Source organism: Corvus cornix, chromosome 1, assembly GCF_000738735.6.
Source record: "Corvus cornix cornix isolate S_Up_H32 chromosome 1, ASM73873v5, whole genome shotgun sequence".
NCBI classification, from domain to species: Eukaryota; Metazoa; Chordata; class Aves; order Passeriformes; family Corvidae; genus Corvus; species Corvus cornix.
This window is the reverse complement of record NC_046332.1, coordinates 44,473,241-44,617,419: the sequence shown is the minus strand read 5'-3', so window position 1 is coordinate 44,617,419 and position 144,179 is coordinate 44,473,241. Positions and strand designations below refer to the sequence as shown.

The 144,179-nt window shown below is 40.2% G+C and overlaps 2 protein-coding genes across 15 annotated transcripts; one reads left to right on the top strand and one right to left on the bottom strand.

Moving 5' to 3' along the window:
* Positions 1-9,480: 9,480 nt before the first annotated feature.
* Positions 9,481-23,100, top strand: GJA3 (gap junction protein alpha 3). 6 transcript variants are annotated; one of them, XM_039564900.1, is made up of 4 exons: positions 9,481-9,687; positions 11,127-11,204; positions 11,437-11,521; positions 16,472-23,100. In XM_039564900.1, exon 4 carries the CDS (start codon positions 16,489-16,491, stop codon positions 18,022-18,024), a length of 1,536 nt encoding a protein of 511 aa, XP_039420834.1. In that variant the 5' UTR covers positions 9,481-9,687; positions 11,127-11,204; positions 11,437-11,521; positions 16,472-16,488; the 3' UTR covers positions 18,025-23,100. The 6 variants fall into 6 exon arrangements, with proteins under 6 accessions (XP_039420834.1, XP_039420844.1, XP_039420814.1 ...); XM_039564910.1 differs by having other exon boundaries at positions 11,420-11,510; XM_039564880.1 differs by having other exon boundaries at positions 11,420-11,521.
* Positions 23,101-56,124: 33,024 nt separating this feature from the next.
* On the bottom strand, positions 56,125-143,354 carry ZMYM2 (zinc finger MYM-type containing 2). 9 transcript variants are annotated; one of them, XM_039564857.1, is made up of 24 exons: positions 143,198-143,351; positions 126,967-127,027; positions 124,103-124,223; positions 122,477-122,978; positions 122,116-122,209; positions 117,243-117,528; positions 114,187-114,352; positions 113,152-113,364; positions 94,469-94,585; positions 93,738-93,888; positions 83,734-83,906; positions 77,563-77,728; positions 76,685-76,719; positions 74,775-74,904; positions 74,491-74,609; positions 73,468-73,639; positions 71,841-71,948; positions 69,790-69,884; positions 68,657-68,825; positions 67,593-67,744; positions 63,484-63,598; positions 62,046-62,297; positions 61,564-61,684; positions 56,125-58,965 (listed from the first exon to the last, which is right to left on the bottom strand). In XM_039564857.1, the coding sequence occupies exons 4-24, from the start codon at positions 122,966-122,968 to the stop codon at positions 58,773-58,775; spliced, it is 3,519 nt and encodes a 1,172-aa protein (XP_039420791.1). In that variant the 5' UTR covers positions 122,969-122,978; positions 124,103-124,223; positions 126,967-127,027; positions 143,198-143,351; the 3' UTR covers positions 56,125-58,772. The 9 variants fall into 9 exon arrangements, with proteins under 9 accessions (XP_039420791.1, XP_039420761.1, XP_039420786.1 ...); XM_039564827.1 differs by having other exon boundaries at positions 122,116-122,978; positions 143,198-143,354; XM_039564852.1 differs by having other exon boundaries at positions 74,491-74,606; positions 122,116-122,978; positions 143,198-143,354.
* Positions 143,355-144,179: the final 825 nt, after the last annotated feature.

The following is a 144,179-nucleotide window of genomic DNA, read 5'->3' as shown; positions in this document are numbered from 1 at the left end:
GGTAGACAGATGCTTGCATAAGTCTTTGTGGTAGAGGAGTGATACAGCATCAGTATGATATACAGTTTAGGGAAGTATGTTTTCAGTGAACTGAGAGAACTTGCAGAGTTGAGCCACGAATTACTGCATGTTGTAGATGAATGTTTTGAACAGCAGCATATATTCTGTGTGCTGCTAAGAACCAGCATTTCGCTCTTAGCCTGGCACAGTCCCCAGGAAAAGGAATACTGCAGTGTGTGGTGCAGACACACTGGTCTGAAGCAGCTGGCATTTTTCGATGGACAAGCTGTGCTGGGCAGGTTTACTTGCTTATGCTGTTGTCACAGCTATTATGGCAATTTAGACATGTCAGCTAGGAAGGACAGTAGCAGGCTTAAAACTGTGTAAGTCGAGATAATGGAATCTGGTTTAAAAGTGTTCTGCAGATAATCTTCCACGGAGGTTCAATCTTTATGACAACACATAAAAACTCCCACACCACTCAGCGATCCACACATTAGCAGGAGGAATGATGCACTTCTGTTGTGATGATTGGAAAACTTGTTATCTGTTTGGTATCCAACTATCAACATTTCCTTTGTCACAATACTTGATTTGAAAGTATTATGGCAGTCCTGGTACACAGAATCAACCCAGACTCGCATTGTTCCTGAGTTTTCCCAATTGAAAGATAAAGGTGACAACTGTGTCATGTTCACAGGGATCAGAACAGTTTAATCAAGCATTGTTTGTTAAGATCATTGCAACAGGTGCCAGAAAAAATATAATTATTGTGTGGTAAAGATTTCAAACCTATTGTATGTTGCATCATTAGTGTAATGTCTGCTTACAGTTAGTCATGTCCCTGCCCGAGGTATTGCATCCTTTCCAAGGACTGAGTGTTTAATATACAGTTTAAACAGCTTCCACAATCTGCCCAGCACAGATAAACAAAACCAGTCTATTCCCTTGCCCGCATACATGCACACAGACACAGAGCAAGCAGCAAACTGACTACATCAGTCCCTCATTATTATCTGATAGAAGACTGAATGAGACATTGCAACATGGATTTGTCAGGCATAATTTCTGCCTATGCCATGATAGAAGCTTTTGTGTATTGCAGTAAAATAGTTATTAAGGACTCATTGTCAGAGCATCAGGATCCACCAAATGGGATAAACGATATGCAGCTGGGAGGAGCTGCAGGTACATGGGAAGATAAGCTTAGGATTCAATAAGATCTTTATCACCAAGAGAAATGGTTTAACAATAGCAGTTTCAGAAGGTAGGAAGGTCTAAGTGCTTCTATTGTGAAACATTAAGCATTTGCAAACTGTCATATGGAGACCTGTTCTGAAGCAAAGAACAGTTTTGTAAAGAAGAGCTGGAGTTTGTGGAAGATCATCGGTGGAACATGAGACAATAACATGATTGACTGAAAAAACATCATAGTGGTACCCATTAAAGGTTTGTCAAAACCAGGATGTTTGAAATTAAGTTTTCAGTCTTGTTAGCACCCAAAAGTCTATTTGCCAGTGCAGGGTTTGTCCAGCACGATCTCTGTCAATGTGATCCCTTTGTGCTTTTAGCAATTGTAATAAGACATTTGTGTGCTGCAGTATATTCCACCTAACTAAGTATATGAGGTGGCATTGTGAGTAAATAAAATTCCAATTTATATACGTGAAATTGGTGATGGAATTTTTTTTTTTCTCCTCAGCACAGTTAGTAAAAAGCTCCTTATGCCTTGGTTGTGTGTATCACAAAACAGGCATCCATCCCAGCAGGAGGAAGATGGAAACCCAGAACGCTGTTCAGTTTTGCTGCCCATTTCACTATATGTGCAAACATTGGTGACGTTCACTGAAGCCTGGTCTGCAGCCATGAGATTATTTCCCACCAATGGCATGCCATTTCTTGCTACTGATTTCTTCAATTCCAAAGACCTCGTGCAGCAGTTTGAATTTTGTAGAGAAATTTCTAATTTCTATTTCAAAGCAAGATGCCTATTGCTGTTCCTTTCTGTGGAAGGCAGTAATTATTTGAGACCTTTACAAATTCATCATACATGACACCCAGGTATATTCCTGGTAAAACGTACCATATTTGCTCTTATCCTGAACACAATGAAAAACAACATCCTTGTTTAGAAGCCTTGGTTGTGGTTTGGCACAACCAATTGCCCACTGGCAATACTAGTTTAGGGCATTAATACTGATGTCATTCCTTCCTGCTCATTCTTATCCTGTCTGTGTCTCTCTCCCACTCAACACGGTGCCTGCACTCCAGGACCTGCACTGTGCCAGCTCAGTTGTTTGCACAGCTGTGCTCAGCACTGGACTGGCCCACTGTTTTAGCTGATGAAGAAACAGATGTTTTGCTTTGCTGGATTGTTTTTCAGATGGATTAATTCCTTGACCTGCCTTACAGGGAGGCCATATGAACTTCCACACTGACAAGACTGTGGGGCAGTAGGCCATGGTGTTGGGCAAGAAAAGCAGCAGGGAGTGAGCGGAAGGGGTGGAGGGAATAGCAGCATGAAGTTATTTGCTGCTACACATGCTGCAGTTTCAAACCACAGCCTCTGGCTGTGTTTTCCTGAGTGACTGCTACTAGAAAGGCAAAAATCTTAAATGCCTGTTCTGCCTTTGCTGCTGTACCCTTCTGTGCTCTCTATTCACCTCTCCTGGCCCAGCTGCTCAGCTACTGGCCATCTTCTTCCTTGCTCCAACACAATCTTTCCTCAACTTCTGTATGAGTAGATTTAGCTCACTAACTCAGCAGTGAACTGTCGGGGTCTCCTCCCCTGCCATGGAGCCCTGGGAGAGGGGCCCTGGGCAGGAGGCACGGGGTTTCCCTGCCCCTGGTCAGCCTCATTCCCCGTTGGTTGGTTTGTGTTTCCCTGTGTGGCCAAGGACCCTCGGGTCCCGTGACTGTGGAGCTCCTGAGTACAGCCCCGGCCATGCGGCTGGAGAAATAAACATCTCTGAAACATCTACCACGAATCTGTCCATGTATACTTCTTCTCCACGGGACTCCTGGTTTGATATATGCATGTTACAGTAATCCCCGCTGCAACAACTGGTGTAGAATGTGGGCCGACACCGATCCCTGAGAAAATTTGTGAGTAAAATAACCACTCTAGACCTCTCTCTTCTCATCTTGGTTTGGATATTCTCTCTGGACTATGGAAGAATCGTGGGAAATGGGGCTCTCTGAGCCACAGAAAAAAAATGTATCTAGAAGTAAAAGGAATCCTTGAAGACCAAAACAAAAAAGTAATGCAACCGGGAGATCTAGAACATTTTTTCATCTGGCTTTTCAAAAGGTTCTCCTATATTTCTCGAGACTTACTTTTTGATATCGAACCTCCTGTATCCTGTGAGGGGTGTTTCTGGGACGAGATATGGGATAAGTAAGGGATCAAAGAGAAGCTTTCTGTGCATACCTTATAATCAGGGAAGCTCTTGAGGAGCATTTGTATGGTCCCATTACCCCTAAAGCAGAGGATCCTACTTCTCCCGTGGCCGAGGCCGCGCGGCCGCCATCCCAGGAGCACATGACTGCAGCCGTGCCGGCAGAGGTGCCTGCGCTGGATGCGCCCGGCCCCCTCGGGAGCGCGCGCCTTATCGCGGACCCCATCCCTGTCTCGGGGTCCCCGGCCACGCAACCATGAGTGAGGGAGCGATGCCGCAGGCGCCGCGGGTGCCGTGGGCCACGAGCAGCCAGGAACCGGGCATCGGCGTGGCAGGCCACTCTGAGCTACTGGCTCGGAGAGCCCTGCGGAGGGAGAAGCGGCGGTTTCCACAGCGACACGAGAAGCCGCGCAGCGCAGCGCCGAGCCGAAACGGGGCCGCTCTCAAAGCAGCGTGGAGTTTGCGGAGCGGAACCGCTCACAGGGCACGGAGCCAGCGGCGATGGCAGCGTGGGGCCGCGCAGAGCCCAGACACGCGTCGGAGCAGCGCCGCTCGGAGAGCGCGGAGCAGCCGCAGCGCGGGGGCCCGGCCGAGACGTCGGAGTCAGCGAGGCGGCGGCCACGCAGGACCAGCACCCACGACAAACACGCAAGCATGTGATAGGAGGAGTCATAGCCACGAAAGTCACAGGAATTGTGAAATGGTACAATGTAAAAAACAACTATGGATTTATAACACGAGATGATACAGGGGAAGATCTATTCATCCATAGAACTGCCATTAAAAGGAATAACCCTAAAAATTACCTGCAAAGTGTAGGAGATGGGGAAGTTGTACAATTTGATATAGTACAAGGAAAGAAGGGCTTACAAGCAGCAAATGTTACTGGGCCTGGAGGTATTCCAGTCAAAGGCAGCCATTATGCACAAAATTATAAACAATATCCATCCCAGCAACTTCCCTACCCACAGCCTACTTTCCCCTTTTACCCTATACCCAATATGAATCCCTTCCTAAGTTTACCCTATCCCCAGTTTATTCCTAATCCGTTTTTCACCCCATGGCTTCCCTATACAATTCCATTTCCCTACAATTCCTCTCCGATGCCGAGGGGAGGATGAAAAGGGGGAGGGAAGAAATTAAACCCTCTCCTGCCTCAGTTTCCCCACAAAGCATGCTCAGAGTTCTGTCTCCCTTCTGTCAGCCCTAAGATGTTCCACAGAATCTGATTGGACATTTAAAGACTCAGGAGGGTGGCTTGTTTTGTCTTGAAACTGTTCTTGCTATGTTTATCCAGTTGTTTTCATTCTCCTTTTATTAAAATAAAACGGGTGAGATGTTGGGGTCTCCCCCCCTGCCATGGAGCCCTGGGAGAGGGCCCCTGGGGGGGAGGCACGGGGTTTCCCTGCCCCTGGTCAGCCTCATTCCCCATTGCTTGGTTTGTGTTCCCCTGCGTGGGCAAGGACCCTCGGGTCCCGTGATTGAGCAGTTCCTCAGCAGAGCCCCGGCCATGTGGCTGGAGAAATAAACATCTCTGAAACATCTACCACGAATCTGTCCATATATACTTCTTCTCCACGGGACTCCTGGTTTGATATATGCATGTTACAGTAATCCCCGCTGTAACAGTGAACTATTTGAACTCTGCATTTTAAATTTGTTTTCTTCAGCTCAGATTTCTGCCAGACTTGTGGCAGCAATCAATGTGTTTCAAACACCAATATTTTTATTTCATATTTCTGTCTGCAGTGTCAGAAAAAAAATAGCATAACACCATGACAGAAGGATAGCAGGCATAATTCCTCTTAGGATTCTGCATGTCCTGTGTCTCTCTTTTTGAGTCTTCCTCCTAACAGATGCCTGGCTTGTGCAGTTATAGGTCTTCCTTTGCTACACCTTACATGGAGCTTTTGTTTTCATGAAGATGACTGGAAAGCATCTCACTGTTACGTATCCCAGAACAATCAGACTTTTCCTTTGTTCTTGTATTAGAAGACTTCCCACATTTCCAAAGAAAAGAACCAGAAAGGACCAGAGGAAGTTGGTTCTGGTGGGTGAAACACCAGCCTAGAGTCCCAGTGCTATTCTCAGAACCATATAATCTAGGACGAAATATTTAGTCTTCCTGTGCCTTCATTCCTAAAAACTAGAACTCTCAGTGTTGTCCTAAAAATTAGGAATAATAATACTTCCCGACACCAGTTCTTACGCTGCGTTCTCTGATGTGCTTGGCAGTAATGTCGAACAGAACAGAACACTAATCACTAACTGGTACAATAATAAAATAGGAGATCAAACTACAACTTCAGTCTTTTTATCGCCATGATATTTATTATTTAATTAATTCTAAAGTCCTTTGATTCATCCATGTAGAAAACAACCAGTGATTTTAATCTCACTTCAAGCTGTGCCTCTGGAGCTAGCAGTACCCTTTCCCAGCATTTAAATATCTTTAGTGCCATCTTCTGTAGGGCAGCAGCATGTCAAGTGCAATTCTCTTTATTGACATACCATACAGTGCCACAATGAGCTGAACTGACGGCATTTGTAGCTCTTTCTTTAGGCTGACTGCGTGGACAGAACTGCTGTCAGCACTGCTGAGCCATGTGTCACTTTGGCATGGCTTGTTTATGACTGATGACATGTACCACAGTTTAGGGGTCTTTCCACTAGACTGTGCTTGGATGCACAGTTATGTAAGAGTGATCCTCTTTTGTCTTTCAAAATAGATGTTTAAATTAGAACTAGCAAGGGGTAAAACGCTGTTTTGGATCAATATTGATCTGAAAAAATCCATTTTTCTTATTGGGCAGCATCTCAGGTTCAGACTAAGATCAATCAAGAAATATCTCCTTAACTTACGAGATCTTTTTATCATTTCACAAAGCTTGGTGTCTATTTTTTTTTCCTTTCCATGTACCTTGTCATGAAAACCCGATTCATCTAATCTTAAAAATACCTGCCTGACTGCTCTGTCTCCCCACTTCTTGAATTCACTTTGTTTCTGTGCCAGCCAAATAATGTACTGCTAAATATCTGTCTACATGTGGAACAGGGGTTGTCACCTGTGTGGAGGTTTGGATGGAAGACAAAAGATGGTACTAAAGAAGATAATTAATCCCTCTCTGGAGACATTCAAAACCCAGTTGGACACGTTCCTGTGTAACCTGCTGTAGGTGACCCTGCTTTGGCAGGGATGTTGGACTGGATGATCTCCAGAGGTCCCTTCCAACCCTAGCCATTCTGTGATTCTGTGTTAATTAAAAGGCTGAAAATTTTGTAAGTGTGCATTTTAATGTAAAAATTTAAATGTCACCTTGTGTGCTGCTGTCTAGTGTTAATGAGGGAGGGAAAACATAATGAGGACTAGCAGTGCTGTGCAGCTTTAAAGATAAGTGAGGAAACTAACAGGATGGCTCTTCCATTGAAATCCTTCTGTCAGAAAGTCCACATGAAGAGACACCATTAACTAAATCTGAGCCTATCTTCTTTCTGAATAAAATCCTCAGAGAGACAAGTCCTGCTTTTTCTCTTTCCCCATTGTTTGGCTACGGAACCTCCTGTTAGTGTATGATTAACAAGTAGCCCTCCATATGTCCTCAACATGTTTTCATGCTTGGGCTTTCACCAGTACATAATTGGTTCTTTACTTTTAAAGCTGCTTTCTTCAAGTTTTCCTCATGGATTTTGCATCCTTGCCTGTCCCATTTTCTACAAATGATCCAGAGGGTTTTGCTGACAGACCAAACCTCTTCTTGTATGAACCCAGAAGGGAATTCTTGGAAAGGAAATTGTTAGCTGATGGGTGTAGTCCTGTGGCAGGCAGGGACTGCATCAGCTTCTCCTTGTTTGAAATGTAAAGGATTCTACCATAAAAACCTTCTGTAGCACTACTAAAAGGATGCTCTAGAATTGCCTGCCCCCTGAGTAAGAATATTTTTCTTAAAAAAACAGGTGTCAAGGCCGGTCTGTACAGATAGTGGGAAATACCACTTGAAACTTAGAGAGAGTGAAAAAGCCATCAGAGAAACACCAGTGCTTCATGCTATCAAAACTTTTGTACAGATGGTTGAAAATGAGAGATCTCTGTCTAGTTCTCCCTAAAATCAAACCTCCTGCACTTCAACTGACATTATGAGCTGAGAAACTTCACTGCACAAGGGAAGCTCTAATTTTAGGAGTTACTGGGGCTGCTGGGATTCCATCCTGTACCCTAACATGGCCTCTCATGCCCCACTGGCTTCAGGATCAACCCTTTGATACTACTACACTTACAATCATGGCAGCACTGTGTTTCAGATATATCACCCATCTCTGAACAGTCATTTGTCCTTGTGCCACCTCAAGTGCTTAGGGTCAACAGTGATCTTCCTCTCTAGTGCTTTCAGCTGAAATATTTATAGGGACCAATCAAGCATTGCAAGAATACAAGAACATGGGCATGGTCGGATTCAGTTTCTCAACAGTCCTCTGCTACACACAGCCCCTCAAAGAGTCTCAAAATTGTATGGATTTTTTTTTTTTTTACTAAATAAAGCCTTAAGAATGACTGGTGTGGTTCTGGTTCCAGCTCTTTGTAGAGTGGCTATCAAGAGAAACTCATATGTTACTGCTGAATAGTTGTTGAGTCATCATACCACTTTAAGTCATTCTTCCATGGAATCATAGGATGGCTTGGGTTAGAAGGAACCTGAAAGATAGTTCCAACTCCCCCTGCCAAGGGCCGGGGCACCTTCTACTAGACCAGATTGCTCAAAGCCTTATCAAACCTGGCCTTGAACACTTCTGGAGATGTGTCATCTGCAACTTTTCTGGGAAGCCTGTTCCCAGGACTCACCACCCTCACACTAAAGAGTTTCTTCCTAATACCTAATCTAAATCTACCCTCTTTCAGTTCAGAGCGATTCCCCCTTGACCAGTCACTACCTGCTCTTGTAACAAGTTCCTCTCTGGCTTTCTTGTAGGTCCCTTTAGGAACTGGAAAGCTGCTGTATGGTCTCCTTATAGCCCCCTTTTCTCCAGGCTGAACAGCCCCAACTCTTCAGCCTGTCTTCATAGGAGAGGTGCTCCAGCCCCCTGATCATCTTCATGGCCCTCCTCTGGACTCACTCCAACAGGTCCACATCCTTCTTATGTTGGGGCCCCCTGAGTTGGACGCAGCACTCCAGCTGGGGTCTCATGAGAGCAGAATAGTAGGGGAGAATCACCTCCCTGGACCTGCTTTGATCAGAACCACGTCCCACTCTGCTTTAGATGCTGCCCAGGCTGTGTGGCTGTTCTTCTTTCTCTGGGGCAACACTACAGAACACACAAAAACCTAACCAAAACATACATGATAGTAATATTTTTGAGTACTGATGCTGAAAATGTCAAGAGCTGCTTTTAGATAATAACTTTCGGAACAGTGACAACTGATCTGTGGTTTGGGGGTTTTGGGGTTTTTTTCCCAACAGTTCTGCGCACAATAGCCTGACAGCTAATCCTGACTGAGGAGGGTGTGAGGGAAAGAAAAAAGGGGATGGCAACCCTTTGGGGCTCTTCATGCAGGAAGCACAGGCAGCCACCTGCGAGACTTATCTGCTCTCAGAGAGAAAACTCTCCTTGTGGTGAAGACCTTGTTCGGTTGTTTTGCTCAGGTGTCTCTGACACCTCACGGAGGGCCGTGCATTCGGCGGCAGGGGCGAGGCGCCCTCTGAGCGCGGGGCCGCAGCCGCAGCCCGGCCACAGCGCGCCCCGCGGGCGGCGGCACCGAGCGGGCGGCGGCTCCCGCGGCGCTGCCTCCGCCGCAGCCCGGCGGGGCGGGGAGGGGTTTCTCACGCTTCTATCCTCAGCGGGGAAGAAACTCTTTTATTTCCCAGGAAATCCCGCGGAGGTGGGATGGGTCATCTGCACAGTGACAAACATTTCAAAATCCACGCAGAGACTCCGCTTGGAACCTCGCGGGGTGTGGAGAGGGGCTGCCGGCCCGTCCCGCGTGAAGCCGCGGCGAGAGGCGGGGAGGGGAGGGGAGGGGAGGGGAGAGAGGGAGGGCCGGGTGCCCGGTGCCTTGCGGGGCGGCCGCCAGAGGTGCGGGCGGGGGAGCGCGGGCAGCCACAGGCAGGGCGCAGGGCAGGGCGCTGGGCACGGGCTCCCGGCGCCGCCCGCCCCGCCCCGCCGCTTCTGCCACAGCCCCAGCAAAGTTTGGGGGCGCCTCTTCCTCCCGCTTAAACGACCTGTGCGCCATCGCCGCCCGGACTCTTCCGAACGAGTCGCTCCTTTGCTGCTTAAAAAAGCCTTCCTCCCGCCAAGCGTAAGTAGAGCGAGCCTGGGCTGCGCCGCTCGGCTCCAGGCAGGGACGCGCCGCCCGGCGCAGGGGACGCGGCCGCGGGCACGCTCCGAGCCGGCGCTGGGGGCGGGAGCCTGCCCGGGGCCGCTGCCCGCTTGCCGTGTCCCCCGGCCGTGGGATGGGCGCCGGGGAAGGGCAGGGCGGGGCCGAGCCTGGTCATCCTGCTGAGGAGGAGTCGAGGCAGGAGCCCTACTGCTCTGAATACCTTTCTGAGGGACCCTGGCACTCTGTTCCTGCCCCACCGGGGGCACCTGTCTGCAGGCAGCGGCGCTCGCAGATGGGACGGTAACTGAGCCTGGTGTGGCAGGGAGAAGTGTCCAAACGTCACCAAATACTTCAGAAGATGCAGTGGAGGACAAAGCAACAAGTATTTATATCCAGGATTGTTGTTTAGGGGCATGTAATATCTTCTTAGAAGTTGCCACTAACATGTGAACATTGATGTGCATTTCAAGCCAGTTTTGTACTCGGAGTAAAGTTAAGTCTTAAATATAAAGCAGAGCCAGAATTTCTTTCAGCGTTGTAAGTGGTGCCACACAGAATGATGGAGTTCACGAGCATAACCCAAGATGGTTCCGGGGTTCCTTGAGGTGAGCTCTAAGTTATCTGGCCCATACAAGCACTTTCTACTGATAGTAGAAAAGGCCGGGTAGCCTCCCTGCATTGAGCAGACTTTTACCTCACTCTGTCCACGTCTTTGGTCTGAGAGTTATCAAAATGTGCCAGTTACTCACTTGTTCACTTAGGACTCACAAGTGATGCAAAGGATTGAGATGAATAAATATTCTTCGGAAGGTATGAAGCTTGATTAAGTAAAAACTTGCCAATGTTATAACCAAAAAACTTGTTTCATTTGTGTCTTTTTTTTCCTGTAGGCAAAAAGTACTTGGGTTCATTGCTGATGCACTGAAGAAATCATATAAGCCTAGCATGTTATTAGGAATCCTTAGTGTGTTTGGTCTTTAAGACACTGACATAGATATGAAGAATAAATTGAACTGAGTAGCTAGAGATACTAGAGGTATTTAAATTTACCCTTAAGGTAAATTTAAAGGGAAATGAAAGAATCCTACTAGAACATTTTAGAATTAAACTAGAAAAAATTTAAATGGTTTTCATAGTACAAAAGTGTACTTTAAGAAGTTTGAACAGGGTCTCCCTTGCAGTTACTGTAACTTGCCTGAAGTCCTCTCAGATGGATACTCAAATGTTGGAGTCCCTGGTTCTCTGCAGTGAAAAAGGGTCTTGAGTGTTTGAATGCCAGAAAGGCTCTTCTTTCCTTTTTACATCTGGGGCGGGGGGCGGGACACTCCTCACTGTGCAGTTTTTAGATCTGTGTGGCTGATGATATGTGGGCACCTGACAGCTCTGTCTCATTCATGCTTCACTCACTCGGGATGTAGGACTGTTGCCCTCATGCTCCACGGCTGTTCCGCAGTCCCCCGGTAGCTCCACACCCTTCACGCCTTTTGGCTTTACTGGTAAGTCACTGTCTTTTCATTCCCATGTAGAGCTCTAAGTGGCATTTGAGTATTCTGGGGGACAAACGGGGTTGCTTTTTGTTCCTGTTTTTCTCCTGTGGCTAACAAATCAGGGCAGGGGTTTGTTCCAGCAGGGAAGAGAGGAGTTTCACAGGTGGGGTGTAGCTCTCCTCCTGGGCTCAGCCCTGCACTCCTCGCGCTTTTCCTTTACTCAGGCCAAACTTTCACTCAGAGGTCAAGTGGAGTCAAGAAGAAGTCAAAAGAAGTTTTGCCTGGGATTTAAGGAGGAGGCTCCATAGCAGTAAAGTAAGTTCAAGGTAATAACAAGATCAGTCAAGGAATTAATTTTTAACAAGTGTTTAAAATATAACAAGAGTGGTGATAGATGTGTCTGAAAGTATGACACTGGGAGCATGAAGAAAAGTATTTTTAAAATCCTCGTTTAAACAAGTTTATAAAATGAACTGTGAAACCTCTATTGTGTTTTATGAAACACTCACCGTTGTGTTTCATATATTTGGACATGTCCAAATACCATTAAGTTTCACTGGAAATTATAGTAGCTTATTCTGTGCCAGCATATATGCCAGTTTGTCTGGAATTACATGGTCACGCTACAGACTTTTCTGCAGGATGACTGCTTTTGTCTGATTTAAATTAGAGTTAAGAACCTGGTACTAGAGGAGATGCCCGATTGTTTGGTGTAAAAACAAATAAAATATTGCAAGTTGTTTTAACAGCTTTTTTTTGCCATACTGCTTTATAAAATGTAGATAATTTAGAAGAAAAAAAAATCTAAATCCCAAGTTTTTAGACTGTCCAGAGAAATCAAAGGAAATGTGGGCTGAATTTAAGAAATTATATTCAGACAAGGATATCTGTTAGGTTTCTAAATATTTGTTTTGGGACATTTTTAGGAGGTACCAGTATAATGAAATTGTAAATATGTCAAGTGTCATAATCTCGTAATGTATTTAACACAGCTGTGTACTTATTTGTGTGCATATGTGTATATAAATACATAAACATATACATGTTTGAGTAAAATTATAAATAATAAAATGTCGAATTTTGCACACCTAATACATAGTGATGAACTTCTTCAAGTGATGTCATCTGAAATAAAAATAACTGGCAAATTTGTGTTACATTATAATTATTCCTCTCCTGCAGAGGGATTGATGTGACATTGCAGCTTCTAAAGTTTATTCTCGCTTGCCTGTTCTCTTTGTCACGTGCAAAGTGTGTTTGTGCATGTACTAAACTAGTGATTAATAACACAATATTGATTCTTAAATGCCATGCCAATTTTTATGAATGTCCGTTTTTCAGTGTTGGTCTCAGAGGAATGACTTTCTAATACAAGAAACACAATACAATTCAATACACCAAATAATATTCAATACACCAAATAATACAAGACTCAAGTTCTTATTAAATGATACAAAGTTAATGAAGTCCTTGCTTTTCCTACCGTTGAATTAGATTGTTTTCTGAGACAGATTCTCTGTCATTCCCTTGTGGGTATTCATGGACATAATGAAATGCAGATAAAGATGTTTCATTTCTTAATCTGCATTTTTTTCCAAGCACAAAAAGAAAAAATGTCTCCTTTCACAATCCATATTGAAGATTAGGTCTTAATAGTTGCCTGTCTCTGTATTTCGGCAGCACTGAAAGTAATACTATATAGTTGAAGTTTATGTAAAACTACAAAAGCAAGCTTGGGATTATTCTCAATTAAAATATTGAGTTGTGGCTGTTTAAATTTAGATATAGGTATTGTTGAACTCAATAGTGAAAAATCAAATATTCTGAGAGCTTTGTGAACCTTTTGTTTTCATTTGATGTAATTTAAACATTATTGTATCAAGGCACCCCTTTACAATTATTGGTCTGATTTTTGGATGAGTTACATTTGCCTTAAGAATTGTTCACTGAAGAATGTATTGACATTGAAGAAAGACACAGGACCTGGATTTCTGGGAACTCTCCAGCCAGTGGAGATGTGTAACTTTGCATTGCCCTTGGAAATTATGTCCTTCCAGTATTTATGTACTATGGACAAGACACGTTTCTGGTGAAGGCAACAGTTGCTGCAATTCATACCAAGATGTACACTGAGGTTTTTCACCTCTGTGAAGTTAAGATGCTGTGAAGTATCTGCTCACAGCTTAAACACCTTCTCTTTGTGTGCAGGATGATTTTGCACACTCTGATATACAGAAATAAATCTTCTAACTAATGTAAGCATTAGAATAACTTTTTTATGTGTATCCTTTGAGAAGTGCATTGTGTCATGTCTCTGGTGTCCTGAATTATCTCAGCCTGGGCATTGCTGACCTGTAGTAAAAAGAAAAAAATTCTTGAGTAGTATTAGTGAATGGAGAATGATTCAGAATAAGTTAGATGGATATATTATTTGTCATCTTTAAGTTTTACAGATTGTTATTGTTCTTCTGCTAATCACTAGATAAATCCTCAGAAAAGCACAAAATATCCTGTTTTTATTGTAGCCATCATTGCCTATTGATCTCTGTAAGGGATGCACAACAGTGTGCCTGTAGGGGACAAAAATTGGTACCTTACAAGTGCAGGGCTTATCGTTTTTCAGGAGGGCAGACCAACTTCATTCTTTTTATGCAACAGAAGGTAATATCAGTTTTTATAAAAAACCAGTATGTGGCCTTTGTGGCATTGGATACAAGGGTAAGAAAATGGGACATGAGTGCTGAATTCAAGAAGATTTAATGGTCTATCTTTTTGCTGGTTAATAAACTTTCTATTACAAGTATTAGTAACAAAAGAACAAACCATAACTTTGACTGCTGAGCTGCCTATTTTGTTTGATCTGAATGGAAAATAAAGTGAGGCAGAGAGTATTGAACTGAGAGGCACAGAATAATGTCAAGAATAGCAGAGAAAGGAAATACTGAACTTAGGTTTGTGCTAAACTTCTTTAATCCATCAAATATCACATTGTTCATTTTGCTTTTCCTCCATTTTCCCACTCATAATAAGAACATGCCCAAACAACAGTTTAGTTCTGTTCAAACCTGGAACTAAACTGGGTATATCTTCAAATGGTTTTGAGTAAAAAACCCCACAAAATTAACTCATTATTCCCTTAAAAATTTTTATTTGTCAAGATTAAAATTACTTAACCATCCAAAATATTTTAAACATTATAAAATCAAGATTGATGATTAAATTTTAAAATAATATAAACATATTAAGACTACAAAAATACCATAAAAATTTATTCAGCTTTGGGCTACTGTTTTAAGAGGAGAAAAAATACATTCTTCAAAAAGAATCTGAATATATGTTAAAAATGTTTCAGGACTGTGAACATACATACACAAAATCAATATCTCATTTTTAGTATCATTGTTTGCAGTTTATCATGTTATGTTGGAAAAAGAATTCACTTACATTAAAGGGAATGTGGTTTTGAAGAATATCAAATACGTATTTTTAGGGGGAGGTTTTGTTCAATTAACTTTGTGGGATAAAAAAGTGAATTAGTATTCCAGGATTTGCAAAACTGCAAAATACTAACAGATGTGTTATTGCTTTTTGTGTGAAAGCATACTAGTCTGCAGTTCGAGGTATTTCATTGCCTCACAGTAAAATCAAGTTATAAATAAGTGCCTTAAATAAGTTTAATTTCTTTAATTGCCTTAATTAAAAGCCTGAAAGAAGCTCAGAACAGACTTTGGAAATACTTCTTTTGGAAAAACAGTGACATAATTGCTGGAAATTACACTCATATAATGATGAGAATAGTATACTTTTTTAGGTGTAAATTCTTAGCTGTGGTGATGAACACCTTTTCTTTTTCTTGGGAATTGTAAGACACCCAGGTGTTTGGATAAGAAGTATAGGTATAGTAAGAAGTAATTAAGTTATATTTATAAAATATTCTAAGATTTTTAAACAAGAAGATAACTGCCTTTCTCATAGTGGTTTTTTTGTATGCAAATTGTTAGAGCTGAATTACAATACAAGTATTTCTGAAGGTATTGAAGTTACTGAAAGCAAAGTTTTTTATTTTGTTTTCGGTTGAAGGTTGACATATAAAACATAGGAGTTTATCAGGAGAATGAAATGTACTTCTTACATATATTCCAGTATTCTTACATATAATCCAGTTAGGAACAGGCCCAGGATAACAGAAGTGATACCAGCAGATTTCTTCTGTTTCTCAATTGGAGGAAACTTGTGAGGAATCTGATATTAAAAAAAGTCTTGCATTTTAAGCCTTTCCAAATCAGCAATTGTGTCTCTGCCTAGAATTGGACTTGGGAGGCCCATCATACATGAATTGGTGGAAGCTGCTGAGAATATATGCCAGTTGTTTGTCACAGAAGTAAGGTCATAGGATGTACTTTTATTTTTTTCCAGGAAAATCTCTGTATATAGTTGCCGAAGTGACCTTGAGTTTGTTGTTTTGGTTTTTGTTTTGTTTTAATGATGTTGCAGTAGGTATGATTCAGTAACACCAGCTGCCAGGACAGTAGGGGAAATGGCATAGAAACCTTTTCACCGTTTGTCTCAGAATTTCTCATTCTTCCCAATATTTCAAGTTATTAAAATGTCTGGATTTTATTAGAAAGAAACAAATTTGAACATGATTAGGCTTTGAGAACATGCTTGTTGAGTCGTACAGATTCCAAAATTAAACTCTAAATTCCATAGGTTTTGAGTAATTATTTTTCTGTGTTTGTACAGTTCAAAAATAGCAGAGGCCTGAGACATTACTAACGTTCTGAATGCTGGAATAAATAAGTTCTGGTAACAATAAAATTATTAGAGTTAGGCAAACTTCACATCACACTCTGGATACCAGTGCAGTTGCGTTAATAGTAAGATTATTCTGTTTATTTGATCTGATTTCTACCTGTTCTTTTCTAAATATGAGCAGGAGCAGTTAGAGCCATCTCAGACAGAGGAAGTAATGTTTTTTAAAATATTTAAATCTTGTAGAAATTCTAACTTATGAATCCTTCTTGCCAGTTGTGTATAGGCACTTAAGCCTGTATGGGCTCTGCGAGAGCACTAAACATCTCCCTTCTGTGCTCACCAAAGCCTGTGATTGCATGGTCCTGGGGTTATCTAGTTCTTAATGTATGTGTGCAATATTCTGCAAAAGCAAGTGCCCTTAAGAAATATCATTTGTTGAGGATCAATCTGTTCTGCCCCAGTGTTGTGTAATTATAAGATGATTTAACGTTGCTCTAATTGCTCTGATGTTCTTATTGTAGGTTAGAAATCTGAAACAATGGGTGACTGGAGCTTTCTGGGGAGACTGTTAGAGAATGCGCAGGAGCACTCCACGGTTATTGGCAAAGTTTGGCTGACGGTACTGTTTATCTTCAGGATCCTGGTGCTGGGGGCTGCTGCTGAGGAGGTCTGGGGAGACGAGCAGTCGGACTTTACATGCAACACTCAGCAACCTGGTTGCGAAAATGTTTGCTATGACAAAGCCTTCCCCATTTCTCACATCCGCTTCTGGGTGCTGCAGATCATTTTTGTCTCCACTCCAACCCTCATCTACCTGGGCCATGTCCTGCACATTGTACGCATGGAGGAGAAGAGGAAAGAGAAAGAGGAGCTGAAAAAGAAGGGAAGTGGCAAAGATGGCAACTACCCAGTAGCAGCAGCATCTGGCAGTGGTGGTGGAGGAGGCAGCAATAACGTCAAAGATCCTGTTGTCAAAAGGGGGAAAGAGAAGCTCCCAATCCGTGATGAACGTGGTAGAATCCGTATGGGGGGTGCCTTGCTCCGTACCTATGTCTTCAATATCATATTCAAGACACTGTTTGAGGTGGGCTTCATTGTGGGCCAGTACTTCCTATATGGCTTCGAGCTAAAGCCAGTCTACCAGTGCAGCCGCTCACCTTGTCCACACACTGTGGACTGCTTCATCTCAAGGCCCACGGAGAAGACCATCTTCATCATCTTCATGTTGGTGGTGGCCTCAGTCTCCCTGCTGCTGAACATGCTTGAGATATATCACTTGGGGTGGAAGAAGCTTAAGCAGGGCATGACAAGCCAGTACATCCTTGAGATGCCTGTTGCAACAATGACACCAGTTATGGTAACGGGGGAATCCAAACCTGTTTCCCTGCCACCACCAGCACCACCTGTGGTGGTCACAACTGCCACGCCGGCCCCTGTTCTGCCTGACACCCGTGCTGTCACACCACTACTGACCCCAGTGACCATGGCATCATACTATGCTACAGCTGCTCCAAGACCACGGCCCCCCTCCAACATGACATCCATGGCAAGCTACCCTCCTGCTCCACAAATTCCTGAGGAGAGGCACCGTGCTGTGACTCCCACACCCATCTCGACTCCCGTCACCATCCCAACCCCCATGCCCACGCCCACACCAGCCGTCATCAACTACTTCAACAGCAGCAGCCGTGCCCTGACGTCCGAGCAGAACTGGGTCAACGTGGCAGCTGAGCAGCAGGGGAAGGTTTCCTCCAGCTCAGCAGGTTCCTCTACCCCCAGTAGTGTCCGGCATCCCCTTCCCGAGCAGGAAGAGCCACTGGAGCAGCTACTCCCACCCCCAGCTGTGCTGCCCATTGCTGCAGCCAACAGCGGCAGCAGCACCAGCCTGAGCGGGGCGAGCGGCAGTAGGTGGGATGTGGAGGGCGAGGTGGAGCTGTCGGGGGCACGGCCCGTCTCGGCTGCCTGCACCACGGTGGAGATGCACGAGCCACCACTGCTTGTAGACACGCGGCGCTTGAGCAGGGCCAGTAAGTCGAGCAGCTGCAGAGCCCGGTCAGATGACCTGGCTGTGTAGGGCGGTCGCCCCTGCTCGGGGGAGCAGGTGGTGGAAGGCAGAGTGGGCAGGGGAGCTGCCCGGGGAGGCCAGGCCTGGCGTGGGTGAGAAGGCCTGGGCTTCAAACTTAGACGCTTGCTGTTTTTGCACTCTGTGAGTTGTAGTGGGGAAAATTATCAACATTTTCTAATAGGTCAGGGGTGACCGAAGCGCAGCCTGTGGGCCAGGAGACCAGTCCCACTTTCCTTCACGTTCATGGCAGATCCCTCAAGGGCAGCCATAGGGGAGGCCTGCACAGATAGCAGGTGGTGATGGTAGCTGGCAGTGTGCCCTGAGGCTGCCTTTCATCCGAGAAAAATGTTAATATCCCTAGTGCCCATGCACCTTGCTGTCATCTCCCTCTTGCCCTTGCCTTCACTTCCACTCGTCCACAGAAGCTCTACATGAGCAGATGCAATGACTTACTTTCTTCCTCTTGAATCTTACGTAGCCCTATGGCAAACATCAGGGTGGTATATTGCCTATTGGCATCTGTTGTCTCTACGGACCAACTTGCCATATTAAAGGTAACTCAGTTTCTTCCATATAATATGACTTAGTGAAGCCTTTGTGCTCACGGCAAGTCACCAATGTGCTCCTCGGCCAGGCAAAGTTTAGGGAACCCCTGGAGTAGATTTTTGAGGTTCTTCTTTCCATAATTTTTTTTTTTTTTACTCTTGACCTGTTAGGAAGTGTTCGGTTTGACCTTCTATCCAGTGTTTGCCAGCCATGATCACACCATGTTTATAAGCCTGCAAATATGTTTGAGCATGTTTGATTATAATTTTAGCTGACTTCTAAAATTGCTTACAGGAGGACAGGAATTTAAACCACACCTTGGAAATTATTACACAGAACAATTTCTCTTCAGAAAGCAAGGATTATGATGTCAATACACTGTGGCCCCATATATTGCCCGTGGACAATTAGGATGAAGTACAGCTCTGCATTTTAGACTATTAGATATCAGCTTAAGTTTGTTGGAAAAATGCTTTTTAGAAGTAAACTTGAGTGCTTATTTTCAAGTATTTGAACATTTTAAGAATAATCTGTAGGTTTAAAGTTACTTGACTGTGTATTTAATAATTTTAGTTTGATCTTTGATCTTACAAGAAAATGTAAGAGGAAAGAAACTTACTAATGGTGAAATTCCCAAAGCAACATTATTTCCTGTTGTGTACTCTTTAACATCAATCTGTAGCGTCCTCAGGTCAGTGAAAACAGATAATATTGTATTGCAGAAAAGGTGGCTAAAATACCTGGTCAACGTGGTGGCTGAAGGGTCTTTTCCAATCCCACTGAAGTCACTTGCAGGATTTCCATTCAATTTAACAAGAAGCAAGATTTGGGAATGGATCTTGCAGGCCTTACTCAAGCAAAACTAACATTCACATGAAGTTTAGGCAGCCAGATGAAATTTAGATTTTGGGCCTTAGAAAAGACATTGAAATCCTCCTTTTGAAAAATGTGTGTTTCCCTTAAAAATGGGTGAAGGAAAATACTGGTTTGTTTTTTTTTTTTTTGAAGGTGCAGCTTTTCTTACAACAGGCTCTGTCCTTTATTTCCTCCTTAACAAGATGTTAGTCAGAATTCTGCATGCCTGATAAGGCTCAGGAGAGTTTTGGTACAAAAGGAATACAGAATTAGGCCCAGCTTCTGTTCTAAGCAGAATCCAAAAGAACTGAAGCTTGGAGTCAGTCCTGTTGCTGCTATAGATCAAAGGTACTGTAACTGGAAAAGAGCAGTCAAACACACTGGGATATCCCTTTGTGTCTTTGAAGTGTTTGGCCTGGCAGTGCAGTCCTTACTCAGGCAAAGCAGGATCACGCTGTAGCAAGTAGTTAACATTGCCAGTTATTTCTGCTGTTATATGTTTTCCTGAGCATGCTTATTTTATTCAACAGCCAAAATATATTCCCACCACTCAAGATTAAACATTTTTACTGCTTTCTGAGTAGTCACAAAGAGCTTCTCATGATCAGAAGCACTGTTCTGCAGCCTTTGGGCATGTTGTCTCATGATTTCCTTGTCCTGCTTGTGTTGAACCAGGTGAGGAGAAGTCCTTCCGCTGCCATGGATCTTAAGGGCAGGCACTGCATTAAAAATCAATGTGTAGTGGTACAATAAAGATATTTATTAGTAGGTATTCAGCTTCAGGCATGCTCTCATGGATTTTCTGTGTTACAAGCCATAAAAACCCTTTCTGCAAGAAAGCTAAAAGCCAAGTTTTGCTCTCTGTTGTATCCATGCAGCTGTGCTGAACATAGACTAAACTTGATGAAGTTGCCTAGGTGTAAACAAAGGCAAAGATTAAGATTCAAAATTTTTAGATTTACTAGCATCTATAATAGCAGTTCTTAAAGTTTTGATAAATGCCAGTTAACTATATTGCTGAAATAATGCAATATATGCATCTCTGTATTTTAGTACATCAGAGTTTATAGGCTACATTTTCCTTCCTTCTATGCTTCTGAAGAATGACGTCAAAGTCTTTCTGGAGTGTGTTTATATAAACCAGGCCTCCTGGAATGTGTGCTTTTTTATATCAGTTCCTGAGAGCAAAACTGATGTTGTTTGATGGGGCTCTGCATCTTGCAGCCCTTACTTTAGTACTACCCTCACGGAGTGTGTCCTGCAGGATTGCATCCATACTGTATATAAAAAACAGTAACAGAGATAGATTTAACTTAGGATCAACTGAGACCTAGTCTGACCTTTTCAAGTTAATGTGTGCGGTTAGACCTACAGAGAGTTCAGATGCTTTAGTGGAACATATGGTATTTTCAGCTAGAGTAACTTCTGGAAAGCTCTAAAAGATGATTTTTCCTGTTAGGTGAAGCTCGGGGGGAGAAATGTAACTCTATTGCAACCCCTAAGAGAAGTCTGAGAGAGCAGCCTCTGCATCCAGGCAGTCCTGGCCTGAGAAAGCAAAGCTACAACTCACAGGTTGCGCTTTTAAGATCAGCTTAAGTTCCATCACGTAACTATGCAGCGTCAAGCCTCTTCATTACCTGCAGTTTCATTTGGAGTCCAGTAACTGTCTCTTCATTTAAGCCCAGGTAACTGTTTTGGCAGAATTCCTCAGTGCTTACAACTGCTTGTAGTTGCCGGATCACATCTGGATTCAGATTTGTTGAAAGAAAAATCTAATTGGTGTGGCCAGTTTTGAGGACTTTACTCGTGAATTATCACTGAATTCAACATCCTGTGAGTCGAGTGCTGAATTCTATGCAGAATTCAGCAGTTCTAGAAAATATGTGCAAACACCCACTGATTTGCAGAATAGAGTCTGTTGGCAAAAATTATCCTCTAATTTCCGAGTTGTTGACTCTTTCACATCAATTAATTACAAAGTTTCATGGGAGTTGGTAGCAAGTGATACCCTGGTTTAGTATATGGCTGTTCAGGCCACAATTCTGAAAGACCTCAGGTGCACAGCTAAGATGAAACCTGTAGGTAAGTTATCACAAAAGCAGAAGTCAGAACAGAATCATGCCTGATACTAAGCAGACTGAGTAAAACCCCCCCACATTTTTGCTCTTTGAGTAATTGTCGGAAAACTTGTTCTCTCTTACCTGAAGTTAAAAAATATGCTGAAAAAATAAAACTGAAAAAAGAAAACTGAAAAAAGATACTCTTTGAACAAGTTACCAGGTGTATGATGTACTACTCTTTTTGCAGTATATTTGTCATTCAACAAGGCATTTAGAGCTAATTAAATGTTTGACATTTTGCAGCTCTTAATATTATTTTCTGGTATGAGTACATAAGTGTAGGGTCAGTAAAATAATAAAAGCAAGCTTTAAAAATCAGATCACTATTTAGGTCCTTTTTTGGTTAGTCATGGGACTGCCTCCTCAACTGCTACAAACTGTTGTATTCCACTGAGTTCATTTGGTGACATCAGTCTGCAGGAGCAGAGTGTTGAGCCCCCGGGTGTTTTTGTTTCCTACAGACACTAACACCATGGATTTGAACAGGCTGGGTTTTTTTTAATTCCAGATGTTTTACTTTGATTTTTATTGTGAAAAGTGTGCCTTGTAATTTTGATTTTCGGAAGTTTACATTCAGCTTTTGATTTCAGATTGCACATTTGGATGAAATAAACTGCTTTCTAAGTTTACATTTGTATAAGAAGTAAAAGAATGACTCTGCCAATGTGTTAAACTTAAAAGAGAAATGTCTTACTATAACACAGGAACTCTTCAGACATAAGGCAGTACCATTAAATTTAACCTGGTCACTGATCCATAGTATCAACTTTCTCTGTTGGATATATAGGGAGCACACCATGGAAAAAAATATTTTTCATCATGAACTCAATTATTACCAAATAAAATAAGGTTCATTATTGTTCATATGCCTTCATGTGTGTTTAGAGCACAGTAACTAGCTGTGACATGTGTCCCCTATGAGCAAAACTTGCAGCCTGGTTTAAAATTCCGAACAAAGTATTTGTGGATAAACACTGCACTGTTACACTGTAGAAAATTTTACAAAAAATAAATGTTTTTCTTTCTAGGCAAAAATATGGTCTAAGCCTGGAAATACAATTTCATGCAAGTTATTTTAACTTTTGCAAATAAGACCATTAATGGCAATGGGACTATTTGCATAAACTAAAACCACTGATGTGATAAAGAAATTGTAGATTTGCATTTTAAGTTTGCTGTAAGATGCCAATCTAATTCTGGAATTTTTAGTTCTTGAAGAGTTATGCAAGATGCGTGAGCATATTTTAAGGTGGAGAATACATTGCTATTTGCATTGCCACTATTTCTCACAGTTAAAGGGTTCTAAAGCATGAGAAAGCTTACTCAGAACTTTCTTGTTGCTTTCTGGATGTTTGTCTTTTACATGACAGAATCTGACAACAAACATAACAAGTTTTCCGCGCAGTCAGGAACTTGTAGTAGCAATAAAACCAGCAAACAGTTAACAGTACTGTCTTCAGAGAAGTGCCTTGTATATTAAATTCTGCAAGAAGCAAGTTGATGTAAACGTTAATTTACCTCATATGTTTACAAAATTGTGACTAAATAAACTTTTTGTACCACAGCATTGTCTCTTCTAGATTAAATTTTCATGGTTGTGTAGATGGTCTTTTAAAATACTAATGTGATGGAACAGTTAGCTCCCTCCTGTTATTCACTTACACTGCTGCTTTCCTTCATCATATGAAGCACTCACTGAATTGCACCTCATGGAAAACTGGATGTTAAAACCTGTTTCTGTGCAGAACTCCCAGTAGCTTCAAAGGAAGTTCACAGCCCAGAGGATACATGGGAACAAGACCCAGTTAAGCATGTGCAAGGGTGAAATGCTAACTACCTGGACATCAGTGGGAGGTCTGCTTCTGCCTTCTGCCAAATACAGGTTTCACTTTTGGCTCCTGCTTTGACACAGGAGTCACTGTTCATCTTGTCGAGCATGGCATTGGCAGCGACTCCCACCTTTCCCCCCAGTGCTGACTCACTAGCTTTCATTTATCCATCAAGCTGCCGTGCCATGAGATTGTTACCTATGAATGCATGAAGGATTTTAGCGTAGGGAAAATGTGTCCTTACAACGTGGGTTGTCCACTACATTTGAAATTTGCTGATTTGGCCCTTATAGGAACATTCACAGTTTAGCATGCAGAAGTGTAACTCAATTCTGTACTGCAAATGTACAATGTAGTAAACGCAAGTTAGTCTGAACATTGTATAGTCCCATGAGGAGGCCAGGGCCAAATTTCTGTGAAGTTTTACTTGTGGAAAGCAGCAACGTGGGCAAGACTAAGTGTGTCTTCCAGAAGTGCTAAGTATGAAGGCTTTGTAGAACTTTATTTTATCTGCAGCACTTATATGGACCTGGCAGGTCATAGTTTCTGCTCTGTAGTACTGAGTGCTGCTCTCTCCGGAGAGTACAGTCAAGCATATTTTTTTGGTGCCTCCTTGTGCTCAGGCAGAGCTGTCTCTGCTTTACATGATGTATCCATATGGTAAACCAGACTGTTCACTATCTCTGGTGACTGGGCAGAAGTAAAGCAAGCTGACAGGTGTATAATATGGGTAGTACTAATGTGCTTAGCAGTAGTAATAAGCTAAGGAAGTGCATAAAGTGGCCTGGTAATACCAGCTGATAACTCACTTGCCTCTGACCAAGAACATTTTGCTACAAATATATCTGGCATGCTTGCTATTTAGATGCATATTCCACAATTTTGTCGCTTTGAAGAACAGAGTACTCCCAAGGGAGCTGAGACCGTCAGCTGATGCAGACACAGCTCAGTCATGGACTCTCCCTCACTTGGGATGCAGCCACACTGCTGTCACCTTGCTTACGCTGTCTCTAAAGAATTTCTGTCGGGAGTATGAGATACAAATGTTGCTACTCTTGATGTCTGAAGGCCTTTGTGATGGTGTGGGTGCCTTTTGCTGCCACATGAGCGAGGTGGCTTCGTGAGTTTCTGGAGAAAGAGTGAAAGGTGTGTCCTCTTCATCCACAGCTGTGTTAGGGCACCCTGAAGATTCTGGTAGTAATGAGAAGAGGTGTACTGGGGGGAATGCTCTAACTGGCTCCAGTAAATGTCTGAACAGTTGTGCTGAAAGCCAAATGAGGGGCATTCCACACATCCCGGTACTGCTGCTGCTGTTCCCAGGGATTTGGCACAGAAACAATCAGCTGGGCTTTAGCAAGAATTATCGGTAAGAATGGGCTTTAACTAACCTCATCAGTGTTTCCCCACACTGTAGCTGGAATAGGAATGAAGTCAGTGATGGCAATACATGTTGCCTCTCAAGGAAACAGATGTCAGATAGCGAGATCTTAATAGGTCTGACATTTTGATCACTTTTAGCAACTGGATGTGCATCAAGTCTAATTGTCTTTGTGTCTGTTTTCAGCAGACAATAGAGTAAGCAGATGCTTATCCAAACCCACAAAACTGAAGAGAGCCTTCTCATAAAGATGATCTAGGAAGACTGTTTTCCTTAGAGTGTTGTAGTCCAGGAAAACAGGGTGTTTGAGGAAATACACATTTTAGCACATGCAGGTATGTGATATTATGCCAGAATTACAGGTGTCATTAATTACTGTTAATGCATTAGTAGGACAGTTGGATTGCACCAGCTGTTCTTCACTGTATAAGTATTTTTTCATTTTTAAAGAGAGATTAGCGGTACATAGCAACAAAATACTGTCCTTCATGGGTAGTTACTTTTTTTTCTTTTCCGTGAAGTATGTGATCTGTGTATCTTTGAGTCACTAGCGGTAGTACAGTGTCTGTCAGAACTATTTTTAGTGCCTAGAGGAGGGTATCCAATGTGTGGGCTTTTGCCATACCTTGTTTTTAAGGGCGACTGTCAGCACTTATGATGGTGGCTACAGATGTGGTTGAGGTGCCTGGTGCCATTGACAGTGGCAATGAGCAGACTGACACCAAGGTCACAAAAAGCTGCCCAGGCTCACTGTGTTTGCATCACTAATGTAGCCAACTCTAACCTGTGTGTGGTGGGCACCTTTTTTCAGCCAGGTCTCTGTAATTTTAGAGGTTGCCTCCTGAGGGAAAAAAATCAAGTACCTGTAGTTCTTCACCCTCCTTATTTATTTGTCCTGTGAAAGTATGATAAAATATATTAAAATGTCCAGACCTTTGCATTTCTAAGCAGAATGAGACATGGCTCTTTAAAGAGTTCCTGTGCTTTCTAGGGAATATTTTTGAAAATAGAAAGGGCTTCACAAGTTCAAACTCTCAAAAAGACAATACATTTTTTGTCGGGATACGTTTTTTTTGTGTTTGCACAGGATCCAACAAAGTCAGTGAATTGATGGAGTAAAGTGAAATAAACCTACTTTCCATGTGAGAATATAGATTATATGTCTATACTCAATTTAATGAAAACTAAAAAGGAAGAGCAAACAGTTATCAGCTATCATATATCTCACTCCACTGTTTGAGAAGATTAAACTTTCTAAAGGTTTTGGCTTTAAGGAATGTTGTGGTCTTCTGAGCAGAGACTAAAGGATAATTATGGTTGAACTATCCTGCCCTACAGAGGAACCTACTGTTTGCTTTGCCTGTCTTATGTAGAGGGGTTTGCTATGTAAATTCTGCACAAAATGCAGAAGTAAGCAGCTAAGGAGGTTTCGCCTAAGCAAACTCATCGTGTTTGTATTATGGATACTCTGAGGGGAAAGAACTGTCTTCATTATGAGAGAAAAACCTGCAGCAAAGCCAGAAACACACATGGCTGATTCTCTGGATTTTCTACATCCTGTAGTATTTTAGATTCTGTGCTCGATTAAAGTGGTGAAGCCCAATGCTTCAGGAGCAAAATTCTTGGCCAGGAGTCTACAAAATAATGCCTGCATTAGTGACTGCTGTGTTTTGGGATTTTGCAGCATGGAGAAGTATGCAGCCTCTTGCTGTGGCCTACATGAGAATTTTGTGTTTAACTTTTGGGATGTATTTTTAAAATCTCTGCTCTTTATTGTTTACAGGAGTGGACCTGTTTTTCAGCATTTCTGTGGCTGTAGGTGGAGCTGCAAGTGCCTGCCTTTGAGTTGCTTCCATGCCCGTCTCCTTGCAGCAGGCAGCATCAGTCTTTCAGAGCAGCCTGACAGCACAGGTTGCTCCTGACTCACCCAAGCTGTGGGCCTTAATTCAGGTTCAGAACTTAACCTTAAGACTAGGAAGAAATTCTTGTCTTCCTGTGTAAGATAAGAAATGCCTCAGTAATTCTTGCCTTGTCCATCTTTCTGTGTTGTTTCCCTGTTGTGGAAGCCCAGATATCTGGGGGTCTCAGTCAGCACTGTCCCTGCTTCTGTTGGCCTGGTCTGTGACATAAAAGCTCATCATTACAAAAAACCTGTTGGTACTAAGGTCAGATGACATTTAGAATTTTTATTTCCCAAGATTAAGATTTCAAATCTGAATACAATATATGTTAACATATTCTTGAAACCAAGCCTGAAAAGTTTCCTTTGAGGCATTTTAAATGATCAAAACAGTGAGATGATTGTTTTGGTAGCAAAATTTCATTTTGAGAATCAGTTCTTTTTTTCTATTTTAGATTATTTTAAAATTATCTTGCAGCATGGGAAGGGTGTCTGTGCCTCAAGCAGCATCAGGCCAAACAAAGCGGAGGTGGTGATTTCTGACTTCTTCCCTCTAGGCACCTAAATTTCATTTACAGTTGTGTTTTAGACGTGTAGTTGTTATTTTGAATCCTATTCCTTCATCCTTGAGTTCAAAGTTTTCCTACCAAGGATGCTGAAGGCCCATCTCTGTAGATGATCCAGATGGGAAAATAATTCCATTGCTGCTCTGTAAGTTGGAGAGAGTATGGACTGCTTGCTGTCCATGCGTAATGGAAAAGCTTCGATGTATTTGCTTAGATGTTGAAATATCTTACAGCTAAAGCCATGACCTAACTTTCTAACAAAGTTTTGTATATCAGGAATTCCTTTTCCCTACAGCTGCTGTAGCAAGTCGTGCATGACACTGAAATGTGCATTACAAGTGTTTTGGTGTATAGGAGAAATGCAGTGATCTGCATGTAATTTGGGCAGCTGTCTTTATTTTCAGCTGAAAGAATTCTCTCAGTTGCAACAACGTAAATCCAGTATAACTCCACCACACCGGGGTAACACAGATAAGACTTTCTTTGTGTTTAAATGACTGCAGTGAACAAGATCAATTGCAAAAAGAATAGTTCTTTTTTATAGAAAGATCTGCAAGTTTAGTACATAATGGGCCAAATTAATCTCTGTTGTAAGTACACTCATTTCAGTGGTGTTGCAGCAGAAATGAATTTAGCCTGAAGCAACTTTACAATAACTCATATATAAGCATGCCCAACTAAATGTATTACACTTTAAACAAACTCAGCATTGTCTGGAGCACAGTTGGTCTGCTGAACCTCTGAAGTTAGGAACTAACCATTGTGTGCTGAGTTTGTTTAGACAGTACCATTTTTGTTCAATTGGCTACATCCGCGGTATTTTAGTGACAGCAGGAATGTTCCCTCTGGCTACAAAGTGACATTATAGCTGTCAGACACAATTTTTATTCTGGGATGTTTATGCCTTAACTCTTTTGTGCACTTAGAAATAATATTATAACAAAACAGAGAGAAAGATATAGTTTCACCAATTCTGAAACGTTTAATTCTTTGAGTTATTCCTTTAATTCAAAAGGCATTGAAATGCTCTTATGGAAGAGACCTCATAAGTAATACAAGTAGTCAAAGAGTGTGAAGAGTAAACCCAATCAGATCCAGAAAGTATTAATTCAGCTTTCAGTAAGTTAACGTAACATTAATTTTTCTCTGGTTTCAGGCCTGATTTCTGTGTAGTTTTCAGTTATAAATGTTTTGGTACCAGACATTGCTACATTTGCTGAATCCCTCAGCCAACAGTGAACAACAGTGGTTTTGGAGATCATTGTTCAGACTCCACCAGAGGAACACATGGGCTGAATGTTTTAGGCAATCACTATCTGTCAGAGTTGCATGAATGCCTTTTGCTTCTTCATGTTTTTGCCACGTTTTACACCATCATCTGCCCTGACCAAGAAGAGTTTGGCTTTTTTGTGTTTGTGACTCCCTTACAGCCAGCCTTACATCCTCCCTTAGCCTTCCCTTCACAAAACTAAATAAGCCCACCTCCCACAACCTCTCTTTGGGACTCCAGGCCCCTGACCATCTTGACTGACCATTGCTGCACCTTCTCCAGTTTCTCCACATTCCCCTTGAACTGAGGGCCATGAAACTGGACACAGTACTCCAGGTGTGGCCTCGCTGGTGATCAAATAAAATCAAGCAGTTTGCCCTTATTTTCCTCCTTGAGATGATAATTCCCAGGGCAGCTGCAGCCTGACAGTGAGCACTCAGAGAAGTATGCACTGAGCTCTCTGCTGGAACAGGAGTAGATTTCTCATTCATTCACAGGTAGGTTTGAAGTAGCCCTTTAAAAGTCTTCAGCAGCAAGAAGAGGTCAAAAACAAGTGAGCCCAGAAAAGCGTAAACTGAAAGCATTGCATAGTATATACTAGAAGAACTAGGCAACAAATACTCCTGTGTAAAACCGAGTTTTTACAGGTGTTTTTTGTCATGGCTAGGGCCACATTTGGACCTATTTGGGCTGTTCCTAACAATAATCTTTGCACTTAGAAGAATATAATCTTCTATGCTGTGCATTGTCCATTTTCCTGCGCTGTCTATCAAATGTCCTGCATCTCCTCTTGGGTTCATTGACTGTGTGGTGGTCAGATACCCAGCTGTCACCTTATCAGATACAGAGATTGAGGTATGACCGAAGAGCTGATTATGACAGTGAGGTCAAGTCCAGAGCTGGTAATGCTGCTTTTAGCTTGATGGGTTTGGGACAGAGGATATGACTGCAGAAGTTCCAGTAGGCCAAGGGTGATTTCCATTTTTACTTAGTTGTCCACTCTAAGAATAGTAAGGGCATGCTTATCACTCTGGATATTTATAGGGTTCCCTACAGCAGCATGGTTTATAAATAACTAGGGATCTCATGGCAACTATCAATGGCAAAGAGAAAGGAAGTTAGTCTTTCTCAGAGTTTAAAAAGTTGCTGCTTGTGATGCTTTTTGTATGATTAGAGCTGCAACCACGGTGTCTGTGGTCCAGCAGATCTGTTCAAGCAACTTGCTCACACCCGCCTTTTTTTTAATACTGTTAACTTTTCAGTACCCTGAGACAATCTTACTCAAGGGGTTAGTCTCATCTTTGCAATGCCAGACAATATTTTCTTGCAATTTGCAACTCTGCTTGCAACTTTGCAGAGTTGCAAATTGCAAGGTTAATGGCCTCACTGCACTGACATGTTTGGACTGAGCTGCATTCCAGCCTCTGGCACGCTGGCAGCCTGGCAGATTTTTCTCCTGCATGGCTACTGTGACAACCTGGAATTTAGGCAGGGATTAAAGTACTGATTGTTGCTATGACCCAGAGATTCTTGGGAGTTCTCAACAACATTGTCCCACACATTTAGAGTTTGGCTGGGCAATGACCAGGGTGTACTAAAGAGGGTTGGTACTTCAGAAATATTCTGTTCAATGGAAAGGTCCCTACTGGCAGGGACAGAGACAATATGCCATGAAGCTTGGGGGACTACTTTTAGTGACTGTAGTTGCTAGTTATGTAGAAATACATTGAATACAACCAGGAGATCTCTTGGTGTCCAAGATCCTGGGAAGATACTGCTGGCTGTGGTGTCAGAGTTAGTTTGTTGTTCACTTAATGAAATGTCAGAGCCCTCTGGAGACTGGGTTTGTGGACTCTTTAGCCTTGGTACTGGTTCCGGGTGCTGGCAGTGGCAGTCTAGGCACTGAGGCCATTGGGCAAACACAATGTCCTTGATCTGTAAAGAGAGCAAAAGATCCCAGGGTGATAAGTGCTAAGGTTTTGCATTGCTAAACCTTTTTCCCTTACTGTCTTACTCCTTGGCATCCTGGAATGAGATGTAAAATCCTGTCCCCCTTTCAACCAGCCACTGAGGGCAGTGTGGCTGAGGGACTTCTTACCACTCATGCTGAGGGCACTGTCTCTGTCTCTGTGATGGGTCTCAGGTAAACGCCAGCAGAAGTAAGGAGGCTGTAATGTAGAGAGTGAACAAGCTGCTGGTGGTGATCAGAACACGTGTTCTGAACAGCATGGACAAAGGCTGATGTGCTGCGTCTGGTGCTGTGCTGGTTTCTATGGATACCATGAGACTGGAGGTGCCCTGCAAGCCAGATGCTTGAGGCTGGTATATTGTCTGCAGTGACCTTCTGCTCAATATCAGGCCTTTGTGAAAAGCCTGAGGTGAAGTGACAAAAGGTGATGTTTGAACCACCATGCTAAGTATTAGGAAGTAAAACCCTACTAAGGAAGAGGGGGAGGATGTAGAAGATTGATTGGAACCAACTTCCAGAAGGACTGGAGTCCAGCTTTTTTGGTACAAAGTACCTCACCCCCAGTTAGGGAATCTGTAGGCACTCCCTGAAGCACTGACAGTGGGAGCTATGTTGATATAGCCATAGAATCTACATAATCACTGACGAATTCATTATGAAATGTAATGTTCAGAAAAAGGGAACTTATTTCTCAGTGTTGGCCCCTAACTCATCAATTTTAAGTTTAACCAGACCACATGCTATAAAAGTGATCTTCATTTTTATATCTACAAAGGAATATTTTGATAGCAGTATAACTTTCTGCAGTGCAGAAGGGCTTTTACTGGTTTGATTTTCCTTAAATTGTATCATGTGTTAAGAGATTTAAAAAGTCTCATTTAAGAGAAGCAACCAGTACTGGGGCTGGACTAAGATTCCAGGTGAGGTTGCTGAGAAGCCAACAGAGGAACATTCAAGGATGTTCCCAGCCTGCTCAGTCTCTCCAGAGGCACAGGTCACTGCCTCCTGACTTCACAAGAACAGCTGAAAACGTCACACTGACAGACTTCTTTAGAAACCTCATCTAGACTATTCTTTTTGACTCCTGCTGTAACTCTGCTTATTTCTCCTCCCTTTCTTGTCCATGCATGCTCTGCATTCTCATCCCTTTACAGTTCTTCCCTTGCCTGCTGCTCTTCTACCTTCACCTGAACAGCTCAGAGCTAATCCGACATCCCCATCCTTCTCTATTTATGCTGGTAAACACCATAGCCATTCCCATTTCTGTCCTTTCTGCCTGACACTCATCCTCACTATTTTGTGATGTGTCTGTCTCTTCTCCACCTTCTCCTGCTGTCTCTACAACACCAAATTCATCTAAAAATGTCACTGTCGGCTCCAACATTCCCCTGTGCTGCTCTTTGTAACTCATTCTTCCAGATAAACATCTCGCCTTTCCAGGAGTCTTTTGGCTCACTTCTCAAAATATCCTTCCATCAGATTTCTTTTTTCTCATGAAGGATCTTACCAGTCCCTGCAGAATATAGCCCAACTTCCCCCATTATCCAGCTTATATTTCTTCTCAACAGCCATCAAAAATGCAGTTTGTCTTCTGCTCTCTCCTTATAGTAACTGCATTTGCACATATGGTCTCCTGACCTCTTGTGCCCATTTTATTATTCTTCTTCATCTCAACCCATTATCTTACTCTGTTTGCCTATCCTCCAGCTCCTTCCCTATACACAACAAGCTTTAGCACATTCCAGCCTGTAAAAAAAAGAAAACCTTTGGGTCTATACTTTGATGTCTGTCACCCACTTTCCTGTACTTTGAAGTTCAGTCACTGCAGTTCAGAATTTATTCCTGTAACTGTATTTTTTTCTGTCTCACTCTTGCCTCCCTCTACTCTGTTTTCCTTCCCTACTGCTAACACATCACACATATCAAGCTGCCTTTAATGCCCTCCTCCTGGCCAAAGCCCAAAGTTGCTCCTTCCCACTTACACTCTTCAGCCCCTCAGGAGCCATTCTCTTCTTGAAATTTTGTGCTTCTTTCTTTCTGAAGTTCTTTTTTCTCCTTAACCTCTGCTTACTTTGCTAGTAAGTCTTCCAGATTTCCTTTCAAGGAGTCATCTCTTTGTATGAATTTCATGAGTCCCTTTTCTTAGTGTCCCACTCTTCTCTTTACAGACCATGGATTTTGGGGAAACTTCTTACGAACTTAACTATCGTCTCCTTGAGACTATCACAGATCCTCAGAGGACTTTCCAAGCTAAAACTTCAGCCTGCTAGATACATAATTTTGAAGATGCTCATCAGTTCCAGCTCACACAGCTTATGACCTTCACTTGCAAGCATTTTAAATTACTATACCATCCATTTGGTTGCTTACGGGCATTATCTGGGTTTGCATTTTCTATGGAGGTGTCTCTACACATTTTTACAGCTGGGCCCTGCCTACACTGTGGGTAATACAAGGCCTGATAAGGGTCTTTCTGTATAATATTTCTTTGCTAAGTCTCGCTCACCAGGGTGGGTTGGCACCATCAGCCCTGTAACAAAAGTTAAACAATCTCTTCTGCTGACTGAGTTGCCAAATTTAGACCCTGTGAAGGCCCAACAAGAAGTTTTCAGGATAATGATGATTTCCATGTTCTGGTGAAAGTCAGTGTTGATTTCTTCTTCTAAATGATCTCCAGCTTCTTGAAATTCCTGCTTTGAATCTGCTCATCAACTTGAAAATATGAGTTACTTAGAAAACGGAGAGATCAGTTACGCATAGAAGCAGGTGCTACTCAGCCTTTTTCTAGAACTAGCCTTCATGTAAATGTGCTTATGTATTGATTTAGTTTAATGCTACTGTGTACCTTCCTTCAGCATAATTTTAAGCAGAATTTCATAATCAATTTCTTGAGACACACTTAAAATACAGTTTGAAAGATAACTGTCTAAAAAGGTGTAAAATTGAAAGGTGCAAACTTGAAAGGCGCTTGGGTTGCACTCTATAAGGTCAGTCATGAAAAATGAAGCAGGGCTATGCATATTAACTATCTCGCAGATAAACACACATGATGAAAAGATCCAGATGTAGAAACCTGTTTGGTTCTGGGACAGATTCCAAGGACAAACAGAGCACTTTGCCTGTAAAAATAAAATATTTTTTCCTGATAGATTGGCTACTATCATCCAGACATGGCAGACTGAAAGCATACTTAACCTTCTTCATGGCTCAGAAATTTTTTTTCCTTGAATGAAAGCTTTCATTAAACACTGAGTCCTTGAATTGACTGTTGTTCTGGTTCTGGTCTTAAGGTTATTTTATTTCATTTTCTGAGCCATCTCTGCATTCTGCTGCAGTCAATAGCGTTGACACATCTCCATACACTGGAATCTGCTCACTTCAGGATGCTTATCTGCCTGCAGCAGGAGCCCTGTTGCACCAAGTCCCTGTGCCACAGTGTCTCTGGCCAGAGTTTCTTCTAATTGTTTGCTGGGTCTTTCTGCATTTTCCCCCCTCAATGATCATGGAACAGATCAGTGGGTATCTTACTGCCTCCCTGGACCAAAAGGGGCAGGCTTGCAGAATACATCCAAGCTTGACTTATAAACATTTTGTACTAGAAGAATAACAAATTACTATCTGTGATATGCACAGGGAACTTGCTTATATTTAACTGTTTTCAGCTACTGGCAAAGAATGAAAACTTTTGCCTGCAGGGAGTTCTAGCTGCTCTCCTCACCAGGATTTTATTCCTCTTTGATGTTGCAGACAGAGCCCTCCATCCAGCACTTGGCTAGTGGGATGGTCTTTTGGCCACCAGTGGTCAATTGAATTTTTCAAGCTCTGCTTCCCAGGCTAAGATGCCTAATTTTTACATGTAAGAAATGAAATTCTGTCTATTAGTGTCAAAGTGCGATTTATTACCTGTCCTTATGCATGCACCAAATATGGATAACACCAAAGAGAAGAGCTAAAGGGTTAAATATAAAATAGTAGTCACCAAGCAACTATTTTCCCTTCTGTATGGAGCACTGTGTTATCACTGTGCTGCTCAGAGATAGGCGTGAATGACACAGTGAAGTGGGCCCAGGAAGCATAATCCGCTTCCTGTCCCTTTCTCCTGCAAGCTCAGCTGCTCTGTTTAAAGAAAGACTGCAAAGTACAGGGCACCAAGCCAGAAAAGCACATTCTGAGTATCACAAATCCAGCTGATTGTTGACTTGACTGAGCATTTTCCTGTATGTCTGAGTTCATATCCTATGGCAAGGAATTGCAAACTGTTGGTGTACGTCAGCCCAGTGTTTCTGAAGGCCACTACTCTGGCTGGAGCAACCTTTTCTAAAAATGACCCCCTGCCAAGACTAGATTCACACTGCAGGCAAGCTTTGGCACTTACTGCCCTTCTTATGAAGTAAGTGCAGTACTTTACTTTTATATTACTTTTCTCCAAAACAATTCCCTAGCATTTTAGTGCTTTGTGCTCAGTGTTAATCCAACAGCAATGAAGCCTCACTTCTCTTAGCAATGTCTTCATGTTAACCTTGAGGAAGTCCTGTCACTGCCCAGTATGTCCCTTACCCCATCTGCAAAAGGGACCCATGACATTAATCTGCCTTAAGAAGTGCTTTCACATCTGCACATGAGAAACTTTACGTTGTACAGAGATACTTTAACTCATGGGAAAGGATGCTGAACTTTTAAAAATGGACTATGGTAATTAGTGTAAGCTTTCTCTTCCATGCAAAGTACAATAATATTTGAAATTAAGCAAATGTGATTTAGCAAATTGAATATGATGGGCAAAATACAAGTCTGGCAGAAAACAGCCTAAGAAAAAAAAAAATTATTTCTAATCAGAACACTGCTGATTCTGTATGTCACTTCATCCCTTACTACAACTCTAAAAATCCCTGCTATGCGTCTATTGCTTCACTAACTAGCTACAGACACCTTGAAGTGTGCCATATTGTTCCATGACATTTAACATAGTCATCTTTCATATGAATTATGTGTCAACAAATCCCTAAGATACAAGCCAGGGTAATTTTAGAGAAAAGCTCCAAACTGAGGAAGAATTTGAAGACCTTCCATGAGCAATAGATGTTCAGTGTAACAAAGAAAGCACCGAAACACGACTGAGGGGGACGGTTCCACATGGCAAAATGAGCTGAGAGACAAATTTGTGCTTCTCCAGGCTCCTTTTGTCCACCCTGAGGAGGAAACTTAGTGTGTTACTGGTTATCTGTGTTAACTGTTGTTTCATGCACCAGAAAACAGCAAGAAACTTTCCACATTTTGGAAGACTGCGTTTTGTGGGATCTCTCAAGAAGGGAGGTCTTATTTTTGAAGAATCCCTATGTCTGGTATAAAATCCAAGCGCAATGGCTTCATGAAACTGGGACAACTAACACAGACAAAAGGAGCTTATGGTCATGTCTCAGGAGGTTACTGCTGAAAATGTATTTCACGATCAAGACAACTATTTTTATAATGTTTAATTGATTCTGCATTCTTAGACTGTCTTTTAGATCCTATTAATGCTGCCCCAGAATCTTTGAGAGGAAAATATCTACCTACAGTTGGTTTTCAAAAGCAATTGCAGATGGTCATCTGTTTTTGGAGGATCTCAGAAAGTGGAGAAAAGTGCTTTGGAGTAGGCTTGGACATGAGCTAGACCTTGGACAGGATGGCACTGGGGGACTGGCAACCTCTGGGCTGTGGAGGTGACTCTTTCCAGCCTGCAGCAATAGAAATGGTGCCCAGCTGTTCGTCTCCCCAGTCCTATGCAGATGTTGACAACTTGTTGACAGTGCTAGTGATGAGGTCAAGCACTGAAAGTGCAACAACACTCAGTCCTTCACTCTTTCTCCTCTGTTATGCCAGCACTTGAGATCCCAGCTGGAAGTACTCTGGACTGGTGTGGATGAAAGAGGATGCTTCTGGTCTGTTGAAGAAGACTTCAGCTTCACCAGATTGGTGTTCCCAGTAGACAGCAACTTTCAGCTTTGACAGAACACTTGAGGGAAAATGGTTAACATAAAGAGAAAGCTGAAATGTTTTAGTATCTTTATGGGAAGTTATTTTGGCATTGGATTCAGATGGTAAAATATAATGTTTCCTTTGATGCTGTGCCACATAGAGGGGGATTGGAGATAATTTCTCCCAGAACAAACTAGCAGTAGATGCTGCACAGATCTGACTGGTGTGCTGCAGCTACAGGCTGATGTTAAACTAGAACACCAAGAGAGACTGAGGGATGCAAGGATGAATAATGCAAAGACCAAGAGATGCAAAGACATTGAAAAGATGCAGTGATGACAGATGTAAAGATAGAACAGATGACAAGTTGGATGCCAGCACATGAGGTTTGGAAGTTATGTTGTGGCTACTGCCCAGAAAAGAAGCTGTTTCTTTCAGCTTTACTTTTACAGAAAATAAAGAGTTATTTGAATGAGATAAAAAGTAGAATGTTGTAGCATTTTATCATTTTGATACCTAAATCTTATTTAACACTGTTGTGTTAACTACATTGGCCTCATGCAGGTTGCAAATAAATGTCTAAAACTGCTAGAGACAAAGCAAACAACATCATTAGGGCAATTAGCACAGGCTGTCCTGGCACTTGGCACTTATTTACTTGAACATGAACACTACCATCTTTTTGTTCATAGTCTGTACACAGGATATCTGCTGCCAGGAAGATACTTTAAGATGGAACAAGTTATTGCTGTTTTAGACAAAATAAGTGATGAACAAAAGAAAACCACAATCCACAATTGTTTTCTGAGAAAATAAACCTGGTCCCCTTTTTCTAAACTGTTGGTATATTTCAATTTCTCAGTTGGGTTTTTTGCTGTTTTTTTTTAAATACACTCTATAATGACAAGTCCCAAACAACCCCCTAAATTCATTTTTGCTTGAAGAAGCACATGAGGCCACACACAGCTGTTGTAGGGTTTCTGTGCCTCCGTCCTGCCCCAGCCTGAGTGGAGGCGTGTTAGAATAATTTCAACAACCCCCATTCAGAAAAAGATGACCCTGTGGTCAGAAAAGAGAGTCAGAATATTGTAAACAGGCAACTAAGTCTCCTGCCCTGCCATGATCAACATATTTTTCAATTTAGTAATCTCTGAAGATTTTGCAGAGGATCCATTCTCTCAGAGATTTTACTATCAATACCGCAGGCTTTGCTTTGCCAAGAAGAAAAAAACCCAAGAGAAAATGTTCATTTGCTAGTATTTGAGCTTGAATTAAATTTGCTGGAATTTTTATTTGTATAAGCCCCACAATACTTTAGAACAAACAGACCCAGATAATTTCAGGAAGAATCCATTTAGTGTGAAATGACTCAACATGGCAAAAATGCCCATGATGCAAAGTCTGATTCTCCTTTCACAAGTTGTCTGCATAGGAACCGTGTGTTTGAAAATCCAGGTATCTGCAAGGTCTTTATAAAATTATACCACTTCCCCCTCTCCCGGATTCTCCCTTATAGGAAGTTTCAAAATGGGATATAATCATGAAGAAGGCATATGTGCTGAACACTGTCCCAGTAGCACATTGAACAAGTGGGTTAGCGGACACTGGTGAATTATCTTTAAGATGGAAAATAGCTTTCCAGTTTATGGGTTTGATCTGGAAGTCTTAAAGGCTTCTTCACATTTCTACAAGACTGGGATCAAACTGAAAAATTATATGCCAAAGTAATAAAACTGCTTTTAAAATATAGCCAAAAGATGTGTTTCCACACTCTTGATTTTTCCTTCTATGCTTTATATGTATTCACATTGCCAAGAAAATAAAAAATTATTCTGAATTTCAGAAGAACTACCTGCTGGAGACCTGAACAAACTTTCCTCTGCTGGGGAAAGTAATTATTCTGCCCAATTCTGGTCCTACCTGGCTTTTCCATGTACACAAACCAGAAATCTGTGTTGTTCATCTTTTCACACCTCAGATACAGTCATGAGTCTACCTGATATTTAAGGTTGTGTATGTCTGTGGTCCCGTATGGCCTGCTAGGCTCCTACTTTTCTCAGAAAATGTCAAGGAACAACAATAGCCCCTTTCCTGGTGTCTTGGCTTGAAAGACAGGTGTCTGCTAAGGAAGGCAGGAGCCTCCCTTGGAATGGCAGATGCGACCCCCCATCCTTCTGAGTTATTATAATTTTGAAATCAAGGGGATTTTAGGCAAAGATGTGGGAAATAGGAATGACAGTTCTTTACTATTATATCTGTATGTGTATAACAAGTCAAACAAACGACAATAACTATGGCAGTAACAGCAAACAATCACAAACCCAGCCCCAGCCTTCTCGGCTGTCGGGCCCTTTCCCCTCGGGTGCAGTTCCGCTCGCAGCCGGCAGGGGCGCTGGCGGCTCCCGGTGAGCAGGGCAGGTGCGATGGTTCCCCCGCGGCTGCAGGGGGCGCTCCGGAGCGAGCTCGGGAAACCCGCGGCACCGGTGCCCTGGGATCCCGGGAAGGATGGAACAAAGGAGCTTCACAAACCCCTGGGCAGCTGATCCCGGTGTCCGGCCCGACCCTCGGGAGCAGCAGGCTGGAACGGCAGGGACGAGCACAAATCCTGGGTGGCAGACAAGATGTATCCAAACTGCGGGGCTGTGGTGGGAACCCCCCGGAGGTCTGGGCAGGCAGGGCGAGCACGGCTACAACGTCGCGAAGGCTCAAAGCAGCAGCAGGGCAGGGTGGCCACGGCCCAGCTCCCAGCGGGGCAGGGAAGGCGGGTTTGGGATCCCGGGGCTTCTCCAGCAGAAGGAAAAAAAAAGTAGCTGAAGAAAGCAGCCTCCCTCTCCGTCCAAACGCCGGGGACCCACTGTCTGCACACCCAGGTGAAACAAAAGAGTAGCCAGATGCACCCCAGCCCCAATGGCTAGCTCTTTTGTTTTTCTGAAGAACTCAGAAATTTGTCCCCCTAGCAACACGTATGGGGAAAATGCCTTTAACAGAAAAAAACTAGGAGAACTCCTAAAACCCCAACACCTGGAAATTCCATGTGCTTTACTCTTCCTTCCCCAGAGAGATGATCATGCCTGCTATGACTTCTGAAGGGCTCACTCAGAAGTCCAAGAACAGTTGTCAGTAAAGCCCAGAGCAGTTCATCAAATGCAGAGGATGACTGGACTGGGGAATTGCAAGTAGCTTTCTAACGGCCCAGCTACAATAGACAAACATGTTTCAGGGCACAAACACATGAAAGTCTAGTCCTCAGGTCACATGTCTTACTCCCACACCCCATATTCCCATGTGAAGGGAGGAACACAATCCCGTTCAATGCTGGTTGCTGAAGTGGCACACAGCTGGTCCATCCCATTCAAGCAGGCTCATCCAATAGCCAATGGGGAGACAGATAGTGATTTACTCCTCAGTCCTCTGATGCCCCAGCGCACGACAAGCTCTTTATTTTTCCCGTCTTTTCCTCTGGCAAGTGCTTTCCTAACCTAGGGCAGAGGTATCAGAGGTTCCCCAGGGTTGGTGAGCCATGGGGAGGAAACCCACCCAACTCCCACACAAGGATATAGGACCTCAGTATCCTTTAGGAGAAATAGGAGCAATCCTTTCCTAAGGTCATATTTGTTGAATAAATAATTCGCTTTTCTGGCTCATTTTTTTGCTTGTTGCCATACAGCAATCACAGTTTTAGGGCTTTGCCTTAGTTATGAGGCTCTACAGGCATCCTTCCTGCCATTTAAACTGTTCATACTGCATTCGTTAATCACTGTTTCACTAAGGTCAGAGGTTTAAAAGACACTGATATCACGTAATGTCCCCACCCAACATCAGCAGAATAGAGCTGCCAAGAGCAAGCCAGCTGGATGTGAAGGCCATGGTCACTGTAAGGACGTTATGTGAAGCTGCCTACAGAGCAGTAAAATGCTTTTCTCTGAGAAACCTGTGCTGAGGCAAAAAGGTGCCAACTGCTGAATGATGAAGACAGGCCTTTCTAGTTTCCTGTGTAGTATCTGGGTTTGTAAGCTTCTGCTCACATGGAAAACATGATTCTTGCTCTTGAGGAGGTAACAAGGATAAATCACCAGGTGTCCTCTGACATTTCCCTTCCTCCAGTTTCAGAGAGCAGCACCTTGCCTTGGACATTAGTTCTCCTGGGAGCTTTGAAGGCAGAAAATGTTGCGTGCTGACTACGCAATGAAGAACAAACTGTTGTTCCACTCTAAATGAACTCTGAGTTGTTCAGGGAATTTTTTTTGTCCTTGACTGATCTTCCCTTTAGCTCCTTTAGGCTTTTCCAATTCTGTGTTTTCAAACACAAAAAAATTTCCATGTTGACCATTTAGATGGGGCACTGTATTGCAATGTTCTAGCAGTATTGTCTTTAGGTCAGCAGTAAATCATGCAACTCCAGGATGTGGGAAACTGTGGACGTGATTTCTGGTAACACACAGTAGTATTCCTTTCTTGTTGACCTTAATTTCCCTTTCCTTCTAGCAGAGTTGTGTGAAAATGTTTCTGATCCGAAGCCACATTCTGAACTTGCTTTGCTGTCATCACTATAAAGGAGGCAGAAATCAAGCAGAGAAAGTACTGTGGGCACAGCAATCAGCAGCCACATTCTTCATTCCACCCATGCTTTTTGCAGGCTTATCCCTCAAGCGCAGAATGTTGCACCATGCTCTTGCCAGGTATTCATGAAATAATGGTAGAAAGGGGTCCCCATGTATGAAAAAGGGAAGTGATACATAGCTGACATGTGAATCGTATTGCCTCGCTGCAGAGCTACAGATTTTCTGATGTGCAGCCAGGTCTGTGTCTATCTTCCCTAGTAACTCCTGTTTCACCATAGACATCCTGTCTGCACTTCCCTGTCTCCAGGGAACACAGTAGTTCTCTTGGATTTCAGAGTTTTTTATGCTAATTTGATGTAATGATTTCCTCTGTGAATTCTGGTGCACATGAATGTTATTAGTTGCAAACTTTGTAAATATATTCTTAAAAGTATTTGATTGTAGTCAGCATAAAAGACATCAAGAACTTAGGGGAAATTTTCCATATACAATCAACATAAGAATGATTTTATGATTGTTGAACTAGAGAAAGGCTGAGACACAGGTCTAGGCTCCAGCTTTGCTGCTGGCTCCCTGTCCAACCTGAGCTGAGTTACTCACTGTCTTTCTCTACAGAATTATTGCTTTTTTCTTTCCTTCACACTCTCCTGTTTTGTCCTGATTTCTCAGATTAGAAAAGCCTCAACTTTATAATTCTCTTAATGTGCATTTGTAAAGCTTGAATGTGAGAGGACAGTGAGGTGCAGCTGTGTTATTCATGATTACTTTGTCATTCTTATGCTTCACTTGACAAGAAAGACAGTGCTACAGAACACCCAGTTATATACTGGTTTGATTTGGTTTACTTATAGCTCTTCAACAGGCTTAGAATAGCAGGAGTCAGCAGAAGCATGTAAGCAAGAAAAAAGAATCCTTTTTCTGAGGATGTCAGCCTACCTTGTCTGCTACAACAAAAAGATCATACCTTCAAGAGGAAGTAATGTTTGACCACTTGACAAACTTTTATGATGAGATGAGTGGCTTGTTAGGAGGCACGTTGGAGCAGTGGATGTTGCCTACCTAGACTTTAGTAGGGTTTCCAACACTGCCTGGATCTGCAGACAGTGAGGTGGATTGAAAACTGCCTGAAGGGCTGGACCCAGAGGGTGGTGACCAGAGGGACCTAGTTGGAGGCCAATAACTAGTGGTGTGACTAGGGGTGTAAACCAGAGAACAACAGCATTGTTCTCTGGGTTACACCAGCGTATCTTCTTAACATATTCATTAATGATCTGGATGGTGGAGCAGAGTGTACTCTCAGCTTTGCAGATTACACCAAACTGGGAGAAGTGGCTGATAAACCACTTGGTTTTCTGCCATCCAGGGGAAACTTAACAGGCTGGAGAAACAGGCCAGCAAGAACCTATGAAGTTCAACAAGGAGACGTGCCAAGTACTGCACCTGGGGAAGGACAACCCCAGGTTACCAACATATGTCTGGGACCAGACAGCTGGAAAGCAGTTTGGGAGAAAAAGACCTGGGTATGCTGGTAGACACCAGGTTGAACATGAGCCAGCAGTGGGCCCTCTCAGCAAGGAAACCTGATGTTATCCTGGGCTGCATTAGGCAGAGCACTGTCAGCAGGTCACAGGAGGGCATCCTTTCCCACCACTCAGTCCTGATGAGGCCACACCCGGAGTGCTGACTCCCAAAAGTGCCGGGCACCCCCAAACAAGAGAGACATGGAGTTACTGGAGAGAGTCCAACAAGGGGCCACAAAGATGATAAGGGGATGGGAGCATCTCTTCTAGAAGGAAAAGCTGAGAGAGCTGGGACTGCTCAGCCTGGAGAAGGCTCTGAGAGATTTTATCAATATATATAAATACCTTAAGGGAAGGTACAAAGCAGATGGAGCCAGAGTTTTCCCAGGGACTGAAGAGGCAACAGGCACAAATTGAAACACAGGAAATTTTCTCTGAACATTGGGAAACACTTTTTTTTTACTATGAGGGTGATCGAGCACTGACACAGGTTACTGAGGGGTTATGAGGTTTTTATCATGTGGAGATTTTCAACAGTCATCTGGGCGTGGTTTTGGGCAACCAGCTCTAGGTGGCCCTCCTGGAGGAGGAGGTTGAACCAAGTGGTCTGTGGAGGTCACTTCAAACCTTTCTGTGACTCTGTGAAAGGCTGTGGAACAGAACAATCTCTGACAATGCTTATATCATCTATCAGCAAAGATTCTGTAACAACAAAGCCAGACAATAGTAGGCAGAACTTTCTTTCAAAAACTAAAAAGGTGGTCACACACTAAGAAAGGGTTAGTGCAGGAATGGTGACATGCTCTTATTCATGAAACTGAAGCTCTGGAAATGGAAGAAACTCTTTGTCACTGCAGTGTTGTTCCCCATAGGACACTCCACCATGGTACACCTCTTCCAAATTTAAATCTCCCGGTTCATATACTTATAAACCATTTCCTACAAATCTATTTTACAGCACAAGTCACAAAGATTTTTTTGCCAGTTTTTGTCTTAATCAATGCACTTTAAACCTGTGAAACCAATAATATCCTGGTGCTGAGGTTCCAGTGATACACACGGTCATGGAAGCCCAGTCTCAGGGACACCAGTAGCTTTATAGCAACATTCAGTTAAAATCTGATTATTAGGGAGCAGGGTGATGAGATGAGCAGTGTAGATTCCTGCTCCAAAAGGCTAAGGAATCAGGGCTGTGCAGTGCAGAGGGGAGGCATGACAGTCTGGTTTGGGGTGACAGAAGGCAGAGGAAATTATAGCAATGCTTTTGTGCTTCCAATCAGGAGTTCCAAACAGTTTAAAAGGCTATCCAGAGAGACTCTGCCCCCAGTTTTATTATCAAATAATTTTACCTGGCTGCTGGATATTTGAGTTAAATGAGTGCTTCCCACTGATACTCCCACTTAGCCCCTGCCAGGAGCTATTGACCTTTCCTAGTCCTATGAATTAAACTACTTAAGAAATGAACTGAATTAGTTATAATATAAGTAGGATATATTCAGCAAATCAGCTCTATGGTCTAGAGCAAAAGATCTGGGGTGGCTGGGCAAGCTGGCCTCCACTTTGGTAACAGTGTTGTAACCATGATTTCTGAACGATGATAAGGCCCTGGAATGTCTCACCATGTTCTCTTCAGGTACAATTCTTTTTGACTGTCTTGAACACTAGAAATATTTTTTCATATATTTACCTAGAAGATTGGACAGACAGTTGAAGATGTATCAAAATTGACAGTATTTTCAGACTTTTCCTCTGGCATTTTGGCATGAAACAAAATCTATCACTTAAGAAAATTATATTTAAATAACCATTAGAAATCATTTTAGAACAGAATTGCAGTTAAATTTTTTGTATTACACTTTTAAAAACACAAATTAATTTTTAAAAACTTTTTTAGCATAATAGCCAAGTTTAGTTTTCACTTGAGCTCAGAGATGCAGGTGGATACTGACTACATATCCCCTTTTCAGGGGATAAATCCTCATGTCCTGAAAAGACACTTGTTCTAACCAAAACCATCTGGAAATACTTGCACTTATTTTAACTTCAGTTTTTCCTAGTTATCTAAAAAGATCACACTGTACTTGCTTAAACAAAACATTGAAAAATGCAGTTGTCATCCATTCTATTCCTCCTGTAGCTGAACACTTTGTTGTTTTATAATAAATGGTGACATTAGTTCATATCATGTGATTAAAAAGGATTCATCACACATTAGAGCCCATAATCGCAGCCTATAGTCTCATTTTAACATTTATCACTGGCATATCCTACTTGACCCTGCTTACTGCAGCACTTCTATTATGCTGTCTAAAAGGACAAGAGGACTGAACAGAAACGAAAATGCAGGGGTGAACATTGCTTTCACACTCACAGCTATGTGTTCAGTACTGTTATAGCTCTCAATGAATAGAAGAAATCTGGAGTCTGGCCAACGCTGCTTGATTGAAATCTCCATCTTCCAAAAAAAAATGTCCTGATGTGTTTAAAATAAAGTGACCAGCTAAACCAGTGAGCAAGAACTTTCTTTCACAGAACTATAGGACACCACTGAAGACAACCTGATTTAATATAGTATCATCTCCATACTTTATGCACTATCACTGTTTAGTAGTGTTTATTTTCTTTCTTGGCACACTGGTAGAGTATGATGAGGATAAATATCAAAAGGTTGAAGGCTTACTGATTAGATCTTTTTGTCTAGGTTTGTAATAGGTAATGCAGCATTGATGTACTGCTGCATGTACTGCTTAGGAAAGAAATCAAGATATAATAATGCAAAAATGCACCTTAGGGGGTCAATTTTGTTACAGATGGTATGCTGATAACAACATGAAAATAGTTTTCATGCCTTATATTGAGTGATATGAACAAGTAAACCAGATCTTTCTTGGTTTAGCTCTTTCTTTTTGCTATCTTTCAAGAGATCTGCATATCAAACCAATGTGAAAATAAAAGGTAGCGAGGTGCTGTCTGAAGTTGAGTAAAACAGTTTAGCTAGAGCTGAACCACTGGCAGGTTTGTGCCGGGGGCTCCTGAGGCCAGCGGAGGGACAGGGAGGCTGCTGCTGGCGCTGGAGGGCAGGCAGGGAAGGAGGGTTTCACCTCCAGCCCACAGGACTGGTACCACAGCCTGTTTGCCTTGTGTTGTGCCAAGAGCTTCCAGATAGAAATACAGTGAGAAAGCCCAAGCTCAAAAGAGATCCCAGCCTGAAGTTTAGCCTGGACATTTCTGCTCCTCTGCTACTTACACTTAGTTATCCTTATTTGTCATGTCCACATTGCTTTACTATGGGCTCTGCCACCCACCTCTCCATGCAATGGGGCTGGCTTGGGGCACTGTGGACATTGTTTTCCCGGTGCCTCAGGGCTGGGGATTTTGTCTTGATTTTTTTTATTTAGCATATTTAGAATAGTCTCATAGTAGCAGGTCTGAATGAAAGCTGATGGCCAAGTACATGGTGTGGCACAGTGGTGAGGCTGCAGACATCCCCCTGCCCTCATACCCTGCTTCTGGGCCCAAACACATCCATCTGCACCTTTCCAAGCTACACCTCTGGTTCAGCCAATTTAACTCATCTTCTGAACCAAATCTTCTCCAGCTTTGCTGAAATCCAGGTGGTTCCCCTTCCTGAGGGAAAAAAACCCCAATCAATCTGAATCACAGATTCAGTTTCTTCTTTTTGAAGCCCTACTCCACAGCGTGTTCCTCCTCTCTCAGTTGCTTGTGTTTTCTTCTGTGACGCAGAGACAGTCTGTCCTAGTGGCCTCTTTTTCACTTGGCAAAAACAAGGTAGGCTCAGGCTTTCCCCAGATCTCTCACAGCCCTCAAAAAATGTGTACAAACTCCCTTGTGTGAAAAAACCACATGAGACATCCCACAGTCCAAAGTATTTTACATCTCGCATGGGGGACATTGCTCAGGTTTTCAAATTTAAACAAGATCTTCTCTGCTCATTTTGCAGAGACTGGTTATCCTGCCACAGACTTTTTTTTATATTGTTGAACATACTTTTCATTATATCTTCTAAAGTACATTTTTCAGGACTGCCTTATAGTGGATCTCTTTTATTCTTCCTGTGTGGCTGATAATATACTGCCTTTGCATAGTTTTCACAGTCCTGTTGAACCTCAGCTCTCCTCCTACCTGGATCCAGCCCCTTTGGCCAGTCAAATGCTGTCCCATTTGGCTCACACCTGGGAGCATGCATAGGGTAACACATGAATAGGGACAGGTGTGGGAATCAGTGTGACCATTCCTGCAGCTGTCAGAGGTTCCCTTCCCATGGGAAAGGAACCTGCCCACCAAACCCAGATCCTTTTGCTGGCTACCACAGAGATCTGCTGTTTCTTCCAGAATCCAGCCCCCACTGGTGCTATTTTACCACTGAATCAGCACTTACTCAGCAAAAGTAGTAGTTAAATAGTTAAATGATCATTCCAGCACTCACATAGAGGTAGTTATTGTACTATCCGACCTCCTCATATGCTGTAGCAGCCAGGCCACTAAGGGGAATTCTGTTACTTTGGTTTTCCGGTTTTGATTTTGTTTGCCCGCAGCCATACAGAAAAGCCACAGTGCAGCCAGCGCAGGAAACTCAAGCTCATATGGGCTATTACAACAACATGATGTGGTATGGCTATCATCACAGAAATAATCCTCTAACAAGCCTCCATGATAGTGGTACCGAACAAGTAATATTTCATTAAAAAGGAGTCTATACAGCAGTGGGGGAAGATGTTGGGAAACTCTTTTAACTTTAGCACAATAGTGTTTGATCCCTATATCCATGGTTAATGCTTATTTTTGTACCATATAGTGCTTAGTACAAATGACAGAGATTAATGTGGCTTTGTGTTAACTCCCTACATCTGTGACTAGTAAGTCTTGTGCCAGTTAGAGCTTCCTTATTTACTTATATCAGTGATTAATATGTACTAGCAGATTACTTGGTTTTGAAAACAAAGATAGTGTGCCAAAGAAAAGAAAAGTGCATCATGACCTGACCACATATTTGAGATACTCTCAAGGAGAAAAGATTTGTTAGAAGATCTGGAACCATGAAAGGAAAATTTAGGGAATGGCATGTTCCCAAACAACCGCCAAAGACCCTCAAAAGACCCCTACTCATATCCAAGTTAAGTCCACAGATATAATTAGCATATATGGATGTATTCAGGAAATGTAATGAATATGTATGTAATAGAAATGTAGAGAATATGTGTTGGTTTCATGAATATAACCTGGTCTGTTAGGCTGCTGGGTGTGCACGTTAGGTGGAGTGATCTCCACGCACCCAGTGGTTTCCAAGTAGACTTGGTCTTCCAACACCTCTCCTTCCATGCTGAGGGAGTCAGTGATGAAATCACTGCTGCTTGGTTCAGTCCTCCTCCACTCCAGGCACCTACACACCCTGTGGCTGGGGGTGGTTGCAGGCCTCCTGCAGTGCTCTGCTGCCTCACTTCACTTCTCTCTTTTCTGTCAAATTAGAAAGAAAAGCATGCAGCGTAAAATTCCCGTCACTCTCCAACTGCTTTTTAATCACATATTTTTGTTTGAATATATCTGGTTAACATTGGCTTTGTCTTGCCCTGCTTTATTATAGCACATCCATGTGCCTGGAAACCAGCAGCACTGAAAATAAAATTCAGGAAAGTAAGAGAGTTGAAATTAGATAATTATTTCCCCCCTCAATCTTAAATGAAATTGATTTTTTTCTTGAAATCTTTTGCTTGTTAACTGTACCATGTAATTATTGTATCTCATTTCACTTTAATATGAAACTCTCTGGGACCTGCATTGTCCATGTTCCTGAGTTTTCACAGAGTTAACAAAAATGTGGTTACACCAAGCTTTCATTGTATGTGGTGTCAGTGATGTGCTGTGGGCTTTGTTAGGCACTGGCTGTGCACGTGCCCATGTGACCATCTCAGACATCTCACACAATGGCATAAAAAGGCTCTCGTCTTGTCAGCAACACCAAATTTGTCAAAAAAAGAAAGAAAAAGACTTCAAACAATTGTCTTCTGTTGGAAGAGCATATATTTTACTAAAAGCTCTGATTTATCATTTGTCTTTTAATGCTTTTTTGCCTCAGTGAGAAACATGCAATGGCTGCACTGTGGTCTGCCTTCCCTCATGCATCACCAGCTAATTCAGCTGGCACTGCCAGTGAGATTCTTTTAGAGCACTTGGAACACTGCACAACTGAAAATTATGATGAAAATTACTACGAATTATGGAGTAGCACTATATAAGCTACCTGCCTGCTGACATACATTGTTTCTTCTGTGAAGGTGACAGATGAACTTCTAACCCAAGACGTATGGAAGTAAAACCTGGCAGAGTTTTATATATCTACAGCAGTATACAGTAAACAGGGTTAATTTTATTCCCTTTTACAGGGAAAACACCTGATTTAATTCTTACTGTAACTGAGAAACAGAATCACCATCATATTCCTGCAGATCTATGTACAAAGATTATGGAAGCTGTTATCAGTGCTCTCCTTTCCTACAGCCACCACTGGGTCAGGACATCTTAGCAGCACGTGATACAGCTTAAAAAGGCTAAAAGACATGTAGCATTTTTGTATTTAAGAAATACTGTTTGGCATTGGGGGAAAATGTAATTATTACACAAAATGCTTAGCTTGAAAATACTATTTTTTGTTGAAAGAAAAATGTTAATTTGTCTCAGGTATGTTACACGTGCTCAGAATTCACCAACAACTGTGATCCCAGTGGGATAAACTGCTTAGAATCATAGAATCATGGAATTGTTTGGTTGTTCAGAGCCCCACCTAACCGATGAATCTTTTCAGCAATGAGCTATCTACCACCTCTCTGGGTAACCTGCTTGTGTTCCACCACCGTTATTGTAAAAAATGTCTTCATATCCAGTCTGAATCGACTCTCTCTTAAATTAAAAACGTTACCTTTGTCCTATCACTACAGGACCTGCTAAAAAAATTTGTTCCCATCTTTCCAATAAGCCCCCTCAAGCTCTCCTTAAGAGCCTGAACAACCTCAGCTCTCTAAGTCTTTCCTCACAGGACAAGTGGTCCAGCCCTGAGCATCTTCGTAGCTCTCTGGACTTGCTTCAACAGGTCCATGCCTTTCCTGTGCTGAGGACCCCAGACCTGGATGCAAACCCAGTTGCTTGTGGGCTGAAAATGATTCATGAAAAGATTGGCTTTCTGTGCCTGATCTCCTTGCTGTACCTAAATAAGGTTTTTCTCAGAAGTTGAAATATTGTCTTGATGAAAACATTTGGTTTTCTTGAGTTGGACCCAATTACTAGGTACCTTGCTGGGCATCCTGGGTTAAGTCCTTCCTTTGACCCTGGCAATTTTTCACCTTTCTTAACCAGATGGAGAAACCACAGGACCTTTTACAGACTTGCTATAGTCACGGTCTCACTCCCGTGTTGGTTACCTTCCTGAAGCAGGAAGTTTGGATCTAATGATTCCTCTAGCAACAGTTTAGCAGCGATTATCATGAACTAGAAACAATGGGCTATAAATGCTCATTTCAAAACCTTTTCAAAGAAAAAGCAATCCCAGCCCTTAAAGGCTTCCTAGAACTCTCCCTCGTACCTGTATTTTCTGTAAGATAGAGTTTGGGAAGCTGAATGCTGATTCCTGCTGGGAAGTTGAGAATCACACAAAAACAGGTTGTAGCAGAGCTTCCAGAGCTGCATTGAAATGAGCCAGCTTATGTCAAATACCCTATCCCTACCAGGCACTCCTAGGGTCTGGCAGGAACACCAGTTAGGGGAGCTGGCAGGGTTCTGCCAGAGGCATGACGATCAGGAGTTCTCAGGCATGGCTGGTGCAGCTGCCACTGCTTCACTCTTTGCAACTGAGACATTTTCCAGCAGGATATCGGAATTACTCTATTAGTGAGAAGGAACAGGAGCAGCCAAACACCAGAGCAAACAAAGTGGGCTGGCAAGGTGTTTCCCAGGACAGGCACATCTGGAGGCAGCAGCAGCAGCACAGCACCTCAGCCCTCAGCCTCCTCCACCAGACCAAAAGCAGCCCCCATTGGTGCATCTCTAGTACATGGTGGCAGTGAGGATGACAATGGCACTAAGAAATCTTTTTCCTCCTGGTAATTTTCATCTCAGAAGATGACAGCAGCAAGACACAACTCCCCTTTAACTCGGGAACCTCCTTCACTATACTGGTAACAATTATACCTTTGGGAAGGCAGAGCACAGGACAACTCATAGATGATCTTGTTTCCCTGAGGCTCTTTTTGCTCACCTGCAGAAATCTGTCCCAAGATGCTGCTGAAGGAGTAGAAGAAGGTAGAATACTTGCTTAAAACAAACAAGCAAGGGAGAAGTGTCACTTTCTTGCATTTAAAAAAAGAAACTATACATTATTTCTGTGATGGCTCTCCCGATGCAAAAATACATCCACCCTTACACAGAAGACTTAGCAGTGTTCCTCCTCTCAGAGATCCCATCCCAATGGATTACTGCACAGTAACAAAACACTGTGGAGGGGACATCGCTCTTCTTGTTGATTTTTATTTCTTTTGCTCAACAGTTTGTTCTAACATCCCTTGCTATTTACTTCCTCTCTATTGAACTCAAACAGTCCAAATCATTCAGCCTTTCTTCCAGAAAATCCCTTTCACGCCTTTGCTGTGCTCAGGTCCTTAGTAAGTTCAGTAGCTGCAGCACTAAATCTGGCCCCTTGTTAAACTGACTGCAGAGCCACCAAGGAATTTCAGAACCACAGAATATTCTGAGTTGGAAGGGACCCACAAGGATCATCGAGTCCAGCTCTTAAGTGAATGGCCCATACAGCGATCAAACACATGACCTCAGCATTATTAGCACCCTTCTCTAACAAACTGAGCTAATCCCTGGTATTTCACAGGATTCTCTCCTATTCTGGTACTGAAATGTAACCCACCAGTGGCCTGTGGTTCTGGAGATTTAGTTGATGTGAGGAGTTACTGAACCTCCTCCTCTCCTCATTTGTGGGATTCTCTAGTTGAAGCTGGAGAAGAAACCACCTCGTATCTTGACAAGACACCAATGATACAGATCAGAAAGCCCTCCCTTGAGGGTGAACACTCTTTTAAAATATGCCAAAATACACGTTGGACACCACCTGTGGGGATGAAGTGGGATTTTATTATAAGAAATACTTCCTGCCTGAAGGACCTCAGAGATGTCTGCTTCCATAGGAGCTGTCCAAGATACAGGAACATATATATGAACAAGTCTGTCCATTGCTAAAGGAGCCTGGGCTTCTATCCTCCAACCAACCTGAACTGAATGGACACACTGGTAGGGAATTCAAAGGCCTTTTCAGTTCCCTCAGCTCACATTAGGGCCAAAGACTGCTCTTCCTCCTGTTCTCTTACAAACTTGTCTTTTCTTATTTATTATGTTTTACAACTTTCACCTTTAATCCCTGTTGGTCACTGATACAGAATTCATCAGGGGGGAAAAAAGGAACAAAAAAAAGCTTTATTTCTTAAGTTAATAGAAATCAGATTATAAATCTTCCTGTATTTATTCTTTCGATTACCACAATAGAGTTGTTACATACTAGTGTGGATGTCACATCTGGAGCTGGAGAAAAGACAAATAGAAAATATTTTAAGATATAATGAGGAGAAGAGATTTTTGGAATTAGTTTTTTTCCACAGGTACTGAGGTTGATGATTTTGCAATGATGGTGGGCCCCTTCCTTTCCCTTAGTGACACAGCTTTATCCTGAGCTGAAAAGCTCTCTCTTCACTTCCAAGTAGGGTATTTAAAAAATAAAGATTAATTAAAGACTAGAAATGCAAATACTACACATATTGCCTTGTATAATGCATGCTGAAAGCAGAAATAACCTTCATGACTGGAAGTAATCTTCGTGACTTACTCAGCTAACACACTAAGAAATAAAACAATTTTCCATATTTTAAACTGGTAAAGCACCTTCAGTGTTTTGGCACAAATGAAATGTCAGCAGTTTAAATTACACAGATGACAGGGATGTTCCCATTCCTTTGCCTGACAGGACACAGAGGTTTCAAATTTCATGAACCAGAATTTAGTAGAAAACCAGAATAGAGTAGGTACTTGCAAGTACCTAGGCACATTATACATGACACAACCCACTCATGCTTTGAACACTTCCCTCTTCTGTGACTGTGAATCAGGAACAATTATTTCGGTAAACAAATAATCAAATACATAAATAAAGGAGGAAGATGCTAATAAACCTAACTCTCCCTGTACTGGGCAGGCGACCCATCCTTGAGGAGCTCTTCTGAGAGAAACCAAAGCAGCCTGCTCTCCTGCTTGGGAAGACCTAGCCACCAAAACCTTTTTTTTTTTAATATACAAACTGAAACCCAGGAACGGTCATAACTCAAAGAAGGAGCTGGTTTAATGTTACGTTTTGTTCTTTCCAGACCTCTCAAGTCCAAACTACCATCTCTCCTGCTTGGCATCCATGGGCTTTGCCTTCCAAAGCCTTCACCTCCTGCACAGTTGTAGGCACCCAGTGACAGAGGGACACGCATTTTCAGTATCTGCACTTCCATCAAGCTCACACCCATTTGGACTGAGGCAGGTAATATAGAGGAAAGATTTAAACCGGGACAACAATTCTAGGAAGCTTTCAGCTCTCACGTCAGGAAGGAAAGCAGCAACTTTGTTGCTGCCTTGATACTGTCCCCTGCCCCAAGGCAGGGTGGCAGCCAGGAATGGCCCTCACCAAGCACCACACACCACCTCTGGGAAACGCCACATTTCAGAGAAATCAAAACTCAGATCATGTTCACGTCTCATTCATACTCACATTCCTGGAATTTGAAAAAGGAGTTGAGTAAGAAATAAAAGTTGAGCTTGATCTTCTATTTTCTTTTTCTATTTGTTTTTTGTGAACATCTGCAGGAATTGCTCTGCTCAGAAGTGTTTCCAGGACTGGCACTGACACTGGTTTGCCTGGGTAAAACCATGCTTCATGAGGGGAGCTGCAGAGTCTGGGCACTCATGTCATAGCTTTTCCTAGCTATGACAAACAAGAGGGCTACTCCATGGCTCCTTGACAGCAGTCACATCTCATACCCTCCTGCCAGCAAAAGAGGAAATGGCTGATGGTGTCCTTGAAGGATTTTTCCAAGAACTCTGGTATCTTCAGAGACTTTCTTCTTTCATTTCACACACCAAAAAAACCCAAACCAAAACAAAACCAACCACAAATAAAGGGGGGGGGAAAAAAGCACACTGGAGATGGAAAAACATTTCATGAAACAATCAGTACAAATGCTGCAATACCTCACTAGTACCTGGGACACAATACAGAGAGTTAACTGCATCCTTCCTGACTCGAATTATGCACTTGCCAATGTGCCATGCATGACTGCTGTATAGTAGCTTTTTGCCATAAGGATAACCAGTTCTTGGGTGAGGAAACAATTTTCTAGATATATGTATTTGGAAATACCAACACACCAATTTCCTGAAAATAAAACTAGCCAGACTAAACCATTTTAAATACATACCTCTTTTCCACATCCACCATGCATACAGCAATGCTGGGTGAAAAGCTTTGAGCCAGGCTATGTGGGAAGTTGTAACAGGTGTCAGAAGCTCAGAAGGCCTCATCAGAAAGTACATATTAAACCTGCAGCTTTTAAACTCCGGTAGTTGATCAAAGTGGACACAGTCAACCTTTTCTGTCCTGTTTCCCTGTGCATTTGCTCACTTCTCTTGCCACTAGCCTGTCTAGTGACCATCACATACCTCTCCCCCTGCATCCCAATGCACTTACTACAACTAGCGTCCCACTCAAATCCTTTTTGGTATTTTGCCTGAGAGAACTGAGCGGAGAACGTGGCTGGAGAGTGCTGACAGTAGTCACACATTTTCCATCATAAACCAACAGCAGGGAACTCTGAAGTGACTGGGAGCTCCCTGAGAGCAAAGCAAAGAGCACAAGAGACCCCCCCAGCATGGTGCAGGCCCTATCCCTGCGAGCAGCAGAGCGGGAGCACTGCCCACCAGTGCCCACAGATGGCTGGGGCGCTCCCAAGGCCGGGCTGCTTGCCAGGGGCTGCCAGCTCCAGCCGGAGCAGCGCGACGAGCAGGCACCGATCCCCGCATCACTCTGTGCCTCCGGGAGAGGCCCGCGGGTCAGAGACGCTCCTCAGCGTCACAGACACAAACACCAGCCTGAGCTTCAATGCGAGTGCCCCATCACATGCTGGTCCCAAGTGCTTGGTCTGTGCGCTGAGGCTTTTGCGTTTCAACACTTCAAATTCAAAGCTGCCAGAGGAAAGATTTATTTCTCACTTGGGAAATGGGAAATTGCCACATATAACTGAGCCCCTGGGGACAGCAGGCCACACTCACAACCCTCACGAGACACACAAACCCTATGGTTTAGTTCTAACCCTAAACAAAGGGTAGCTCAAACTTCCAGTGCTTCCAAAACTTCATTAACCTTTGGTGTTATAATCCAGAGACTTGTTTCACCTATGACGACCAAACACCCTTTTACATCTCAGTAACTTAAGCTCCCATTCCACTTACTCTGCAACATACCCAGTCCTGCACATAACGTGCATTATATAATGCACAACGTGAGTGCAACAAACTGAACAGTGGATACTTTAAAAAATGGAAATTAAAATATCTAACTGCTGTTCCTAACAGTAACAGACAAAAATGGGAAAGTGTAACAGAAAAAACCCCCCCTATATAATAAAAAAGGTCAGCAAAAATGGGTATGGGATGAGTTCCTACCACCACTCATGCCTTTTTCTCTTCCATCTCACACACCACCTCCTTGTGGGACTGCAAGGTTTATGGACCACCTCTTCTGTTTTCCCCACCTATTTATACAGCCTCTCATGGGACAGTCATAGATACTAAGAAAACAAATTTTGCTGCACTGTAGCATCCCAGTGTGAGTACTTTAAAGGTAATTAATATTGCACACAGTGAAATTATTTCACAACCACAACCTCTTGTTCAATAAAAATCAACTGTCATAATTTATGCTTAGTTCCCTAATTAAAAAAAGCTGCATTATTCTCATTGACTGAACACAGTCAGAGATAAAAAAGATGACTAACAAAGTAAATTTGTTTTCTGCACTGCATGAATTTTTCACTGTTTCTCACACTATATTTTCTATGTAATTTTCTTAGTGCTGCTGTCTAACTTTCTCAGTGTCTTAAGGCTACTACTTCAGCTGGGAATTGTTCAAAACTTGATCCGACAGTAAGGAGATGCAGAGCACATGTTGGCACGACTGGAGAAGTTAGGAAAACCCCGCCAGGACTGGAGTGCAGGGCTGTGTGTGGAGAGAGTGGTGCAGTCCCCACATTACATTTCTCAGAGCTCTGACAGAGCTCACAGGGATGGCCACAACAGCAAAGGTGCCACTTCACACCCTCTTAAGGAGGAAAGTGAGGGCAGGTTTCTTACACACATCACCACCTGAAAGCTGTGTGCCTGTGTAGAACAGGGCATCATATTTTGTCCTGCACAGCAGTGCACATGTAATGCCTTGACACCAACCTTGTTCTAGCCCAGCTGCCGACAGTTCTGACGAAGAAAAAAAAAAAGGATTTGCCCTGAACTCCTAATTATTATAAAATTGCATGTCTTTATTTTTTCAGAACTAAGGTATTTTATTGCATTTTGCATCATCATTCAAATTTAGGAATAAAATGCATACATCAAACCATGATGCAGACTTGACTGCAATATCTCTGCAGTTTACAATGTTCAATCTGAACACATGAATGACTTGAAAAACATTATTGCTGATGATGGAATAGCTCCATCTTCTGGAATAAAAGTTATTTTCTTGACAACCATCTTTGTATTTCCAACATGGATCTATATATAAAAATGCCTATTTCAAACCCCAACTTGGATATTTTTACTGATGGCAGACGAATCTTGGGTAGAAAATGGAAGGATTTATGACAATAATGTGGTTTCTGATAAAATTTAGGAAGCATTAATTATTTCCTCCTGATGCTGAAAATGCCTATATATTGTTCCACACGCCATACTAAAGTCTGACCTTACTATTTAAGAAATAGCTTTAATCTGATTTTGAGAACAAGAATTTAAAACTCTTGCTTAAGACAAAACACCCAACACATATACTTAACTTTCAGCTTCACATTAAAGGTTTGCAGTTTCACAAAAGTGTGTTTGTGATTAAACACTCTTGTAATCAGGGAGCAATTGATGCCTCTGCTGAAGTACCCAAAGTCTGAACTATAGAGAGGGGGGTGCAAGTGATCTTTACTGCTATTTATAAAAACACTTAAAGTTATGTTTAAATGAAATATTTCAAATTTCATTTTACACAGGTAATTAGTAATGATTCACACATGTAAATTTAACTTATGGTCAAGTCAGGTGTTAAAAAAGCTGGAGAGACCAGAACAAAACAATTACTACAATTCCTGATTTCATCCCTTTTATGTATCATGGGCATATTCTATGGCTGCTGTTTAAAAAAACACAAGTGTTAATGAACTAAGTTCTTACGTATTCACTCATAAAGGGAAAAGTGCATTGTAGCTGATGGTGATCTACTCACTGGTGCGGTGTTGTATTTCTTGATTTCACAGGAAAGGAAATACCACCAGAAAGAAATGAAAAATTAAACATGTACATTTCCATCTCCATTTGAAATAGTGGTATATCTAAAATTAATACATACTCACAGACACACCAGAATTGCAGAAATTTAAATAAACTTGTTTAACAAAACAAAGCAACTGAAGCTTTATTTATCTATATAGGAAGATGCATCCTTGTGTGCATTCTTTTAAGCTATGGAAAATGAAAAAGCCATGCAGCCCTTGCAAGAAATAAATCCTCAGGTGGTAATATATATACAAAGTTTCTCCTTTAGTAGATGATTCTTCTCAGCAGATAATTAATGCCATTTAGGAGAGACTTAAGCTTATGAGTACTTTATAGTAGAATATTCTACTACATTTTTTCAGTACAATAGCAAAACCATTGCTTGAACCACCATATTGTTTGCATCAGTTAAATAAGAGCAAATAACAAAACTTGAGCATTTAAACACGTATCTTGAAATCAGACTACTTAGTAAAGTAAGCACAAGGAAAGGATATAGAGCAAATGAAAGGATTTTTCTTCAAGAAAAATTATCTTTCGACTTGTTGCAACTTCGCATCTCATATGGCTTTTGAATGGAGGCATTAGTTAAAAGAATTTTCCCACCCATAGTCAAGTATTGACTGTATTTAAATACAGCAATGCAAGGACAAACAGAAGTTAAAAATTTACTATACCATATTACTTCATGTAATATGGCATACAACCCCTTTCTATAAGGCTACAAAGGACAAATTTACATTAATATGAGGTACTGGCATTTATGATTGGAAAAGTAAAGATGAAAAAAGATTATACAGCATTGTCATCAGACATCTCTTTTTTTTCCTTTTTCTTTTTTTTCCTTTTTTTTTTCTTTTTTTGAGGGGCTTTTGGTTTTAGGGTTTTTTTTTTACAAAATACATGTCTTGATGACCACATGCTCTAAGCTTATATTCATTTATTTTTACATATATATTTTATTTGTGGGGGCAATTGAGAGAGAGTCACAAATAACGAAAGGACACTAAGGTTTTAATAAGGGCAACAAAAAAATGTTTTCACCAGAAAAGATTCACATTACAGTACACCAATATGGACAGCATTCTCCTTTGTCTATTTTTGGTACATAAGATGGAATCTCTCTACATAACCTTATAAGGCTTCAGTAACTAAAAAGTAAAAAAACCTATTAGTTTACAAGTCATTTAAAAATTCTGAAAGACACAGCAAGTTCTAAACTTTAGTAGTGCTACCCAAACACAACCATCCGGCTTAAGAAGCCATTAAAAGAGCCTCCTCCAAGGGAGCTTCCAACAGCAGAGTTGTGCAACATGGATGTATCTTACTACAAGGGGAAAAAGAATTACACATGGCACATTCTCATTCCTACTTTGCAATGTAAAAAGTTACAAACATACCTAACCAAATAAATAATTAAAAAAGAATCTGAAATGTGTTTGTTATGTATCCTAAAACCACTACGCAGAATAATGGAGACTTTCACTCACAAACTATTTACATGGTAATACCCGGGTGAAGGTACACACTGCTACAAAACTCATAAAACAAAGGGTAAACTTGAAATGTTTTCCGTAGTAAAGGTCTAGCAGCATGACTATATCTAATGCTGTTTGTTTTCTTGACGGTTTTTGGAAGATTGTTTTAATCTATGTCTTCATCCAGTTCATAATTGTCTTTATCATAAATATCTTTTACTAAAAGAACCCGTACGAGCATATTTTCCAAAGTGTTGCGGTCCAGTGAAGTGGCAGTGTACCAGATGGGGCTCTCCGCGGACACGGAGCACTCTGGCTGCAGATAGAACATGTCTGTCCTTTGATTCAGATTCTGTGGGCTACAAGGAAGAAAACACGGGGTTAGAAACACAGCCTCACAGGACAAAACAGTATGTTAGCAGTTCCAGTATCTTGCACAAACAAAACTTTAACTGTACCTCGGCAAGTTACAAAAAAACCCCAAAACCAACCAACCCCAAAAGAATAACGTGGAGAAATGTGCTATTGTTGATAGAAGAAGCCGCGCCAGGTCTGGCGCAAGCCCAGCCAGTCCCACATCCTCAGAGTCCCAGATACCTGGGACTCAGCAACCACACAAGAGACAACACATTCTTCAATAACCTGCAGATCCAGGACTTGCTAAACCAGAAAGTACCTTCCATGATTTGCAAAGAGGCCCAACACTGACATCAGTAATTGCTCACACAACCACTGGCTGACACAGCTACCTCTGAATGTAGAGCCTGGCGTTCCCTTGAAAAGTCAAGGATGGTAGCTCTGAGATGCACAGAAATGTAAGCATCTAAAATCCCTCCTCCTACTATTTAAAAGGTTGGTTGTTATAAATCTTAATCCCTTAATTCCTTACCCGCTCTACTATGGAGTGTCATCCAGCTCAGAAACATTCTCTAAGACACTAGAGAAGACTTCTTTAAGGAAATCATAGCATTAGGAATGGAATGGAAATTCCATCCATTAGGCAAGTATCAGAAAAGAATTTTCAATTCTGGATGTGCAAGTGCTCACTCAAGCTCCATCCTTCACAAATACTGCAGACTTCAGGAGTCAACTCTATGTCATGTTTCTTCAGTAAAAAGAAGGATTTTTACCAGCTCACCTTCCCAAATTGGCTGATAAGATTTCAGGTGCTGCTCTTCACCTGCTGGGGTGATTGCTGGCTTGTTCTGCTCTCACATAAATCAGATTAAGAGTCGGATAAGAAGTAAAATATGGTTGTTTAAGATATTCTAATAATTTAAATATTTTAAACTCCTCCCTACTTTCTTGAAACAACATTATCTTTATAGCAACAAGCAATCATAGAATCACAGAATCAATTAGGTTGGGAAAGATCTCCGGGATCATCGACTCCAACCTGTGGCCCAACACTGCCATGTCAACCAGACCATGGCACTGAGTGCCACATCCAGTCTTCCCTTAAACACCTCCAGGGATGATGACTCCACCACCCCTTCTGTGCAGAAGTTCCTCCCAATGTCCAACCTAAAGCCCCCCTTGTGCAGTTTGAGACTATAATGAGACAATAGTACAACATTTCATATCTATGAATGAAAGCATCCTGAAATTTCAGCTGCAGCTGTCCACTGGTTGCCAAGTATATTTCAAACAGCTGGCATTACCTAAAATTTTACAATACTTTTTACAGAGCTAAAAATTCCATTAAAATTATTTCAATAAAATTAGAAGCAGAACCAAGAGAAGCAGTCTGCTGCTTTAGTTAACAATGGTGACCAATGTCTGCAAGACAGCATGGCTTGAAACCACATCATAAATCATGTTCCAAATGGGTTTAAGAGCACTCTTTTTCCTAAAGCTGAAATGTTCCTACTAAAGAAAAAAAAAAATTATGTGGTCTCTCCCCCAGTAACCGTGTAGCTCAGTCCAAAAATTCAACTTTTTAATGACAAATCCTCTCCAAATCATGAAAGAATTGAGTGAAAGCAAAATCCCCCTGCAACAATCAGAATTAACTAAGTTTATGAAAAACAGGTGGTGGTTGCATTAACAGAGCACAAGCTACTCTTCATTTGTTTCTCTCTGTAACATCATATGCTAGTACTTCTGCTGATGCTGTGTGAGCTCATTCTTCACCTTTAAGACTACAGTGCTGTTTCCTAACACACATTGAGTCTCCTAGTTAATTTATTGTGTTGTATATACAAGGTGATTTTATTTCTTTGGTATCACTTTTCCACATTTCCCTTAGAGTTACATAAAATCTACACTAAAATCAGTCACTTGAATGGCTGTTACAATTAAGGAAAAATACTTTCCAAGAAATCTCATTTTCAAGCTTCCAAAACACTTAGCTACTAATTTTTTTTTTTTAAGAGTTGCCTAAGCTTTTTGTTTTAATGTACTAATTTCTGCTTCCTTCCTGCACAATTAACTGGGAGATTGGAAGGAAACAAGCTATTTCTAAATACTTGGGTTACTGCCAGTAGTAGTTTTCCTACTACAATATTTTAAACATGCTTCCACACTAGGTACCTCAAAGCATCTACATTTCAGATGCCTGATAACTTAGAATGAAGCAAATCCATTGTCTTAATCCAATTCTTACTGAAGAGATGGGGATCTCACAAACAAAACCCTCAGTAGCAAAACCTAGCAGATCCCTTGCTGGCAATTCTCTGCAGAAATACTTGGTATTCCCAGGTAAGAAAATTGAATTGTATTGTCATTTCCAGATGGAGCCCTTGACAATTAACACTGAAGTACTTCACTGTTCCCATACTTTCTGCACATCTTGTCCAGACACAGAACTGGAGACATCAATACTTTCATTTCAGTATTTTTCAGAACATCTTGATCTCTTCCCTTTGCTTGAGCACATTTCATGTTGCACCAAAATAGTTCCTTTCTGTACCTGGTTTACTTTAAACCCTGTCTGTATTACCCTGTATCATACTTACCTTTTAGACAGATAGCACTCAAACATTTTCACAGGGCATCTAGCTGGATCAGATGTGTTTTCAATTTGTTCAAATACTGGCACATCATCTTCGTGTTTCCTTTTTCCAGTAGCAATTTTATCTTTAAGAAGAAAATCAATAAAATCTAAGCTATAACTTGAAGTTATTTCACATTTCTCAGTAAAATTCCCCATAAGTAGCCCACCAAGTACCACAAGGCGGTCACCACAACTGTGCAAATCTGCAAACTGGAAATGCCACCCACAGCCACAGCAAAGTCACACATGGAGACCAGTGGGCGCAAATTAACGCCGAGACCCTGCAGTCCCCATGGACCACATGCTCCAATCAGAGATCTGGGAGCTGAGAGCAGCTAAACTTTATGCAAAGGAAGAGCCCTGGCTCCTGGCCCGGTGCCCAGATGTCCCTCATCAGTGCCACGTGGATGCTCCTACAATACTAATTTTGAACGGCCATAGTACCTTCATTATCAGCTCTGCACAGGGAAGACACTTGATATCGAAGACAAGCTTTGCTTTCCATTGTTAGAGGATTTTTCTTCCACTGTCTAAAAACAGTGCCAAAAGAAAGTCTTAAGTGCTGTTCCACTGTTTTCAGGCCAAAATATTTAGTGTTAAAGTAGAACAGAGTATTCAAAAGAGCAACAGGTGAATGCGATCCTAGCTGTTTAATCCTCCAGAGGTAATCTTCTTCAACTCGAGAGAATATTGATCCTTGAAAAAAAAGAATATTAGAGAAAATACAGTGGATTAGCCCATGAACTGTAAGGTGCAAAAAAATCAATTTTTTTTTAGTGTGAAATGTAACAAAATTCTCATGACAGAAGCCTCTGATAAACTTATTTAATTATATGTCCACACTCCCCAAACCCACCTGTTAAAGACACAGACACTCACTGAGACAGTGGGAATATCAGTACAGGCAATTTCACAGAAAACACATTTCTGTTTAGTTACAACAGCATTGCTGACATGCAGGTCTCCTGTGCTATTTCATAGAAATGAATATTCAAGGGAGTAACCTTAATTCTGTCATAAATAGCATATTTTTGAGTTCATTTTATTCTGCTCAGGTTAAGGCCTCCAAACATAGTATTTTCTTCTTTCTTTTTACTAATGGATCTCTCACTTGGAAAGCACTCCTGGACCATAGCAGGATACAGGAAGGGCCCAACACAGAGGCTCTCTGGGCTGTACTGAGAGAAGCTAATATTGAGAAAAGAAAGCGAAGGATCTGGGAAGGACAAGCCCTCACTCAAGAGAGGATTGTGAGAAAGATAAAAGAACAGTTGATTCTGCAGTTCAGCACCAACACTGGTCTGCTGGGAAAAATTTGCTTTCTCCATGAACTGATGATCCTTCTAAGCAGAAGACTCCCAGCAAAGAGTCCTCCTAATCCAGCTGAGAAATGCTAAAATACATCACTTGTTAGTCCAGTGCCTGCCTGCCTGCCTGCCTGCTTCCATCTGGGAAAAAAGATGGGCAAAAAAGTATGTTCAGCTCAGGTAAAAAGTACAGGTCAAAGAGCTTATTTTAAACTTTCTCTCCTAAAAATGGATAATCAATTTTAACAGTCAGTGGCAAAAACAACTCTCGTAGCATGGATTACCCAGAAACAAGACAATGAAAAAGAGGTACAGTTTTAAATTATATCTTAGAAGACATCTCTGTAATTCTTCATCAACTACTATTGCCATGCATAACATATAGATATATATATATGCCTTAAGAATACTATTTAAGTATATAATAATAATATATAATATATATTATAATATAGATATTATATATATATTATAATATATACACATATATATTTTATATATATATATAAAATATATAATAATATATAATAACTATTTAAGACATGAAAAACATACATGACCAAAAAGAAAATTACCATCTGGAAGGATGCTTGGTTGCCAACTTCGAAGGATTTTATTTAATTCCTGTTCAAATGTCTGGTAGATTGGATCAATAAATATGTTGTCTTTTCGATTACTTCTATATAAATACTACAGAAAAGAGAGAGACACAGTATTTACAATTCCAGATTAGAACAACTCATGTGCTACAGGGTTCTTTTTTTTATAACTGTGCAAGCATTGTACTGCAAAACAGTATCTAAAAGTAAAGCTACGCTACTTTCCAATATCTAACAGGTAATAGTTACTTCCAATATAATTGTATGCTGTAAATTTCTAACTGGATATGAATCACAGTTTTATTACAACTAACATTCTTCTCTAAGATTTCCTGTGTGCAACATTGTACCAGTGAATGGGGAGTCATTAAAAAAACCCCAAACCACAAACAATTTATCTTTTCCTCCGCCTAGGCCTTCAAAAAAAACCAAAACCAAAACCAAAACCAACCCACATTTAGCAAGGATCTACCACTTAAAATGTGAACTCCAGACAGTGACAAAAGCATCTTCAACACAAAAGTGGGAGGCAAAAAAAACCCCCATATATTTGTGGTAGTAATATATAGCAGTGCAAGAAAGATGATAGGATGGTGCAAGGTGCCAGCCTATCCTGCAATCTAATTATCTTACCCCTCTTGACCTTACAGACAGAAATTCTTTTGAACCTTTACCAAGAATTAATGGCTGAGGACTACTGTTTGGCATTATTCTCTCTGGAGACATTTCTAAGAAAGGGAGGATTGGCTTCTTAAATTTTCCACTTCAGCATTATCTTTGCAGGAACATGCCTGTTGTTAGTGAATACAATAAAATGACAGACAAAAAACGCATTTGCTTCTTGAAATGGCATCTAGTTCTGTACCCATACTTGAAATCACATTAGACACAACACTCATTTATAACAGGTGATCAAGGTTCAGTGTATCTTGGCTTCCTTATCTTTACACTTAATTATATAATAAGGAAAAATGGATGAGTACACTTCCCACAGGTTTTCAACTACATTTTCATCCAGATAACTATTTTATATGATACATTTAACTAATTCCTCAAAGCACAATATTCCCCCAAATGTGCTTGTTTCTACATACACTGGTTTTGACTTTATAAAGCAATTCTAAGCCAGATAATACAGCTTACTAAAAGCTTCATGGTGTTTGCCCCTCTGTTCTCTGGCACATTTTTTCTCCATGTATTTTTCTTTTTCTCCAGTTTGCATTAAACAATCACACTGAATGCTGGCAGTGAAAATGAAGTAAGACTGAAAACCAGTTCAAAACCAATTCACATGCAGGCCTGTGAGAACTCATCTACAAATATGTCTTCCCAGTTCACAGTAAGTGTTGACTAAACCCTGGCATCCCCAGTAGAAGTCTGAAGCCCCTTGGACCACCACCACAGAGTCTACAGAAGGACAATGTTGTGTAGCAGGGCAGATTCCAACCTATCCCCCAAACCTGCAAACCTTCATTCCCAAACCACAACGCTGTGCTCTGCTGCTCTACAAACCCTACAGGGGCAGGATCAGCGTAAGCCATTCCCACCTGAGATGAGCTCTATCGTAACAGCAGCGCACGGGAAGGAACTGGACATGTCTCTGAATCCCACAGCAGAGAAGAACAGGCTGAATTGCTGCCCACAGTGATTTTGTCTGACCTTCAGACAAACATCTGCTAAACTCTATCAGCCCAAATTTTGCCCAAACAACTCCATTACCAGACATACAAAAAACAAGGAAAAAAAAAACCAAACCCCAAATCCCAGTAATCCCAATTAGGGACAAAGAATGAAGGCCATGATGCAACAAAGGAGCACAGCAGGCTAACACCTTCCTCTAGATGAACCCTCTCCACCAGATGCCTGCCTGACCATGCAGCAGCCTTTACTTCTAAGTGTGATATTTTTCAGGATCACTCCTTCAGAATTATCAAAACCATTATTGAACCACTTCTGTCTGAAAGCAGAACAATTTCAGCTGCAAATGAACCTGATCTGAGAAACTGCACCATCTGACTCAGGGACCAGTTTCCTGGAACAGATTTTACAGTGCCTCATTTAGGAAAAAATTATTTTACAAAATTTAAAAAAACCCAAGAAAACAGCCAGCTTAGGACTTTGAAGACTCCTGGGCTCAAACCACGTTATATCCATGAGGAAAAGTTCCAAACTGAGTGCATACTTAGCCACAGTGAGTGCAGTAATGCTGGTGGAAGGGGAAAGTACTTTTTTACTAGCCTATGGCTTCTACATTCTCTTCTTTTGAAGACAAACTTACTCTAAGTTAGCAAAATATTAATGATCTTTGGCCCAACTATATCCTTAAACGGCACCATTTAATCTCCTCTGAGCCCTTTCCAAGTTCAACAAAGCCAATACCTTTTATGCAGTACTAGACAATTTATTCTCTTTCAGGGTACCCACATCGGGGTTGTCAGATGGAAAGGACAAAGCAAATTCTAGAAGGCAATGGAGTTTTTTTGTTCATTGTGACAACTACATTGCATTTAGTGTACCACTAGCTTGCTTAAGCATGTTTCTTCAGAGGGGTAGTAACACACCCCCAAATATTCACCATGAGCACACAGATGATGGCTGCAGCCCTTCACAGCTCATGTTTCTGTCCCTCACTTGCTGTCTGCCTTTGTGAAATGCAAACTCATCAGAACAGGGCACATCTTCCTACCAGTCTCACCAGCAGTGGCACAATTTGGCCAACAAATCAGGGCTGTTAACATCGCCTGAGTTAAATACTAGACACTAAGTATAAGCAGTAAAATCACAGTAAAATGACCACATGTTGCTCCACTAATGTTCCAGCATTGTGTATGTGTATTAGGGCTCATGATAATTGTGTTTACCACACAAATTATGGTTCTGAAGAGCTGAAAAAAAGACGTTTTATACATAACTAGCTTTCATGACTGACAAAATAGACAACGTCAAAGGTACAAAGAGAAAGACAAAAAAAATGTTATCTGAGTTTCATTTTATAAACACATACTTCACTCTGTGTATTGTTTATCTGCTTAACACGAGTGTTTTCAATTCAACAGAAAGGTACAGAGAGACAGTGTATCATGCAAGTGCAGAAGCAGAAAGCTAGCTGAATTTGAAACGCCTTGTAGCAATATTGACTAAAAAGCCATTGACTAAAATCAAGGTTTGCTTCTCAAATTTCAACCATAAGGCAAAGGTAGCAACTAACTCTAATTTTGCACACTTGCAACACAGGAAAATTCCTATTTTACTATTTATTTTTAAAATATTTCAATTAAAAAATTTGTTACTTGATTCAAGTCCTCCACCTCAAGTATGGAACAGTTTAAGTAGGATTGCAAACCCTGTGAGCAGCTTGCTTTCCACATCATACACATCTTTTATTGCCTTTTAACGTGAATGAATTTTTCTGTGCTCTCAGCTCTGAACACTGCTTATTTTATCTATGTTTTGCCTTACGTAGAAAAAATTAAGACAGCCCTCCCTGTTTAAAAGATAAGCTGTGAAACAGATTCTCTTATTATCTAGTGATAGGTTACTGCCTTCACATACATCTAACCTGACTCCTTCCTACCTTGTTCTGTGTGAGACAGTCAACATAGCAGAGTTTCCTGCACTCTATCCTGCCTGTCCACAGTCTGCAATACTCAGTAAATTAGACCCTCCCCAAAAGACACTTAATTTAGGTTGTTTCCTCTATATGCTAAGTAACTGAATTAGTAAAATGCTTAGAGAGCATGCCTTGTTTCATTCTGTTCTTACATTGGACATCTTTAGCAAACAAAATGAAGCACAGCATTTGAAAAGACTATGTAATTTTTGACTAGGTTAATTACTTGCTTTAACCCAGCAAGAAGCTTAAAATAATTACAATGTACCAATTTGTGTTTGAGTTTCCAGGATGGGTCTGCAAACTCATTTCCTACACAGACAGCTTTCTACAATGTGATTACACAGCAGCCTGATCACAGCCATATATTAAGAGTAGCTCCTAGCCAGCAAATCCATGTTATCTCTACTCTTCTACTGAAATGGGTTACAGTCAAATCAGCAGCTCCATTCCCATCTCTACAGCCTCTACTAACCTCCTGAATTCCAAGACACAGATAATAGATGCTGTCAGGTGCATAGTTCTCTCCATTAGGCCTTCGAATTTCATTGACAAAATGTGTCAACCCATAGTTTAACTCAGCTGAAGTATGTGATAATAGATCTTCCTTTAATTTCACAGACTTTACTGTAAAATAGAGAAGAAATGCTACATTATACAACAGAATTGTCACACAGTGAAGGTGGGATGGGGTATTTTTTGACTGGAAAACTGGCTTGATGTCCTCTCCATTAACCAATGCATGAGACTAAAATGTACTAAGCAGTTAAAATGTTAGGTCTGTATTAAAACAATCAAGGCTCCCACAGTAAATTCTTGTTAACCAAATGCAGTTAATACCTGCTAACAAATGTACTGTCATGCACAGCTCAGTATGACACAGAAGCAGCCCAAGATGCTGAAGTGAAGCCAGTGGTGCAGAGGGGCACCTTCAGGGGAAACAGCAGTTTCCAAAGATCCAAGAGCATAACACAAGGGTGCTGAGATGCTTGTGGCAGCTGAAGAACAGCAGGAGTAGCAGCAATTCCCCTTTTCCCTCACAGTACAAATGTATACAGAGAGGAGAGCTGCAGACAGAGCAGCACGGCTCCAGGGCATCGAAGGCCACCTTGTGCCAGAGCTCCACAGCCAGGTAATGCCAGTCTCAGATGAAGATCTCCTTACAGGATAAAGAGTAGGAGGATGTCCCTCCCTTGCCATTTAGAAGCCCAGAAATGGTGTGAACTCTGAGGTTAAGTTAGAATATGAGGAAAAACAGGATGCAAACAAAAAAACCAGAATGATCACAGAAAATCAGAATAGCCAAGAAGGTGCTGTCCTAGCTTTCATGAGAAGTGTGAGACCCAGCATTTTGAACCAAATAGGGAAAACTAGAAAAAAAAGACTTTGTCAACTCTGTGGTAAAATAGTATCAGTCATGGTGGGAACATTAGGGACATGAGAAAAATTCTATCAAAAATTCCAGCTGAGAATCACACACGTATGGCAATTTTCCCTTGCACGCAGGAATCTGGATGTGAGACTTTTGGAAATACTTACTTGATTTCAGTTCCTCTAATTCCGGAAGCTCTTCATCTAAATACCGAGACTTTACCCAGTGCTTCCATGCATTTACCCCGTAGGCGTATTTGAAGGGAAAGCTGCACTCGGAGTTTTCAGAGCTGTCATCGTGCGACTGGTACTCCGACACGGCCTTCCTCTTCACGCCCTGCCGTCGGAACACAGAGGTTAACGCTGCCAGCAGCCCCACCAGCAGGGACACAGAACCTAGCACAGCCAGCTGCAGGCCAAAAGGCACACTGAACCTCAGGGCATTCACACAATTTCATCGTGTTAATGTGCAGGGAACAAAAGATGCTACAAGTCTGTGTCACAGGCTCCACTCGTAGGCTCAAAAGAACCCACCAGTGGGAGGGCCAGCACTGGTCCCAGATTAAAGCAGGCCCAGCAGTGGATATGTGGAAAATGTCCAGTGGATAATAGTGAAAGCTTAGACTCCAGATTTGATACTAGAAGGACACATTTATTATTAGAAAGCTTTACTAGAAGCTGACTGGTTTTTTTAAAGCTGCAGTATCTGCTCAGTTATTGGAACAAAACCACTTCAGCTTTGTGCCAGGCATAGGAAACTATTTCTTGGTAGTGTCCTTCTAAATAAAAGACTGTGGCTAATTGCTATGCAATGTCTAAACTAAGACTGACTAAAAATAAAATCTGGGAAAAATACAAGCAAATAAATTTTTTAAACTCTTTTATAAATGAAATGCTATGGCTCCCATTATAAACCATGGTAATGTTTTTCCATCTTACTATCAAATTAAACCAAGACATCTTTGTTCAAAGTAGAAGGTAGAAAAGCATTGCTAAGAGTACAGTAGGTATATACGCAGTGCCACATTCCATCAACAATTCTGTCACTGTGAAGCAAAAATAGGATCATAATTTACAAATCACACTCCTATCAAATCCAACAGTTATCTGCAACAGACAAACCACTGAAATAATTTTATTATTTGAAATGTATCGTTTTATGTCATAAAGATAGGATATCAGGTATGAGTAGACAGTAACACGCTGTAAATCAGTAGGAGAACTAAAAAAAATCCACAAATATTTTTCCTACATAAATTTTGTGTTATTCTTGATATTTTTTAATAGCATGAAAAAATTACCTTCTTTTTGGACCGAGGCCTTGGCTGTTCCTCATATTCTTCACCAAAAACAGGAGGTAACAAAAACTCATTTTCTGTATCAAGCTCCTCAGTTGCTGAAAATACATTAACAGAAACTTATTTCTAAATGTCTTTTAAATAACACTGCTTTGATAAAAACAAATTAACTATATCGGTGTGCCTTAACATAAGGCATCCACAAAGGCACACATATAAACACAACTAAAGACTGGATTTTGGTACGAGGAAACAAACCTATTCTTATATTCAAAGTAAGACAAAGCTGCCAAACTGTAAGACAAAGCTGTCAAATAGTTTATTTCTAAGTAAGTGTTAGAGGACACAACACTCAACATTTCAACTATTATCTTAAGTAGCTACGGCAGCATCTCTTACTGTAGACTCTTACATAATGTTTTCTGCCCAGGCTGTCTTTGGTATCAAGAATTTTAAGGTACAGTGAGAACGAGCAGCTATGACTGGACAAAATACACGTTAACTTAGTACATGCAGTTCTGTTCATGTATTTAGATTATTTCTACTCATGTTTTGTTATTTCATGTAGCACATTACCCTTGGTTTAAAACATTAAGAATCAGAAGGCAAGCTCCTTCAAAGAAACTGGTTTTAGTCTATATTTATACAAGTGGTAGAGGTCTAGCTCATGATGGATATTACAGTTAAGTTTGGTAAGCAGATGTATGGCAGTACGTCCAAATATTCTTTTTTTAACATTTCAGGGGTAGGATTGAGGACTCTATTTCAGGCAATACTGAGGAATGAGACAACACGTGAATGGATTTAATGTTTCAAGTCCCACTTTTGTTTACTTTATTGAAGATGGTTCAACCCTCGTTTAGCCATCAAACAATGTTTTCACTCAAAATTGAATGTTCTTCTGATAATCTGATTTCACCACCTTATTTCTCAGGACAGCTTTCCAACTGGTGCAGATGAAATAGCACTTACACACAGAGATTTCAGAACTCTGCCCCAGACTCAAAAGCAGCACTTCTCCTGATACCACAAAGAATCTTATCTCAGAAGCACTTCAGTGTAATCAATGCTTCTTTCTAACAGACTGCTGCTACTTACTACTCCAACTTGCTTATTTCTTTTCTTCTATGGTTTTTCTTCCTCATGTACCCAGCCTCACTTATAAAGTGGGTTAAAAACCTAGTATGCATCTGACTAGTAAACTTCCCAAGACTAAGGTCAGACTAACCTGCAGGCTTTCTCTTTAAATTAGGCATAAAGCAAACTGAGAAACCCACTCTGGGCATCTACTGCAGCTATCTACAACACAGCACAAAAGGAGCCTGTCAGCTCCTACAGAACCTACCCAGGCAAGGTAAGAGAGTCGTGTGTCCAAGAGAAGCTATGTCAAGAGGGGCAGTAACTACAGGCAGAAGCTTTCTTGGATCTTGGATTGACTAGGGTATGGTGTAAGGAAACAGACACTGCTCCCTGCATTCTGTAGAGTGGTAGAAATTGTACTATATAGCATCAAGAGTTTCTTTCAAGAAAGGTCTCAAAGTTGTGATTTTTTTCCTAATTCAAATTATGCTACTGTTTCAAATGCAGATAGGGACATTAACAAGATATTAAAAGGTAAAACACAAGTGGTGTGCAGCATGCCAACTTGCAATTTTCTAACAAACCTGAGTGGGAAATTGACCCTTTAGTAATTTGTTCTCTAAACCATGAAAATACCTGGTGATTGAAGAATGCATTCATTCTTCATATGCTATCCAAGTCCTTGAGCCTTCAAAATAACTTTCCTAAATCCATGTTCAACCCAAATGATGCAGTCAAGTTCTTTGTGAAAGGTTAACTTCTCCTTTTCTTTGCAGTGTTTCAAATACTGTATTTAGAAAGATGGAAGAACTAATTCAGAAGTCCCCCATCTTACAAAGGCATGGCAAAGTTTTACCTAACAGTCAGTCAAGTGGATCCTGCAATCAAGTAAAGCTCCTCTGAAAGAATGATTAAACAAGGTTCAATGGCTATCCACAGAGTCATAGTATTTACTAACATCACAGAAGAATTACCTCTTGGAAAGTCTATTTCAATATCAAGGTCTGGCTCATATGGAACATCAGGCAAGCTTGTCCGTGACTCTGTTTCTGAGTTTAGTAGATTTGACTCAACTATCCCACCTGTTTAAAAATAAAAAGGAAAAAAACTCATTATTATAACCAACACATGGGTTAGCCAAATGGTGCAGACTTATAACTTTATAAGCTGAGTTGTTATAAAACTGATTGTTCTGCTCACTACATTTTCTTGTTCTTGGGATCTCAGATTTACTTCTCCCATCTGATTTCCTTCAAACATAAAAGATACTTACTAGCCCATCGTTACTCTCCATTAAGGTGAGTCAGCAAAGCACATATATAGAAAATCAAATACTGGTGAAGCTGGATCATATCAACCAATCCCAAAACTCAAAAAAGCTTGACAAACCTGACTATCTATTTTCCTACCTGATCCTGTCACAACAGAACAGACTTTCAAGTCTGCTTTTGTAGGATCTGTTTCTCAAATAAGGCATGCAGGCAGGGAGAAACAAAGCTTGACCTCTCTCCAACTTCTGGCAAACACTGATTTCTCCACATTCAGTCTTCTGCAAGCGAGCAAGCTCTGATCCCATACATCTGCTCCTTTAGCTAGCTGTACTTCACAAAAGAGAGCAAGGAACTGAAAATGACAACCTTGCAGTGCTAGCAGAAATGTGCAGTTTTAGTAGGAGAATGGCAATAGATTGGAATACAGTAAGCCTCCTGGGACTGCAGCTCCACTGGCCTCCTGTATACCAGGCACAAAGTGTAAATTCATGTAATTTGTCAACAACCTTGCAGAAATCTGTTGAAAGAGCTTGGAAAATACCTTCCAAATTACACCTGAGTGAAGGCAAATTTTCCTGGAAAGATACAGAAGAGACTTGAAGATTTGGGCAGGCGGAGCCAGGGAAGAAGAGCAAAGAGACATGGGCACTGAGAAACTATAACTACAAAGTATGTGGGACTTTTTGATCTTCAGATATAAATTATTATGAGAATAATGTGTTGGCTGTGCTCACTAGTGCTTACTCTAAATCATAGGCTTTTCAGTTTGCCACACTTTGCCAGAGAGCAGGTGCACAAGAAGCTGAGCGGGAGCATGTCCAGAAGAGTTGAGCTGAAGTGTCCAAAGGGGTATCCCACACCACACAATGCCATGCTCAGTTTATATATAAACTGGGGGAAGCTGGCTGGGAACCAGCAATTGCTGTTCAGGAACAGGCTGGGCAAGGGTCAGTGGGTGGTGAGCACCTATATGGTGCATCACTTAGTTTTCTTGTGCTTTATTCCTCTCCCTCCCCTCTTTTACTTGTATTTACTAGTATTAGTAGTATTATATTTTATTTTGTTTCAATTATTAAACTGGTCTTGACTCACAAGGTTTACTTTTTTTCCCAAGTCTCTTCTCCACCAGGTGTGAGGGGATTAAGCAAGTGGCTGTGAGGTACTTAATTGCCATCTGAGGTTATAAAGCACAATGCAACTTAATATAAGACCTCAATGACAGCACTGTTGTACTAGAACTTTCCCTAGAATTAAAAAACAAACCAAATCCTCCTTTTCACACATGTCCCCCAGCACTCCAAATAGTCAAAAAACTCATCAGGAAACTCACTGGCCACATCGGAAGTGTCAGCTTTTCCAGCATGTTCAGGTACCACCCCTGACAAGTTCAGTAGTTCAGCTTCCAGAGGATCTGAGGGCACTTTTCCCCTCAGCTCTTCTATTGCTGCAAGGATTTTCTCAGTGCTATCCAGAGTAGTGGGCAAAAAAACTGGAACTGGCACCTGTGCAGACAGGGAGGCAGAGATAATTAGAAAAGAAAAAATGCCACAACAAACCAACCAACAAACAAACAAAAAAAGATCTATGCTCCACGTCTGAAAGACAGAGTTGATACAGATTAGAAACAAATCACTCCAGTGTGAGCTAACAAAAAATGCTGACAGGTTAAAAACTCAATATGAAGGAGCTAAGAACAGAAGGGAAAGCAGGAAAGGACATAGGGGGAAAAAAAAGACAAAATATAGCTGGTCAAAGAAAGAATGGTGTAAGGAAACTTCCAACCTGTCTGATTATAACCTCAGACTAACAGTTTGGACAAACCAGCATCTTGTTTTAGTAGCTTGTTTGTGAAACATGGAATTTTAGGAAATCAGGGGGTTTTTTCACCATTTGGACAAACTTAAGTACGTAAGTGATAACAAATTAAACTTAAGGGTTATTTTCTTTTGCTGCCACAAGGTTCAGGTTTTGGGATTTTTTCCTTTGCCTTTTTCCTACTGTTTATCCCACTCTGCCATCCTTCCCCAACACAAACTTTTCAGCTCCTTATTACCAGAACAAATCTTGCTGTTAAAGGCTTATTTAGCATTTTCAGCAAACACAGAAGTATCACTCAGAACTGTTCCTAGAAAGTTCAGCAGCACAAGATTTTCACACTGGAAGCAGGCAGACAGGTCCTAAAGAACAATCAGGGAATTAAGTGACACTGTCAGATTCTAATGCTTTTTCAGTAATTAGCGCTGCAGCATCCTGTAATCCTTTAGAGGGACCAGAAGGAGAACAGCCAGCAACACAAGGTGGTCCCACACATGCATGTGAAGGGATGCCAATTTTAAAATGAAGTCTCACTTACAGGAACTGGGACTGTGGTAGGAACAGGAACATTTTGACTATACATGTTCATAGGCACCGGAATGTAGACTGGTACAGGAATAGGCACTGGGACATACTCTTTTTTCCACTCATCTTCTACTAAAAGAAAAAGGAAAAAGGCAATACTGCCAGGTATTTAAATATGTTTTACACCTGTCATTTAGTGAAAAAGAAAATCAGAATATTTGAAATATGTTAAAAGACAGTAACAGTTAAGAAAAAGCTGCAATGAAGAAATTAGTTCTAGCACAGTTCAGGAGTTACCTGTCTGACAAGATTTTGTCTGCATATGAGGTTTACAGTATGTGGCTTTCGTCATTGTCAAAGGCTTGCAAAGAACTGCCTTGTTCTTCATTTCTCTGTTAGGTGTTGGAGAAGGTGGTGGAGCTGAGCCCTGCAGACAAGCAAATAAGAGAAGGTGATGCTGCACCACACTGATTCCAACACAAAGTTCTTGACTTAATGTATCAGCTGATACTTTCCATAAATGAGATACTGAAGAGGAAGCTTACAGAAGCACAACACAACAGCACCAACTACTATTCTGTAATTGCAAGCTATTCCACATTCCTAGTATTGAGCTGCCACTGCCAGGATCATAACAGGAATTGTACTTTACTCAGGGCTAGCACTTCTGGCTCTTTTCCTTTTTTTTTCTCTCTCTCTTTTTTTTTTTTTAATTGAAGGTACTCTAAATGTACATTCTTGTTTAAGTGAAAGTGCCACTTAAGCAATTTTGTAATACACAAAGTAATTTCAGCTGTAAAAAGAGTTCGTTATGAGCAGCATTAACAAACTTTAGGCTCAAGACCTAACCTTCTTGAATTATGCCATAGTTGAAAGATCACTTTTTTTTTTACATATTTCTGAATAAAAATTCTCTAAACACTTAATTAGTACCTAAAGTATGAACTTCGAGCTCCCCCTGCTGTCTCTACAACAGTGACAACGAATACCTGGGAACACCCCATAATGTTCAAACTGAGTCCTTACAGTCAAGAAGTAAAAAACCCTCTTGCTCCAGACATGGTTTTTGTACCCTAGTAACTGTTTTAGAACCGTTTTTAAGAAACAAACTCTTGGTTTTATTTGGTCATATGTAGGAAGACTAGCCCCGTATGTCCTTTGAGATACAGAAAGAAAGCCCAGTCCCAAGAACACCAATATGCTCTACCAGGTGTACACTCTCTAAAATATATTAAAGAATACCTTATCACACATAGCTTTGACACAATCTTTAAAAATTTATGGATTGAATTAACATCATGAAACACAAAATACTAAAAGTTTTTAACATGACAGCTTAGCTTGTCTGATGTTTCTAGTTACCTACCAAATTTTATTTTCTGTGTTTTTCATAAATACATTTATATTGTCACCAAAAAATTTCCACTTAAATCTAAGATTTATATTTAATGCCTATTTGCATTTAAAAGGCAAGTCTCTGAGACCTTCCATGCAACAAACAAATCAAATCAAAACTAAGTTTGAATCAAAATACACTAAGCTAACTGGAAACAATATTAATAGTGGTATTTTTGACATGCTGAGAAAAACTGAAATTCAGAATGAAGGCTCCACTGATGATCCTCACCCTTCCAGACAGCAATCCTGCAAAAGGTTATGCTTCCCTACTCTACAGCAAAGTCAATCACACCTTGAGCACCTAGAGAATTCTACTCTTGGGAAGGATAAAATTTAAGACCTCAAGACTTATTTTCAGCTTTTTAAAGCTGAGCTACCACCTTAATATTCCAACTGGACAGTGAAATTCTCTTCCCTTTCTATACTCAATAAATACACCTAATCAGACTAAACATGTAGTAGGTTGAAACGTGAATAAGACACATGGTTTGCTGATTAACTTTTAAGCAACATTTATATGCACAGCAGATGTAGAACACATGGCTGATGATTTAGTTTCCCAGAAGACACTGAAAAGTAAGTATGAATATTTGAAATTTTTATTTCAACTACATGTGAAAAAGACTAAACAGCTTCATAAATTTAGCTTAGGATCATTCAAAGACAGTAATTTTTGGTTTTTAATGGCATCCCTCTAATTCAATGGGATGTCACATTCTAAGTACATCTAATTATGTTTGGTATATATATAGAGAAAGAGAGAGAGAGATAGAGCTAGATATGTGAGTGTGTTAAATATATGTACTTACTGTTATTTTTGTCCGGGGGGTTTGACAGCCCTGATCTAAAAGTACAAGGAAACACTTTTAGAATTTTTTTTCCCTTTTTCAAAATCAAAGCAAATTTCAGTAAGCAACTCAAGATAACACCTGTCACCAATGTAAGATTAAATCAAGAGAACTCATTAGTATCATACTGCAGGTGAGAAGCGCACACAAAACTTTTCCTTCATGGACATCTTCCTACTCCGGTATTGAGCCTTACACAAAGGCAAATGCTAAATCAATGCTCTAGCCAGATGTGAATACAGCCTCTTTCAGAAAAGTAAACACCAAAATGTTCAGGTATAAAAAGGCTATACAAAGAAGCTGAGTTGCCATAATTGCATTAATTTAAAAGCTGGTTTATTTGAACTTTGCCTGACGTGCCATTTAAACCACACAAACACGTATTCAGTGCCCATCAGCAAATTTACACAGTACCTATTGCCAACAGAAAGGAAAAAAAAGCAATGTATTCCTCTTATCTAGATACTTTCATTCTATTCTCATTCCATTTCCATTTCACTTATTTCCTTTAATTCCCTTTAATGTATTTATTTTTTTAAATTCCTAGTCCATTTATCTGTTCTCTGTGACCAAAAGGCATTTTGAGAAGTGTTTCCACAGAGCAAGTAATGACAAACTGGAGGACAGTGAAAGAGGAAAACATCTTCTGTTCCCATGATGATACAGCACTAAAATTACACTTAACGCAGAACAGCTCAATGCTGCCTCTGATGATAACACAGAAAAGGATAATCTCTAATGCAGTTTATTATGACAAATAAATAATCCATGCAGCTTTCAATTTTTCCTTTAAATGAAGCATCTGCTTTGACACTTCTCAGCCCAAAAACAGCACATACCATAGTGCAGGTTCTCGGGTCCTTTCTGGGTGGCCAGATTGGGTTCGTTCTGCTGACAGTAGAAGCGGAGCAAGCAGTGCTGATCGCAGAAATGTTTCATCTCGCCGCGCCACTGCACCTTCTCTTTGAGGGCTCCTTGAGACTTACAACAGTCACATCGTACAGCCTTAATGCAAAGGAAGAGTTGCACATTTTTAAATAGGCCTTGGGAAAAAATTATTTTTACATTTTAAAAGGCTACATTTTTAAGAGTACTGAGGATTAAGTACCACTCCACAGTTAAGCCTCACTCATGTACAATAGTTAAGCTACCTTTTCTCCAATTGTTTGCTGGGGGTTAGCACCCAGAATAAATCTGCTTTGTTCTATTAATTTGTCACTATGTAAAAAAAAAAAACAACCACCTCATTTCTAAACAGTCATCAAAAAAAGAATTTTGTGCATCAATTTTAATTAATTTGATTGAAGCCTTCTGCAAAACAAGAGCAGAAAGTGACAGACTCTTTAATGATTTTATTGAACCGAGGGTAAATACAAGTTGTTTTTTCTCCTTCCAAAATCTGGCAGGTTTTGTTTAAAAAAAAAATCAAAAGTTTTAAAAAGTTTAAAAAGTCACCAAAAGAATCACTTCTCTAGGTATCAATCATCGTAAATATTTGTTATATTTCTGTTATTTTAGTAGTTTGGCACCAATTTTAGATTCCAATTCTTTAGTTCATCCAAGTTTCTCTATGACTTATAAACATCAATTCCTCTCAAAAAAAGAGGACTCCCCAAAATTTAGTTAGCATGTAACTTGAAACTCTAATGTTTAAGTAATATATCTTTCATCAGCTTGCATATTATTTTCATGAGGCATCACTAAGACAGACATTGTTTTTCTCCAAAATAGATTCTACTGCATTTTATCTTCCATGCTGTAAATTATTATCTGAACAGTAGTAGCCTCAATTTCACATCTTTAAGTAAGCAAATAATGGTTTGCACTACAGCTTGCCTCGGTATTGTTTGCAACCTCCATCCTAAAGCAGACCTTAAAAAATTGAAAGCTTTAAAGATGCTCAGGAATCCAAAGTAAGGCAGCTAATAATACAGCCAGGAGAGAAAGAGGGAAGTTATAATATATGCAACATAAAACATTAATACATAAAACCATACACAACATTGCAGTTATGCACAAGGCTCTGATGGCTTAAAAAACAACAAAAAACAAAACAAAGTCCAACTGTAGTTTTTGTGACTCCAGAAAAGTATGAACAGGCCAATTAGTTCAAATTTTAAAAATAATTCAATGTTTAGTTCCTTCTCTGTATTTGAACAGTGTGCCATCCTCTGGCAGTGTGAGAAACTCTCAGTTGTAATTTTCAAGTATTTAAAGATGATACATAGAGAGACTTGTCTCTAACAGTATAACCAGCTTTAAATTGGGAGCAATTAAAGCTGCAGCTTCAAGATCACCTCACACTAAGCACCAGGTGGCCCTGGAAGAGCAGGTAATTCTCCTCCCTCTTTTCTGTGCAGGTAGCAGCAGCACTTATGTACCTGTAAGGCACACAAGGTCAGAGACCTTACAGCACCGCTTTATCCCCAATTTTTGTTATACTTGTCACTTGGACTTTCCACTGATGCTGATCCACAGTTCCTTTTGCAGATCATCTCAGTGGGACAAAAGAGCAAGTAAGTTGTATTCTTGGAAAGGAAGAAGATAAAATGTAGAGTGTTGCCAAAATAGTCTAGATTTAATCAGTTCAGGAAAGCTGTGAATTCACACCTTTAAGGCAAATGCAACTTCCAAAGCCACCAAAAGACTGAAATACCAGTAGAAAAAAAGAAGTATAATTCAATCTAAATTTAAATCTCAAACCCACCTAACACTGATTAAGAACGACAGCTGACTCACGTACAGAAAAGCCCATCTATTCTGACCTGCTGCACGCTGCTTGACTATCAAAGCACCACTTTCTGCTCATTTTTCTCTCCTTCAAAGAAAGAAAAAGGGGTCAAATCTTGTCAAATCCAGCAACTACAGCCTTCCTACAGCAGGGCCTGTTGTGATAGGACAAGGAGAAATGGTTTTAAATTGGAGGGTCAACACAGATTAGATAGAAGAAAGAAGTTTTTTTAGAATGAGGGTGAAACACTGGAACATGTTGCCCAGAGAGGTTATAGATAGGGAAACTTTTAAGGTGAGGTTGGATGGGACTCCAAGGAACCTGATTTCACTGAAGATGTCCCTGCTCATTGCAGAGGTGTTGGGATTAGGCAGCCTTTTAAGATCCCTTCCAACCCAACTATTCTGTGATTCTCTGATTCCTGCAACTGTTCTCTCCCTCCCCTGGTTTGCTTTTACATTTAGGCTCTTGAATAAGTATATTATTGTCTTTGCTGGGCTTCTACTAAGTTATTTAGGTGAAAAAAAAAAATTGGTTTGCTTCCACATGGAAATTACTATTCCTCAGGAAGCCTGAGATTCTTCTATAGTGACGCTTCACTTCTCACCTCTACATTTGCTACACTTTAATTCTACTATTTCCATAATGATGCTTAGAGTCAATGTTATATACCCTTCCATGCACTGAAATTTCCTGCTACCTTCTTACTCACCCACTTCCCTGACCATCAAATTTATTGAAAGTGAAAATGAATTAATGATTTTTGTGACATGATCCTTCCTTCCTTTCCTTCCCTCCCACCCTCCTTCCTCTTTTCATTTGTCTTCCTGGGATACTGGCACTAAATGTTAATTGAATCTACAAAATATCTGCCTTCAAGTCTGCTTGTCTCTGTGTTCCAGAAAGCCCATCTCTGCTTGCTGTGCTTGCACTGCACAGAAGTCCTTTGCCACTCAGCACTACTTTTTGGTACATTTCTTTTCCCATTACTTCAACATGTTCAAATGGGCACGGCGATTAGTATAAATCACTAATGTTTGCCCCAAATTTGGGTTAAAGAACAAAATTTTCATATGTGGGGCTTTTGTTTACATTTTTAATCCTTCCATCACCTGTTCCTTATGTTTTCCAATGGCTTTGGACTGCTATTAACTTGACTCAATCTTAGCTGTCTATTCCAGTTTCAACTACAGTAAATAGGAAACAAAGGTTGTTCCCAGAAAGCGAGTGATTATAAGAGAAAGGAGACCAACTGTTCTGGAAAGAGTACTTACTGGAGGCTGAGATGGCTAACTAGAGAACGGCTGAATTCCGCCAAGAGAAATTCCACAAGTCTTGCTGTCTTTACCATTTTGATTAATGCTGGCTGCACTTTCAAATTTTACCACTGCTGGCAATTATTGCTGAGCTCACCAGCCATGATAATTTTTCTTTGCCAGACTGTAGTTCCCCACCTCCTCCTTAGTCTTTGCTGAAGACACCTGACCGCCACTGAATAGAGAGTCATCACTGCACATGCCGAGTCTAATCAATTCTCCACTGTAGCCTCAAATGACCTGGGTGCACTTCAGCTGTAGTACTGTCATCAATGTTTCTCAATGTATATTTAAAGAAACAGATTTCTGTGCTGTTCTCAGAACTGTATACTCTTTTTCAAGGTAATTTCAGTGCTCTAATATAACATCAAATGATTCAAACTCTCATCAAACATCAGGCTACTAGAAGATTTATACTGACATTTCCCAGGCATTTTCTGGATTAACATTCAAACCGCTGCATGCAAGTTTACAGGAGGAGCACTAAAAACTCAGGGAGCTAACCTCAAGACACCCAAAATCTTGCCTCTTGTCTCAGAGGTGCATGGACCCCTTGGAGCAGAAATTTCCTCAGAACTTGGCACCAACTGCAGCGGTTGCCCAACAGACAATCAGGACTAAAACTGTTCTTTTACATTCCACTGCCTCATATTAAGATTTAAAGGACTCTTATCTAAGTAAGTCTAATGAACTTTCAATACTTCTAGATAAGTTGCTGCTTCTACCATTGCTAACTTCTTTCGACTTTCTGAGAAGCGAATTTTGGCATTCAGGGAAGTGCTCCCATAATACTTGATTATTTTAAAAGGTTACAATGTTTTTCAGATAACACTACATGAGAAAGATGTGTCCATAAAAAAAAGTAGACAAAGAAGATGGAGACAAACACTTGTTTAATGAACACAATGATGATGTTAAAACATTGCTAGGTTATTACTACTTATTTCTCTTAATGTATACATTCATTGAAACTCCAAAGTAACACTGAACATTGCATAAATGAGACAAAGCTCATACATATGTAACTATTCTTTTAAGAAGCTAACAGACAAAACAGCTAATGAAGTACAAATTCAGAGAATGGTCCTTATCTATTTTGCCTTCCTATGTTTTGATCATTGTCTGTTTTGGCTAGGTAAGAATATGAGCTAACAATGCACTACCAAATCTAAGGTATCTGGACTGACTTTTATAAAGTGGGAGAAGTAACCAGCAAGGATGTAAAGAAATAAAAAAGAGAATTTTAGCAAAAGACAATTTCCCAAAACCTATTCTATGTCTTTCCCATGTAATAAATCTCAAGCTTTTATAAACAAAACTCAATTACATTAAAGCTTTAAGAAGCACTTGAAAAAAATTACAATCAACAATTCTTCATAAAAGAACACTAGTTCCACTAGCAAGTGTAAGGTTCAAAAAGTAGAAATATCTAACATTTCAGCATCATCAAAAGTATCAAAAGTCAATAGTTTCCAGCAAATCTGTTTAAATTGCCTTTTTATGACATCAGATCTAATTTTCCTGTAACACAGTACCAACAGCATTTAAGGAGACTTCACGGGCCAGTTATTATCTTATCCCATGAATCAGGATAATCTGAAGTCTGAGTTTTCAAGTGGTTCTCAAAGCTGAATCACAGTACAAGCTTCCACAGAAGCTTAGGTACATGAAAGTAGTTTGCTATGCACACCTCCAGACTACATTCTTTGCTGAATGACCAAAAGATTTCTAAAGCACACCAAAGATTTTAAGTTCTCTATCAGAAGGCACTTTTTTCACAGGGATAGATTTCATCCCACACTCTAAGTTTTAAGGCATATAGATAGATAAAATATTATTGTATGAAGTTAATATTTTAGTTAAGAACTTTGCAGCCAAGCTTTGTCACCCTGTTTTCATGTGAGACAAAAGAAACACACTGTGATCTTCAGTAGTTTTCTTTTAGGAATGTCTAACAGGACCCTACATACATTATTCAAAATAAAGAATTTACAATGTTTGGCTGTAACATTTCTGGAACGAGACATTCCAAAATATCTGTCTTCATATTCAGTTCTTTTACGGTAGGTAGATCATCTTGAATTACAGGACTTGTATCTAGCCCTCTAACATTTCAAGCTTTTTACTGCCTTCCAGGCTGTGTGCAGAGTTTTGGTGGTGATGAAATTTGTACTGTCTTTCTTTTGCAATTGCATCCACAGTGTAGTTCTTGTTTTGAAATTACCAGTGTAGCTTTCCAGGACGTTCACACCAGAGATCAAATATTTTATCCATGGCATTAATCGCAGGTTAAACCCAGTCCAATTTCATCTTTTCCTTTCAAAAAATGTAAACAAAAAACCTCTTATAGTGAAGTCTTTGCTGGTTGTGCTTCACAAAGCAGTTAAGCATCCAGAGACCCAGAAATAGATGCCATCTGTTTGACTTAAACTTTTATTAGAAATCCATTTGGTCCTTCTTTTTCCTTTGGCATCCTTTCCATTGGGAAATACTGAACAATCAAAGCCTCTGCAGTTCAAACTGTGGGAGAATGGAAGAGGCAAAAAAGGAGGCAAAAACAGGAGCAAGAAAAACTCCACTAACGTCAGTGAACTCAAGGTATCCAGATGCTACTAACAATGTTTTCAACATTCTGAATACACATTTAAGAAGTTTTGACAAGAAAAATGTGGTATTAACTGAGAAAAAGTCGGAATTGTAAAGTAACAAATATACATAGTAATTGCTTGTTTTTCTCTAACTCAAGACTTCCTTGCCAAACGAATTAATAAAATCAGATGACAGAAATGCTACTCTAAGATCTACAGAAACTCAAGTGATGAAATTAATACATTTGCTTATTCTATAGCAAATGCTTTGCTGAAGTAAGCCATATTTGCTGCACAGTCCTTGAGATATCCTCACATGTGCATTTTCGGTTTTTTTAATTGTGGAGCTCTCGTCAAAAATTCTGAGTTACTTGCCTTGTAGTACCAGTCCTGAAATTTTTTACAGCACTCTTCACTGCAGAAATCTCTCACTACACGATCAAGTTCCTTAGTTGCTCCCTTTTTGCACAGCTGTGAGCAGTAATTACAAGTAACACATCTCAGTCCTAACCGTCTTGCAAAGTCTTGTTTATATAGCAGCTTGCAGCCTGGAAACAGATTTTAAACATTAGGAACAAAGTAATTTTTACAGAGAGATATCACAGTTAAGAGTTAAATCGAAAATTAAATGAATACAACAACAGCTAACAATTGGGGCTTCAGACAAATTCAGGTTGCACAGTTAGACTACATTTCAAGACATTTTTACCTGAATACCTTCCCTACACAATTCTATGGTTTCCTGTGATGCCTGCATCTTTTTCAAAAACCCTACGCTGAATCTTTGTTTATCAAATCCCTGAATAAACAGTCAGGAAAAAAATACATCATTTTCTTTTAATACAGACCCATGCAAAAGCATTGACTTGGAGTTACATGGCTCAGTTACACATTCTCAAAATGCTAGAGATCCAGACAACACTATCTACTAAAGAATACCTATCTTCATGTATCAACTTAATTTTATGACTACCCTTATTTATATGAATGCAACAAACCACTTAACTCATTATTAATATTTAAGAACACTAATATGTACAAGATGACCTAAGAACTGAGGCATTTCTTTAAAAATGTAACTATAAAGCAAGCAATGGTCAGTAGTGAGAATTATGCAATGACAGGAAATTACACATGAAATTTGTGAAGAGTTTGTATGTAAATTATCTTTTTTTTTTCGCATTGGGGTGGGGTGGAGGTGTTCATTATTTTGGTTTTGGTTGGCTGTTGTTTTGTGTTGGTGTGGTTTTTGGTTGTTTTGGGGTGGGGTTTTTTGGGGGGTTTTTTGTTTTTTTCATTTACTATGCAGTCATAATTTCAAGGTTGCCATAATGACAGCTATATTCTTCCATGATCTGATCATCCCTCAAGCAATTTAGAAAAGACATTCTAACATATTAAATGCATTAAAAGGCTAATATTGTAGCTACTATATAGACAATCTCAGAATATATTGTATTTAAACTACCTCAAATCCAGCGCCTATTCAGCTGAGGCCTAGATCATATACTACACACCCCTGTAACTGTCCTAATTTTACAGGAGAGAACGGAATGAGAAGATGAAATAACTGTCTGTATCAAACACTGGAGGGACAAGATAACATTTACACAGACCTTTAATCTAAGGTACTGCACCTGTTTTTATGATCTACCAAATATCACAGTATCACCCAAGACCAAAACTCAGGTCTTCCAAGTGTCCGCTCTGCTGGGGCATATATATATAATCTAACAGATGCAGACTTCTGTACTTCTGATAAGTTATGAAAGTCAGTATGGAACATATATGCTGTACTTCCTCTGCCATACAGAATATAAAAATACTGTAATATATTCAGTAATTTCAATTATGTGACTTCTGCTGTTGTCTATTAGAGAAGAATTCATATGTGTGAAACTGAGATACTATTTTTAAATCACTAAAGGCACATGAATGCAAATGGAAGATGCAGCAGACTGAATCTTCCAAAAACAAAAGGTTATTGAGGAACTTTACCTTGCAATGCAACAAGCAATTTGTTAGTAATGTCAAAACAGACAATTATAGAATATTGCACAAATAAGACACTGTAGCTAATCAGTTTTAAAGTGGTTTTGTTGGGGTGGTTTTTTTGTTTGTTCTTCGGGTTTTTTCTTTTAAATTCTATGTCTGGTTCTCTAACAACAGAATAAAGAAAATTACTAGCACAGATGGAAACTGGCATATCCAGCAACTATCCTTACAGTGCAACTGATTTGGACTTTAAATACATTGCTTTGAAGGAAATAATCCTAAAGATAACAGTGTGTGCAAGCTATTAGTTAAAAGTACCAATTAAAAGCAAAACTTCTCGCCAGTATTTTTTCCTGCTGGCTGTATCTCTCATTATTGCATGGAGCATCATATTCTTCCCACTTCTTTAAAATCCAGAGATATCTTAGTACCACAATGCATCCTCCTCTTCAGCTGTCTCTTAGAAAAGCCACCGAACGCTGCATCACCCTTTCAAGACTACAGACTAGTAGTACTCCTCTACTACCAACCAGGCAACCTATGTCCACTTGGCTAAATAGTTTACAAAAAGGAATGGACAAAAATTACATTCTTCTTGGCTGCTGAACTACAGGAAGTAAACTTGAAGATGATGCTGCTGTTTTATTAAAAAAAGTTATCAGGTAAGAAATTTTCCACACTACAGTCAAACATCTCCCACATCTCTGTAACTCACGGAAAATAATGATCAGTGAACATTAAGTAAGGGGAAACAAAAAGTCAAAAATTCCAGCCCTTAAGACCTAAATGCTTGGAAAAGATGGGGGTTTTTTTATAGATCACTGACTGCAGGACTTCTTGCTGAAGGAGGCCTCTACAGAAGATAAAAAAATCCATTTTTATAAAACTTCAGATGTTGACGGGAGACTGTTATAACCCTGAAGAGTGCTAAAGCAGAAGTCCAAAGACTTTCTTTTGCAACATCATGAGCAAAAATCTACAGATTTGTCTGAAACTCTTTTATGTGTTTGTTATAGGTAACTTAATCTATAGGGCCAGGGAAAATTTAGTTTAGCTTCAAGATCTTGTGACTTCAAACAAAGAGCAACCAAAATGCCTTTCTTAGGTCCTTAGTAGTCTGCAATCCAAGATACACATTTTTATTACAATGCTATGGGTTTGGACTAAAAGAGTAAGACTTTCTTTGTAAGGAAAAAGTTATTTGCCTTTGGCAAAACAGATTCTAAGCTCAAACAACTTGGTCTTCTTTTGCTCAAGAGAAATCCAGAATCAACATTAACAGTAACACCCATGCTAGCTTTGTAGATGTGACCATGAAGTGAGCTTTGATTTACAGCACATTCTGGATGAGTAATACAAAAAGCACTGGTTGTCTGACCTTTCTAATATCAACACTAAGATCCTGAGGGTTTGTTCAACCTAACTCCCCTGGGGACTTGGGGTTCATGAGTATAAGCACTGCCTAAAACAAACAGCTGACAGTCCCAACATTTCGAACAAAAGGATCCGAGAAAAATCCTAAGTCCCTCAAGATTTCTGATACAGCACCAGACCCCCAAGTTACAGTGTGATCAGATGGAAACCTCTACTGCTTTAAAGTAACTCTGAGAGAAAACAGCTCTTACTTTCAAGAAAAGTATAAGCACAGTTTATTTGGCTCAAGCTACACCAGTCTTTAATTACAGTCTTTTTCAAAGTTCTAACATCATCCCACAAGTTGGCTGTCTCAGAAAGACCCCTAAGGACCATTTTCAGAAGTATCTCCAACTCAAAATCTGAAGCAAACAAAAAACATGTAGGTGAGCATCTGCTATCTTAACATATCCTTAATTATGCTATTAGAATTCTGGCTTCCAAGCAAAACCCAACACAAAACCTATCCCTTAAGACCCCTGAATTTTGGTTCCCCACATAAATGGCAGAGAGAAGACAACAATCTAAACACATGCAAGAGAATACTGCTGGCAAGACAACACCCAGGCAGTTCCTCAAAACCTGTACCTCAGGGGAGCTCCAGGTTAGGAGAACTTCCTTTCTCTTGGAAGATCCAAAAACTACCAGGTTCAGCCCTGCAGAGTTGTCCACAGCAGAAAACCTGCTTCACTTGACTGACTGCAGACCCAGTGCAAGCAAGCTACTAAGAACACGATCCTATTCTACCAGCACCACCTACCTGAATGACAGGAAGTTCAGAACATTTCTACACTGCGTAGCTGCATAAAAAGGAATGCTGAAGCAGAAACAATCCTGAGTCCTCAACACCAGTCCCTTTTCACCACAGGGAATAGTATCTTTTATAGAAAGTAACTGTTCCATCCTAAAAGCAGTTAGTTTTTTTACCTCTGAAAGGCTGTCCTTACTAATCTACCTTTGTCCTTCAAGGACCATGCAAGACTTGCTGTTCTCTCATCTTGTAGTAACTTCAACTGTTACCTGTTTTAGAGAAGAATAACAACAGGCCTGTAGCATCGAAGCTACATCTCAGAAGATTTCTGGAGCTATGTTCCACCCAGATCGTTCTGCTGTATCTCCCTCTGTACTGATTTGCATGCAAAACCTCTTCCATACCCACACTGCTATCACCTACTGTCTCTGGATTCATAATAAACATCATTATTTTTAGGAAAACAGATGCAATGTATCCTAATTCTGGGTTCTGCTTGGATTACTGTTAAAGCAGACCCGACCCTCTCTGTGTAAAGAGAAGCTGTGTACATCCCTTCCTTCCCTGTCTTCACTTTAAGAACCTTTTATTATTATTCAATCCAACTTTCATACAACCTCAGTTTATCCTAGTATTTCCTCATATTAGGTTACTATCTCCTTCCATTCTCCTTCTTCCTACTCCAATCCAGTTACTCATGTTTTGCTTATTCTTAAATCTTTTCAAGTTGATTATTCTTTCAGGTTAGTAAGAAGCATCTTTATAAGCTTTTTTCTTTCTGTGCTCATAATCCCAGCATGTTAAATTGCATCACCCCTTATCTGCAACAGCCAGTGCTATCTTTTCTTTAAAAAGTATCTCAAACCTCTTTAAAAGATACAACAGTGGAATTAACACTGAAGAACGATAATCTAACAAGGACCACTGGTGTTGAACAATGCACAGGATTTCACTTGGTATTTACCCTGTTACAAATTATCTCTCCAGAAAGAAAACCAAAAATTTTAAGACTCAATACATGTACAGAAAATTTAAATGATGTTGCCTGAACACTATCAATGTTCTCCCTCTACAGACAGAAGGAAGATACACAAAATCTCTTCCACAGCATAGTTCTATCTTTCCATTTCTCAACTACAAGAACACTGTCAGAAATGTCAACATCCAGGTTAACAAGTTAAAACTGTCAAGTAATTTCAGAAGAGATGCATCCAAAAAGCACTAATTGGAAACTACATCTACAATGAGACTACTCCACAAGCAGAATACTACAAGAACCAACTGTCCAGCTCTTCCATGTGCATTTATCTAGGAGGTGCAGAACTATGCTTTCCTTCAGCATAGTCAAGAGCCTTCACTTGGTGCTTCTGTAGCAAGGGAGCCTGTTAAATATTTCCCAAGTGACTTTTCAGAATTGAATATGCTGTCCCTTTTGCCTTAACTCATTTTTATAAGCAAAAAAGATTATTTTAGCTTTTACAGTAATAAATTTTGGAATAGTCATCTGCAGTTCCAAGATTTAAAACCAGACTAATTAATCAGATTACATGGCCTGAATAACTGTGCTGTCCCATCAGAGCTCCCTGAAGAAAACTGCCCTGGCTCAAAGGGATGCCAGGGACGTCCCACTGTAACTTCTGTCCATAGCAGTCAAAGGAGGTCATAGTGTCTCAGAAGAGCCCAGGCACCTCTAAATCCCTCCAACATTCACTGCTACTTTTCTACTAACCCAATTTGTGAGAAAGGAATATCTTCCTGCAGTAACAATATGACTCTTGCAATTGTGAAAGACCATTTTTACAGATAACGCATTTTGCAGTATTTAAGACATGTTCTGCTTTTCACTTGTCTCCTTTTGCCAGGATATCCCAACTCGGCACCAAATAAAACTTCAAATGAAAGCCACAAGGAAACTGACATTTCAGGTTAGAATTTATCTCGAGGGACACTGCCAAAAGAAGTGGTCATGAGCAAAACCAAACTCAGCACCATAGAAAGAACAAGTTATTTCAACATGGTAGGCCTCTATCAAGAGCTGTAGAAAGGGACATAACAACTCTGTGAAGCACAAATCCACGAGTGTGTAAAACAGTGATTTTGTACTGTCTTCAAAAATTTCTGTATGCTAGGCCAAATTCTGTACATTTTGATTTAAAAGCAGTATCGGTGTCTCTAAAACAGATAGTTGCTAATGTAAACTATTTAAAAAGTTGTGTTTAAACAGTTTCTGTAGCTCTCACTTTAAAAATAATGAGACCAAACATCAGGAACAAAGAGATTCATGCAGGCTTGATGGCAACTCCCTTCGTCTAGAGGGAGACAGCAGCTCGGCACGGCAGGGCCAGTGCACCAACTCTTCCTTGGCCCACCCAACAGAGAAGCCCAGCAACTATAACTAAGTCTTAGCAATACTTCATATCACATGTCAGTTTTTAAATTTTTTTTTTTGCTGTTTCTAATAACAAAAGGAATTGGTATAAATATGAGGTGGTATCCTAATTGATTGTGAAACACTGATATGTAAGCATCTGTATAAAATTTAACACACACGTCTAGGCTATCTCAGTATCTGTAGTATTTTCATGTAAATCTAAAAATTCATCAACTAATAATTTCATAGTATACTTTACCAAACAATCCACTGTGCAATAGTGGTTGGAAAAGTCCCAACCTAAAATCTATAATGCTTTAACTGAATATACACTCCTTTCCTAGAGGAAGGTACAATTAATCGATTTCCTAAATTTATTTTTCCACTTATTGGCTTTACAGTGTTTTAAACGAGGTTATCCCTACTTAGATGAAACATCAGAGACGTTTTCAGAGAAAACTCAATGTCTACACTGAGTTTCATTTGCAGAAGCTGTAATTCCCAAGAAGTTATTAGCATGCTATCAAGGTGATAGTACAGTTGCTAGTTTCACAGCTGTCTATTATCTGTATTATCCATTTGAAAAGAATTCCCAAGCATCAGATAACTGAGTTACTCCACAGCTTAATGACCTTCTCCTGCCTAGAAGCAGACTACCAGATATGAATCAGTGTTATTAAAATTTGCATTATAAAATTATTAAGCCTGTGTTGTTTAAGTCATAGCACTTAGTTCTACTGGAAAGATGAATTAACTAAGTCTACAAGTAAAACAAAATTATGGTGATACTCATCATAAAATAGTTTCATTGCTGGATTGCCAAAAACTGATTTGTTCTGCCAGACTCTCAGAAGGAATAACAAAACCAAAACAAACTCCTCTCCCCAAAACCCCTAAATCCAGTAATTTGAAGATTTCCTCAGGATTAAAAACTTGTACAGCCTATCCTCAATTGTCACTCATGCAACTATGCATACACAAAAATCCACAAGCTACTTCTTACTTTAGCATACATAATATGTATCTTATTCAATTTAGATACAGATATTTTGGAATGTAGCATTCTAGAGGCAAAACACCAGGACAGTTCAATTTCCAAAGCCACAGCAACAGGGGAAAAGTTTAAACTCTTACATCTAGTCCATTCAGGTTGTTCATTCCCCACATAGCATCTGATTTTTGGACAAAACCAGAAAAAACATACTATACTCCATGAAAGAATTAATAACCATCTTTAGCACAAAATCTATGTCAGTTCTAATTACACCTTACTGTAATGGAGGTTTCAGCTACTCCCTGCACATATTTTTAAGTGTCTCAAGAGAAACATATAAAGAAACAGAGTTGGAACAAAACCGCACAGAAATACTGATCCAAGAGGCTTTAATGTGAGTTCCAGGGTTTGTGTGTAAATATATACTGTATATGCATGTGTGAAAAAAACCCCTCAGGTATAAAGAATGGGAGCAATGACGACATCTTCAGTACTCCAGCTGGGCAGCTGGAAGCAGTCAAGAGATATTTGTGGTTGATCTTATATATGCTTTCCCCTCAGTTTGCACGAAGATGAACATGTAAGTACACTTGCAGAAATTTCAACACATATTTAACTTCTGATTTTATCTAGGAGCCTTTTCTAAACACTCCCCTGAAAATTCCCTGCATTTTTCCTTGAGAGTTCAATTTCTTCCAAAAATGCCAGCAATTTTTTTCACTGAGTACCTTTGGCTATTCCTTCTCAAATTGTGATTACATTGTCTTCTGATGAAGAATAATTGCATGCTCAAAAATATAATCTGTGTTGGTGAGGTTCCTTGAACATTTTGCAATATTAAAACCAGAATGGCCTCCATATCCAGCAAGCATTTGGTACTTGTACTGGTTTCGTTATTTCACAAACAGTTGGACATGTATCTGGAAAAAGGCTTTGAAATTAAGGACAGATTGGTTATGTTTAGGTGCCTGGAAAAGGGGGAAGAAAAATCTATCATGTCTGATGATGGAACTTCTATTTGTTGACCTCCACTCAGTCCACCAAAAGTCCTGGCCCTCTCCTTCCCACATCAGATCTAAGCACTATTAATTCTTGGATTGCACTATTTCTGCAGCCATTGATGACAACTGATGGTTTTCCTTCAAAATAAATGGTCTAGGGTTCCTTCAGAATTTCTGTCCAGGTCACTGGTTTATTTGCAACAGGAACACATACAGCTCTTTGTCATATGCATCACAAAGTACACCTCACCTACAGCTGGCAGGTATGCACTGTATTTATTCAAGTTACAATCTACTTAATGGTGCTTTTGACTATCCTCTCTCTATTACTCAGTGGTTCAGATCATCACAGTAAGCTGATAAACTTTGTCTATATGGTAACATTTTGCATACTCACCCTCATAAATACAGTATTTGCTCTTGAGTTGGCAGTCCAGCACCCGCAAACTCAAGACCCACACTACAACATCTGGCAATAGATTCCCCCCACTTAGTATCTATATTTACACAAGAGAGACTGTTTTTATTTCTTTTCTTCCTCAAATTTTCCAATAGGAAACAAGTCCTCACTTACTTCAAGCCTCCTCATACAGAACTAGTAATGGCATAGCTGGCATTATGAATCCTACTCATTTCCTTGTAACAGCCACCAGGTTTTAAAATGAGGGAGTTGCAAATGTTCACACTAATACAACCATATACTTTAATCTCCAGAAAAGCATCTTGCTCTTGTTTGAATGTATTCTGTGGAATTGTTTCATTCACAGGAACAGTTCCTAGCTAGAGGTTGCTGAGCGATGCAACAATACACTGTAAGGCTGGGCCTTAATTTGCCCGTTTTTTACTCTCCAGCTATCACTTCACAGTCCAGAACATTCTTCAGAAAGAAAAGATTGCAGAGTCCCGAGTTGTAAGGGAATGGCATGGAGGAAAGCCTACCTCCAGCCCTGCATTCCAACCCTCTCCAGCATAGCAGGATCCTCCTACAAGTAAGCTGGCACATCTGCTATTTAATCTGCCTGAAAGCAGAGATCTTCCACAGGTCTTATCAAATGACATGGAAAATGTTGTTCTTATAACTAAAGAAAAAAATATTCACCATATTTGTGAGTGATAGCTCATCCAAACCTGTAGTTAAACTTCTAAGATCATGATTAAATACCAGTATCAAAGGAGAGCTCACCAGAAGTGGAAAGGATAGGTCCTTCCTTGTTAACTCTATTCTGCTTTTTCTATTAAAGCTGTGCTTTAATGCAACTTAAAAGAATCCTAGGCCCATAGAGTCCCCTTTTAGTTTGTTTTGTTTTTCAAAACTCAAGTAATCAGTCAAGCAAATTGTCATGGCAGTAATCAACACACATCAACAGGCATCATTCAAGTTATTGCTTAAGTAACCATTCTAAGCCAACGTAGAACTTCTACTGTTGTACTTAACTTAGAAAATACTAACAGAAGAGAAAGCTTGGTGTTCATCAGCGCAGTTAATGCTGTATATGCACTACTGCATACATTTTAAAAAAAGAATGTATAACTTTTTGTGCATATGTATATATGCAATGTGCATACATATGTGCATGTATTTATACACATACACTGAAGAGTGCTACCCTTAACCTGTAATAAGTGGTGAAAAGCTCTAAAGGCAGCTCAGATAAATTAAAAGGTACATGCACTAATAATAACAGGTACAATCGCTTCAGTAATAGCAATGAAAAGACTTCTGATTTAGCCTCAAGTAAGTACAACAGAATGAGTTGTTACCTTATTTTAACATTATATATTAACAAAGTAAGTCAACTGCAGTAGAACTATGACCAGTACCTCAGGAAACAAACCAAATACATACATACATACCTTCACTGCAAAAGGGTCTTTTGATACCAGAGAAATTCACTGTTTCATGGAGCGTTTTCTCTTCTTGACAGTATTCACAGTATGTAACTATGCAGTGCAGTTTCTTATAATCATCAGAACATGCTCTGCTGCAGAACTGATACACTTTGTTCTAAACGCAAAGTTGCAAAGCATCGTGAATAAGGTTAATGGATAAAATATTAAATTCTGACTAGTGCAACTTGAAATAATAATTGCCATTAAGACAACTTATAAAGTAAACTGAACTGCAAACACATGATCAGGATATGACTTCTAACGCTAAAATTTGTAAATCCAAATTAACCTGACAGTGCTACAAATACTCATCATTTCACATGAAAACACTGAACAGAAAGTATGCCACTCAAACTTAGCATATCCTCTTTAGATACTTCTCTCAGTTCATAATGAAGTGTAATAATGGTCTATCATATCTACAATAACTGAAGATGAAAGCAGATTTCAGATTTACAGCTGAGAAAATATATTTTTCTTTAAATTCCACAGATACTACTTATGAACAAAGACATTCACTTTTATCCACACTGAAGTTAAATGATATTCTACAGAACCAGGTAGATTTCAACTGAACTTTTTAAAGAAGCTTCAATACCTTATAAAATAGCTAGAAAAACTGTACTAGAGTTCTAAGTTTAAATTTTTAAACACATCATCATTCTAGTAATAACAACACCAACACCCCCCCTTACCTCCCATTCCAGTACTTCTGGCTTTGAACAGAAAGAACTTTTGCAATAATTACATTTCAGCTGAATATCACTGGGAGAGACAAACTGACCATTTGTTGAAGACTGAACACTGAGAGTCTGAAAAACATAAATACATACATCACTAAAAAACAGAGTTACTTTTAAAATGTGGGTTGCTTTCAATTAAGCTTACAGTGTTTGAGAATTTAGGAGTTTATTTAATAAACTCAAGAGCATTTCTGGCAAAAGCACAGCAGGTTGGTTCTTTACCTTAATTCCTTTTCCCTTGTCATCTCAGGTTTTCCAATTTTGAATCTTTACCCTTGCTTCCACCATAATTACTTGAAGTCATTTTTTTTTTTACCTTACCTTTCTACTGTCTTTTATTTAAGGGTAAATACCTTTTTTTGTAAAAATTAAGAAAAAGTATCCCAAAACTGATTATTTTTGTTAATCACAAAACATGTATTTTCAGATAAATACATTTCACAGCTGGCATTATTTTAGTGACAAAGACCAAAAAACATTTTCAAATCCAAATCTCACCAAGGCAGATGATGTATCAGCACCTTACGTAAGCATACCACTTGAAAATACAAAATACTAAAGTAAAAGGCTTTCAGTGAGAAAACTCACATCTACTCAGATTAAGAAAAAACTAGCTAACAGTCCTAGGCAGTCTCAATCCCATGGCAGGAAGATGCAATTATTCACACAGCCAGCCCCTAAACAATTCAGGGTTTGAAGACTGAGAAAAATACTACAGATTGCACGTGCAGGTATGAGAATTTAATTCTGTAACTGAGTAATTTCTTTAATGCATTTCTGAGGCAAGCAGTAGATAAGATAACTCAATTATACAGTACCTGTGTCTTGCAGTATGTCTTATATGTGCCTACAGAACACAGTCTTTTTGCATATTCCCTGATTAAGCAAAAACTATTGGTGTATTACGGACGTGACGGTCAAGACAAAAAATTTGAATCAGTAGTAATCACAGACACTTGAAGAATCCAGGAAAAACTTCTTACACCTGTCTTCTCAACTAACTTTCCCACACTATTTGCAACAAAACAAATATATTTAAAGACAAGTTCTCTTCAGGCAGATTTGTTGCTACCTCTCTAGCATATAACAGTGAGAATTCAAAACATTTCTGTTACAGGATACTTTTCTTCAGACTCTCATGTTAGTAAGGGTTCACCTACACTAAAAAATAAATAAAGAATTGTGTTGAGACTTATTGCTGATATAAACCCTGATCTGTGCTGGCCATGCAAGCACTATGATTTTATGCACATGCATTAATTCTGTATCAAGAGTTTGCAGACATTAAGTAGTGATACACATTTCCTAATCACAAGCAGGACCCGAGAACCAAATGCCAAGCAGCAAAAAGATGACACCTTTACCTCAATGGCCCATTGGCCCCTAACAACTTTATATATATAACTTTTATAACCACTTTTTTCTGATGCCCACACACAGTATTATCGCATTTTTCCCATTATATCCAGCAAATGTCCCTGTGGCTGAGGAAGGTTTGCTTCACTTTGGCTGCTCTAAATAGCTGAAGACTTGCACTACCACGAGAACAACAAAAGCATTTTTAACTGCAAGGTCCAACCTGTGCACTTCAGCACTTGCAGGTTTCTTCACAGAGCAAACACCATGTCAACACCTGCTACTGTGTGGGTTATGGAAGCACAGTGATAGCTCTTGTTGAAAACAAGAAGGAATCAGGAAGCAAGTATACCCAGCACCTCCAGTTCAGGAATGTCCAGTTCACAATAAATAATCAGTAGCTTATTTTTCCCTAAACAGCAAGATCTTCAACTGACCCAGTAAAAGTACCCATTGAATTACTGGTTTAAAACAACACACCTTGGGAACAGTTCTGTCTTTTAACTCTGCAATAACATCCTCCAAGACAAAGCGTGGAAGATTCAGTCTCACTACCACCATCTACCAAACAAAAATCACATAAAGCAGCTGTTCTCTCTCTTTCACTCTCTTTCTTACAAGATCAAATGCTCTTACAGGCTGGTTGCTCAAAGAAGAACATACATAAACTGTACAACAAGCAGCTCAACTGAATCTTTCCAATATTTCAATACATTAAAAGAACAACTAGCCAGAAGCAAAAGGTTATTTGTAAGATAAAATTATAATCAATCCTAAAGTTCTGTAAAACAAACTTACCCATTTCTAAACCAAAAGGACAAAAATATTTGCAGAAGGGAGGAAACACAGGCCTGAAATAGCAAGTATTCTGTTCTGAGAAGGATAACCCTTAAAGAAAAAAGTCTAGGAAGAACAGGTACAGCAGGAAAAAGGGATGAATATGAAGCCAGAAAATTAAGACAAGAGTTATCTCCATTAGTAAACACTGAAAAATACAAAGCACCATATTAAATCAACCATTTTTTCAATTTGGATTCAATGACTTACATGTCACTTAGGTACAAAAGAAGCCTCAAGGGAACACTTACAGGCCACTGCTCACATTGTGGTATACCATCCTTTCCACCTAAACACTAAATGAACAGGGGAAAGAAGGTGTTCTCATACATTCAACTCCAACCTTATGGTGAATACATTTTATTCTTCTACACATTGACTATACAAAAGCTATCAAAAGTTAAAATCCAGCAGTGCTGGTAGAGCAAACTAACTGTAAGCAAGTCACCACCTACCCGTTCTTGGTCTTTACCGAGAACTCACAGACTGCAAGGCTGCTTCAATTAAACTCCACTACAACACAGATGAGAGATCCACATGCAGCACTGAGTGCAACAGAAACATGAGCACAGGGTCTCAGTAAGATCACAAACCCACAATCAGCACTAAATGATCTGGCAGTTCTATTCAAAAATATTGCTTTATGTTGACTTATGTGCAAATCCAAGAAGGCCCAGGTTGAATTTGTCATTCACTGGCTGTATTTGTTCCGAGAGCTCTTGGGGATGCAATTAATTGTAAAATCATGTACAATAAAGTAGATGCTAAATGAGTTTGCAAGAAGTATTACAGGTGTGTCATTACATACTAACAATACGCAGCTATTCTGTTAATCAGTTCCACTGACACCTACCAAATTGGTTATGATGGAACCACAGAACATGGCTACATGATAAGAGGTCCTACCCAGGACCCAGAAGCAATTAAAAGACTGATTTGCTGTCCAGCTGACAGAAAACAGCAATGTTCAGTGACAAATGGGAAAACCCTGCATGGCTGTAACTGTTGAACAACACATGAGGAAGCAATTACCAATTATCCAGCATACATCTGGGAAAAATGTTTTTACATACAAAAATTGAAACATATTCTTTAAAAATATCCTTTGATCACCTAGAGATTAATGGCTACAACACATTTCACTTTAACCTTAAGCCATACTATAACTATGATGCTTTCAACAAGCATAGCAGCCTCATCCAGAGTGCATGTCATTAGCCTTGCAACACTCCAGTTTCTAGCCACAATTTAAACTAGTTTTAAGCTAGTTTTGTCCATGACTGAGGCTCTAACCTTTCATTTCAGAAGCAATCACTATTCTCCATGGCAGACCTTTGTTAGTACTACATTCAATATGAGAATTTTGTTACAGTATTTAGTACCAAAGAGGCTAAATTGGTTGATCTTCAATGCGAAACAGCAAGGCTGACATCCATGAAGAGGCTGAGGTGGTAAAAGTAAGATGAGCAGTGATACTGCTTTGTATTTTCTAACAATATAAAGCAGAAACCGGTTGTTATTATCCAATTTTGTAAGTTTAAGACAGCAGCTAGTGTTAGCATTATGGAACAGTACTTTGATCAAAGAAATTGTTATGAGCCAGAAGCACCTGCTATGTTAATTGTAATTCTCAAGCCTGTATATATAAGCAAGTTAGTTTAATATGCAAATACTTAAACACAGGCACACAAATATTTAGGGAGGAAAAGATTTAACACAACAGCTAACCTGAAATTTAGCTACACAACTGGAACTGCAAAAGTTGTACAGTTTTCCATCAGGCATTGTGGCTTGATATTGAGGTAAAGAGTTTCGTTTACAAAAGTGGCAAATAATTTCCATACCTAAAAGAAAAATGTAGTTTACAAACAAAATAAAACAGAAAATAATAGGGGAAAAAAAAAAGAGTATTACAGGTCAGCCCTTTCTAGTTTTTCAATGTAGAAAACTAAGATGTCTGTTTTCCAGTCAGCTTCTGCAAGTCACACAAAACAAAAGAAATAGCAAATTTGATAAATACTTTCACTAAAGATCAGTACTAAATATGAAAATACACCTTTGTCCATAAAATTCACTGGAGCATTTTCAACTTCAAGTTGAGATCTGCTTTGTATAGTGAAGAACACACGTTTTGAGTTATTTACCAGATCAAAAACTTTAGATAGAGAGTACCTATATGCATTATAACTACCTCCCTTCTTATCCACCTCCTACTTGCCTGAAAAAAAAATCAGGGTGGGATTCATACAAGAATTCAGAGAATATTAATTCATATGCAAAAAAACCCTGCACTATCATTCTGTGACACATCAGAACACATCCTTCAGCATTTTTTTCCACAGGAAGCCTTAGGACAGCTGAAAATTCTTTCCAACATCATGAAAAAAGGCCAGTGAGGAAAATGAATCCTCATGGGTAATCTACTGGTATTCAATGGAAGATGGTATTTTTCTTTTTTTTTTTTTTTTAAGAAGTTAAAAACTATAAAGCCACATCTGCATAGACTAACTGTAAAACAAATGCACCCACCCCCAGTGTTCAAACTTAAAAAAAAGTCTACTCTTAGCAGTGATGAAAATCCATCATCCTTTTCACTTACTTTGTGATTTTGCATATTTTGATTTGTGTGTGTTCATGCATACAGTTGAGCAGTATGGCTCCATATATCCATTAGGTCCTATGCACTGAGTCATATCAAAAAACCTGCACTGAGCTCTGCAGCCAGTACAGGATGTTAATTGGCCACACTTCTAAAACATAAAACAAAGCAAAACAATGCATTAGTTAAAACTACGCTTGGCTTTTGACTTAAATTATGGTCTAAAAAAACACAAAGGAAAAGTTGTATTTCTGTCATCTGCTCCCTCATCAGATCCTTCCTATATGAACCCTCCTGATCATCCTCTCAAGAGCATTTAGCACTATGGTTGGGTCTTTTACTCCTGGGAAAACGCCAGCTGAAACTAACATTCTATGTAAAGACACACACACATATACACACCCCCTTCAAAAAACTCAAACCAACCAAAAAACCCCAACTCCATACCAAACCCCACCACCTGCAAACTGTGAACTGTGGTAAGAGCATGCAGCAAGTTGTGCTGAGCTGAAGAGTTTGAAGAACTCTTATTTCTCTCTCCTTTTTGACAGGACAATGGTTGTAAGGAAAGGAACAGGAATCTGGCATGGCTAATGTGATTCACAGAATGGGTAAGCTTAGAAAAGACCTTTGGTCCAACCTCCCTGTTCAAGCAGGGTCTTCCCAAAGCACATTGCACAGGACTGCACCCAGATGGTTCATGAATATCTCCAGTGAAGGAGACTCCATAACTTCTCTGGGCAATCTGTTCCATTGTGCAGTCGCTGGCACAGCAAAGAAGTTATGAATATGAAGAAAAAATAAACTTGGGAGAGAAAAAAATTGTATCTCAAATCCTCCAGACAGGAGGAACACACTGCAGAGTTTCTATGCTGAACTGTGACTCCATGAAGCTGGTAACAGACTCAACTTTGACATCTCTCAACACAGCAGTCAGTCCATCAACAGTTTTCCACAGAACGGAACAAACGCGCTATAAAAAGCACAGAAAAGCTGCGCAGAGCAGAAATGCCAATGACACAGTCAATATACAAAATCAATAGCTCTGATGTGCTACATGTATTACGTATGTCAATGTCAGGCAAATATCTCAAGCACCATAAAGCAAGTTGCAGAACAAAGTATCTAGACACCTTCTCTGCCCATAGAAATTGTATGGTTTTGACAGTGACAGAGAAAATTCCTCACCAAAAACGATGGGCCTCCTACTAGACAGACTCTCACCTTATTACGTATTAGAAAATCTTCACTTAGGCACTTAAGATCTCCTCCCTTTTAAAGAAATTATTTTTGCACTCTCTCTCCCTCCTCTTTCCCTCTTCTCAAAGATGGAAGGGGGAAGGAAAGGCAAAGCATGTTTCATAGGTGCTTCACCTTGTTCAGAGTAAGAGAAACTTCAGAGGATATCTTTGCTCTTCCTATTTTTCAGTACCCAAATTTGAGAACTAGTTAAATCCAATCTTACAGAGCTAGAGGTGAAATTTATGGGTTTATAATGTCATCTTTGCTATACTAAGAACATCCACATGTAAACATACAAATCCACATGCCTGTGACACAAATTGGATGTAGCACCTTGCAGAGACCAGTAAAACTTCCACACAACCTCACAACTTCCACATGCTGTTTTGATGAAACCTTTGCTGGGGATGTCCTCCAAAAAGGAGTATCTGTCAAAATACTGAACTCTTACCTAGAAGAGGGTATAAAATACAACTCTAGGATACTTCCTATTTTAATTTTTTTTTCCATTTGCCTTTAAACATGTCACCCAGGACATCATTACCTTCCTAATCAGCCACAGTACTGACAGAATTCACACTAAGTACCAAGACCAAAATGTAGCAGTTACACTGTTCTGTGAGTTGGAGCTATTCTGCTGCTATACAGTCATCTCCTCTGGCAGGCTAAGAGACAAAAGCAGGGCATCTAGAAAACTCTGAGTTATATTACCAGTAACAATATAGGAGGCTACAACTTACAAAGGACTTAATTTCTTGGAATGTATTTAATGGATAACCACCATAAAAAAATCTGCTTGCACAAATAACCTCGGTAGCTCCAGAACAAACCAAAATGTAAATCTAGAAGCATTGATGCAAATATGCTGGCAAATAACTAAGAGAGTTCAGCAATATAATCAGAAAACAATGAAACTTCCGCAAGTTCCACATCCAAAAGAGAAATCCAACAGAGCCCATGGTGACTTCAAGAAACAGCAAGACAAAAGTACAAGTTTTAATTAATAAATTTATAGTAAATTGATCAGAGCATAATTGGAAAAAAATTCATTGTGTCAGCAAACTACACGTTTTGACAAAAATTCCTTGAAAGCAGAAATAGCTTTTGCTAACCAGCATCTCAAATTCCTCATCATTTAGGTGATGTCAAGAAAGGATCATGCACACAAAGAACAGTGCAACAGCATGTCAATCACTTCTGAATTTCATACATCCTCAAAACACTGGAGTTGTTTACTGACTTCACCCTATCTCTTCCAGATTTAAAAACAACAAGAAAAATTTTTATTCATATCTAGCAAACCTAGATCTAATTTATCAAGAGAACAAAGAATATGAATTTCCAAAAAACATTCCAGCTATGCAGATGATTCTGTGGGTAGGAGCACAACAGTAATAACAAAGCTCTCACTTTATTCTTGTAATAACAACTAAAAAGTATGTTTGAGCATTTCTGCATTATTAGAATTTAAACATATTGTTACACAAGTGAAGAAGACAGGACACAGTGGAAATAAAGAAGTTTAGAAACCCCAAACCCTCCTTAAATGTATGGCTCCTAAAATATTGTAATCATTATCTCCCTCAAGCTGAACATTTTTCTTGCATTTTTATTACTCTTTCCAGCACTCCCTAAACTTCCAAGTTCAAATATTAAAACCATTCAAAAAAACCAAGGAGTACAACACTATTATTAAAAAAATTTAATGCATACCTGAAAGTACTTAATCAGTATTATACACGTGTCTCAAACATTTATTCTTTAAGAGCCTAGCTCAGAGACTTCCTTCATTGACAAAATACACAGAGAACCTCACTATATCTCTGATGTTTTTGAATACCCATAATGCAAACCAAGAATTTTTTTCTGTTCATCAGTGTGAAATGAGACTCAAGTTTCTCAACTAACTTACATTTCTACTCTCAAATTCTTCCCAACATATTCTCTTTAGTCTCTAAGAACCTGCTGTACTAACTTCATTCTGCAGAAAAACAACATATGAGAATCCCTTCTCTTGAAGTACCTACCCTTCTAGCTGCCATCAACAGAAGATTCACTAAACTAAGGAGAGCTACAGTAACACAGAGGGTCAAAGAGCATTCTTATGAGGTAAGGATTTTTGGCCTGGAAACAAGATAATTTAAGAGAATAATGACAGAACCAAAAATGGTATTATGTAGGGCACTGTGGATCAACTGCTCAGTGTATTTTCTAATATTAACAATTATGCTAAATCACATGGATATCAACTGAAATTTCAAAATAAACAGGAGGCAGATCTTAATATAACAGACAGCAGATCAGCAGCACCTCTTACCAAAGAGAGTCATGGATGGAAAAACTGTTTGTATGTGTTCACAAGGAGACTGGACATGCACCAATGAAAGAGATTTGCCAAAAATAGCATACAGGAACATTGCATAAAGTTCAAGAGATGCCCTGACCTCTTGAGAGTCAGAAGCTAAGAGAATGCTCAGAGGAAAATATCCTAAGTTCCTGCTCTGTTCTTACTCTTCCCTGCATCCCTGCATGCCCACTTGTATCACTGCAGGAGTCTCAATCCCTGATGAGGACTGTAACAGCTTTCTCAGGTTCTTACTACAGCACATTTTTAATTTAATATTTTAACCATCCTCAAGGAAAAGTGGGTTCAGAAAAGAAATTAAGAAAAATGTAAAGCTATGTCAATGTTGTTGATACTTCATGGCAGGATACCAGATCTTCATTGCCAGCAGAAAACCAGAACAAAATACCAAAATCTTCACTACTGACTAAGTAAAGACAAGTGAAGTACTGACTAAGTAAAACAAAAAATGCAAAACTTCCTGAGTCTTTATTTTAAAAATCACTGCTTCTTTGTTTCAGAAGAACAAAATCACAGAATCATATAGACTGGAAGAAATCTCCTGAGGTCAAGTGCAGCGTCCTGCTCAAAGCAGGTCCAGATGTGTTTGCTCAGGATCTTGTCCAGTCAAATCTGAGCATCTCCAAGGACAAGCACTCCAAAACCCCTCAGGAGGATTTCACCATCCTTACAGGAGGAGGGAAAAAAAAGAAAAAAACCTTTTTTCTTTATCTAAGTTTCCCCTTGTTTTCAAGCTGTCTCTTGCCTTTCTTCCTTCCACTATGCAACTCTTCTTAGAGTTCAGCTTTGTCTTCTGTCTCCTCCCATTAGATAACTAATCCCCTTAAAGCTTCTCAGGGTTGAACAAAGTAACACCTCCTGAGCCTGTCCTACTACGTCACATGCTCCAGCCATCTAAACATCTTGGTAGCTCTCCATGGAACTTCCATCAGTATGACAGTGACTTTCATTCTGTCAAATCCAAAACTGGCCATGGTACTCCAGATGCAGTCTCAAGAAGGATGGGGGGGTGTGGGGCATGAAAATCACCTCCCCCCTCCTGCTGGCTATACTCTTGCTAATACAGCAATAGGTTGCCCACATAGGCTGTGGAGTCCCTATCCTTGGAGATACTAAAAACTGAAATGGATGTGGTCCTGGAGGACCTGCTGCAGGTGACCCTGTTTGAGCCAGGGGGGGACAAGACAAGCCCCAGAGGTCAGGCATTCTGAGACAACCCAGGACCCGGCTGGCCATCTTTGCTGCAATGGCACACTCCTAACCCCAGTTCAGCTTCTTCACTGGGATGCCAAAGTCTTTTTCTCCAAAGCGGCTTCCTTGGCAATTATCTTCCATTTCAGATGAAGCATTAGCTTCATCTTGTGCTCCCCCCATGGTATTCCAACAGTAGAGAAAAATACCTCTTCACAAGACCTAAACAAACTAGCTTCAGCTTCATGTTTCCTTCAAAGATGAAATTAACACCAAACCAACCCGCAAGACAAAGTATCAAGCATTTTCCTCCCATGTACAAATTCACATCTACAGCATCCTATGAAAACATGCACATTTGAAAACTGTAATTTTAAGTAAAATTGAAGTTAAAACATAATCAAATTAGTAAAGAAAACTGTATCAATTACTAAGTACTAATAAACTAAGCTAATCCAGAAGCAAAATTTCAAAAGAAAAAAGGCCCAGTGCCCTCTGAGGGGAAGCTTGATGCACAGCAGTCTGACTACACCTCTCCTTCACTACTCCACCTAGATTCTGCATGAAGATGACCTAATTTTTGTTAGATCCTATTGCATGTTTGACCTCTTCCAAAGCATAAAATCTATAGTAGATGCAGAAGCCTGAATAATCTTCTTGTTTTATCTGATTCTAAACTCACTCATTCTTTTACTCACTCATACTTGTTTGTATACCCTTAGAGACTTAATCCTAGGTCTATTTCATAGTATGTATCTCATGACAGATAAAAGACATAAAACAATGGGATATGAAAACTCTAGCAAGTCACTAGTTCTAGATATATTTCAAATGTCCCTTCTGTTCACTAAGACAGTGTTCAACACAAATGGACAACTACAAAAGCAGCTACCAAAATGCAAGACAAAGCAGATGAATGTGACGTATTCCAGAACTGAAGAAATCGTTTCAACAGAAATACAAATTCCTGGAAATCAAATTCACTTAGAGGGTTTTTGAGGAAATTTTATTCTTGCCACTATAAGCAACTATGATTTTAGAAGAAATCCTGATCTTCCTTTACATATTACTGAAAGGATCACGTAAGCTGAAGTCTAGAGCTCTTGTTGCAATGTACCCCACAAAGAAAAAAGATCTAACTCCAAAACAAATGTCAGACCAATAACATAACTTCATGGCATATTAGAAGCCTCATTTCTGTTTGCAACTGAAATTAATGAAAACCTCTGTTCTTCAACCTCCCAGCTACTTCAACAAAGCTGTTAGTGCCTTGAATCTAGGTATCTGTGCTACAAACTTTTATTCTTCACTGAAAAAAATACAGTATAATCTGCTTCATCTGCCTTGACAAGACCATGATGAAGCACATGCCAGCAGTGTAAGAGCATTCTTGCTACTTCTCCCATGCAAGGGCCAGTCAACAGAAAATATCAGAACAGCAGCTGATGGCTACAATGCTATGTAGCAGCCCAAAGATGTGCTTCCAATCTAAGGAAATGCTTCATAGTTAAAACTCCATGGTAAAACAGATTGTTAAATACTTCTCAATCCAGGCAAACCACCCTGGTAGCTTTATGAAGTAAGAGGTTTGGATTAGAATTAAGAAAAACACCAGGAAATTCCAGGACAGACACATAGTATGCCTATGTTCAAACAGAAAAGAAGACAAAATTTTCTGTAAGTAGAAAACCAGATATATTCACTACATGGAATTCTATGATAAAAGAGGTCCCTCAGAAAGGTAATCAAGAAAATAGCAGCTAAACTACTTCATATTCATTTGAAAGGATGGTCTGATGGATCCAGAGGCAACATGCATGTCTAAGAACCAGATATAAGCAGAATCAGGTATCAGCAAAGAAGAAACTGTGTAATTTATTTTTTCTTAAAATACTGTACCCAAATCATCTCTCCCCCAAGAGTAACACCTGTAAACTCTTCCTCAAAAGCATTTGCCCAAGTCCTAAGAGCAAAAGATGAAGCAATTGCTTCTGTGGCCCTTGAACACCAAGTGATTTATGTTTACATTCCATCAGCTGAACTCTGCAAACAGCTAAATCGGTAACTTGTACAGTACTTTTCCTTGGCATCTTGAACTCCCAGTGTTGTCTTTTTGCTGGTTCTGTTCTCGCTCTCAAGACATGTGTCTTCCTGTCTTTCAGAAAAGCAAGTTACTTCTACATTAACTGAATGTTTCAGCTGTTTCTGTTCTGCATTTCCTCTCTTCCCCTCAACCCCACCCAGGTAATTACTCCAGGTACACCAGTGTATGGATGTGGTTATATCCATCGTAACTGTGATACCTAGTCATATCACCTCCCTTGCCTCCTCTTCCCAAGAATCTCCTGTGCTCCTACACAAATCACACCTCACAATTTTCACTGACCTATGTAGTTTTCTTCAGAACTACAAAGCCATTTTAACATTTCTGAGGGACCCATCTCATTTTATCTTCTAAAATACCGACATAATAGTATTCTGAACAGTTAGGATGAATGATATTCAGATGTCTAAGGAATCTGATTACATCGTTTTCATTGAAGAGCAGCGAATTCTACAGTTGGAAGACAGGTATTTGGAAACGGCAAAACAAATGGTTCCAGAAAGCAGGAGTAAATAACCAGTAGAAGAAAAGGTAGAAAAGGAGAGTTTCTAAGACTTAATTTGCATCAGAGATGCAAGAAACTTGGGATCATAAATACAAAGAGGTCTCAAAAAACCTCCCCACATCATTAAGCAGGAAGAAAGAGGAAATTATTATTCCTTGGTTGATAAAGATTTCTGTCTTTTAACCATGGTAGATAGGGTAAAAAGCATCTAGCTATGTCCAGGTGTAATAGTGTGCACTTCTACGGTATTATCAGAGATCACTTAATACCAAACTGACTATTACCTGAAGCAAACAGAAGTGGTTTATTGTATGAGGAAGAAACTCCGCTATTAAACCACAGTTTGATCTGGCTGAAACCACAAAATTTCTCTTTAAAAGTGACCAGAAATTAAAAAAAAAAAAAAAAGAAAAAAAGAAAAAAAGTACCAGTATTTCTAACATTTCAATGTAAATGGGCTGTTCAACTCTCAGAATTACTGACTTTGTCCAGAGTGCTTACTCTTGAAACAGACACTTGGAAATTGGAGTTTATAAAACAGTAACAACAGCAGGAAGTGGTAGATTTTGTAGTTACTAATACTACCAAGATAAAAAGGAAGACAGGAAGGACACTCTGTCTTAATAGCAAAGAAGCATAGAAAAGACACTGCATGGGACAAGACAAAGTAGAAAACTCTAGATGCTTCCACTGAAGTGCTAAGTGACAGGACATTCTATCACAGCATCTTGGGATATTTAAACCAGTAGGTAACAATACACTTTATGAGACAAAGTACAAACTCTACATAAGCAATTAATTGTTAGCTGCGGAGCTGATATGCATATTATTGTATACAGTGAAGGCTCTCAAGCCCCTGCAAAGAGATAAAATAGACACATGAGTTTTAAGAGTTTCACAAAAGCAGTTCCTTGGCAAGGAGCAGAAACTGAATAAGGAAGCACAACTGCCTAGGTGTTTTTTTTTCTGTTGCTTGTAAGTGAACAGCTTACAGGGATGGCATAGCCTTGTGGAAGCATGTTCAGTACTAAGTCTTCACCTAATCAAGAAGTAACCAAATGCACTTTTATTCAGTATTGAAAAATTTTCACTAGATGAAAGAAAAGACATTGCAAGCATCCTCTCCAACTAGAAAAACTCTTGTTAGGCTTGCATTCATCCAGTATCACTCCAGTCCAGAGCTATCAAAAAGCCTATGAAGAAATAGCTGGAGCTCCTTTCCCTCCCCATCCAAGCCCCCATCCCCCTTTTTGGTAGTAGATGAAGACCATCACTTTTAAGAAGCCCCCAAAGCAAGCAAATCCCAGGTCACATTCTAAGAATAATTTTAGTTACTGAAACAAAGTTTAAAAAGCAAAGAAACGTTTTAAACTAGCAAGGCAGTAACTACTTTCTTGGTAGAATCAAGAGCACTGTGGACTGATCAGACAAGGAAGCAAACAGACACGGATGCTACTTTAGCTTAGTTGGAAAAGCTGAAAATTAAAAGGTATGGTCGGTTGCACAAGCTAAATCACAGGATATTCCACTTGTTCTTTAAAACAAGGTTGTCACATCTGAATCTAAATCCAGCAAACCAGGACACAAACATGGGAACTATCTTGGAAAGGAAGTCAACTAATTTTGTGAAGACAGAAAACATAAAATAGTAGCAGAAACAGAAATACTGAAACAGCCTAGGTATATGCTTGTGGTTAACATGTCTTTATGGCAGGCATAGTTGAGGTCACTTCCAAGTTGGTGCATACATACTAATTTGCAAATGATTCACTAAAGTAATTTTATTAATGGTTACATTTTCATTTTAACTATACGAAATGTCTGCTCAAAGAAATAAGGTATTTCAGTATTTGTACAATAACACAATTTCAGTCACCTCCTGTTCAGATATAATTTCATTCTCTTCTTGTGTGGTTTTTTCGATTGTTGTTTTTTTTCATTTTGTTTATTGTCATTCTTTAAGTCCCTCTTGACTCTCTACATGTGAAGAGTTTGAACCTCAGTGCAACAGTTAGAGTGTATAATCTAGCAATAATTATCATCTTCAGGTTTTAAAAAATATAAACACTTCTAATGAGAGTTCTGTTTTCATATTTTATCTAAATTGTGACACTTCTTTTTGGAGAAATGATTTTATCATTGTTTTATCTTTTTTTTAAAAGCCTGACTTGCACTTAGCTGTATTCACAAATGGCTACTGTGTCACAGAGCAATTAACTTGCTCTTGCATATAGCTACAGTGAGCACTGGTTATGTTATGCCTATTATTTTCTAATTATTTCAGAAATTACTATTTATATTTCATGACTTTGTAATACTAAAAGACAGCTGAGCTCTGCAATCACTTCAAGATTTAGGAAAGAAAGAAAGCCATCACCTCTCAGAAAATCGTAACAGATAATGCAATATTAAAGATTATGTGTGTCTCGTTTTTAAAGCAGGTTCTGAAACTGGTACATAGGAAACTAAGTGCATGAATCACCTTGAAGGGTGATTTAGGACATTTAAGAAAAAACATACTCTCCATCCCAGGAATACCTCTTGTTTCTTACTCCCAGGAACAGTTTAAAGAAAAGGAAAGAAATACTTTGCAGCAGACAGATTACTTGCAGTAATCCAATTACTTGTCATTCTGAAAGCCACTGTAATTTTTATTACCCACAAGTTTAATTTTTTCATTCCAAGAAAAGAAGAAAAAAATGTCCATGATGAGTTATTGAAAAATTACGTGTTCAAATCAGTGAATTATTTATTTTTTTAAATTGTGATTAAGTATATAGATAGGTACAATGAGAAGGAGTTTTCATTTATTACTACTACAAATGTATAGCAATATTGATAGGTGCATGACATTTACAATATGAACTGTTTAATACAAAGCTCATACCAGTAAGACCTATTTATTTTACAACTGTTTGTAGGAAAACATTTGCTAAAACTCTTACGTCACACACAATAATTAGTTGTACAACACAATGCTGGAATCAAATGACATCAACTTTTTCTGTGTTATTTCTTTCGTTTATTTCAGTATGTAATAATGACTCTCCCAAAATCTCTCCTTCAGCAGTTCTCCTTTAAAAGCAACATCTAGTAATTTCCAAGGAAACAACTGAACAAAACAACCCATAATTTACCAATTGTGGCCCAGTGGGTTGTTGGTTACATTTTCCAGTCTAAATTTCTTTTCTAAAAAAACAGAACTCCCTGAACATACTCAGCTCAAAAAAACTAAATAAACTTCAAACCTGAATAAACCCTGCTAGACAACTAAATATTCTTAAGTATTTGTGTCCTGAGCAACTCTGGACACCTATAGCGTACACTAGAAGAACTTCCAGTTTTATAGCTTGACTTTCATACACTCACAGAATCACAGAGTGGTTTGGGTTGGAAGATCATCCAGTTCCAATCCCCTCTGCCATGGTCAGGGACACTTTCCACTAGACCAGGCTGCTCTGGGCCCCATTCAACCTAGCCTTGAACACTTCCCTGGGCAACCTGTTCCAGTGCCTCACTACCCTTTACAGGAAAGATTTTTTTCCCAATATCTAATCTAAACCTATTCCCTTTAAATCTAAACCTGTTCCCCCTTGTCCCATCACTACGTGCTCTTGTAAATAGTCTTGCGTCATCATTCCTGTAAGTTCCCTTCAGTTACTGGAAGGTCACAATTAGTTCTCCCTGAAGCCGCCTCTTAACCAGACTGAACCACCCCAACTCTCTCAGCTCCTCCTCATAGGAGAGGTTCTCCATCCCTCTGATCATCTCAGTGTCCCACCTCTGGACTCACTCCAACAGCTCCATGTCCTCCCTGTGCTGGGACCCCAGAGCTGGATGCAGCCCTGCAGGTGGGGTCTCACCAGAGCAGAGCAGAGGGGCAGAATCCCCTCCCTGGCCCTGCTGCCCACGCTGCTTTGGATGCAGCCCAGGACACCTCTGGCTTTCTGGGCTGTGAGGGCACATGGCTGGGTCATGTCCAGCCTCTCATCCACCAGCACCACCAAGTCGTTCTCAGCAGGGCTGCTCTTGATCTGTTCATCCCCCAGCCTGTATTGATACTGGGGGATGCCCCAACCCAGGTGCATCTAGCACTTGCTCTTTGTCCTTTATCTGAACTTCTGTAAAGCCTTTGACATGGCTGAGATTCCCATGCATCCACTTCAAGCTTGTCCAGGTCCCTCTGGATGGCATCCCATCGTTCAGGTGTGTCACTGCACCCTCAGCTTGGCATCATTTGCAAACTTGCTGCAGATGCACTTGGTCCCTTGGTCTATTCCTGAATGAAGACAAGAAATAACACTAGTCCAAATATGGACCCCTGAGGTCACTTGTCACTGATGTCTATCAGGACTGTGAATCATTGACCACTACCCTCTGGATGCAACCATCCAACGAATTCCTAATCCACCTAACAGTCCACCTGTCGAATCCACCACTTTCCAATTTGGAAAGAAGAATATTGTGGGGGACTATGTCAAAAGCTTTACAGAAGTCCTGATAAACATCTATAGCCCTTCCCTTATCCACTGATACAGTTTACTCCATAACAGAAAGCCACTCAGTTGGTCAGCCAGGATTTTCCCTTAAGAGCTTCTCCTAATAATACCCCAAACTCCTCACTCCATGAATATTTGAAAGTTACCAATTAAGAATTACACATAACCACCATTCCAACACAGATACACACAAGCACTCAAATTAAGCTTCTCACAGCCTATTATAGTTGCACAGTACCAAATATTTTGATAAAGGAATTAAGAACTTGCTTGCATAAAATCTGCTGTCACAAATGAATGAACCAAAATGTTTCAATTTTAGATGTTCTCACAATAATGCATGAACTTGACACTACTTGTGAAGATTCTTGGTACTGCAAACTGCTCCTCCTCCCCAAATTAAACCAGAACATACAACTTGCTACCCATATCCTTCTCATTCTCAAATACATATCTAAACACAAAATACAACAATATGTGAACAAATACAGTATATTCTGTCATTGAAGTACAAATTTATTATTCAACCTCAAAATTCCGTGTTCATTTCATAATTCCATGTGCAGTGTAAGTTACACTGGTGGTGTGGGAATGTCTCATGTTCAAAGTTAATCTCCTGCACTTTTGTTTCTTCAAGAGACAGTATTCAATGTTTCTTCAAGTCTTTCCATGGCTTCTGGGCATGCCTACGTTTTTAGTAGCTTGAAAACCTATCCTGTCCCTGTTGGTACAGCTGTGGCAAAAAAATAACGCTTATGTTACATTTCCAGTTAGGCTGTTGACATATGCATGTTTCCAGCTTTGCTCTTTACACACAGCACATACACAGGAACAGCCATCCCCAAAAGCATCAGAGCTCAGCAGCCAGTGAGAAAATACAAGCACACCTGACGCAACATTAAAGAACTCTGCAACACAGCACTGCAATGCCTCTTCTCTTGGACCACTGGTTTCTTAAAAATGGGAAGAGATGAAGAATGAACCCCAAGCAATGTGCAGCTTTGGGGGCACTCATATTCAAGTGTGCATTTCAAAACCAGAACCAGAAATTTCTTGCAAGTAAAACAGCACTGTCATACTTCATAACACCACCCCTATAAACTCAGTGCAGAACATACCAAGTAAAAGTACCCAAATAATAAAAAAACCTCAAGTTCCCATATTCTATATCCTCCCCTGAAATATTTGGTAATTCAGAGCTATCCTATTATACTGTAAATACTGTGATTAACGTTTAAACCTTCCAGCCAGCATCAGCAACAGTTCAGAGGTAAGCTGCCACTGCAATATGCGAAAGACATCATCATCAGATTTCTTGATTTGGAATTATTTTTAAACACAATTACTACTATTTTAACAGTCTTATAAATAAATTAAAAACAAACCAAGTAAATAAAATGAAAGCATAAAATCTAACACATGGAAGGATGAAAGCAACAATTTTTAAAACCCTATGCTGTACAGTGGAGATGAGACATAGTACAAGTACACAGCCAAACTGTAACCAGTTAGAGCTTTCTCACAGCAATGTCCAATCTGTATGTTCTGCATATTTTTTAATATCTCAACTGCATACAAGTGAGCTTTTAGATATAAAAAACCGCATAACTGAAGGACCAGTAAGCCTGTGTTGTGCTTGCTATTAATATACTCCAGATAGACCCAATAAAAAGAAATAGAAATTATTAACAAAATTTATTTTCAATTGCATTTTCATTAATAACAAATAAGTATTGCTATTAAAGCAACATCAAAAGGAGACAGCAGTAAAAGGTCCATTGCAGATAATTTTTTCTCACTGGCAGTAATTTCTTTTTTAGAAGTCTTTGTTACACATGTCTTCTTAGGAGAAGTAAACCCATGCTATTAGTAATAGGATAAACTTAAGAAGTATTCATGTTTATTTAATTTTAATTTATAGGTAAAGAAGTCATTACCTGCTTGTATTCACCAACGCAGTTCTGACAGCAGAATCTTTTCTGCTGACCATCAATAGTAAGGACATTGTTTCCAGCTCCTTTACTGGGCAAATACTCCCCACAATGCTCACAGCAATTCATTATTAAACCATTTGCCATCCTGTATCTATTGAAGCAATGGTCACTGCACAGCTTATGAGTCATATTTTTAAAGCTAACTTCATGACGAATCTAAAAAATAAAAATAAAGAAGTATTCTATCACTAGACAAGCACAAAGTTGCCTGAAACTAGCAGACCAGCCAGAAGTCTTACATTCAAATAACTAGATTATACTATCTCACTATTTAAAAACCTGAAATGACCATGAAATACAGAGACATAAACGGATGTTCCTGTTGTCTCCAAAGTTCTAGGAAAAAACTCTTAGACCCATCTACTCTTTCACCTAGAAGGAAAGACCAGGGGGAAGGATGTGGTAATTGTGTATGAAAGCAGAAGGTCAATTTATGCAATTTTATAAAATGCTCAATTTACAGCTGAAGAACCTCGCATATGAAGACTGGCCAGACAATATGCTGTGTAAAGTAGTAGCCTGAACTATGCTGGGCTCAATAATCAAGAAGGCAACAAGAATAAATAAATACATTAATGAGATTTCGAAATTACACACATTCTACAGATCTCTAAAACCATCGGCATTATCTTTCAAAACATAGAGTAAAAAATAGGTAATACAGTGGGTCTTGACATTTTTTCATCAGCAATTCTTTTATGTGGGAGATCTGTGTTATAATTTCAAGATTCTATGCCTAATAGAACACATTATCAGCAAAAGGCACTTCAAGTTTCTGAAACAAATATCCAACATCAACCTCTTGGAATACTTTCTTCCTTCAGCTGCTCTTTGTGAATATTAAGCCTGCATATTTTAATATCTCACAGTGTCTGAAAACACTGAAGATCTTACATTTTCTTATTTTCAGTTCTCTTATTTCAGTATATAACTATTAATATGTCATTATTGAGAAAGACAAAAAACAGTCAACCAGACCTCAGTTAGTTTACCACAGATCGTGCATCTTGATTTATTCAAGGCTCCTTTTGAGGGATTCTGTTTATCTTCATAGAAGGATAAACACGATGTACTGCAAAACTCCTGGAAAGACTCACTTGAATCTACTTGAGCAACAATGGTACCTTTCATTGTTGTTATATCTCTGAAATACAAAAAAAAAAAATTAAATAAATCATGTGCTTGTTTATAAACACATAAATAAACAAGAACACTTCTCATGTTATAAGATTCAGCCTTCCTTTCAATGCTTACATTTCAAAACAGTTTTGTTTAGCTGTTGGTCACAGGATGACTACTAAGTTTAATAATATTTTTACAACTACTGTAAGTAAGTCTTTACTATGTAAACGCCTATTTTTTTCTTTAGAATTGGGTTATTTTTCCCCATTAAATTATTCTAGAACTAAGGAGTAGTAATGTACCATTAAATGCAGTTATGGCAAACCCAATTTTACACAAAAAACTAACATGGCAAATTTGAACTAGCCCTTTTGTAATGGTTTTTTCTTTTACACAAAGGCTATATGTAAGTTTCATATGAAAAATTCCGATTTATAATAAAAAGTAAGTCATGGTCTTTGTTTGTAGGTAATTCCACCATTTCCAGTATTAATCTCAGGACAGGATGAGAGGAAGAGAGAAAGCTGTTTTCTCATATTTCTCAAACTCATAAACACAACGAAAAAGCTTAAAGCTCTACCACAAATGTGCCTAGAAATTTTTAACATTCAAAATTTTTAGAAGTTATTTCCATCATTACTTTAAAGTTCCAAAGCATCTGAGCAGTTCATGCAGTTGTCCATGAAGTTGTGCCAATTTCATGCAACTTAAACCAGAAATAAAATCAATTTGAAATCTAACAAACTTTGTTCTAACCAGGCTTACACTATCCCAAACTAATATACACCATATTAGAAGTAAGGAGAAGAAATAAAAGCCTCTTCCTTTGCCTTCTAAACAAAAAAACACACAAAAAAAATCCAAAACCTATTACTGACATACAGGAAATGCTACTGGGCAGAATATATTAAAAATTTGATTGGGCACATCTGGACCACCAGTTGGAAAACACATGCCCCACGCACTCCTACCTATAAGCCCTAAAACTAAGATGGATAAAAAACACTGGGAAAATGGGGAAAATGTATGTTTCCCTAGACACACTTCCTTGAAAATAAACTTGTACAGCCCCGATACAAACACCTGTAAGCCTCCCTTCTTCCATCAAGGGGAAGTCAGCAGAGTTTGGCTTGACCCTTTAGAGAACTACTGAGATCTGTGTCAGGGAGTGCTATCATTCCTGTTCAGCAAAACAAAGGCAGAGCTCCTGCTCTGAGGAGCTTGCTACTTACGTAGTTACAGGAGAGTCCAGAGGAATCCAAGAAAAGGGATTGGTAATAAAATACCTAAGAATTTTGATTTTTCCCATTGGTTTATATAGAGGAACAGCGCTACATAGGAACAATTTAGTGCATATACTACCTTCTATTTAACTGTGATTGAGTAAAAACTGCATAGTAGTGGAAAAGCAAAGACTAACATCACCTCATAAACTGTCAAAGGTGACTTCACAAAGATTTTCTGGAAATTAAATACACTAAAACTATTTTAAGTAACCTCAAAAGCTAGAAATAGGGTATTTTCCTCATCATTCAAAAATAAAGCCTTTCCATTTAGGGCAGTTTTGTATGTAGCCTTTGGCAATACACAGTTTAAGTATCTCCAAAGTGGCAAGGGAGCATGAATTTACCCATGATTTCAGTCAAATAAAAAGATTTGTCTAATCTTCATCTTTACATATCATGCAGCTAGCTGAATATGGTAGTCATCAGATTAGGTCTAAAAAAAATAATAGTGTAAAACCACACAATAAGCCAACAGAAAGAGCAAGGATTGCTTTTAACCAGCCCTGTAGAGGGAAGGGTTCAGAGAATTTGAGCTTTTATACCTATTTTTAAAAAGCTAGACTATGTTACATTTCCTAGGTTTTTAGAGTACCAAGGTATGAATATACAGGATACTAATGTTTACTACAGCTTATTTTTACTGAGTGCCAAGGACAAAAAAAAAGACCAGTATCTTGCATCTGAATACTAGCCACTAATCCACCACACTGGACAGTGAAGTAAAAGGTTTTTTTCACTAGTTTAAATCTGTGACTGAGCAAAGACCACGCTCTCCAGAGCACACAATAACAAAGGCAGTCTTTATTACAAGCCTTCTTTAGTTCAGCAAGAATTCATCCTTTCACCAGCATTACTGCAGTGTGTACCAGACTGAGAACATGAAAAAGTGCAAAAAGCTCAGTAAACAGTACGCTGAAAGAAAGAGACAGTACAGCTATTCTGTACACTTAACACTACAAGAACACAATTACAGAAGACCTGTCTTTGGCAATACCATGTCTGGCAAATCATGAAAAACTGCAGGTCAAACGTAACCAGTAATTTAGAATAAGCCACTTCTAGCTATGTTTGTCACACTCTCTGTACTGCCCACTTCAGGTATCTTCAGCTACAAAACTGCCAGTTGCCCTGCTCATGGGGAAAATGAAATCCAAGGCTTTTCCTCTCCCCATATGGCCAAAAGTGGACTCTCCAAGTTTCTTCCAGCTTCTTTCAAGTATCACTTTCTCATCCTTTTGAAGCCTCTTGATTTTAAATCTTCATCTATCAAAATGAGTGCTTTCTACACAACACAAGGTCCACTTTTTTCATAAAGGACTTTATATATGAAGTATATCTTGTCACAAGGTATGCCATAACTTGGACACCTTGTCTTTAAAAAAAAGAAAAATCAGCTATTTTTAGTGAACTGGCTTTCAATAAAACAATATCCCAAACTCTTGAGTTCAAGTGCTGGTTATTTTGTTAGACAAAGTGAATTCAACATTTCCAAACACTGAAGTGACACTATATAAAGCAATTATATAGTCAGATTTTTTATCATTAATGGAGCAACTCTCATGCATGCATGAGAATCCCAATAGTACTGGCTTTAGCTGCTAGAGTAAAACAAAATAAAAAACTCACTTTCTGCACATGACACAAAGTTTCTTTGGAGTGGGTTTGTGTGAAAATGATGAGAGGCAGGTAGTGGAACAGAAAAGGTGAGCTGATCCTTTCCGCTGATACGCAGTCTGTCCCTTTTGTAAAGGCTTTTTGCAGTTTGCACACGTGACTTTAACCTGCTTAGAAGGCTGCTGCTGGGCAGAAGGCTGGAAAATTTGCTTAGGAAGTGATGCTACAGGTGACAAGGAATCCACACCTGGTTGTTTCTGATTCCTAGGAAAGGAAGCTGACTGGGATATCCAAGAATCTTCAAGACAAAAAACCCAAACAAACATAAAAGTAAATTAAGAGACATATACACATGTACAGAATAGTATTCACAGATGCATGATCATAATCTTCCTGTTGGGACTGACAACAGAAGAAAGATATTTTAAATTCAGGTTTAATGTAAAAAATCCTGTTTGATGGTACCACTCTCCATTGCTACAAAGCTTCAGAACATGAACAAATTTCATGATGGTCCCATCCTGCATCTACTGACAGGTTTTGCAGATTTCAATTCACTTGCACTGAGTTTGCAAGCTGGCAATTTTATCTTCAGACAAACAAAACTGAATTTAAAAGAAGAGACCAACAAAATACACAGAATTTCTAAACCAATGTTTGAGACAAACTCTGCAAATTTAGAAGAACATGAAATCTGAAATTTTTATTAGTTATTTTGTTCTAAAGCTTTAACAAGCGTGTGTCCAGCCTCAGTGGTAAACCCTAGAACAGGGCCTAGGCCTAGAACAAGGTCCTAGTCCAGCCTGAAGCAGGAGAACTATATTGTATAGTAGTAAGAGCAAAACACAATGGCTCCACATCCAAGATCTGCATCTATGTAATCGATTCCTGTAGAGTTCCTGGATTTCTCAATAACCTTTCCAATGTAATGATAACCGTTAATGTAGCAACTTGCAAAGTCATGAGAGATACAAGTCTTCCTCAGTAGAAATCAATTAACCTAGAAAATAATATTTTCTTAAGTTCTGGCAGTACACAGATCCATGTTCCCATATTTCAGACTCTACTACTTTTCTATCTGTGTTTTTGGAAAATAAACTACCATGGAACGAAGTCATATTTGCCCAATCTTTTGTAGCATAACCTGTTACAGGAGTAACTCACATAATATGAATGTAAGCAAAGTATTTTCTCTGAAAGAAATACATCTAGAAAGATCATATATTAAATTACATGTTTCGTATCTTGGTCTGGAGCAGAAGATACAGTTCTGGGGAGAAAAGAAATCTCCCAATAAAATGTTGTTTCTAGGCTTTTCTCTGAAATTTAAGCTTTCATTTAAAGTAATCATCACCAGAATTTAGAAATGTTGACCTTCTCAAGACTTCCACTAATAATACATTACTTAAGCATGAATTAAAACTGAACACAATCAATTTTGCATTATAAAAAACATTTGCACAGATTCTCAATAGTGTGTCAGTTATACCAAATACTGTGACAGCACTTGAGACTTACCTAGCCCTGAATGTCTTATTGCAGTGATTAAGTGTATTTCTGGAGTGTTATTACAACTAATATATAGCTAATACCCAAATATAAGAAAGATGATTTTAAATTCTGTGACTTCAGATAACAAAAACATTAATCTACAGACATGAGCAACTGCCCATATCTTAAGGGACATGATTTGGTCCATAATCGTTCATTGAATAGAAGGAACCCTTTCCTCCTCTTTTCTGCATTCCTTTCTTTCCCCAAAGGATTTTATTAACATTCTGATGCATAGCTTTAAAACCCATGTAGGGACAAAGTCCCAAGAACCCTTGTTAGTGCAAGAAACAACATCTATTACTTAGCAGGTAACAGATAATTTTCTGCTGTGACTTTGTAGCTGTCAAGGGTGTCCTACTACTCAGGCATTTAAGGCAAGCTAGAAATTTACCTGTTGTAGCGCTTCAGGGTAAACAGAAGAGCTGGAACGAAGAGGTGAAGGGAAACAACACAGAACAAAACACATTTTTCTTTAAAGCATTAAAGAGGTTTACCTTTGAAGGCTTCACTTACGGAGAAATATTCTTACGAATATCCTTACTGACAAACTAAGACAAGCTACCAAAGTGCTTAAAGTTAAAACTCATTTGTGTGCCCTCTTCCAACTTTTCTATACTTCTACTACTTCAGATATACTAACATCCCAGTAGCACCTTAACACCTCAAAACATTTGGAAATTCTCCCCTTTTCTCTTAGATTTCAAGTGAAAACACATTGTCTCTCTTATCAGGAATGCGCAGCACGTGCAATAGAGCTACATCTGCTGTTAATTCCAGTAGCACTCAACTGCCACTCATGAGAACTTGAGTTTGCTACTCATTTGGGTTTGAAATTTTCACCATGACTAATACCTAATTAAGGTAGGTAATAATATCTCATTAAGGTTATTTCAATTATTCCTTACTTAATCTTAAGGCCTCAGATAGCCTCCCTCAACATTTTGCTGCATTTCTCCTTCCACAACATACCAGAAGAACACTACAGACCTTGACTTTTTTTTTACTTTTTCCATAACCCATCTTCACAGATGCCCATTTTTATATTATGCCTTTTCTTCACATCTTACTTCTCAGCCATGTTACCTCCTTTAAGTTCTCTACAAAGGATCTGTAAAATCCAGTTTTTATGTCCTTGAACTGAGGTGTATCCCACTTCCTTAGTTAACTCCTTGTGAGTTTCCAAACCTCACTCCCTTACATCTTCATCCTTCAGTTTCCTACCTGCAACTCTGTAACGGCCAAGTTTATGAGACTTGTTTCATGTATACCGTTTCATGTTCAACTACTTCTTATTGTTACAGCTTTTCAGGTTGCTCCCATTCTTTCTTACTCATTGCTGCTCTAAAGTGCTATAAAAATTATCTTTTCCTATAATTTGTACCATTTATTTGCAGAGCCATTTTGGAAAAATTAGATCTTTTTTAAAAAGCTGAAAAAAATGTGTCAGTACAACTTGGGGCAGAGGTGGGAAGGAAGACTGTACTTAAGTTCTATAGAGGTATGGAGCTCTTGAAACATATTGAGCTACATTTGCATTAATAACCTGGTTCAGATCAGGACAATTGCAAACTGTATCCTCAATTTACGAGGTGTTGGCTCTTTTTCTGGAGCATTTTTGAAGCACAAAAACTAGATTCCTTTAAAACAAAATCCAAGTTCCAGTCCAAAGCGTATCTACATGCACTTCATCTACTTGGACAAAGACCTTTCACATGGTCCCCCACAATGCTCTTGCTACTGAATTGGAGACATATATATTTGATGGATAAGGAATTGGGTGGATGACTGCATCCCAAGAATTACAGTTCATGGCTCAATGTCCAAGTGGAAACCAGTAATGAGCTGTGTCCCTCAAGGGTCTGTACTGGGACCAATACTGTTTAGTATTTTCTTCAACAACACAGAGTAAGATTAAGCAGACCCTCAGCAAGCCTACTGGTAACATGAACTGAGTGGTGCAATTGGTAAACCAGAGGGGATAGTATGCCATCCAGAGGGACCTTGACAGCCTGGAGGAATGAGCCCATGGGAAACTCAAAGCTCAACAAGGCCAAGTACAAGGTCAACCAGGGCAATCCTCACTATCAGTACAAACTGGGGGCTGAAAGGATTGAGGGCAGCCCTGTGGAGAAGGAGCAGGGGGACTGGTAGATGAAAAATTGGACATGAGCCAGCAACATGTGCTTACAACCCAAAAAGTCAATCATATTCTGGTATGTGGTGATTCTGTCCCTCTTCTCTGCTCTGCTGAGACCCCACCTGGAGTATTGCATCTGGCTCTGAGGTCCCCTGTACAAGACAGAAATGGGCCTATTAAAGCAGGCACAGAAGAGGGTTACAAAAAGTGACAGAAGGCTTGAACACCTCTCCTGTGAAGAAAAGCAAAGAGAGTTGGAAGTTGTTCAGTCTGGAGAAGGCTGGGGAGACCCTATTGCAGCCTTTCAACACATAAAGGGGGGTTACTGAAAAAGATGCAGTGAGACTGTTTACTGTAACAACAGGACAAGAAACAATGCCTTTAAATTAAAGAGGGTAGGTTTACACTGGACATGAGGAATAATTCTTTTATAATAAATGTGGCAAGACAGGGCAACAGGTTACCCAGAGAAGCTATGGATGCCCCAACCACAAGAATGTTCCAGGTCAGGCTGGATAGGGATTTCAGCAACCTCATCCAGTGAAAGATGTCCCTGCCATGGCAGGGTGGTTGGATTGGTGGTGATCTTTAAATGTCCCTTCTAATCCAAACCATTCTATCATATGTACTCCAACGCTTACTGGGGACATTAGGCTCTAAATTAACATACTGGACAGAAGTTTTCCTGTTATGCACCTACTGCTTCGTACAGAGTGGAGGTACTTAGTTAAGGAGAACAGACTAACACTGACCCAGAAGAAATCTTCCAAACCACATACATAATCACTGAATCATTTAGGTTGGGAAAGACGCTCAAGATCATCAAATCCAACCATTAACCCAGCACTCCCTCTAAACCATGTCCCTGAATGACACATTTACACTCCTTTTAAACATCTCCAGGGTTGGAGACCACTTTCTTGGGCAGCCTGTTCCAATACTTAATAATCCTTTTGGTGAAGACATGTTTCCTAATGTATTATGTCACTGAGCATATTTTGTTCTAGTTACAGATAACTAACTAGTCACAGATAAGGTAGTGATAGGCATGAAGGGAACCAAGATCTTTCATACATATTAAGCTAAAAGACTAAGCAGTGCCACTGCGAAACATACGTAAATCTAAAACTCTATAATCTAGTATTTTACTATTTCTTTTCAGCCTTAAAGGAAACATTCAAAATGGCAACTTACCAGGATTATGATGGGTTACCGATTCTCCATTTTGAAATACATCTCCAGCCGCATTCATTCTACCAGGATTGAAAGGTCCTACACCAGTCTTGGTCTGTGAAGTCAAAGATGGGGTGTATGTTTGCAAATTAACACCAAAATTATTTGACTGCAGTCCGTTAGATACATCTCCCAAGCTGGCATTCTGCAGTGACGTTACATGTGTAATCATTAGGTTCATGTCACACCCATCAGCATCATTTTCTAAATGACCGTCACTGACAGAGCTCATAGCACCTGTTTCTAATGTAGTAACATTAGCTATCTGAATTTCAGAGTCTGGTTCTGTGGTTATACCACTATTACCTATTCCTGAATTTACCTTACTTCTTGAAAAACTGGAAGCTGAGAATTCCATTTCGTTGGTTCTATTTTTACACTCTGGAAGCCTTCGTTCATTAAAACTGGAAGTATTCTTCTCTTGTCCTTGACTTGTTTCAATGTCTTCTTCATCATCAATAATAATAGTTTCACTTATACTCCCCTTTTGAGAATTTAAGTCTTTTGGAGAAGGAAGCATTTTGCAATCATTTCCTTTAAGTTCTTCATTTTTTGATGACGTAAATGCAGTGTTCCTTTGGTCTGCTACCAGTGATGCAGAATTTTGCGGAGGTTGTATAGGTTCAATAAAAACTACATCATCATCATCTTCTATAGGCGAGTTTTGGAATTTATTAGGTCTAGAAACTAAAGAACTCGGTGGCCCTCCAAATGTATTTCCTACATTTGCAAGACCTGCTGCCATGGTGGTATTCCCTAGCAGACTAGGAGTATGTTGAGACAAGTCTAATCCTCCCAGAGGACTCGTGTCCATTCCAGATCTGCTGTTTGAAGAAAAACATAAAGCAAGAAAAAACCACATCCAACTTCAGAGTAAGATAAAACTTTCCATTAACAGTTCTTAACAATAACTACAGAATTAATAGTTCCAGCTTTTATTTTATTTTCTTCCTGAGATAACATAAAGAAAAGATAAAAGTTTTTCTATGCTCTTCTTTGAATATCTTAACATCCATTAACTTTCTAATTCTGTACTAGCAGAAAAATACAGTCACTACACATCACAATGTTTTATCAATACATACATACACAGGAAACAGAATTTTCAGTGCTATTTATTACATGATCCTGATCTCTCAGTCCCTTTCCCACCCCACATATGCACGCCATGATCTTCTAACACTGCTTTTGCTAGACTGCAAAGCAAGATCAAGAGCTAGGCATACAGAAAGAAAAACTGAATTCCTGTTAAATTTCGGTCCTATTAAGAATGTTAACAACTTCGAAATTCAACTGATTTTCCCCCAACCCCATGCTGCCTAAGCTTCTTAGGTAGCCACAAAATGACTGGAACAAAGGAGTAAGGAAGAGATATATAGGCAACCCTTGCACATGACAGGAATAGATATATTACTGAGCAGCTCAAAGTGGACAGCAACCCCTCATTTGTAGCCACTACAGACTGGCAGCTCATTTGAAGTCCTGACTTATTACCTCATGCTCCTACAACTTCCAGTAACTTTGTCTCTTCTCTTTTTAAGAGCAAGCAGTGTTTATTCAGACTACTTCCCAACAGCTACTTTGCCTGGGGAGATCTGTTTGCTTTTCGTAATTGTTCAGTTTGGGGAATCTGTTCTTCGTAATTGCCAATTCAACCATGAATTAAAAATGATAAAAGTCAACCTGGATATAATCAAAGCTAAAGGACCTAAGATTGCTCTAAAAACCATCTTTACTAAAGATCAGTAAGTTAAATTGATCTTGCTATAATACTAGAAGAAAAATACAGACATAATTATAATTTGGGTATGTCTTGGAGTATATGCTGATGTGTGACATCACTTAGTTTTTGTGCAAGGTTGGAAGTAGCTTTCTGTGTTTTTTTATAAAATCTTTATATAGGAAGGTAAATACATGAAGTAGAAATATCCTGCTCATCTATACTTACCCATCCAGAAATCCACTGCAATCTGTTTACCTTAATAAGTTGCTCCAAGAACTTTTATTTTCTTTCCTGTGGGGAAACTGCTCTTGTACCAACTTGCTGCCCTTCACAAAAGTAGTGTGGTCTGAAACAGGGTTAAAACAAACATTAGCTATCTAAAACGATTTCCTCATCTCAAGCATCATCTGCCAGCTATGTTCCTTAAACTGACTTCCTACTAAATTTACAGTTTAAGTTCAAACCTGACTTTCAGCACTGTGATCCTACAGTAAGAGAGCATGTGAGCAGCAACAGTACTGTTTGAGATCTTCTACTCTGTCACATCACATTTCCAGAAGGCTTTATAGAGGGGAAAAATATGCCATGTTTGGTAAGAGACAGACACACCTAACTGCAATTGAGTAATCAAACATTAGAATTAAGTAGTATATGTGTAATAGAATATTAAGGAAATAAATGATTCAAGTAAACTAAGAAATGGAGAAAAATATCTTAGCAGTTACATTTCCTTCTTTTCTATTGGGTCAACCTCCTTATTGCCTGTAGCAGAATACACTATGCTAAAATTAAAATATAAAAGGAAAACTGAAGAACATAAAATCAGGCCTACAATGCAATATAAGCCTTACACTGCTAATAATTTTCAACTTGTATATATGCACTGCAGTGATACTTAGTGCAGATTCAGGTATCCATAGCCTGTATTAACACATGTGATCACTCACAAGAGACTGAAAATGTTTAAAGTTCAAGCCTCTATTTATTCTTCAGGTTTTATAACAGTCATTAGGCTTTCCAGACTTGGCAGCATTTTTAAAAGAGAGAGCAAGAGAGCATCAACTTGTGTAGTAATCTACTGTTTGAGGACAGCCTTAAAATCCCCAGACAGTAAAGATGTCCAGAGGAATAAAGCTCCAATATTCTTCTACACATTTACACTATTCAAGCCCTGTTGCCCATTAACTGAGCAGGGGCTGGGGAGGCAGGACAAGGACCAAACAGTAAAGCTGTGAACCAGATTAATCCTAGGAGAGGCGACCACCTTTTAATTCCTTCCTATGTTAGCCTTACAGCCAAATGCCATTATGTAATAGCATTTGAACCGCAATAAAGGTAACACTGAATTGGAATGAAAAAGGTTTTCTTACAAAAAAAACTTGTATTATCAATGCAGTTGGCTTGTACCTCCCTGGAAATCAGTCAGTTACACTGACGATTAATTTAATCCAGTATTCTCTTTCATCTATTTTACTTTTTCCTCTAGGGCTGAATAATTTAGTTAGATTTTTCTGCATCTCAGCTTCTGCTGAAAAGAATTAAGTCATTTTTTTAAAGTTTCACAGTTTTATTCTATGTATTTTCTTTCTCTACAAGGAAAAAAGCATCACAAGCACATAAAGCTTTTAATAAAGTTTTAAATATACTTGAACAGATGTGAGCAGAGAAAAAATGAGACTATGCCAAGACTACACGCCAGGCCTGACTCAAAACCTTTACTATTCCTATTTTCACAAATCCTTAGTAGAGAGACAGACTTGGGCTGTATTATAGTACATGCACGTAATATGTAGCAAAGTTAAGACTCAAAACTTGTATCTTTTTGCCTAAATATATTTACTTATTCCACAAAGCTCTGAGGTTTTATTGAACTGTACCGTTAAGTATTAAAAAAATTAGAATTTATGTTTAACTACCAGTGCAAAGTTGATGCCTTAGGTTTTGCAGAAAAACCGATGCCTTGAAGTGGCCACCTGAAAACAGAGACTACACAAGAATAAGAGACTAAAAGGAGGTTTTTATTTTAAGGGCCTTCAAAGGTACACCCTGGGCAGTCAAAAGGCCACACCCAAGACGGACACTGGGTCATGGGTTCTTCACACTTTTAGAAGTTTGATCCATTTGCATATCAGGGTTAATTCTCCAATTATAGCCTTAGTTAATGATGTAATTACCCCAAGTTTGCCCCCCCTCTTCAAGGGCTTTTAGTTTACACATTTTGGGGCCTGGGACAATCTAGGTGTCCTTGGAGAGCAAACCTAGAGAGGGTTGTTACGTCTAACCAGCATGAGAGAACAGCAGCTAACAGGTCACATGAAACTTTAAAGTTACACACTGGGCAGTACAGGGTTTGAAAAATACAGAAGTTAAAACCTAAGGCATCAAAGTCATAAGCAAAATCTGCATATACTTCCCTGCAATAGCTCCTACCTCCATAAAACTAGAAAACAAAATCACCCATAAAATGTGCAAAATGAGGTAGCTTGTTTTCTAAAAGTAGGAGCAGCAAGGAGAAACACAAAGACAACGTAAGCAATGTCACAGTCAGTATTTCTAAATTAAAAACTACCCAAAAAGAGTGACTTAGAGTGAAAAAAATAGGTTTAGAATGGAAAACTAGGAGAAAACTCACACCTCAAAATTGGCAACAGCAAAAGATGCTTTACAATAGAAATACAATTGTTAGAAACCTGTGAGACTGATTAGACTGATCACTGGATGAATTGCTGAGATTTGGGGGGAAAAGCAAAACTGAAACAAAAAAACCCCCAACCAACCAACAACACAAACCCCCAACCCAACAACAACCAAACCAACCAACCAACCAACCCCTCCCCTGCCAAACAAATCCCACAAAAACCACAAACAAACAATCCCAACCAACAACAAAAAAACCAACCCACAAACTAGTGAGACCTAGTCTGCAGAAAATGCATGTTCAATACTGCTGCAGAATAAGCCCAAGGCTTTGTAGTGGTACGCACACACCAAAATTTCAGATGGACAGAAACAGAAGCACTACCAATATTCAACAGCCCTTCCTGAATCAGGCTTTGTCTGTCCCTCTTAATTTAAGCTACATCACTCACCTATTAAAAGTCTTCACGCTGAAATAAATTACGATCCATTGCTATGTTCAAGGCTTAATTGCTGGAAGAAATAAAAGGCAAAATGCAAGCACTTCTTTAGAATGATGACAACTACCACAGCTCTTAAGACAGCTAAGTAATACTTGTAGGTCAACTCCACTGACGAACGGTAAGAGAGTTAAATTCATGAATTGCAGAAATCCAGGTGATGTATATGACTACCTCAAACAAAAAAAAAAAAAATTCAACTCCACTTTAACAAAAGCAGAAACTGGAATTCAAATGCTTTTACCAAGTGCCATTAATAACATGTGGAATGAAGGTGACAGAAGGTCACAGTTATGTACACTTGGAGCAAAAGCACAAAAATCAAAAGGAGTCACTGAAATCTGGCTAAAACTACAGTTCCACCAAAACAGGGCATTGGAAATAGACATCCAAAGTAGGACCAGCATGTACAACTGCTTCCATATAAAAGCTGTAAGCCAAAAAATAAAAAGAAAAAAACTTGAAAGACTACTTTGGAGATAATACATAACTGAGACATCTTCAAATGTGAACAGACAAACAAAATTTAGGAGACAGCATCCTAAGACACAAATACAGGAACAAGAAGAAAGGGGTTTATTTGCCTCAGCGAAAGAAAACTACTTTCTGCTAGGAAAGCACAGTATCATAACTAAATTATTTACCTCAACAGGTACAGGGCTACATTTAAATTCCACATCCCAAGCAGAAGAAACAGCCTATTAATGGTAGACCATCAATCACTTCCACTCAAGTGACACCATGGGTGAGATAATGGAAATGAGACTGCAAAGTAGTAACTGAAGATTTCAACTACTGTTGTGCAAACTAGGGGGTTAAAAAGCAAAACCAACCCACCAGTGAATGATGGGCCAAATTTTTACAACAGAGCAAACTTCAACTATCTAGAGAACTCTCTGAAGAAAAAGCAAATCCTAGTCTAACTCTGAGCCATGCAACATAGTTCAAGATGCAATTATCCAGATAGCACTCCAGAAAAGCATATTTAAATTCCATGGGGAATAAAAAAAAATTAAAAATACCTCATTACTTCAACATCTGGCTTCAGAAAGAACAACCTCAGTGGGAGGGACAGAAATAGAGCAGTTAGAACAAAAAGCTTGAAAGCATTTTGAAAACTCACCATATTATGCATACAATCAGTCCAAAAAGACTCCAAAAACCCCATAACTACTACTATCAGGAAGTCTCTGACCTACAAAGGTGCTGGAATTGTACTGGGGGAATGTTTCACACACATCTCATACACTTTTTGGTTAGAAACAGGCTACTGACCTATGTCAGAGCAACAGTTTGTCTAAAATCCCAGTTCTTGTCAATTTTACAATCGGTAAAATTTTCCAGAAGTAAAAGAATACCCAAGAAGCCTGAACTGGAAAACACAGAATAAATTCTTTGCACTGATGTTCAGTAAGGAAAAGATCAGGGAAAATCACATCTAAGCTCTCTTTCTAGGGGTCAGGTCAGAGGAAAAATGTTGCATCAAAGTGCTAACACAAGAGGATTTTAGAACAAATCACTAGGGCCATGTGGCAGTCACTTAAGATTTCCGAAGCCATTTTTTATTTCAGTATTTGCAACCAATTACTTAAGCAAAAGGTGAGAACAATTACTCAGACTACAGTCCTATCTCTATCACTAAATAAATTGACAGAAACTACAGCTGAATAAATACACACAAAAAAAGGGGGGAGAGGGGAGTAACATGGATTTTGCAAATAAAAGGTAATGTCTCTCAGGACTACTGCTGAAATCTTTTGAAGGGTTCACATACTTTTTGAGCAACCCTGATTAAACTGCTATATCCCACTTAACTTTTCCAAAAGGCATTCAAACACTGTACTCACTGAAGACTGCTCTGGAAACTATCTATAATAAAGATTTTGAGAAAAGGTTCTCTGAAGGATTTGTAATTATTTAAAGAGAAAAATATCACATGTTGTTTGTTGTTATCACAATAAGGACAAGTTACCAGAGGGGTTCCAACATATCAACATATATAAGTCAGCCAAAGAGAGTGACTCCCGAAATGAGTGCTTGCTAATCATACAAATCTGTTCACAGCAGCTGAAAACAGAAATTGATTGTAAAGCAGTGTGGTAGGCAAAATCACTAGTGATAAATGCAAGGTAATGAACGGGGGGGAAAAAATACACGTAACAATTTAATGAAATAAATGCATTGATGACTTAAACACAGTGGACCAAAGGCAACTCTACAAAATTCTTAGCCAGCCAGCTGAAAACCAGAATACACCTGCAGAAAAATCAGGCTATAACTGAAAAGCTTCTATTCCTAGACATCCTGGTTGCAAACAGGTTACCCAATTGTCTATTTGCCTAGTACAGCAATTACTCTAACCTAGTAGAGGAATAATTATCTTCTTGCATACAAAAGAAATACCACTAGCCTCATGGAGCTCAACCCATTTATCCAAAATCTGGATTTCAGCCTATGGCTCTCAGGCTGACTGGAGCTGGGGGATGGGTGTCAGCATTTTGGTAAAAGGTTAGAGACTATCTGAACATGTCCCAGTGTTCTGTGAGGCCATCCAGTTCTAATGATCAGTTCCTGACCCTGACATTCATTTGACCATAACATCATTTATTTCTTTAATTCAACTGCTTTCTAAAGTTCCTATCCTTATTAAAGAAAATCACTTGTTATCACTTGACTTCTCCTAACTCTGATGATTACAAGCTCAATAAAGACTATCTGCAAAGCAGCTATCAAGAAGCTCTCCAGCTTAATGTCTTGCTACAGCTCAGGAACACTCATTCCCTACACAACCAGATGCAACCTACATACCACAGCCTTCTTGGGGTATGAATCCATGAACCTAGTGACTGGTTGAATGTATGCCACAGTTCACCCCAAAACCAAAGCACACCACTCCAATTAAAATCACCTAAAAGTAGCACTTTTCACTGGAATTGAAGCAAACTAGTAACCCAACTATACCCACATATAAGAACTGAAAAGTGCTAGAAAAACACAAGTAGCCCAGCATTTTTAAAGCACTGCAATTTAAGCCAGCTTTAAGCTACTACTCCAGTCTCAATTTGGGCATACTGAATGATTGATACTGTGTATGGAGAGACTCCTACCTATGTGAATAGAACTCCATGTTAGAGAAAAAGCAGTTGCAGGGCCTTTCTGGGTCACTAGATATAAAACTCTTAACACAGGCAACCACATAAGCTGTTTTGGTTTGTGGTTTCTTTCCTCCTTTCCTGAGGGGTGTATCTAGTCATCAGCCTTAGCATTTTTACGTTCAGATATGCCTTGGACATATGGTAGCTCTGATTTACTGTTAACTTTTACATCTCTAACAGAAGTTTTAGCACTTTTGAAGGTCTGCCTAGTTACCAGGTCCAGAGTCTCATTGCTACGCTATCATGCAGCCCAGCTGTTTCTGCAACCACACACATAGCCAGACAAAAGAGACTTTCCTGCTGGAATCCTTTCCAGCCAGATCAGTACCCCAAACCAAAAATTTCTGTGCAAGAACACTACAGCTATGCCTGAAGAGATCAAGGTTGGTGCCACAGCTCTGAACTTCAGCACAGAGATCCTTCTAGCAGACAGGACAGTCACGACAAGCTGATGGCCATAGACGGAAATGCTCTACCCTGACAGCAACTACCATATAAAACACTTCAACATGAATGTGCTAACTGACAACACAGCAAGCAGTGACAGGCTGAATATTATAACAGGTCAGACTGAGTTTTACAACATGTATATCTACTGCTCACACTGAGTAGTGTATCTGAAACGAGCAAGGCTTTAAGGAAGCCTCAGATACTACATTAATGCCACAATGACTCAACTATTTCATCTGCCAGTTTCACATACAAATCATGCTAATGAGTTCAATAGGAATACTTGCATATTTTGGGCTAACTCAGGTGCAAGTATTCACAACACCAAAGTAAAACAAGGGTCTTAAATTACTATACAGGCTTATTAAAGAGTCTGAATAACATTTAACACAAACCCATCAATGTATTTATATTGCTGGTGTTTCAGAACACAGGTAAGAGCTTTCAGGAAAAGGATACTAAGTTTAGGTTCACAAATCTAATTTCTCTATTTGCCTGAGTACCATCACTACAAAAGCCTGGTATATCTCATTACTTCAGTCTTGAGACACTACTCTAGAATTTATTTTCCAGTAGGTTTGGAGCTGCTTCAAATTTAATTATTTCCCCTCATTTTGAAAGAAGTTGTATGGATTGAAGAAATTAGCTTACTAAAAGTCATTATGTAACACTCAAAATGTGTTTGTCACGCAGATTTCATAGAATTCAACAAAAAAAGCATATGCAAAGATCTGTAATCCAGCAGAGACGGCAACTAAGAACAGTAAAAGGGCAAGATCTACTTAGTGAAATATTTCAAAGCAAGTCAGAAAATTTTGGTTTTATTCAAGAGTAACTATATACACACAACTAAAGCTTACCAAAACCATGCAAACTTTGCTATCTTCTGAGCATCTTAACTGAACTGCAGCCACAACTGTTACATGTGAATCCTGACATCTGTTTTCCAGCTGATGCTTCCAGGAATATTTGAATAATTTTACTTAACACAGCCTCTTCCTTCAGTCTTCCTACTCAATGAATGTTAAGAAATGCTTCCTTGCATGCATGAACAGAATCAAAATTCAGACTCAACCTCAAACTTAATTCTATGAAGGGGTATCCAAACCAAGCACCAGTAATTCTCAAGATTACTCATCAAAGAATGAGCAGAACGTGGCACAGGAATTCATGGCAAATCAAAATCATAATGTTGACCAACGCTGTTTTAGGGCAGCCATACAGACATGTATCACTTTTAATGTATTTCATGGCTGTTTAATCTTGGAAAGATACTGATCAGCAAGAACATAGCACCATTTCTAGCCTTAAAAGCCATTATGTGTAATGCAGTAGGACAGTAAATTTTATCTCTCTACTACTCAAGCAGCAAGATGCTGCTTAAGGATGTCCTTTATTATAAATGGAATAGAAAGGTGAAACAAGACAAAGAAACAAAGGACCCACAGTAAATGCTTATCTATTACTTATAGCCAAATGTCTATCTATTTCCAGAAAACAGGCAACGCTAGACCACAGCAACAGACTAGAAAGATGGCTAAGTGGAAAGGAGTACAGAAACAGCAGAGAAACACTGTGCTAAAGATATGAAAACAGGAAAAGGACAAGTAAAATCCTGAGAAATAAATAGAAAGTGGCATTACTACAGCATGCAAAGAGGTAAAATTGTCATTTGATGGATCATAACTTTAAAAAATGTAACACTTAATAGGAAGAACAAATACTGAATGGCTATATCAGACACAGACCCGGGAACAGTAAATTAATTTAGATGTCAGGCCTGGTCAATAGAACACAGGCCATTGGTGTCAGTGGGTCACAGCACACACTTCAAAAACATGCCTTACTCTTGCTCCACAGGGAGCAATGAAGATTAATTGCGAATTCAAATCTATGAAGGCTCTACGTTTTTCTGGCATTTCAAGAAAACCCAGCATACACAAATAGCAGACAATTGTTCAAATTTGTCAAGTTGAAGAAATTGGGTGTACAGCCAATCATATATAAACCAAGCAAATGTGAACGAACAACTAGAGACAGGAAAGAATAGAACTCTCAAGAGCAAGAATGTTCCAGTGTTTGATTATCTTAGCTATTCACAATTTTTTCCCTTGTTGCTACTTATGCCCATTACCTGCCATTCTATCAATAGGCATCTCTGAGAAGAGCTTGGCTTTGTCTTCTCCGTATTTTCTCACTAATTAGCTGAAGACAGCAGTAACCTGTCCCTTCAGCCTTCTCTTTAGACTGAACACACCCCTCTCTCTCAGCTTTTCCTTCTTTGCTATGTGTTCCAACCCTCCAAGCTGATGGCCTTACACTGCACTTACTCCAGAATATCCATATCTTCATTAGGATGAAGTCTAACCAAAACCAGACCAAACATTGTAGATGTGTTCTCTCAATATCAAACAGTGGGGAAGAACACCTCCCCTTAAACTGCTGGCTGCAGTCTTGCTTAATTCCGTCCAGTATGCTGTTTACATTCATTCTGCTAGGGTGCACTATTCATATTTAACTTGCTGTTCACCAGGACTAGCCAAAGTTGTCTTCTATCAGCCCAGATTGTACTATTCCCAAACATTCTGGAAACAAAGACACTTTTTAACTGTCAACATGGACTTTTAACATTATTCTTCATTAGTGCTTCTTCTTAATTGGTTGGGTTTTTAAAATTTTTATCTTTAACTAGCATTCAGTCTACACTCATATATGTGTAACCCATGAACAAGTAGCTCTGCCTGGATAACTGGTATCCACCATGCCTAATGGCACACCATTTCTCAGCGCCTGATTACACAAATCTTTTTGACTAATGCTTCTAAAATACTTTAATTTTGCATATGCTTAGAAAGAGGAAAAACCGTCATGCCATAGTTTGTAAATGAACAAGTTTGCAGACAAACCATTTTCTTTGCCTTTAGCAGAACTACCTAACATCAGCTAATAGCCTCAACCAGATTTTTCATCCCTGAGAAATAATCAAGTATTGGCTAAAAATCTAGTATTTTGGGCCTGGTATGGACAAGCTTCTTCAACACAATTTATTTGCAGTGATTAGTACTCAATACATCTAGTAATTCAGAACAAAGAAAACTGAATTCAAAAGAGTAAGTAATGTTATTGCTATATGTAGGAGGGAAGCCCATGTAGACTACGACCAAGTAAACAGACAATGAAGCTACAGCATAACAAAGGAAAGAAAAACTTATCACCACAAACAAAATGAGATAGAAAGGGAAGTGGGAGAAAATAAAACCAGCCACAAAATAGTTCAAGTTCTATATGAGGTAAGGTTGACGGGAAACGGGATCCAAGGCAAGAATAGATACGGTCAGCAAGGCAAGTATGATAGGTTTTCACAGCTGCACTGGCTGGCTGGCTGCAGAGTTACATTATGCAATCAAGACTCCAGGTTACCAAACTGTTTTTAAAACGTAAAAGATAGTCTTATTTTTAAATAAGATGCATATTGTATTTGCTAAGACCACAGTTCCACAACTACAAACCACATTCAGTCTTGGACAGGCCTACTGTGGTTTTGAATTCCTGTTCCTTTCTTCCTTTCTCCCTAGCTGTTTAAGGATTCTAACAGCCAGTCCGTCATGGGAGCTAACATGGTAGAAAGCTGAAACAGAAAAAACCAAGACCAAATACTCTACACCTACATAGCTCTGCACCCCCAAATCTCATTGTGATGATTCATGGACCTAAATTGACTCCCAAAATTAAAAACATAAACAATCAAAAATGCCAGAAAAGGCTCGTGTTGATACAAACAGGAAAGGACAATGACAAACCCAAGTTAGTCTGGTTTAAATGGTCATACAACCAAGGATATATACCTTAAATTTAAACCCATGAAAAATATACAAGGTAGTATTTGTTTTAAGCCAGTATTTTGTCTTTTGAGACCAAGTCTGCAACTTGAAGTATATTCTGAGCCTTAAAAAAAAATTCTATTAGCTTTCCTAGCGGGGAGCTTTTCAAATCCTCCATGAACTTTTGCCTAAAAAGGAGAAAGTGATGCCACAGTAAATTATTCCAACTCCTAGTTATTGTACCTGCTGAAAGGCTACACACTGTTCCCTGTTTGATTTTGTACTGCTTAGGCAATAACTGACACTCAGAAATTCAGCCTTTAACACTGGGGATGGAAAGGGAGATGGAGGAAGCACACCCAATTATCTAATATGTTATTGGACGCACAGTCTCTCCTAGATCAGGATTAAGTCACACCCTAGTCTAATCTCTTTTAACTGAGGAATAGCCTGAGTTTATGAAGTCTGTTAATAGAAAACATGTTTTCCACTCCTTAAGTAATTCTTGTGTATCTTCTCCAAACTTTATGGCTCTTTTAAATTACTAAAAAAGCTGAATTTAGTTCAGACCATTACTGTACTATACACAGTTTTAGTCAGACCATCTCTGTACTTCTATTTGTTAATTCTTTGGATAGAAGTATAAAAAACGATCGTCAAACACAGTGACAATGGCAAATATCCAATTTTTGCTTCTGGTAAAAAGCAAATCACCTTTGCTGCGCTCTCCGTTTTCCGCCATTTCTAAATTGTGATTTTTTTTTTTTATTACATGGATTACAAAGGACTTCTTACCTGGCCTCTCTAGATATTACTTGGCTTCTTTAATGAGGCATCACCTACCAGAACAAAACAACTTCCTAAATGAACATTTTTTTTCAAAAAACGACCACCCTCACAAGAAAACTACTGCTACAACTACTACTACTAATTATTATAATAAACAAAACCCCAAACATGCACACATGCAAACACTAGCTATAAATTCAAAACATGTCTGGTAAATTCTGCCAGCTTAATAAAAATTCTTAAACATTTATAGATTGGTATATTAATGATCAATCGTTGCTCAAACAAAATGATGACATTATTTCAAGTATAACACAACACTAGGTCTTCTTCCCCTTTCCACATACACAAAAAAAAAAAGCAAAAAAGGCACCAATACCACACCCATAGATCACAACTGTTATCACAGACTCCCAGGAGCCAAAGCTGTAGACCACATCATGCTAGCCACTGTGCAAACACCGAGTACAACTGTTCAAAGAGCAAACAATCTAAACACAGGGGGCAACAGATGGAGAGAGACAAAAATGAGAATACAAGGAAACAGCACCACCATAAACAATGGTTACAATTAGTTCTTGTTCTAAGGATGGTGTGTTTGAGTCCCAGGGTGACAGGAAAGGTGGTGGTTTGGTTTGTTTTCAGTAGGCTTTATTTCCTAAAGCCAGCTTCTTTTGCATTAACAGGTTGCAACTGGCTTGCTTGTAAGGGTGCACACGCAGAACTTCTCCAAGCATGAGGAGCATCACAGGAGAATGAACGAAATTGTTTAACTGCCCATGATGCCACTTCCTAAATAGCACTGACAATCTCATTAACAAAAGGCAGATAATATCCTTCACAGTCAAATCCCAACATGAGATTAAAGGTAAATAAAACCTGTTGGTTTTACAGCCATAAAATACAAGATGCAAAAAGACCAGACAGTCAAAAGAGGAGTCCAGGAAAGCACTCTGGTATAGGCTTCTGAATTCAAATCAACAGAGCAGGATCGTTCTTAGCACATCTGTTAAGAAAAGTTGTTACCACATGATACAGAGATGTAGTCACATAATTTATCAACACAAATAACAAACACTTAATTGCTGATTAACAGTTAAGACACTACTTACTATGTGGGAGAAATCTACAGTCTGTTAGAAGAGTGTGTGCTATGTCTAAATCCAGGGCTAGATTATGGGCCTGAACCAAAGACCTCATGACAATGCTGTCTACAAGCAAGAGCACAGAGAGTTTTCCTGTGCAATAGTAGCCTCAGCTAAAGGTCAGACATCCACAAAGAGAAGTCACAAGCACACACGGAGGTTTAGTTAGTTTAGAGGGCAGCAAGCCTGGAAGAGAGAGACTTGAAGGTCATCCATACAGGGATGATAGCTGAGTTTATTAATGAGATGAACAAAATGACTTTAGAGAAATTCGATGTAGTACTAGGAGTAAATAGCAAGCTGGAAAGATTTTGCACAGATCTAAGGAAAAGGAACTCTTTGCAAAAAGAAGGTTTTCACCAAGGTTATTTTCAAGGAGAGGGGAAAAAAAGCAAAAGAAAAAAAAGCACAGTTGCATTATGAGTTAACTAAAACGAATTAACTTTTTTCCATGTTCAGTGTGGTTGCACTGCACAGAAGAGCTTAAAGAAACATAAGGTGCCAATTCACTTCCAACAAGTCTGCAGGAGGAAAACAAAGACATCCATGTTTCTTGGATTGACTGTGAGCTGTAAGCAGCCCCTAATTAATAATATTTGGCATAACCCATACAATTCTATGTGCATGATTTTCTATCTTCTTCCAACACCACCTTTCACAGCAAAAGATTAGAGGCAACTATACGTAGAAACCAACACAAACTCTTCTATAATGCCACTGATCTCTCCTAATGATCTGGCCTAGCAAAAGTTACATCAGTAGCTCTGATCAGTTGTCCCATCAGTTAACAGCATGTGCTGAAGCATACATCGCTACTTTGTACAAACTATTCCATGGGGGAATGGTGGAACTGAGATGACATCCTGCTCAGCATGTGTTGGGAGTAAAACTGATGAGCAGGGACTATGCCTCAACACACTTCTGTACAGCACTAGGTACACAGATTTAGGTATTATGGCCTTTGGAAGCTACAGTGATGCTAACTGAAGGATTCTGATAGTCTTGTAAGGGTTAAAGAAGCCGTACAATAAGGTTCACAAACCTTTTCAATAAAGAAGTAACATATTATACATTACATTTTTTAGAGACCCAAACCCATAGTTTTGCACAACAGCAAACACCATTAAGTAGTCTTATCTCAGACAAACTTAAAAAAAGCAAACAAGCCCATCAATACTGACACTCAGTATGGCTGGCTAGAGCACTGACAATCCCCGAGTGTTTCAAACCAGTACTGCAGCTACACTGTTCAGATCACTGAAGACTTGCTTCTGCACCCCACCTCTGTGATGAATCCCTGCTATCCCCGTCAGATTATTCTCTAATAGCTGATGGTGAGAAAGGGGCAGAGAAAGAAATTATGGCAAAGCTAATTCAAAACAATTTAGGAAACATGGACAAAAATTAAGCTAAGCACTTAAACATGAGGACAAACTCACAAAGTACAAATGCCCTCTGAACCAACAGCAACTTGAAAAATATGTTGGCGGCAATCTTGTCACTGAAAACTGTCATTTGAACACAAAAATTAACAATCTCTGTAGATTTTACTTATGTTGGACTAATAAAATCTGTATTACAACCATTGATTGAAATCATTTTGTTCTGACAGCAAACTGAAGCAAGAAAACAACTTTCATTATTGACATGTCCAGTCCATGAGATACTTCAGGTGAAGGCATGAGAAACCCTCAGTGGACCCTGTCCATAAAGGACAGTCACCGATCACATCTATTGCAACTGTTGATGTTCTCATATGTACATATAATCAAACTCCTGGTGTGCGTGTGCCCTGTTGAACTCTAGTGGAATTGAGTTTCACAGAATAAATATAAAACTGATAGCTTCTGGAAGTTCATGGAAAGGAAAAGCTTTAAATTGTCAAAACCATTTAAGTATAAGTAAATGGCATTGAAATCATAGAATCATTTAGGTTGGAAAAGACACTTAAGATCAAGTCCAACCATTAAACTGCATCACCATGTTCACCACTAAACGATGTCATTAAGTTTCACATCTACACATCTTTTAACTACTTCCAGGGATGGCAACTCTACCACTTTCCTGGGCAGCATGTTTCTATGCTTGACAACCCTTTCAGTGACAAAAATTTCCCAAATATCCAATCTAAACCTCCCCTGGTGCAACTTGAGGCCATCTTGTTCTGTCACTTGTTACCTGGGAGGCCAACGCCCACCTGGCTACAGCCTCTTTTCAGGCAGCTGTAGAGAGTTCTAGGTCCCCCCTGAGCCTCCTTTTCTCCAGGCTAAACACCCCCAGCTCCCACAGCTGCTCCTCACAGGACTTGTGCTCCAGACCCTTCCCCAGCTCCGGTGCCCTTCTCTGGACACGCTCCAGCCCCTCAATGTCTTTCTGGCAGTGAGGGGCCCAGAACTGAACACAGGATTGGAGCTGTGGCCTCAGCAGTGCCGAGTACAGGGGGACGGTCACTGCCCTGGTCCTGCTGGCCACACCACTGCTGATCCAGGCCAGGATGCCATTGGTCTTCTTGGGCCAATGTGCAAATGCTGGATCATCTTCAACCAAGCCAACCAGAGCAGCAAAGAATGCTGCTTAACCATCTGAGTAGGGGCTAAGGGATGGAGATTCCCATGACAGCAAAGACACAAAGCCTTTTCATGCATTAGAAACCACAGAAACACCTGAGAACAGTCACACAGGAAGCAGCACCTCTCTCCCAAAACAGGTTACAGGATGAATAGTCCCAATGAAGTGCATTTACACCAATGCACACAGCATGGGCAACAAACAGGAGGAGCTGGAATCCACTGTGCAGCTGGAAAACTATGATATAAAAATCAATATAGTGAAAAGTGCTAACTGAAGAGGCCATAACATGCAACTGCATTCCAGAAATCCCACACTTCTTCCTTCTACCTAAAATTTCTCTTAGAAGTACAAACTTACAAATCTTGGTCCAAAACAAAGAACGTAAATAGTAGCATCTAAATCGAGTAGATTGTTCATACATCAAGTTGGCATCTAGTGCCAGCCATATCTGCCAGCAGCACATAGGGCAGGCTATAAATACGGAAGACAAGCTAAGTTTCCTCTGAACTCTAATGCATAAGCAACCCAGTCAGCCACATAAGCATTCAACTACTAAGATAACATCACTGAAACAAAGTTAAGAAGAAGTTGGAAACACTTTCAGCTGTGGAGTTAAACACAATTTCAGTGGACGCAAAACTCCACTGCAACATATGAGGGTTTTAAGACCCTCATGAGGCAAGTATTACCTCAAACTTCTCAGAGGACACTCCTGAGTGGTCTTTTGAACGCTTGTGAACTTCAAATTTCAATCCCTTTCCACAGATCAGTTGAGCTCATTGTTATTTGTGATGGAAAAAATAAACAGTTCTCCATGAATTTTCCATTAGTAAAAATTCTTGATACAAGTTCTTAACAGAATTCCCCATACTGCTTTTGTTGCAGGGTATACCAATTGAGTGCAAACTCAAACACTGTGACAGAACTTCAGTAATTCTGTACTTAGTCCTCAAAACCAAAATGAAAATGTCTTAAACAACACAAGACCATTCCTGATGCTGCAGGACCAAAAAAACCAAAATCCAAACCAAACAGCCCCAGCAAAAATCTGAAAGACATACCGGTTTTGTACCACATTCCTCTGTATACTTGAACAAGCTCTACAGAAGACAAAGAAACTTGCTTTCACTTTTTCACTGCCACTTTGACATTCTTGCTGATGCAAATCCCTCTTAGCATGTTATTACAGGGTAAGCAACAGCAGAATGCAATCATATATTTGAGGTCAAAGAAGATTAATAACAACAATATAAAGCAAATTTAGTAGATAATAAAGTGAATTTATTGCTCTAATTAAGACAGTCTTCTATTAAAACAACTTACTTAGTTTAACCACGTAATAACGTGGCTGAGGAGTTTGGTTCCTAGAGATGACCTTGCAGCACTAAGCACCAAACACATTCCCTCCCAGAGCAGCACGGTCCCATCACATGCCATAAGAAGGCTGTACTACCATCATCACAGCTGGAGGAGGACAGTGTGCCACCTACCAGGATGCTTTTTTTTTTTACTGCATCTTAGTAAGGTTTACTGAATCTTAGCTATATGGCTGTTCTTGGCAGTATTCTTATCTTTTCATAAGCAGCCACACAAAGCGGCAATAATTTTTGTCAAACCAGATCCAGTACACAACAGTCCCCCTCCTTCCAAAGCATTATTTGCGTGGATTGCTCCTAGAAGTAACTTTTTTTGACATGAGGGATTGGAAAAAACAGAACAGCTGTTAGACTGGAACGCATAATGAATCAGAAATAAAATCGGATGGTAGCCTTACATCCAAGACACGGTAGAGTTAAAAAATTACGATTAAAATTTTTAAACTGCAGTAGCAAGCCAAGGTTTAGAACAGACCACTTTATTAATGACAACATGCCACGCAAACTCTTAAGAGTCTTTGGTGTGGTTCATAATTTTATATGCTTAGAATAAATCCAGACCTGATGCCTTCCTCCTAAGCGGTGAGGTTTTGCAGCGAACCACTCATTCTTTGTATACGTAAGCCACCAAAAGTGACAAAGAAAGTTGCAAGCTTTGCGGATCTGGAAAATCTACCACGTAAAACAGCAAGGGACAGAAATAAAGGAAAAAAAAAAAATTAAGATACGAGTGGTGGGGAAGACTGCAACACCTGAATCCGGGCTGTACCCAAGCGAGGGACCCAGAGCGCAAGCCAGGCACTGCCTTTTTGTTTTGTTCTCGGGCTGCACGTTCCCAGCGGAGCCGCCGCGCTGCCCGCCGGCGCCTCTGGCGGCACAGCCCGCGCACCGCGCCCGGGCCCACCGCGGCACCTCCCGAGCTTCTCCCCGTGCGCTCACAGCCTCACTTGCTCCTTCGCTGCACTACTTGGCCATTTCGGAATCCCCCATGCAGCTAAAAAACAGCCCCATTATTAACAAGGGCAGAAACTAGAGTCAAGTTACATCCCAGTCCTACCCACAGGGATTGGCAACCAGCCTCTCCTTTAGCCAACCTAACACCCAACAGAGAACAAAATCTGCTCTGAAAATCCCACACAGACATGCACACACCACAAATGCTCGCTATTGAGAACCTGTGGGTCTCCCCAGTGTCCTCCAGCTTTTTGGGGAAGGGACAAAGTGGATGGCTCAGAAGCTCAGCCAAGGAACCCAACAAAACCACCCAAACAAATCTGCGGGTGTAGAGAACCAGTCTAATTGCACAAAGAGACGCTTCTCCATCGCCAACTGCTGGGTGATTTTAAACTTCCCATGCCTCTTCTTAGCCTCGAGATGACACGCAGGACACGCGATTCGAGCAATGGGGGGGGGGGGGAATTCAAGATGGCTGAAGGTGTCTAGTCACGGATTTTCATACACGCTCCAGAACTCTAGAGGGCACCCGAAATATGCCCTCCTCCTCCTCCCTCCTGAGCCGGGTAACGTGAGCAGCGGCAGCAGCCCGTCGTCTGCCTGCCGGAGTTGGTATTGCAGGATGTCTGCAGCAGCAGCGCCCACCCCGAGGAGGAGCCGCCTCACAGCCATTACTGGGGCTTCGCCCCAGGGCAGCGGATGCTAGACCCAGGAATTTCCCCAGCCAGCCCTGGAGGGACCTCATTCCACCCCTGCCCCCGGAGAATACGAGGCGGGGGGAATGGTTCAAGCCCTCCTTAATCAGGTCTAGCAGAGGCAGAAACAGATACACAAATAGCAGGCACAATGGAGCTCCCTCTCCTTGTTGGTCTCTGCCAAGCCTGCACCAAACTGGGCTGGAGGCTAAGGGAAACACACAGGGTTAACACGGGGCAGCGAGGATCAGGGAGCGCCCCCAAGGAGCGCTTCCTTCGCCTGGCCAGGGCAGGTACTGCCTCCATCACTCACCACTTCCCCTTAATCCCAACCTTTCAAATAAATAAATAAATAAATAAATAAATAAATAAATTCACTGCCCTCCCCGGGGGCGGTGGGGTACTCCTCACGGCACACCCACGCCGCTTGTCCCCGCTGAAGGAAGGAGGGACAAGGAGCCCTCCCCGGGCGCCGCCGCACCGGAGGCTTCTACGCGCGAGTGTGGGGGACAGAGGTAGCGGTGGCACCCACGGCGGGGAGCAGCGAGTGTTACCTGCGAACTTGCCCTATCAGCCCTGAACCGGCGCCCGGGGGGCCGCGGGGCCCTCAGCGGCAGCGCCCCGGCAGCGGGCGAGCGCCCGCGCCCCCCCCGTTTGCGCGGCAGTTGCCCCCGGTCTCGGGTTTGCCCCCCTGCAGTCGGCCGACAGCACTGCCGCCTCCTGTCCGCCATTAGAGGGACCCAGCCGAACAATACGGGAGGGGAGCAGCGGCGGCGGCAGAAGCGGCGGAGCGCCAGGCAGGGGAGGGAGGGAGGCACCCGCGGGGGGGCGACGACGGCGGTGGGTGGGGGAGGCACCGGGGCAGAACAACAGCCGAGGGCCCGGCGGCGAAGGGAGGGAGAGAGTTAAAATAGGAGGCGCTAGAGCAGACCCGGCCCTTCCCCCAAATGCCCCTGCCCCCCCCTTCGGGGCTGCCCCCGGGCGCCCCCCATTTACCCCCCGCCGCCCCCCGCCGTGGCGCGATGGTTATCCGCGGGACTGTCCCCGGTGCCGTCCGTTCCCCCGCCGCCAGAGGTGGCGGCGCGGCGACAGCACCGCGGGGTACTTCGCCCGGGTAGCTGGGAGGCACGGCGGCTGCTCTCCCATCCCCGCCCTGGGGGCAGCTGAGCGCCGCCAGCCCCCGCCAGCCCGCCCCGATGAGGCGCAGCGCCCCGCGCCCCGCCTTACCCGACTCCCCAACGCCTGCGGGCACGGACCCCCCGCGGGGACGCACGCACTCTGGCGCTACTCCTCCGGCGCCTCAACTCTAACTCGGTCCAGTCCCGGGCGAAGCGCAGCTGCTGCCGAAGGGGAGGAGGAACCGGGCCAAGCGAGCTCGGGGAGATCCGCCTCCTTGCCCCGGCATTGGCTTTCCCAGAGGGCGGGCTCTGGCGCTGGGCTAGCCGAGTGGGTGCACCGCCCATCCATCAGAGCCGCCCGCAGCCGGTTGACCCTATAAACTGCCAATCTTCCTCCTGGCCATGCTTGGGGTTCTTCCCACTTTGATCCATCAGGTTTGAGGAACCCGGATAGCTGTCCACCGACCGGCTCGTTACCGGTGCACGAGGGTCGCGCTGGTGCTCCCCGCGCCGCTCTTTGACAGCGGCAACTTGTAGAAGTTCTCGGTGCCGCCGAGCCGGCTGCGCCCCGCCGGCCGCGGGCAGGGTGCACCGGCCGTCTCGGCCGTGCGCTCGGTCCCTGCGGGCGCCACCGCTCCGGCCGTGGGGCGCGGGCTCGCCTCTCCTGCTCCGTCCCCCGCCGCCGAGCTGTAGGGGCTGGCAGTGGTTCTCCGAGGGGTCCCACTCCGCTCCTTCCCTTCCCGAACGAGGGCTTTGAACCTCGGGCCATTCCCATGATGGACAGAACATGGGTAATGGAAGCGTTCCCAGAGGGAAAAGGGAGAATTCACGTCTCCCAGGGAGGGCGCCTGGCCCGCGCCCCCGCAGCCTAACCCGCCGGGCAGCTCCTCCTGAGCCGAGGACGCCTTGCTGCCCCCGCCCGCCGCGGGGGAGGGCGCCATATCAGCAGCCGATATGGCTCCTGGAGGAGCTGCTGGTGGTGGTGGTGGTGGTGGCAGTGGTGGTGGCGTCCTCCATTTTGTCGGAAGCCGCTGCGGGAAGCTTGGTACCAATTCAAACCAACGTGAGGCGCAGCGGGGCGTCCATTTGAA

Bases quoted from the DNA above. Each gene is read 5' to 3' on its own strand.
- GJA3 (XM_039564916.1), top strand. From the start codon at position 16,489: ATGGGTGACTGGAGCTTTCTGGGGAGACTGTTAGAGAATGCGCAGGAG.
- ZMYM2 (XM_039564870.1), bottom strand. From the start codon at position 122,968: ATGGACACGAGTCCTCTGGGAGGATTAGACTTGTCTCAACATACTCCT. The intron at 98,554-99,308 runs GTAAGTGAAAAG...TTTTTCTTTTAG, and splicing joins AAAATATGCAAAATCACAAA to GTATGGAAATTATTTGCCAC. The intron at 67,745-68,656 runs GTAAGTATTTCC...TCTATTTTACAG, and splicing joins ATTAGAGGAACTGAAATCAA to TAAAGTCTGTGAAATTAAAG.